Source organism: Aquarana catesbeiana, linkage group LG11 (genome assembly GCF_042186555.1).
Source record: "Aquarana catesbeiana isolate 2022-GZ linkage group LG11, ASM4218655v1, whole genome shotgun sequence".
Lineage (NCBI taxonomy): Eukaryota > Metazoa > Chordata > Amphibia > Anura > Ranidae > Aquarana > Aquarana catesbeiana.
This window is the reverse complement of record NC_133334.1, coordinates 209061177-209205355: the sequence shown is the minus strand read 5'-3', so window position 1 is coordinate 209205355 and position 144179 is coordinate 209061177. Positions and strand designations below refer to the sequence as shown.

The following is a 144179-nucleotide window of genomic DNA, read 5'->3' as shown; positions in this document are numbered from 1 at the left end:
TTCCTATCCGAAAATGCAATCGTCTGTACAAATTCCAATGCGCAAAATTCGACGCATGCTCGGAAGCATTGAACTTTATTTTCTCGGCTCGTCATAGTGTTGAACGTCACCGCATTCTTGAAGGTCGAAAGTTCAGAGAACTTTTGTGTGACCGTGTGTATGCAAGGCAAGCTTGAGCGGAATTCCGTCGGAAAAAACATCCAACCATCCAAATCCGCTCGTGTGTACGTGGCATAAGAGGGGCTGAGTCTGGCAGATGACTCCAGAAGCCAGAAAATGGTAAGACTACAACAGGACCTACCTGTGGCAAGGACATAAAAAAGCATGATTAGAGAGAGAGAGCAAGCAAAATATTTTACAGCCATATTCTTTTTTACATTTTTTTAAATGGAGATGTTTATTGAAAGACACTTCCAGGCCAAACAATAAGCATATACAGTCAGCAATAATGGTTTGTTGAAATAAAAAGAAACCGTGCATCACCGTGTCACATACACATAGGGGTTCATTTACTAAATGTAAATAGACTGAACTTTGCAAAGTGCAGCTGCTCCAGAGCTTAGTAAACGAGGTAAAGCGTCACTTTGCAAAGAACACCCAATCATGTGTAAGTAGGGTTGCCACCTTTTCTTCAAGCCAAACCCGAACACTTTCGCGGCGCACAGCAATTTTTTTGTAGTACATGCTATAGGATTGTAAAATACCTTGGGTTACCCAAAGAGAGTAGTAATGAGGTGTGCTACAGTGAACAGTGGCTGTGGCCCAATTGCATTAACAGTGGGGGGGGGACTTAAAGGGCATGGTTAAATAAAACAAAAGCATTAGTGTACCCATAAAATATGATTCGATTAATAAAAGAAATGTCAGTTAAAATATGAAAATAGCCTACCTTAAAAGTGGACACTGTCAGCCAGTAGAGCAGTGGACGGTGTCAGTATGGCAGTGGACGGTGTCAGTAGGGCAGTGGACAGTGTCAGTATAGCAGTGGACGGTGTCAGTAGAGCAGTGGATGGTGTCAGCAGAGCAGTGGACGGTGTCAGTAGAGCAGTGGACGGTGTCAGCAGAGCAGTGGATGGTGTCAGCAGAGCAGTGGATGGTGTCAGTAGAGCAGTGGATGGTGTCAGTAGAGTAGTGGACGGTGTCAGTAGAGCAGTGGGCGGTGTCAGCAGAGCAGTGGATGGTGTCAGTAGAGCAGTGGATGGTGTCAGTAGAGTAGTGGACGGTGTCAGTAGAGCAGTGGGCGGTGTCAGCAGAGCAGTGGATGGTGTCAGTAGAGCAGTGGATGGTGTCAGTAGAGTAGTGGACGGTGTCAGTAGAGCAGTGGGCGGTGTCAGCAGAGCAGTGGATGGTGTCAGTAGAGCAGTGGACGGTGTCAGTAGGGCAGTGGACGGTGTCAGTAGAGCAGTGGATGGTGTCAGTAGAGTAAAGGACGGTGTCAGTAGGGCAGTGGACGGTGTCAGTAGAGCAGTGGATGGTGTCAGTAGGGCAGAGGACGGTGTCAGTAGAGCAGTGGACGGTGTCAGTAGAGCAATGGACGGTGTCAGTAGGGCAGTGGATGGTGTCAGTAGAGTAGGGGACAGTGTCAGTAGAGCAGTGGGCGGTGTCAGTAGAGCAGTGGATGGTGTCAGTAGAGCAGTGGACGGTGTCAGAGCAGAGGACGGTGTCAGAGCAGAGGACAGTGTCAGTAGAGCAAAGGACGGTGTCAGTAGGGCAGTGGACGGTGTCAGTAGGGCAGTGGATGGTGTCAGTAGAGTAGTGGACGGTGTCAGTAGAGCAGTGGGCGGTGTCAGTAGAGCAGTGGATGGTGTCAGGAGAGCAGTGGACGATGTCAGAGCAGAGGACAGTGTCAGAGCAGAGGACGGTGTCAGTAGAGCAGTGGACGGTGCCAGTAGGACAGAGGATGATGTCAGAGCAGTGGACGGTGTCAGTAGAGCAGTGGACGGTGTCAGTAGAGCAGTGGACGGTGTCAGTAGAGCAGTGGACGGTGTCACCCGATGAGAACTGTATATATGAATGGTGTATGGGGGGGTGGAGAACAGTATCTATAGATGTTATATGGGGGGGTGGAGAACTGTATATATGGAGGGGACTGTATATATGGGGGGAGGACTGTATATATGGATGGTGTATGGGGGGACTGTATATATGAGGGGGACTGTATATATGGATGGTGTATGGGGGGGAGGACTGTATATATGGGGGGACTGTATATATGGATGGTGTATGAGGAGGAGAGAGAGAACTATATGAATGGTATATGGGAGGGGGGCGGCAGAACTGTATGTATAGTATATGGTGGGGGGAGAGGGGGTGTATGTATGTATGTATGTATGTATGTATGTATAGTGTATGGTGAGGGGAGAGGGGGTGTATGTATATATGTATGTATAGTGTATGGTGGTGGGGGGGAGAGGTGAGAGTACTTTGAAATCCTGACATTGCAAAAACTTACCTTACAAGCTGGGCTCCAGTCCCAGCGCGTTCTCTGCACACATTCCAGCAGAGTAGCAGGGAATGGGCTCCACCCACCGCCTTGTCCCTTCTGCAGGCAGCCAGAGGATTCGAGGAGAGCACCCGGTCGGCCACATGGAGGCTCCGCCTCTGCCTCTGTGTCCCGACTTCGTCCTGCACTCAGACAGCTGAGCAGGAGCAGAAATTAAGCAGCGCTAAGGCAGCGCTGCAGACCCGAACTCCAGGGCCGCACTGATGAGACCCGGGCACATGTTTCAAAACCCGTACTGTCCGGGTGAATCCCGGACAGGTGGCAACCCTATGTGTAAGGGAAAAAAAATAAAAGCATTTTGCTTGCACATGATTGGAAGTCAGCAGAGCTTTTGCTCATTTATCAAGCTCTGGAGCAACTGCTCTTACAGAGTACAACTGCACTTTGCAAAGTGCACAGTCTATTTACCTTTAGTAAATCAACCCCATAGTATCCCATCTGGTAACAAATGATGGGCTACCCTCATGAAAAGAGACAATCATCCATTTACAGCAGCTATTACATACTTATAAATAGCATGGAACAACACCCTCACAAGAGGACCTGACTAATTAACCACCAGCCAACCTGCTCACACAGATATACTGCAGCAGGTCGGCTCTCCTGCGCAAATCAACGTACCTGTACATCGGTCCATGCAAGGAGTATAGTGGGCGCCGCAGGGGCATGCCCACGGACTCGATGTCCACTGGTGACTTGGGGGAATGGGGAACTGCCTATGTAAACAAGGCGATTCCCCGTTCTGCCTAATGGCGTGACAGAGATCTACTGTTCCCAGTGATCGGGAACCCATCCCCCTTACAGTTAGAACACACCCAGGGAATACACTTAACCCCTTGATCGCCCCCTAGTGTTAACCCCCTCCCTGCCAGTGTAATTTTTACATTGATCAGTGCATTTTTATAGCACTGAGCAATGTAATAATGTCACTGGTCCTGAAAAAAGTGTCATTTGGGGTCAGATTTGTCCGCCGCAATGTCGCAGTCCCACTAAAAAAATTGCAGATCGCCGCCATTACCAGTAAAAACAGTACAAATAAATAAATAGTCCCTAAAACTTTCCCATAGTTTGTAGATGCGACCTGAACGACCGCAACATACAGGGATATACAATGTAATACTGACATATAATCACACACATAGGTAGGACTTTTTTTTTTCAGCCTCACCTACTATGTAACTATGCAACTATGTAACTTTTGCGCAAACCAATCAATATACATAGTACATATGTAGAAGAATATATATCGGCATAAACTGATGAATACATTTTTATGTTTTTTTTGGATAGGCATTATAGCAGAAAGTAAAGAAAAAATTTTTTTTTTTTCAAAATTGTCGCTCTTTTTTTGTTTACAGCGCAATAAATAAAAACTGCAGAGGTGATCAAATACCACCAAAAGAAAGCTCTTTTTGTGGGTAAAAAAAGGTGTCAATTTTGTTTTGGTACAGCGTTGTATGACTGCGCAATTTGTCAGTTAAAGCGACGCAGTGCTGTATCACAAAAAATGGCCTTGTCATTAAGGGAGCAAATTCTTCCGAGGCTGAAGTGGTTAAAGAAGTCTTTGAGTTACTAGCTCTAGTAGACTGAGTCCCAGTGTGTCTAGGCATGGAGCCCATATGCTAGTAGATATATTTTCCAGCCTAAAGGGCTGTGCACAGGGGCTGAATTTCAGACAGGGTCCAGCCTCTGTCGAAGGGGCATGACTGAAAAAAGGTCTGCAAATTGGCATCCAATCAGCGCTCTCAGCCAACAGCTGAGAATGCTGACCAGAGTGTTCTGGCGGGGGAGTGTTACCCTGTCAGAACACAATAGCTCAGCAAGGGGAGATCACTATACTAACATCAGATTGTTAGTACAGGATCTCCTCCCAAGCTCTTCGGGTTTTTTTCATTCAGCCTGCTGTGTTGAACGAAAAAGAACTAGTAGTGTGTACTAGGCTTTAGCGTGTCTCTCATGTACCCTATCGACATATTCATTTTTAAAAGCAGAACTCCAGCTTTTCTTCCCCAAAACAACAGATGCATTGTGCATGTAAATGAATCACAACCCCACTGTCATTATATCTGTATCTTACATTATTTAGCTGTAAAAAGCAAGTTTGTGTGTCTGTGATGTCACTTTTCCTCCTGGCTGAATTTCAACGTTTTCTGACTTCCTGTTTCCTTCCTTTACCAGTCCTGATACTACATGTCCCATCATGCTTTGAGCCTCTGTAGTTTCAGGGGAGACTGTCACATGGTACAAAGCCTCTACTAAACCCAGAATATCAGGAGATATGCAGACAATAGAGCAACATGGTACAGAGAGATATGATCTATGCTGGGACTGATCATTCCATTCACTTCTGGTGAAAAAAAAGTTGGAGTTAGCTTTAAAGTCATTTTAGCCTGAGATATCTTCCCACCTTGTAAGGATAGGGCATACAACTATTGATTACAGAGCAAACACTTCAAAAATAATAGAATACATAGTTTTTTTGTCTGAAATGATTAGGTCATGTGACCAGTGGCGGCCCGTCCATATGAAGCGCTTGGTTTTCAATGTTTTTTTTTGTCTTTTGAAGCACATGATTAGACCCTGAGGCTCTAATTGGCTTAAAAAAAGAGTGGGCTTGGGGTGCAGAGCACTGCGCCCTGAGCCCATCCAGTTGTGTGACAATAGCATACTAATATTCGCTATTGTCTTCCTGGTTCCCCTCCCGGCCAATCAGCAAGTGGGTCCTGATACCCAATTGGCCAGGGAGCCTCAGGTCTTGGGGAGGAGGGAGAATCGCCACCTTCCTGTCCAACTCCCGCAGGGGGGGTTGGTTTGCCATCCCCCCAAAATACTGAGCACCAGCCACCACTGCATGTAAATGCTTTTTTTTCTAGTCAGTGTGGTCTGGGTAAGTGGCTGGTATAAGCTGCAACATCCCCCCTAGACCATGCAGAGCAAAGTGCAACTGTCCATCAGGCATTTAATCTGCCTGGTGGGCACTGCTGGTGTGACATGGGCAGCTGGAAGAATTATGCCAACAGTAAGCAAATAGTAAACCGAGCGTACTTGTTAAGGGAGGGGGAACATGCGCACTGTGGTGGCAACCCTGCAGAGATTCTATAAACTGGTAGATTGTTGCCATCAAAATGAAGGAGGGCCTAGTGACTGGGGTGTCTAGTCATTTCCATGAAAAAAAGGTTTAATAGAGAAACAAGGGTCATAGAGAGGTTATAAAAATTATTAGGAAGGTATTACTGACATTTTTTGTTTTTAGGTTTACAACCACTTTAGTTGAAATGCAGTTCCATGACAGGCTAGTGAGATTTGAGGGAGAAGAATAGTAAAACAATCGATGTGCTGCCTTTAGCTTTTTCCTGCCATTGCCACATGACTTATATTAGTGGCAGCAGGGGGGGTTCACACACACTCCTGGATGCCGTAGCAGCCAGGAGTGCCTGTACACTTCACAAGCCGACTGCGTGTTAAAACAACAACCAAGATATCCTAACTGTTAGACCCCTTTCACACTGGGGCTGCCTGTGCGTTGCTAACCGCCCCAAAGATCCTGCTTGCAGGACTTTTTCTAACGTCCTGCAAGCTTGGGCTTTCACACTCGGGCAGCATGGGAAGCAGTTAAAATGCCTGAAAACTGCCTCAGAGCCGGTTCACACGGGGGCGACTTGTCAGGCGACCTAGCCGCCTGACAAGTCGCCTCCCGTTCTGTACAATGGAACCGTTCTAATCGGAGCGACGCAAGTCGCTCCGACTTAGAAGAAAGGTTCCTGTACTACTTTGGGGGCGACTTGCATAGACTTCTATACAGAAGTCGTCTTGCAAGTCGCCCCGGCAGTCGTGTGCAGGTCGCCTCGGTGAGGCGACCTGCAAGTCGTGCCGCGTCTAGTGTGAACCGGCACTTAGTGTGAAAGGGGTCTTAACCTTTAATTTACCTCCCAGCAGTCATACTCCTCTGTCCACACCCCAATGAAAGTAAAGTTATTGTTTAAAGGCACTGGCAGTAAATGTTTCCCAGCAAAGTTAATGCTCACCGCTTCTGCAGCACACTCTGCCAAACTCCACTTTAATGATAAGTATTCACTACTGTATCCAGTAGGCAGTGGCGGCTGGTGCTCAAAATTTTTTGGGGGGCGCAAACAAACTGAAAAATTCAGAAAAATAAACCCCATCAATTGCAGCCTCACTGTGCCCATCAATCGTGCAGCCACTGTGCCATCAAACACAGCCACTGTACCATCAAACGAAGCCACTGTGCCATCAAACGCAGCCACTATGCCCATCAATTGCCGCCACTGTGCCCATCAAACGCTGCCACTGTGCCCATCAAACGTTGCCACTGTGCCCATCAAACGCTCCCACTGTGCCATCAAATGCTCCCACTGTGCAATCAAATGCTCCCACTGTACCCCATCAAATGATCCCACTGTGCCCCATCAAATGATCCTACTGTGCCCATCAAATGCTGCCACTGTCCCGCCCGCCATCTGCTCAGAACTTACCCTGTCCCGGTGGGGCAGCGGGTGACGGCGGTGGGCGGTGTCCTCGATGTCTTCTTCTCCCAACCTCTCCTATGATTGGACGCCTGATAGGCATCCAATCACAGCCATCAGCCAATCATGTGACGGGTAACCAGACCCGAGCACCTGATTGGCGGACATGCGGTTCAGTGTTAGGAAAGTGAATATTCATTCGTTTTTCTAACATAGCTGGGTGAACTGCAAGCGCCAAGCATGGCGCTTGCTGTTTACCTTTTTTGACGCCTATTAGAGCCCATGGCTCTAATCAGGTGCTTCAAAAACATCCCCTGCCTCTGTAATTCAGGCGCCCGAAAAGGGGCCGGGCATCTGAATAGGGGGTGGCAGCGGTGGCTGTGGCATTGCATGAATCTATCTATTGGTGATAGAGGGGGTGACTGGAGAGAGGGGGCAGCGCCCGTGCACCCTTATGGACGCACTGCCACTGCCCGTAGGTATGCAGGGATTAGCAGGGGGAACCATTGAGTGAAGTGGGGACCTGGAATTTTACACTCCCAGAAGCGTTGGTTTTGAAGTGTCTTTAGATAGCGATTCCTTTTCCCTATAGTAATGTTCAGTGGCTTGGGCTTTGCTTACCTCCCAATTTTTTGAGATGGGAATGAGGGACACCTATTAGCAAAAATATGTAGGCATATGACACACCTCCTTAACCGGTTCTCGACCAGCCGCTGCAGTTTTACTGCGGCAGAATGGCACAAGTGGGTGAAACATTACCTTACGCCAGGCGCGCGGCCGCCTAGGGGGGCGCGCACGTCCCCGATGATCGGATTAGTTTCAGAACTGATCAGTTTTCAGGCCCAGGCCAATGATTTCTGGCCTTGACCTGCTGATCGGTTCTGACAAATGAAATGCTTCCCTTGCCTGTAAGTGTAAACACAGGCAGAGGAAGTGATGTCATCTCCCTCTCTGGAATTCTTTTCTGTTCCAGAGAGAGGAGAGAGGACATCCAAACGTGAGTTGCACCAACACTACACTGACACAGTACATGTAGGCACACACTTCACCCCTGATCGCCCCCCTAGTTAACCCCTTCACTCCCTGCCACTGTGTCACCCAGTGCAGTGTTCATATTTTTCTTTGATCACTGTACTGGTGTCATTTGTGACACTAATCAGCGTTAGGTCTAGGGACCCCCCTAAACCCCCTAATAAAGGTTTAACCCCTTGATCACCCCGTCACCAGTGATCACTGTATTAGTGTCACGGGTGACGCTGGTTAGTTAGTTATTCTTTTATAGTGTCAGGGCACCCGCCGTGCATTACCTGATAAAAAGTTTAACCCCCTGACCACCCGGCGTGTGATATCAGTTAGGTTTTAGCGTCAGTTAGGGTCTGCGTCGCCCCAGGCAGCGTCAAATTAGTGCCAGTAGCGCTAACACCCACGCACGCACCATACACCTCCCTTAGTAATATAGTGTCTGAACGGATCAATATCTTTGATCTGATCAGAACTATATTAGCGTCCCCAATAGTTTAGGGTTCCAAAAAATGCAGTGTTAGTGGGATTAGCCCAGATGCGTTTAGCCCCTCCACCCAGTCCAGCCCATCCAAGTGCAGTATCAATCGATTACTGTCACTTACAAACACTAAACACATAACTGCAGCATTTGCAGAGTCAGGCCTGATCCCTGCGAACGCTAACAGTTTTTTTGGTAGCGTTTGAAGTCTGACAGTCAGGTGCTCTTTTTCTCCTGTGAGTTTCACTAGTTGCACCAGTAAATTTAGAGGCCAAAATGTCCAATCGAAGGTACACTAGTGAAGAGGCCTACATGTTTATGAGCAGGACAGATGAGAGTGAAGAGCAACGCACCCATCTGTCAGATTCAGGCTCAGAATATGAATTTATTCCAATTGGCCTTGCTGAATGCTTTTGTGCTATACAAAGCTTCAGGACGAACTGGATCCTTCCTTAAATTCCAGGAAGAGATCATCACAGCACTTCTGTTTCCAGACGGTGCTGTGGCCCAACTTCCCAATCCAAATGCAGTGAGCCGGCTGCATAGTTACATAGTTACATAGTTAGTAAGGTTGAATAAAGACACCAGTTCATCCTGAGTGAGTGTGGGTGCATGTCTACAATTGTCCCTATCCCTGTACATTGTGTCTCATTAAGATGCTCTTCTATTATATTATTATTTATTTAAGGAACCCATATAGCGTCGTCAATTTACACAGCGCTCCACACATACATCACACACTCACATCGGTCCCTACCCTCAAGTTGCCCACAATCCAAGGTCCCCAACTCACATTCATATACTAGGACTAATTTTGGACAGAAGCCAATTAGTGCATGAGAGGCATTTTCCGTATGTCCTTCCTGGTACCCCTACCCAAAGAAATCCCCAAAGAAGATGTCGTGTCTGCAGAAAACGTGGATATAGGCATGACACACACTTTTATTGTCCCTCCTGTGCTGACCAATCTGGTCTTTGCATTGGTGAATGTTTCGACACACTAGTGGAATATCAGCATAAGGTACAGCATTGCACAGTCCTAGGGCTCACTTACACAGTGTCTCGAAAGATGAGATGGCCATCACCATTTGGGAGACCCTAATCTGGAACTTTTACAGTTTACAGTTTATATAAAAGTGCAAAAAAAAAAAAAAAACACAAAAAAAAAGCCAATAATAGTTGTGGTTTTATTTTTTTCTCTCTCTATTTTTCCTCTCTTTTATGTTCGCTCTCTATTGTCAGCTCTGTTGTTCGCTCTTTATTGTTCTATATATATTGTTCTCTCTCTAATGTTACTGTATTTTAGAACTGTAATGTTTTATTTTTACTATGTTTTATTGTATTTGCTTTGCGGGTATGTTATGTCTGTTATACTGTAATGTTACTTTTTTTAATTGTTAACCATCATTTGCTTAGCAGGTACACCATTCAGCTGCAGCATGGCTTTATTTATTCTGACAGCAACAGCGTTTGCTCCCACGATACGTAAAGCCGTGACTCCAGCACTGTAGGAGGTGATTTTACCACCACAGTTAAAAAAAAAAGCATATATGCCGAAGCATGAGGGCAGGGATGGAGGAGCGATTTGCTCTTAACATTAGCCCTCATGCCTCGGCATATATTTTTTCGGCACGGATTGCGTTAAAAAATCAAGTTGTTTTATTGAGTTAATGTTTTATCGTTACCATTGTTTGCTTTTCAGGTACGCCATTCAGCTGCAGCACTGATTTAGCTATCTTGACAGCAACAGCGTTTGCTCTCATGATACGAAAATCAGTGATTCCAGCGCTGTAGGAGGTGATTTCACCACCACAGTTAAAAAAAAAATGGTGCATGTATGCCCATCATTAGAAGTGGGTGGATGAAGGGCGGTATTCTAATGGTGGGCATACCCACCAATCAATCTCTTTTTTTCGTTTAGCCCACAGGCTGCATGAAAAAAAGAATATTACAATATATGCCCAACAAGGACCAGCAATGTACTGGTATGTTGCTGGACTTTGAGTGGTTATACCAGAATGATGCCTGCAGGTTTAGGTATCATCTTGGTATCATTTTTTCAACCAGCGGTCGGCTTTCATGTAAAAGCAATCCTAGTGGCTAATTAGCCTCTAGACTGCTTTTACAAGCAGTGGGAGGGAACGTCCCCTCCTCCCACGGCTTTTTCATTGTTTTCTCGAGCTCCCCTGTCTCAACAGGGAACCCGAGAATGCAGCCAGCTGACCATAGAGCTGATCAGGGACCAGAACGGCTCCAATCATCTCTATGGCTTAAGAAACCAGAAGCTACGAGCATTTCATGACTTAGTTTTCGCCGGATATAAACAGCGCCATTGGGAATTTGGGAAAGCATTTTATCACACCGATCTTGGTGTGGTCAGATGCTTTGAGGGCAGAGGAGAGATCTAGGGTCTAATAGACCCCATTTTTTTCAAAAAAGAGCACCTGTCACTACGTATTGCTATCATAGGGGATATTTACATTCCCTGAGATAACAATAAAAATGATATAAAAAAAAAAAAAAAAAATTAAAGGAACAGTTTAAAAATAAAATAAAAAAGCAAAATTAAAAAAAAAAAAAAAAAAAAAAAAAAGTACCCCTGTCCCCCCGTGCTCACGCTCAAAGGCGAACGCAAGCATCATTATAGTGCCACAATGTAATAATTGCCACAATGTGATTAGTAGTCCATAACAGATATCACTCATTATGATCCGATGGAACGGGACTGTTCAGAGGATGTAACAATTACTCCATTCACCACACATTTGAAGAGGGGCAACCAAACCACAGCCAAAGAAATGATTTGAAAGACCAAATGGCCGCTTACCAGATCTGTTGGATCTCAGGTTATAGAGATCATTAGGCATGTGCAGGAGGGATCAATCAGCCAGGGACAATGTTTTCATCCGTTCATCCGATATCCGAATCCTCTCCTCCAAAGACAACTCTCCAACTACTGCAGTGTGCTTCGTGGGACCTTTGTCAGAGTAAAGTCGCTCATAGGGCGTTTTATGAAAGGCAGAAAGAAGACTTCATGGTGCAGTACTAAGATCAAGATTTCTTCATTCCAATAAAGTGCTAAGCAACTGACATCCAGAAAAAATGGTGTATTCGATAAGAACTCACAGCCACGGTTCAAGCCAGCCAGCTGGTGCGTGGTGACGTCAGGTCCTACAGCTCCAACAGACGAGTTTCTCCGTATGAGGCATCGACTGGGAAAGATCATCTTTTTTGTTACATCAAACATTTGGGCAATATAGTGCATTAAGATTAAAAAAAAGTGTTTTTTTTTTTTTAATTGCGTTTGAAAAATCGCTGCGCAAATACTGTGTGAAAAAAATTGCAACACCCACCATTTTAATCTGTAGGGCCTTTGCTTTAAAAAATACATAATGTTTGGGGGTTCAAAGTAATTTTCTAGCAAAAAAAAAAAAAATTTAATGTAAACAAAAAGTGTCAGAGAGGGCTTTGCCTTCAAGTGGTTAGAAGAGTGGGTGATGTGTGACATAAGCTTCTAATGTTGTGCATAAAATGGCAGGACAGTTCAACCCCCCCCCCCCCAAATGACTTCTTTTTGGAAAGTAGACACCCCAAGCTATTTGCTGATGGGCATGTTGAGTCCATGGAATATTTTATATTTTGCCACAAGTTTCGGGAAAATTACAAACTTTCATTTTTTTGTTTTTTTTTGCACAAAGTTGTCACTAAATGATATATTGCTCAAACATGCCATGGGCATATGTGAAATTACACCCCAAAATACATTCTGCTGCTTCTCCTGAGTATGGGGATACCACATGTGTGAGACTTTTTAGGAGCCTAGCCACGTACAGGAACAAAGCACCGCCTTCAGGCTTTCTAAAGGCGTAAAATTGTGATTTTACTCCTCACTACCTATCACAGTTATGGAGGCCCTGAAATGTCCAGATAGCACAACCCCCCACCCCCCCCCAAATGACGCCATTTTGGAAAGTAGACACCCCAAGGTATTTGCTAAGAGGCATGGTGAGTATTTTGCAGCTCTCATTTGTTTTTGAAAATAAAGAAAGAAAATAAATTTTCTTTTTTTTTTTCTTTTTTCAATTTTCAAAACTTTGTGACAAAAAGCGAGATCTGCAAAATACCCAACATGCCTCTCAGCAAATAGCTTGGGGTGTTTACTTTCCAAAATTGGGTCATTTGGGGGGGGGGGTGCTATCTGGGCATTTTATGGCCTCCGAAACTGTGATAGGCAGTGAGGAGTGTAATCAAAAATTTACGCCCTTAGAAAGCCTGAAGGTGGTCATTGGTTTTCGGGGTCCTGTACACGGTTAGACTGCCAAAAAGTCCCACATATGTGGTATCTCCATACTCAGGAGAAGTAGCAGAATGTATTTTGGGGTGTAACTCTACATATATAAAAATACCATGTCTGAACAATATATCATTTAGTGACAACTTTGTGTAAAAAAAAAAAAAAATTGTAATTTTCCCGAAACTTGTGGCAAAATATAAAATAATTCCATGGACTCAACATGCCTCTCAGCAAATAGCTTGAAGCGTCTTCTTTCCAAAATGGGGTCATTTGGGGGGAGGTGAGGGGGTTGTGCTATCTTGACATTTCATGGCCTCTGAAACTGTGATAGGTAGTGAGGAAGTGAAATCACCATTTTACGCCCTAAGAAAGCTCAAAGGCGGTGATTGCTTTTCGGAGTCCTGTACATAGCTAGGCACTATGGGTGACGTCACTTGGCTCCTCCTGACGCGTTGCCTCACATGTCACGTGACATTATCAAGGGTCAAAAAGTCACGTGACATGTGATGCAACGCGTCGGGAGGAGCCAAGTGACATCACCCGTAGTGCTTGATTCACACTCGCAGCTCAAAGAGAGGAGGAGATCGCGGTGGGCGGACTGCTCTATGCGCTATCATACGAGACCAATACAGTGAGTGCACCTTGTTTGTGTTGCCATGATGTTTTAAATCAAAAGTTCATTGCGCAATGAAAGTTTCTTTGTATCTTATTGCATGAACGAAATTGAATTATTGGAGCTAAAACACCAGCGGATCACCAAGAATTCAGTGAGTCAATTCAAGGTGGAATTGGAACATAGGCTGAATTTTACCCATATATATATATTTTATATATATTTATAAACTATATATTTATAGTATTTATACTATATATATATATTTATAAACTATGGAGATCAGACCAAAATGAGGTACAAATGAGGAGGAAAGAGGGACAGATTGACTTTGTTCCAAATCAGGTACAGTTAGGAGCTAGGGGCTTTGGGAGAGGTAATAATTTACTATCTTCTTTGCAGGGAAAGCTTTTATTGACAGTTTGATTTTAATGACAGAATTGCTTTAAGTTAGTCTCATCCACATAGAGATAGAAAATTTTAGGATACGCTGCAATCTTTACGCTAATCCACAAGATGGCAGCATTGCATGGTGATTCAGTGACATTTAACTTGGCATTATCCTTGAACTGTTCCCTGATCACTTATGAATCATACTGCTCTGGAAAGTCTAACATTAATTGTGTGTGAACAAATTTTTCATAAGTGATCTTATGTAAGAATTTCTAATTACAAATTGGAAGTGTGAAGAAATGACAGGAACTTTATGTACTGTATAAACAGCACCTACATACAGAAAGTGGTGGGTCTAGCTAGACTCTGTATAGGAATCTGGTCTTAGCTGTAACCGGCTTTGGGTGGATCCTGGGCACTTGATTGGCATAAGGGAGGGGAAGAGCAAAAGCTGGTGTCATCAGAGGATACAAGGTGATTGTCTAGTGAAAGTAACATGGTGACTCTTCCAGTAGGGCCTGTTGCTTTCTGGTCACGTTTTGGCTACCAGTGACAAGGTGATAAGTGCCCTGCAAGGCAAGTTGTGTGCTGTGTGTCTCTGCCCAGAGAGTTTGAATAAGATTTTCAAAATGAATTCCGGGGGCACCCTTCTGACCACACCTACTTTTAACCCACATAAAAAAAACCCCCCAATTTATAGCCACACCCACAAAATCACACCCCCAAACAATTTATTACAGACTTTTGGAACAAGAGGCAGAATTTAAAGCTATAAAGACAAAATAAACATTTAAAAAACAGGCATCAAAATTAGGATGAGAGCATCGTATATTTGCTTCAGATGCATACCTTCCAACATCAGAAGTTGAGAAAGAGGGACATATTAGAACGGAGATAGCATATGCATGTGGTGAATAGTGGGTATGGCTAAATTCCACTGGCCATTGGGCGTGGCCTTAAGGAACATGGTTGAATATAGTCTAATGCCATGGATTTTCCGACGGGAAATGTTGGATGTGAGCTTGTTGTCGGAAAATCCGACCGTGTGTATGCTCCATCAAACATTTGCTGTCGGACTTTCTGCCAACAAATGTTGGCTAGCAGTTTCTCAAATTTTCCGCCGACAAAACTTTGTTGTCAGAAAGTCCGATTGTGTGTACACAAGTCTGCGCACAAAAGTCCACGCATGCTCAGAAGCAGAAGCAGCCGGTCTTGTAAACTAGCGTTTGTAATGGAGGATTAACATTCGTGACGTGGCAAATTAGGAAATCTCCAAATGCAGCGCACAATTCTCTTCTTTAATGGGATAATAATGAAGTTGCTTTTGTTGGTGATACTGATGGAGTTATTGCAAACGAATTTTCAAAGGCTTTTTTTTTTCAAGTGATATCAATAATAATAATAATAGTGCAAAATAAAAAACGTGCCCAAAGGGTGGCGCTAAAGAGCTGAAAAAACACGTAGACTGTCTAGTACGTCACTACGTTTGTAATTGTTGACCAACATTTGTGTGACCGCGTGTATGCAAGTCGAGTTGGAGCCAACAACCTTCGAACAAAATTCCATGGTTTTGTTGTCGGAACGTCAGATCGTATGTATGGGGCATAAGAGTACTAGTAGTACAGTACACTGCACATAAATGCCACAGCCCTTGCAACCACAAAATACTCCTAAACTACTGTACCACAAGTGTACCACAAGTGAGAGGTTCACACACAACCTAAGCCTAAAAGATCAGCTTAAAAAAATAAAATCACACATGGACAAAGAAAAAAGGAGGAAAAAAACCCCAGTGTTGGTGGTCAGTGGAAGAAATAAAATACTCAGTGTTAATGGTCAATGAGAGAAAAAAAAATGCCCCAGTGGAGAGAAAGAAGGAGCACAGGTGCTCAGAGTGTAAGGGGCAGGGGCACCGATGCTCTGTGCAGGAGAAGGGGGCACTGGTACTCTATGGGGGAGAGAAGGGCCCTGTTACTCTGTGGAGGGATCGGGTGGTACTTGTGTTGATGAGGTTAGGTTGAGGGATAGCGTGTCAGTGGGAGTCATTGGTATTCAGTAGGGGGTATTGGTGTGCAATTAATTACTTGCCAGTCCATGGTATGTGTCCTGCATCGCTGCCTCCCTCTGCCCAACAAAGCTGCAAAGGAGCTGAAGCCTTGTGCAGGAATGTGTATTCCAACACTTGGCCTGCAGAGGGACACAGCCCGAATCCACAGGATGCTGGGATTTTTTTAAAATCCAGGACAGTCCCACAAAATCTGGAAGGGATGATAGGTGTGCTAAAGAATGCACATGCATGAATCTGTCCAACCCCAGATCAGACATCATATGATCTTTCTTTTGTAATATAAACATACAATATAATCTTTAGCCCTCCAGAAACAGACTAATGAGCTGTGCATCTGGATTATAAAAAACTCATACACACCAGCCCACACTTTTAGCAATTACTGTGGCATAGGTATGGTTAGGTGTCCCTCCATACAACACCCAACCTAGTCCATCTCAGCTGGCATTGACATGCAGTTCGCAAAGTTTGGTTGGATCAGCATAGGCCAGAACAGGGGCATTTGAAAGGCTTCTCTTCAACTGGTGGAAGGCTTGGTCACACTGATCAGTCCATTGATCCTGAATCAGTTCTCGTAGATTCCTGGGCCCTTGGGTTTGTCTGGCTGACATCTGTAAATCTGCGTCGTCTTCCTCATCCTCACTCTTCAACAACTCATTTAGGGGTCAAGCTATCTTAGCAAATCCCTCATCGAATCTTCGGTAGTATGAGCAGAACCCCAGGAACAACTTCAGCTCAGTCACATTGGTAGGTCTTGGTTGGGAAGTGATGGCTTCTAGCTTCTTGTGATCAGTGGCCACTCCCTCAGCAGAGAAAATGTGTCCTCATGGTTAAGTAACAGAAGGCTGGTAGAACTGACACTGCTCCAGAGACAACTTCCACCCATCGTTATGAAGTCTCTTCAGGACCTTCTGTGGACGCTCTTCATGCTCTTCAATGGTTCTGCCGAAGACAATGATATTGTCTAGGTACACCAGCATTTTGATCAGGTTCATGTCCCCTACTGTCTTCTCCATCAGTCACTGGAAGGTTGCTGGAGCTCCTGACAGGCCTTGGGGCATTATGTTGAATTTGTAGAACCCCAGTGGACAGATAAAGGTGGTCTTCACTCAGTCTTTTGGATGCATGAGGAGCTGATAGAACCAACTCTTTAGGTCTAGCACACTGAACCACTTTGCCCCCGACAGGCATTGTAGAGCATCTTCTATCCATGGTGTGGTATATTAATTAGGGATAGTCCTCCCGTTGAGTGTGTGGCAGTCGATACACACCCTCAGGGAGCTGTTTTTTTTTCTGCATCACTACTATGAGGAAGATATAAAGGCTCCTTGACTCTTGAATGATGCCCATTCTCTTCAACTCTGCCAGTTGCTCACAGAGATCCTCTACATCACCCAGTGAAATCCGTTGGGCTCTTTTGCTAAATCGTCTTCCTGAAGGCGAATTTGCCAGGTGCTCTTTGCACACCTCACTATGAAATCACAGTGAGTTAGTTGTTTGTTTTCTGTTTTTAGGGTGTTCTGAGGGGCCAACCTCTCTACTGGAATCTCATCTTTTGCTCACCCCAACTAAATCAGATGGTGAGACGGGGGTAGCTATAATCATTTGTACTATCAGCATTCAGGCCTGTAAATTCACTGGAGAGTCAGTAATATCATGAACACTGACAGGAATCTTCCCATGACTTTGTTGCAAAACCCTGGTCAACAATACTTCAGGGATCAACTGCACCTGTGTCCTTTCCCCAAGAATCGGCTTCAAGGACAACAAAGGGCCCAGGTTTATCCCAACTGAAATTGACTAAAGCTCATAAACGTGCCACCTCCCCTGGCTGCAGTATCTTCTCACCTTGGTCTAGTCACCATAACCTCCCCAGTCCTTCTGCTAGGGTTTTCTGTTTTTGTACCATGCTCTGATACACTTGTCGTAGCATGGGGTTGCTATGTCATTTTTTGAGACAAGTGGGGTGAGTAGTCTCCTGATGAGACCAGTGTTTGTCCCTACTATCAGGGAAATCTTGTTGGCCCCATTTGGAAGAGGGCACACAATGGCAAGTGTATGAAATGTCTCTGATTGCCCAACTACGGAGGGATCGAAGGCCAACTTGATCAGCAGATACCCATCATAGGGGAAACCCTGAGTTCTGAGACCCCAAATTTCCACAAGTGCTTTGGAAGTCCCAGTGCAGCAGAGCCACCTGTGCTCCCGTATCCGGAAGGACCTTTGTGTAGATGCCGTCCACTTGGACTGGCACAATGGGAGAAAGCCTTGCTAACTTGTCGGTGATTTTGCTTGGCGCAACGGGGGCAGCAGATCCTACAGTTTGTATTTGTACCTACTTCCTGGTCTGACGGCTGTATTTGCTGGTGTCTAGATTGAGTTCTAGGAGGTTGGTGTGCACTGACTTTTTAAGGCTGCATGCCCAAGGTCAAGGAGGGCGAGTTAGATGGTTGCTCAGAAATGGAAGGGGGGCAACTGTAAGGCTTTGAACGCTCCCCTGTTGTATCCTTGATTCTTTTCAATTTGGAGCTAGCTGTTGTAGGTGGGCACCTGGTTGGCTCCTTCACTGGGGCCCCCTGAAATTACCCGCTGGTTTCTGACACTGGCTTTCAGACTTTGGCGGTCTTGGACATTTGCACTGATAGTGTCCCACACCACTGCAGTTATAGGAAAGCCCTTGATTTGCTGGCTTCCCAACATTAACAGCCATAGAGTTTGAAGACTGAATGGGTGCTGGAACACTCTCACCAGGCAATGTGAACATTTTTGTCACCATTTACACAGTCATTATTTCCATTAGCTGGGCCATCTGGGTTTTCAAGAGCTCCATCTCCTCTTCTTTTTGTTCTCCAGCATGGGTTCCTCTTCTTGAACAGTCCTGATTAATTCAGGATACTTCAAGATTCCACCATCTTCTCAAGTTTTCAGCTGAATCATGAAAGGATCTAAGGGTTGAGCTTCCCTTTAAACCTTTTGCGACTATACTTCATCTATTGACCTAGTGTCTATAAATTTCTTCAGCAACAGGTGATGCATACTCTTGTCAAGATACCTCATGTATTATGACAGCTTCTCCCCATTATTCTGGTAGGTTTGTTCAAACTGGTACATGAAATTAGAGGCCTTCTCTGTTCTCCTGAACACAACTTGAAGAATACTTAAGTAATTGTAGGAGGTACAGTCTTGTTTGCTGAGTTTCAGGTTGCGAATCCCCTGGGGAGGCCTATCCTCTGAGGACGTATGCGTGGAAACGCATTGGTAGGGGCCTACATGCTGATGTCATGCTGCCACCTCTGGTTTACCGGGACAGCAGCCATATTTATAAATCCAGCCAAGTTTGTTTGTCTATGTGATGCCTTGATGCTGCAACTTTTTATAGGAACCTTTTAATGAGCCATTTCTATTAGTGTACTTAGCTTGGAGAGCATTACCATTAGTATCCCCTCTGATATAATGTGTTTCAAATCCAAATCCCCCCAAGTTGCCCACAACTGTGGCTCTATAATTTCATTGATGGGGGAGAGTGGGATTGCCTCATAAAGGTATATGCAGGGAGTAAAAAGGAAGTGGAGCGGTATTTTGCTAAATACTAGGTTACTGAGAGTCTGCTGCCCAGTAAAATACCTGGAAGTTTGGAAGAGACAGACCACCCGGTTTCAGAAAAAGCTGCAGCATTGATTTAGCAAGAGGCAGGGTTTTTCCTGCCCACACAAAGGAAAGAACTATACAGTCCAGTTTGGTGAAAAATTATTTCAGAACTGGTATCGGTGCATTTCTTAAAAAGTACAAAAAGGAGTCCCTTCACCCTGACGCGACCTCTACCTCGCGGGTGGAGGCTCCCAGACAATTACCACCGAAAAGGAGTCCCTTCACCCTGATGCATCCTCTAGCTCGTGGGTGGAGGTTCCCAGGCCATTACCACCAAAAAGCAGTCCTTTCATCCTGACGCTGCCTCTAGCTCGCGGGTGGAGGCTCCCAGACAATTACCACCGAAAAGGAGTCCTTTCACCCTGATGCTGCCTCTAGCTCGTGGGTAGAGGCTACCAGACAATTACCACCGAAAAGGAGTCCCTTCACCCTGACGCGGCCTCTAGCTCGCTGGTGTAAGCTCCCAGAGAATTACCACCGAAAAGGAGTCCATTCACCCTGATGCAACCTCTAGCTCGTGGGTGGAGCCTCCCAGACTATTACCACCGAAACAGAGTCCCTTCACCCTGACGCAGCCTCTAGCTCGCGGGTGGAGGCTCCCAGACAATTACCACCAAAAAGGAGTCCCTTCATTCTGACCCAGCCTCTAGCTCTCTGGTGAAGGCTCCCAGACCATTACCACTGAAAAAGGAGAGGCATTGGCCGGCTATAAGGGGTGGAGCTGGCCGGAATTTTTTTTTTGTTGCAACACTAAACAATGACCTTTTTTTTCAGTAAAAATCAATACACACTCCCCCCTTTTATAATGGACTTGTTATCAATTGCTGGTCAATTCATCGCCTCTAATTCCCCAGTTCACCCTTCCCAGAGATTGGAAACCTATTACGGTTTCAGAATTTAAGACCTTTCTGGGCCTGTCCCAGAGTTGCAGTCATATTGGTCCACTGACCCAATTCACCATATGCCCATGTTCTCTGCTTCCATGACCACGATACGAGCAGATCTTGCGGTTCATGCATTTTAATGACAATGAACTCTGTCATCTGGTGACCCTGAAATTGATCGGCTCCACAAAATTCAGCCCCTTGTAAGCCACTTCAACCAACAGTTTGCAGCCTTGATTACTCCCGATAAAGTTGTGTGCGTTGACGAGTCCCTGATTACGTTTTCTGGCTGCTTGTTTTTTCAGACAGCATCTCTCCAGCAAGTGTGCCTGATATGGGGTCAAGATGTATAAGCTCTGTGACAGGGCAACAGGCCATTGCCACCGAAAAGGAGTCCCTTCATCCTGACGCAGCCTCTAGCTCGCAGGTAGAGGCTCCCAGACCATTACCACCGAAAAGGAGTCCCTTCATCTGACGCAGCCTCTAGCTCTCGGGTGGAGGCTCCCAGACAATTACCACCGAAAAGGAGTCCCTTCATCCTGACGTAGCCTCTAGCTCTCGGGTGGAGGCTCCCAGACAATTACCACCAAATAGGAGTCCTTTCATCCTGATGCAGCCTCTAGTTCTCGGGTGGAGGCTCCCAGACAATTACCACCGAAAGGAGTCCCTTCACCCTGACGCAGCCTCTAGCTCTCGGGTGGAGGCTCCCAGACAATTACCACTGAAAAGGAGTCCCTTCACCCTGACTCAGCCTCTAGCTCTTGGGTGGAGGCTCCCAGACAATTACCACCAAATAGGAGTCCCTTCATCCTGATGCAGCCTCTAGTTCTCGAGTGGAGGCTCCCAGACAATTACCACCGAAAGGAGTCCCTTCACCCTGACGCAGCCTCTAGCTCACGGGTGGAGGCCCCCAGACCATTACCGCCGAAAAGGACTCCCTTCACCCTGAGGCAGCCTCTAGCTCGCGGGTGGAGGCTCCCAGACCATTACTGCCGAAAAGGAGTCCGTTCACCCTGATGGAACCACTACTCTTTAGGTGAACACTCCAGACCAGGCTACAAAATGTAGCAACACACTCAAAATATAAACAGCAAAACACTTTTTTTTTAAACTATAGTTTAGTGTCACTTCATACATAAACATCTTACAAAAAAGGAGAGTGATTGGCCGGCTATAAAGGGTGGAAGAGGCCCCCTTTTTTTTTTTTTGCAACACTAAACAATGACCTTTTATTTTTCAGTAAAAATCAATACACACTCCCCCTTTTTTAAGGGACCTGTTATCTATTTTCATTAATTTCTTTCTTTATTTTTCTGCTTCCTTGTACTGTAACATCCTCCATGAGCTCCCACACCTCTCAGTTTCCCCTTCATTTCTGTTTGTTTGGAACAAGCAGTGTACGTTCGTTGCAGTTATGTACAATGCTCTATGTACACTGCCCATAGCCTACAGCCCACAGCTGGAAGTCGGATTACAAAAAAAATATGGAGATTTGGAGGAGTCTGAAACCAGTAAAAATCACTTTTTTGGGGTTAAGAACACATACCTGAATTGGATATTTTTTTAATCCAGAGTTTAGCATCACTTCTTTACCATGTAACAATTTAGTGTCTTTCATGACATAAATAATATATATTTTTTTAATAATCCATACAGATCCACTATTCCATGTCTATGTAATTTATTTTTAATTAAATAATTTCCTTGTCACATCCTCTGTTAACTCCTAAACCTCTCCCTTTCCCCTCACTTCTGTTTGAAAAAAATTAAAATTGTAAACATAGATAAGATAGTATGTATTTTTTGTTCTTGTATAGATTTTATCGCTAAAATAGATATTATAGTCAACGTACTTGTAAATTATTTGTCATGAAATTGTTTCTTAGGTCCCATACACACTATTAGATTTTCTGCAGATTTTTGTCTTCAGATTTACCAAAACCATATTATATGGTTTTGGTAAATCTGAAGCCTAGGTTCGCACTATAGCGATGTGGGAACCAGCGCAATTCCAGCGCCAGTTCCTGCATCGCATCTCTCCCCCAGGCAGTTCACACTGCCCTCTGCGGACCGCTGTGGGTGTCAATACAATGTTAATGACACCCCCAGATTGGTTCACAGATAGCAGTGCAAACTGTGGATTCAGACAGAAATCGGATCGCATGGGTGAGAATACCATGCGATCCGATTCCAGTGCGAGAAAAAGTACCTGCACTTTTTCTGTGCGAATCCAATGCGAGTTCAGCCATACAAACTCTAAGGCTGAACTCGCATTCCACTGATATCGCATGTGATTGGCCCCACAGTGCGGGTGCGTATCATATGCAATGTCTGTGTTCGCATATGTGTAAACTCAGGCTTGCTGTGTGTTTCTGATTTCTTGTCACCTCCTCTGTTATCTCCTGAACCTCTCCCTTTCCGCTCACTTCTGTTTGCAAAAAACAAACAAACATATATATATATATATATATATATATATATATATATATATATCTATATCTATCTATCTATCTATCTATCTATCTATCTATCTATCTATCTATCTATCTATCTATCTATCTATCTATCTATCTATCTATCTATCTATCTATCTATCTATGTATATATAATATTGTAAACATAGATAAGATAGTGATATGAGAAGATAGTATGTATGTTTAGTCTTGTTTATAAAAAAATATACACTTTACATACAGTATGACGCAATAAAAAAACTAATTAGCGTCACCCGTGACAGTGATCACTGGTGATGGGGTGGATGTAACTAGGGGGGCGATCAGGGGGTTAAAACCTTTATTAGGTTAGATATGGGGGTACTCTGATGCTATAAAAGACTGACAGTGAAACTAACCAACTAACTGGCTACATGAGAGGCATTTTCCGTTTGTCCTCCCTGGTACCCCTACCCAACGAGCACCCCAAATAAGATGTCGTGTCTGTAGCAAGCGCGGATATAGTCGTGACACTTGCTATTATTGGCCCTCCTGTCCTAACCAACCTGGTTTTTGCATCGGTGACTGTTTCCGTCTCTAAAGCCCCATACACAGTATCAGATTTTCTGCTGATTTTTGTCTTCAGATTTACTAAAACCATGTAGTGCAAGGGCCTGCCTGATTGCATACAAATTGAAACTCTTAGGGTTTGACCTCATATTATATGGTTTTGGTAAATCTGAAGACAAAAATCAGCAGAAAATCTTATAGTGTGTATGGGGCTTACCACACACTAGTGGAGTATTAGCGTAGGGTACAGCATGGCACAGTCGTAGGGCACACTTTCACAGGGTCTCCAAAGATGCCATCGCATTTTGAGAGAACTGAAACTGGAACCTTTATGCCCCGTACACACGATTGGACATTGATCGGACATTCCGACAACAAAATCCATGGATTTTTTCCGACGGATGTTGGCTCAAACTTGTCTTTCATACACACGGTCACACAAATCTTGTCGGAAATTCCAAACATCAAGAACGCGGTGACGTACAACACGTACGACGAGCCGAGAAAAATGAAGTTCAATAGCCAGTGCGACTCTTCTTCTTGATTCCGAGCATGTGCGTCGGAATTGTGTACACACGATCGGAATTTACGAGAAAGGATTTTGTCGGAAAATCTGAGATCCAGATCTTAAATTTTGTGTGTTGGAAATTCTGGTGGAAAATGTCCGATGAAGCCTACACACGGTCTAAATTTCCAACAAAAAGCTCCCATCGAACATTTTCCATCGGAAAATCCGACCGTGTGTATGCGGCATTACAGTTACAAATTAAATTTTCTTGTTCTTCTCTCTCTAATGTTCTCTCTCTATTTTACTGTATTTTATGCTTAACTGCAATGTTTTATATGTTTTATCATGTTTGCTTTTCAGGTATGTAATTCTTTTATATTTTACTGTTTACTGTGTTTTATTGTTAACCATTATTTTCTTTTCAGGTACACCATTCAGCTACAGTACTGATTCATGTATCTTGACAGCAACAGCATTTGCTCTCATGATATGTAAATCAGTGACTCCAGTGCTGTAGCAGGTGATTTCACCACCACAGTTACTGTAAAAAAAAGAGCATATATACTAAAGCAGGAGTGGAGGGGAGATTTACCCCTAACATTGCCCCCATGCTTCGGCATGTAGGAAGGCAGGACGCAGGCCTGCCTGTATTTGTGGGAGGAGTCTCACCTTTTTAACCACTTCCCGACCAGCCGCTGCAGTTTTACTGCAGCAGAATGGCACGGGTGGGCAAATCGGTGTTATGTTACGGCGGCCGTGACGATCGGATTCGTTGGAGAACCGATCCACCTCCAGGCCCAGGCCAATGGTTTCTGGCCTAGACCTGCTGATCGGTCCTGACAAATGAAATCCTCCTCTGCCTGTGTAAGTGTAAACTCAGACAGGGGAAGTGATATCTCTCCTTGTGGAATCCTTTTCTCCTCTCAGAGAGAGGAGAGATAACATCTAGCCGTGAGTTGCACCAACACTATACTAACATCAGTACACATAGGCACATATTTCACCCCCCCGATCGCCCCCCCCCCCCCCCTTGTTAACTCCTTCACCACCTGTCACTGTGTCACCCAGTGCAGTGTTCAAATTTTAATTTCATCACTCTACTGGTGACATTAGTGACACTAATCGGTGTTAGGGTAATTAGTAGTGAGCCCAGATAGGTCTAGGGAACCCCCTAATAAAGGTTTAACCCCTTGATCACCCCCTGTCACCAGTGATCACCCTATTAGTGTCATGGGTGACGCTGGTTAGTTAGATATTTTTTTATAGCGTCAGGGCACCCGCCGTATATTACCAAACAGAGGTTTAACCCCCTGAACACCCGGCGGGTGACATCAGTTAGGTTTTAGCATCAGTCAGGGTCTGTGTCGCCCCAGACAGCGTCAGGTTAGTACCAGTAGCGCTAACACCCACGCACGCACCATAAACCTCCCTTAGAAGTATAGTGTCTGAACGGATCAATATCTGATCAGAATTATATTAGTGTCCCCAGCAGTTTAGGGTTCCCAAAAACGCAGTTTTAGTGGGATCAGCCCAGATACCTGCTAGCACCTGCGTTTAGCCCCTCCACCCAGCCCACGCAAGTGCAGTATCAATCAATCACTGTCACTTACAAAAACACAATACACATAACTGCAGCATTCGCAGAGTCAGGCCTGATCCCTGCGAACGTTTTGGTAGCGTTTGAATTAGTCGCTGACAGTCAGGAGCTCTTTTTCCTGTGAGTCTCACTAGTGTACCAGTAAATTTAGAGACCAAAATGTCAGATTGAAGGTACACTAGTGAAGAGGCCTACACGTTTCTGAGCATGACAGATAGTGAAGAGGAAGTCACCCAACTGTCAGATTCAGGCTCAGAATACGAACCCGTAGACAGCAGCGGCACCTTGACAGATAGCTCTGACGATGAAGTAGTGGTCTCTGCCAAGGTCAGGCATACCCGACCCCATTCTTCTGCCGTCGTTGAGGTGCAAGAACCGCTGGGCTCTCGTATGGAGCAGAGCCAGTACTAGTGCCATCTTTCTGGTGAACTGGCAAGCACCAGTGGCCTAGTACATCCTGGTCGTACATCCAGCACTGCAGTAACACGTGGTGATGTGGCGAGTCCCATAAGTGCAGTTCAAGCTGGTGAGGTGGTTAGCACGAGTAGAGTCCCGCAGCCACCAAGAAGACAAAGACAGGCCCATCAAGCCCATAGTGCCCTTCCTGCTGCATTTGCAAATCCAAATTGGGAGCACACCACTTCTGCAGCACCTGTACTTCCCCCATTCACTGGCCAACCCAGAATTCAGGTGGAAACAGTTGATTTTACGTCACTTGATTTTTATTTGCTGTTTTTCACCGAAGATCTCTATAGATCTTTCGTGGACCAAAGCAATTTATATGCTGTTCAATTCATCGCCGTTAATCCCCAGTTGACCCTTGCCAGAGATTAGAAACCTATTACGGTTTCTGAATTTAAGACCTTTCTGGGCCTATCCCTCCTCATGGGCATAACTAAAAAGAGGAGTTGCGGTCATATTGGTCCACTGACCCGATTCACCATATGTCCGTGTTCTCTGCCTCCATGACCAGGACACGATACGAGCAGATCTTGCGGTTCATGCATTTCAATGACAATGAACTCTGTCATCCTCGGGGTGGCCCTGAATACGATCGGCTCTACAAAATTCGGCCCCTTGTAAACCACTTCAACCAGCAGTTTGCAGCCTTGTTTACTCCCGATCAAGTTGTCTGCGTTGATGAGTCCCTGATTAAGTTTTCTGGCCGCTTGTCATTCAAACAGTATCTTCCCAGCAAGCGTGCCAGATATGGGGTCAAGATGTATAAGCTCCGTGACAGGGCCACGAGGGAAGAGATAGTTACGTAGAGCCGGAGAACCGCCCAGACTACATAGGTGTCCGTTTATGAAGCAGTGAAATCTATTCACTGCTTCGTTCTCCGGCATTCACAGTGAAGAATCTTCTCCTCTGTGTGCCAGTTTATGAAGCGGTGTAGATCGCTTCACCTTTGGAGGAGTGAAGTGATCTACAAATGCTTCAAATAGTGGAGAACGTCCCCTGATACTGGAATCTCGTGAGACTTTACGAGATTACAGCACCAGATGTCAGTTTATCAAGCAGTGATAAATTATCACTGCTCAACGGCGTGGATTAATGTTAATAAAATAATGTGTCCCCCTACATTATACACATATGTATACACACACACACACTATATATACATGTATATACACACACATGATATATATATACATATACACATTATATGTATATATGTATAAATATGTATACACATAAATATGACAGGGGGACATGCTTACAGTGTTGGGGGGTCTGAACGAGGCATAAGGAAGTTAAAAATCTTCCTCCTTCCCCCTCAGATCCCCCCAGATTTCCTCTTCACTCCCCGATTCACCACCTCTGAGATGGTGAACCTGGGAGTGTGAATTCTGACACAGATCGCCAGTGAAGCGGTGAGATCACCGCTTCATAAACTGGCCGTTACTGTGTCATTCAATGAGGATTCTCCGTGTGTAGAGATAATCGGCGGGAGAACAAGTTCAAACACTTCTCCCCCGATTATCACTGTTTCATAAACTGTTTATGGACTGTGATCAGCGGTGATCCTCGGGATCACCGCTGATCACTGCTTCATAAACGGACACCTTAGGGAGTACTGGTAAGATTGTGTGGGACTTGGTGTCACCCTTATTCGGAAAGGGGTACCACTTATATGTGGACAATTATTACATGAGCATGCCACTTTTTAGTCACTTGTTTGATCATGGAATTGGCACATGTGGCACCGTGCAATCTAATTGCCGGGGCTTACCCCAGCAGCTTGTAGATTCCCATCTTAGGCTGGGGGAGAGAGCCTGCTTGAAGTGTAATAATTTGCTTGCTGTGAAGTGGAGGGATAATAAGAATGTTTTTTTCTGTCCTCCCTTCACGCAGACACGACGGTCGAAATTCCTACCGCGACTGGTGTTGTGGAAAAACCCCTCCGTGTCCATGAATATAACCTTAATATGGGAGAGGTGGACCTCAACGTCCAGTTGTTGGCACCGTACCTAACTGCCATAAGGCCAGACGCTGGTATAAATAAGTGTCTGTATACTTATTTCAATTGGCTCTGCTGAATGCTTATGTGCTATACAAAGCTTCGGGATGAACTGGATCCTTCCTTAAATTCCAGGAAGAAATCATCACAGCCCTTCTGTTTCCAGACGGTGCTGTGGCTAAACTTCCCAATCCAAATGCAGTGAGCCGGCTGCATGGGAGGCATTTTCCGCATGTCCTCCTTGGTACCCCTACCCAAAGAAATCCCCAAAGAAGATGTCGTCTCTGTAGAAAGCGTGGATATAGGCTTGACAACTGCCTTTATTGTCCCTCCTGTCCTGACCTACCTGGTCTTTGCATTGGTGACTGTTTCGAAAGCTACCACACACTAGTGGAGTATTAGCGTAGGGTATAGCATTGCACAGTCCTAGGCACACTAACACAGGGTCTCATAAGATGAGATGGCCATCACATTTTGAGAGACCCTAATCTGGAACGTATACAGTTTATTAAAAAAACAAAAACAAAAAGAAATAAAAAATAAAAAAGTCAAAAATAGTTGTGGTTTTATTTCTCTTCTCTCTATTGTTCTCTCTCTTATGTTAGCTCTCTATTGTCTGCTCAATTGTTCGCTCTCTATTGTTCTATATCTATTGTTCTCTCTCTTTTGTTACTGTATTTTTGAACTGTAATGTTTTATTTTTACTGTTTTATTGTATTTGCTTTGAAGGTATGGTAAGTCTTATGCCCCGTACACACGGTCGGATTTTCCGATGGAAAATGTCCGATCGGAGCGTGTTGTCGGAAATTCCGACCGTGTGTGGGCTCCATCGGACATTTTCCATCGGATTTTCCGACACACAAAGTTGGAGAGCAGGAGATAAAATTTTCCGACAACAAAATCTGTTGTCGGAAATTCCGATCGTGTGTACACAAATCCGACGGACAAAGTGCCACGCATGCTCAGAATAAATAAAGAGATGAAAGCTATTGGCCACTGCCCCGTTTATAGTCCCGACGTACGTGTTTTACGTCACCGCGTTCAGAACGATCGGATTTTCCGACAACTTTGTGTGACCGTGTGTATGCAAGACAAGTTTGAGCCAACATCCGTCAGAAAAAATCCTAGGATTTTGTTGTCGGAATGTCCGAACAAAGTCCGACCGTGTGTACGCCCTATTACTGTTATACTGTAATGTTACTTTGTTTTATTGTTAACCATCATTTGCTTAGCAGGTGCGCCATTTAGCTGCAGCACTGATTTATTTATCTTGACAGCAACAGCGTTTGCTCCCATGATACGTAAATTAGCGACTCCAGAGCTGTAGGAGGTGATTTCACCACCACAGTTAAAAAAAATATGGTGCATGTATGCCCATCATTAGAAGTGGGTGGATGAAGGGTGGTATTCTAATGGTGGGCATAACCACCGATCAATCTCTTTTTTTCGTTCAGCCCACAGGCTGCATGAAAGAAAAGACATTATAATATATGCCCAACAAGGACCAGCAACATACTGGTATGTTGCTGGACTTTGAGTGGTTATACCAGAATGATGCCTGCAGGTTTTGATATCATCTTGGTATCATTCTTTTCAGCCAGCGGTCGGCTTTCACGTAAAAGCAATTCTAGTGGCTAATTGGCCTCTAGACTGCTTTTACAAGCAGTGGGAGGGAACGCCCCCCTCCCACCATCTTCCATAGTTTTCTCGGGCTCTCCTGTCCCAACAGGAAACCCGAGAATGCAGCTGATCGGAGACCAGAATGGCTCCAATCATCTCTATGGCCTAAGAAACCGGAAGCTACGAGCATTTCATGACTTAGGTTTCGCCGGATATAAACAGTGCCATTGGGAAAGCATTTAATCACACCGATCTTGGCGTGGTCAGATGCTTTTCAAAAAAGTGTACCTGTCACTACCTATTGCTATCATAGGGGATATTTACATTCCCTGAGATAACAATAAAAATGATAAAAAAATAAAAATGAAAGGAACAGTTTAAAAATAAAACAATAAAGCTAAATAAATAATAATAATAATAAAAAAAGCACCCCAGTCCCCCGTGCTCACGCGCAAAGGCGAATGCGAGCGACAGTCTGGTGTCATATGTAAACAGCAATTGCACCATGCATGTGAGGTATCACCGCGAAGGGCAGATCGAGGGCAGTAATTTTAGCAGTAGACCTCCTCTGTAAATCTAAAGTGGTAACCTGTAAAGGTTTTTAAAGACTTTTAAAAATGTATGTAGTTTGTCGCTTCTGCACATTTGTGTGCAATTTTAAAGCATGTCGTGTTTGGTATCCATGTACTCGGCATAAGATCTTCTTTTTATGGTGTGTTTTAGTGCATTAAAATTAAAAAAAAGTTTTTTTTTTTTCCCAAAAAAAATGCGTTTGAAAAATTGCTGCGCAAATACTGTGAGAAAAAAAAGTTGCAACACCCACCATTTTAATCTGTAGGGCCTTTGCTTTAAAAAAATATATAATGTTTGGGGGTTCAAAGTACCGTATTTATCAGCGTATAACACGCACTTTTTTCCCCTTAAAATCAGGGGAAAATCGTGGGTGCGTGTTATACGCCGATCCCCCGCTGATTGCGAGCCTCTCGGCGGCTTTCGGCTGCTCTCGGCCATTCCTGGCAGCTTTCGGCCGCTCTCAGCTGTTCTCGGCAGCTATTGGCCGCTCTCGGCCGCTCCCGGCCGTTCTCGGTGGCTTTCGGACGCTCTCGGCTGTTCTCAGCGGCTTTCGACTGTCCTCGGTGGCTTTCGGCCGCTCTCGGCGGCTCTCGCAGTCCCACGTGAGCTGATGAAAGCCGCCGAGACCCGCCGAGAGCCGCTGAGAGTGGCCGAGTGCCGCCGAGATATACAGGACATCCGGCTCTGTATCTTGGCGGCGCCATTTTTAAATGGCAAGGTACTGACAGTGTACAGACTGTCTGCAAATGACACAGGGGCAAGGCTGCAATTGACACTGACAAGGATGCAATGATGGACACTGACAAGGATGCAATGATGGACACTGACAAGGATGCAATGATGGACACTGACAAGGCTGCAATGATGGACAAGGCTGCAGATGGGCACTGATAAGGCTGCAAGGCTGCAAATGACACTGACAAGGCTGCAAGGCTACAAATGGACACTGACAAGGCTGCATTGATGGGCATTTAAATGTACGTTTTTTTTCCTTACACTTCCCTCCTAAAAGTTTTTTTCCTTAAAATTCCCTCCTAAACTTGGGGTGCGTGTTATACGCCAGCGCGTGTTATACGCCGATAAATACGGTAATTTTCTAGCAAAAAAAAATTTTTTTTCGTGTAAACAAAAAGTGTCAGTAAGGGCTTTGTCTTCAAGTGGTTAGAAGAGTGAGTGGGTGATGTGTGACATAAGCTTCTAAATGTTGTGCATAAAATGCCAGGACAGTTCAACCCACCCCCCCAAATGACCCCTTTTTGGGAAGTAGACACCCCAAGCTATTTGCTGACTGTTGAGTCAATGGAATATTTTATATTTTGACACAAGTTTTGGGAATATGACAAACTTTTTTATTTTTTGCACAAAGTTGTCACTAAATGATATATTGATAAAACATGCCATGGCATATGTGGAATTGCACCCCAAAATACATTCTGCTGCTTTTCCTGAGTACGGGGATACCACATATGTGAGACTTTTTGAGAGCCTAGCTGTGTACAGGACCCCAAAAACCAATCACCGCCTTCATGCTTTCTAAGGGCAAAAAATGGTGATTTCATTTCCTTACTACCTATCACAGCTTCGGAGGCCCTGTAATGTCAAGATAGCACAAAAGTACCCAAAATGACCCCATTTTGGAAAGAAAACACTTCAAGCTTTTTGCTGAGAGACATGTTGTGTCCATGGAATATTTGATATTTCGCCACAAGTTTCGGGAAAATTAAAATTTTTTTTTTATACAAAGTTGTCACTAAATGATATATTGTTCAAACATGGCATGGTTATATGTGGAATTACACCCCAAAATACATTCTCCTGCTTCTCCTGAGTATGGGGATACCACATGTGTGAGACTTTTTGGGAACCTATCTGCTTACAGGACCCCAAAAAACAAGCACCGCCTTCAGGCTTTCTAAAGGCGTAAAAAAATTGTGATTTTACTCCTCACTACCTATCACAGTTACGGAGGCCCTGAAATGTCCAGATAGCACAACCCCCCCCAAATGACCCCATTTTGGAAAGTAGACACCCCAAGGTATTTGCTAAGAGGCATGATGAGTATTTTGCAGCTCTCATTTATTTTTGAAAATGAAGAAAGAAAAGAAAAATGTGTTTTTTGTTTTTTTTTCTTCTTTTTTTTTTTCAATTTTCAAAACTTTGTGACAAAAAGCGATATCTGCAAAATACTCAACATGCCTCTCAGTAAATAGCTTGAGGTGTCTTCTTTCCAAAATTGAGCCATTTGGGGGTTTTGTGCTATCTGGGCATTTTATGACCTCTGAAACCATGATGGGCAGTGAGGAGTGAAATAAAAAATTTACCCCCTTAGAAAGCCTGAAGGCGGTAATTGGTTTTTGGGGTCCTGTACGCAGGTGGACTGCCAAAAAGGCTCACATATGTGGTATCCCAGGAGAAGCAACAGAATGTATTTTGGGGTGTAATTCCACATATAACTGTTTTGGATTCAGAACAAAAGTCTGATATTACTATATCTACCCCTTATCAAGTTAAATGTAGAAGCATGCAAGCCATGAAGTAATCAAGCTCTGACTCTCAGTTCAGAATAAAAAACTTCTGAAGTCTTTATTTCCTCTTTCACAGTTTTATACATTTTTGTCAGACAAAAACTAGGCACTTGCAAAACACTTTATTGTGACATTGTCTGAGTTTTTTTTAGCAGCTTCAGCAAATTTAGCAATTGATCATAGCTATTTTGGGGGTATATTGGTAACTTCCTTTCCGAGAGAATGGATGTTGACGTCATGTCTTGTCTAGGGTGCAGTTCTCGTAAAAAAGCACAATCTTTTTTTTATAATTCTTTGCAGTTCGGCCTCAGACTTAGAAAAGGGAACTAGCAGCTATCTGTTGTTATCTGAATTCTTAGAGTTAAGATTTAACAAGCTAAGCAATGACACAATATTACATTTGAAATAGGCATTTTAACATTTGTACCTGGTACCTTATGTGACAACTTTATGTGACACCTTAATCACATTCATTACAGTTCCCCCCTTCAAATGTCTATTTAAAATCTGTCCCTTACACTACACTAAAGTACACTAAAAATCCTAACCAGTCCCCTGGCCCATCTCCTCTGCAACTCTTTTCAACTGTATATAGAGAAGAGCAATGACTAACTCACTACCCTACTCAATACAGCTTGGAGAGGCAATCAGGTGCTGCCTGTCCCTGTAACCTTATGGCGTTGCATCCTGAGGGGAGGTAACTGTAATGGAGTGCATTTCATAATCTTCATCTGGTATTTCCTGGTTCACAAATGTAGGAGAACATTGGTCAATAGCTTTAACTACACACTTTTTGAGACAGGGGAGAATGCAACAAACTATGACAGCCAAGGTCACCAAAATTATCAGGATGGTTATTCCTATCTGTGTTAATAATCCCTGCCACCTTCCCCTAATCCAGGTGAAGTACTGATCCCAGGGGTTAGTGAGCCCTGAATTCTTTCTTAGTTCCTTGGACAAATCCTCAAGTTTCCCGATGGCCAAAGTCACCTTACCATTTGGGCCAGTGTTGTCTGGGATGTAGGTACAGCATGTACCTGCTTTAGGCACCATTTTACACATACCCCCCTTTTCAGTTAGGACCATATCTAAGGCCATATGGTTTTGGAAAGTCATGTGTGACGCGGCTTCTAGTTGTTTGGTTAAACCTCAGAGTGCATCTCTGATGTAATTAACAAACCTTCGTTGGTTGTAGTAGATGTAATCTATCCAGTCTACATTTTTAATTACGGCTATGATGGGGATCAAAGATTCAAATCCTGCTGCTACTTGGTCTCTTGCTTTGAACTCATCTGGGACCCCTCTAGGGACCCCTATGGTGTCTATGTATACATGAGGGTCAAAGCTTCCTGCTGGGGCACTCCTATGCCTCCTGTTAGGCCTGGGTATGTCGTTTAAGTCTGGTTCTATTTGTGGAGTGGCCTCTGGAAAAATATGCAGAGGCATTATGGCCTTGGCCAAAGTGCATTCTCCCATCCACTGTTCTGTCAATCTGTTTCTGATTTTCATGCCCCCCCCCAGATCCAGTACACGTCTCCCAAAGACTGGACTTGATTCTGTAGTAGATCTACAGAGGCCTCACTATAAGATCCACAGTAACCCTTAGTGAAATTCCCAAAGGGCTTCCCCACTCCCTGACACCGTCCATAGCATGTGTAATTGCCAGGATATATGGTGATACCTTCTCCTCGCTTGGGGGTCTTGGTGAGTATGGGATATTCCTCCTTCCAATGTTCACACAGGGAGTGGTTAGTGGTTGTGTTGGTAAACAGGCTAAGGAAACATGTCTCATGTTCGGGGGGTATGTTTAGGTGTACTGTTCCCAAATGAGGCCTAGCCCCCCCACATACATAACAATTGGTTTTATGTTTCTCTGCATTGTACCTCATCCACTTTAGCCACAAGTTGACATCTGAGAACACGGTTTCTGCGGCCATCGTGTCCTCGAAGGTAGGGTCTTCTATGGCCACCATGTCCCCTAACTTCTGTATATGGGGCCTCAGGGGGTTAGCTATGGGCTGAGGGGGCTGCCAGTCTGATGAATTATACATGTCTTTAAGTTGGAATTTCCCTGTCGTTTCTCCTGTGCTCCCCACCAACCATGTTCCTAGAGCATATGTACCAGCATCTGTAGGGCTGGGAGTTTCTATGGTTAGGGTGAGTTTCATGCTGTGTCCTGTCCTCCCACTATTCAAACATGTAAATGTCTTTAGTAAGGTCATTCTGTTAAGTAGGGACTTCCCATTTTTATCTTTCTTGTCCAGAGCACTCTGTGGCTTATACCCCCAGTCACCCCCTGTATTCCATCCCACGGATCCCCAGTAGTCATTTGTGACACATATGTGGACCTGGACCTAGGACCCATGAAATGGACAGTGTCCCGATACATGTAACATTGCCATAAAACTTGGGGGCAGGAGACTATAATGCAGTAGTCAAATACGAAGGTAGCTACATGTGTGTTAGAAGAGTTATACCAGAATTGTGTTATACCATCTTTTTGCCTGATGGCTACCTTCTGTGCCTGAACAGTGGTCACAATGAAAAGGATATACAGAATCATTGTTTGGTCCCCTCTGCCTCTTCCTCAGGTACAGGAACTTTCTTGCAGTGGGAGGCGTGTGTCCATGTGTTTTTCCCCGGCCACCTTGACTGATGTGGCAGTTGTTAGGAGAACCTGGAAAGGACCATCATATCTGGGTTCAAGAGTATGTTTTCTCACAGACTTCTTTATCTGGACCCAATCACTGAGAATCAGCTTGTGTATTCCTGTATCTAGCTCAGGATCTGGAATGGAAGAAAACACTTCCGAATGGATACGGGTTAATTCTCGAGATAAAGCAGTCACATAATCAGTTAATACATCAGATTGGAGCTGTAATTGCTGTGGAAAACAACAACCCAGCCTGGGGGCTGAACCAAACAATATCTCATAGGGTGACAAACCATGGTTTCCCCTTGGCGTGTACCCAACACTTAATAAGGCTATGGGCAGGCTATCTGGCCAACTCATCCCTGTTTCCTGAGACATTCTTAGCATTCTAGATTTTATTGTGCCATTCAATCTTTCCACCTTCCCACTGCTCTGAGGACGGTATGGGGTGTGGGAAGCTAATGTGACCCCTAAAGTTGCCCATATCTCTTTGGTTACTGAGGCCGTGAAAGCCGGCCCCCGTCACTCTCTATAACCTCTGGGACACCATACCTGCACACTATTTACTTTAAAAGTCTTTTAGCCGTGGTTTTTGCTGTCAATCAATGCATATTCATATCGGCCACTCTTTGGCATCTGGATGTGGTCGATCTGTATCCTTTGAAAGGGCTACTGGGCCTTTGCTAGATGCTTCAAAGGTACCTTTTCCATAATTCCTGGGTTACATTTAGCACAGATAGTGCATGACTATCAAAAGTTGTTGGCAAGTGGTGCAATCCCCGGGGCTAAGTAGTATTTATTGATCAGGGCATTCATCAAAGTTTTTGACAGATGAGAGGCACCGTGGGTCCACTGTACCACTGCAACATTGATCGTGGCAGACAGGGCCTCTTGTTTAACTCCATGATCCCTTCGGTTTCTGTGACTCCTTTCTTGATCCACACTTCTTGTTCTTCTTTATCAGCTGCTTCTTGTTGCTCTTTGAGATGGGTCCTACTCACAGGAGGGTTTTGCAGAATCATGGTGGTCTGTACAGTTTATTCAGGGGTATCCACTGTATGATCCAGGATGGGTGCATTCACTCCACTGACCACTTATTGCGTTCTGTTTGCAGCTTGTTTTGCAGCGGTATCTGCCAGGTAATTGCCTCGTGCTTCTTGGGAATTCAGCTTGCCGTGCGTCTCTACCTCAAGTATAGCCACTTGTGTTGGAAGGAGTAGGGCATCCATTAAATCCTTGATAGCTGCACTGTGTTTTACAGGTGTTCCTGCTGCTGTCAGGAACCCTCTGGTTTTCCGGATGATCCCAAAATCGCAGGCAACGCCGAGGGCGTATCTTGAGTCTGTATGGATATTAGCTCTTTTTCCTTCTGTCAATTTACATGCCATTGTTAGGCCCTGGAGTTCTGCCTCCTGGGCAGACGTGGAGGAAGGTAATGCTGAAGCTTGAAGAACTGTATCTTCGGTGGTGACTGCGTATCCTGTGTGGTGCTGTCTAGTGCTGTCAGCATACCTGGAACCATCCACAAAGATTGTCAAGTCAGGATTCTCAAGGGTAGTTTCACTGACTGTCGGTAAATGTGAAGTCTCCATTTTCATCACCTCGAAACAGTCATGAACGTTGAGATGAGGATTATTTTCCAAAGAGGTTCTTCCCCCCTCGAGAAGTGGAAGTAGAGTAGGCATTCAGAGAAGATTAAGGCATCACCAAGGGTATCTGCACAAGTAGGAGGTCATCTACATACTGAATGGGTATAACTTCATCCAGTTGTCCAGAATGAGGGCCATTGCCTTTGCGAATTGGGAGGGAGAGTTCTGGGCACCTTGTGGCATAACAGTCCAGGTGTAGCGGGCAGGTGACACAGGCTTGCTTGAAGATAGGGGCCAAGTGATCCGGAGAGGGGCGGGGTTGTGGGCGAGGTGGGGTGTCATGTCCCTGGTACTGGGCGTTTTTGTGTGGAACACAGTTGGGGCTTGGCTGACTGTGGGTGAATTTCCGGGGGCTTCGGTATTCCCTTCTGGAGTGGCCAGGTCTTTCGCAGTTGTAGCAGACACGTGGAGTTGGTACTGATGGGCGCAGATAGGGTGTGTCAGAGGCCATCATGAGAGGAGCTACTCTCTACTGGTCTGTGAGGATTCTGGACCTAATAACCACTAATAACAACGTCTCAAGCTCCATTACTCTATACTCTGGACATGACAGACCCTTTCGGATTGACTCTTTAAGACCTGAGATAAATTAACATGTGTCTATGTGCTTTGTTCAGCATGCTAAAACCCAAATCAGTAAACTTTTTGTGCTATTTCTCAACAGATTCGCCTTTCCTTGTGTGACATCTTGTACACATATTGGCTTCAGGTGTTTTAGAGTGGAGATATGAATGCATACAGAATAATTTTTTTTTTTTTTACAACTACAAAATGCTCAGATGTGAATGGGCCCTACATCTAGATATAGATTTAAGCAAGGAAAGCACTTCCTCTTTCGTTCTTCTTCTGGCATAACGCCCAGAATACATAAACTTCCTCTTTATTTATAATACTCTCAAATATATTTTTGATTGAAATTGAACATTTTAAACTCCCCAATTATTGCTAATACAGCTTAAACACAATTAAAACCATTTGCATAAATATAGCACATTTGCTACATCTACTGCTATTAGAGAAACTCCTTAAAGTCAGACTCTAACTGAAATAATCAAGACACCCTATACATAAATTACTTATGTAATTCAAACGCTACATTGATTCGCTACTATGTTCCATCACTGGAAACATGTGGGTGGGTTTTGGTGTGGGCAGTTCAGGGGGCGGTGGCATAGGGCATGTTGCCACAGGGGGAAGTGTCACTTAAAACAGAGGGGCGGTAGACGAAGGGCAGTGTCTACTTCCTGAGGACCAGACGCCATTATAGGACGGTGGCTGACTACTTGACTTCCTCTTTTCTGGTGCTGTTTTGTACACATACACAATATAACCATTTTGGTGCATTTTGATTAATTTCATGTTCACCCCTCCTCATGAATAGCGTTTGCAACTTTAAACCAAGCATCTGCTGATCGTAGCAACCCATGGTGCCACAACAAACCCCTTTTCCCTTTTTTTTTTACTTTTCAAAACAGTACGCTATTCATTTGGCTCTAGCCGACCACCCAAATGCATAGTGACCCCACACACTTTTGCCAATTTATTCCCCTTCTTGACAGCATCTTCTCCTTATTGCTCTAATACCAAATCACAAGCCAAACTACCCTCTTTAGGTCTCTCTAACTTCTGCCCCATCGTTAGCTATTGAGAAGTTTATGTGTCCAGGCTCAGGATTTGTATGGCGGTTTTATGAAGCTGTCTTGGACTCAAGGGTCCGACAATCCTCTGACCACAACCTGTCTTCTTTCGGACCACCTTCCAATATATAACACTACTTTGCTACCTTCTGTCTTGATGACTGGGATATTTACGTGTATCTGCTCAGGATTTTAGACAGGTCACGAGGCTGTCCTGACTCAAGGGTCTGACAATTCCTCTATCCGTCACCTGATACCGGTTCAGACCATATCACAGTCTCAAGTTAACCAGGACAAAACGGATAGAGAGAAAGAAACGTCTACAGTGTTCGACTGCCGTGCAAGTCTCTTTACACGCGTCTTCCCAAAACGTAGACCAGTCACAGCCATGTCCACTCAGGTGGCCACAGGTAGGGGAGCGAGCCGGGTAATACGTGACTACTTATTACTCTCAACACATTTAACAAACAGATAAGGAGTACAGTAACTAATATTTAATGCACCACTTTAAATGTCATCTACATTTCCCAGAACCATGCCCAAATTCCTCACTCTATTTTTTTCTTCCTCTTCAAACTGTTCTGGTTGTTGAAGTTGCAACGGACACCTTTCGGCTGCGTGTCCCCTCCTTTTAACTTCACTTTCTATAGCCTGTGGCGACTTGCCAACTTCAAGTTTAACTGGATAATGTACGTTTAATATAAATCTCTGCTAACATCCTTTACATGATCATGATCATGGATCAATTTACAATATAATAATAGAAATAATGCACTTCAGTCATCCTGACACCATAACAACCTTGGTGCCGGGATAATTGAAGCGCAAACACCAGGTCTTTGGAGTATCTTTATCTGCTGATTGTTAAACTTTCTGGAATACACATATTTCTACTGTTGTGTAGGATCTGGGCCTGCTGTCACTCCATCCCTCTTTCTCTCTCTCTTTTTCTTTCTCTCTTTTTCTTTTTCTCTTTTTCTTTCTCTCTTTCTTTTTCTTTCTCTCCCTCTTTCTTTCTTTCTCCCTCCATCCCTCATTCATCTCATACCACACCCCTTCTGAGCCACGCCCATTTAAGACACGCCCATTATTCGGCTCAAACCATGCCCTTTTTGCCACGCCCCCTAATTATAGCAAGGCTCCGCCTACATGCAAAAAAGTGTCCCGAATTTTTTTTTTTTGCAATGTTGGCAACTTTGCTCCCCCCACTGTATAACACCCAATCCACTGATCTCTAACAAACAGCTCACTTCTCAATGTGCTCTACTTAACCCTAATCCACTAATCTCTACCAAACAGTACACCTCCTAATGTGCTCTGCTTAACCCTGTCATGCCCGCCCTTCATTTTATGTCATTTTATTTATTTTACTCCAGGCTTCTCTGGAAGATTCAACTTAATCTGACTCTAAGGAGCTGCAAGTACTGCAGATACAGGTCAGATGGCTGCAGGAACGGTCTATCGATACTGAAAACAATCTTCAACGGACTAATATTCGTATCCTGGGTCTACCTGAAAGAGCTGAGGGGACCAAACCAGTAGAATTTTCGGAGGAATTACTTATTACTGTTTTGGGCCTGGATAATATGCCACCCACCTTTGTGATGGAGCAGGCACATAGAGTCCCATCAAAACCACCTAAACCGGGGGCTCCTTCTAGACCCATTTTATTACGACTACTGAATTGTCGTGACAGAGATAGGGTCCTGGTGGCTGCTAGGGCAAAACAAGACATACCTTTTAAAAACACCAAGTTATTATTTTTTCCGGACTATTCTCATGAAGTTCAACAATGCCGCAAGTCTTATAATAATAATAATGTAATAATTGTTATTATTTAATTATTACATTATTATTATTATTACTTCTATTATTATTATTAGTAGTATGTTTATCAATATTATTATTATCATTATCAGTACGAATCAATTTGTTATATGTCCATCCGTGTTTTTGTGGCACCTAAATAAATTAAAGTAGACCATATGTATCTTCTCAATACTGTTATATATATATATATATATATATATATATATATATATATATATATATATATATATATATATATATATATATATATATATATATAATCATCATTCGCATTGCATGGTACTGTTTATATATATATATATATATATATATATATATATATATATATATATATATATATATATCATCATTCGCATTGCATGCCTCAAGTAAAGTCCCAACATTTTTCTTCTGTTATCCACATTTGCGTATCAGGGATGGAGGCATGCTCTTGCTTGGTGTGCTGGGTCACAATCGTTCTCAAGTTTTCATACATTTCTGGGTGGAAGACACCCGTTCTTTGAGGGACCTGCCACACACATTAATGATCCATTAACGTATATAGTTATCATCATACATTCTTAGATAAATTTATTTTTATCTTTTTTTATAATAATTTTGCTCTTTTCCACACTTGTGGCCCCCATTTTTACTTTGGACATCTTGGCCCCTTCATGTCCTATTTCCATCAGTCAGCCCAGCATATTGGGGGGGGGGTTTGGGTTCCAATGTATGTCACTTCCGGGGTTTGCGAGGCATCCAGTTCTCTCTACTCCCTCATCCCTATTCAGTGATGGGGGTGGGGACTGACCTCGACGCCTCAGCGTCATACAGATCAGCCCCGCTTGCGGCACCCAGTGAAGCCGTGATGCGGGGATGCTCTTCTCCATCTGATGCCACAGCTGAGATGGGCGGGGATCCACCACGGATGTTGTTCCGTCAATACTGGATCCCTCGCCTCTCCGGGACTGCATTGACGTTTGGGTATGACGTTGGTAGGGGCCTGCCTTCCATCTGGAGTTATAACAGCTGGGGCCAGCCAGCATATCACAGCTCATGTTCCCACCACCAGGACACCACTCACTGCATTCTTACACCACCAGGTAATTGAGGATAACACATGCAAACACATTGTGTTTGTTTACCATGCACTCTTACAGGAGTGAGTTTAGCTTATTTATTCACAATTTTTCAATCACAATATTGCCCTATTGCACAGGGTCTTCCTTCTCATTAATCTATTTATATATAGACACAAACACATTATGCGCTTCTACTGGTGTGCTTGATTCATTCATCTCATATTTATCTTACTCATTTATTCATTTTTCATTAACTGTCACCATTGTCTCATTCCATAGTCCTTTCTCACAGGCACACTCACACACGCCCTACACTCTCACACGTTCACCAAACTATTCCTGTGTGAATACACAGGTGATTTATTTATTTCATACACCTACCACACCTTTATTATTTTTATTTGCACTTACTGTTATATATTTTTTGTGATGTTTGGTTTTACACATTATATTTTTTAGGTATTGACAATTTGCTGAAGGCACGTAACAGGGATATAGGTATACAGAGATTGTGCTGTGGTGATCTGGTACACCCCTTGGCTCTTTTCCCTGGCCCCTCTTCCTCTTGGAGGGAGGGGGAAGGAGTGGGGGGTCCCCTGTCTCAACCCCTGGTGAGAAACACTGCTCGGACCCACCGTATCCACATTTAGAAGCTGGACACAGCCTCTGAGTTTATTCGTAAGTGACTGACCAGCTATCTGTTGTTTCTCTGTATGTTCCCCCTTTCTAGCGGGAACCATACATTAATAGTTATACATTTATTTTCATCTTTCAGTATAGTCTTGCATCTTTCACTCCTGATGATTGGCTACAGGCCTTGAAACACTTAGAGTCCCCGAAAAAGGGTGCCAAGACAAGCTGGTTTTTATGATGAATCTTGAAATTTTTTTGCACTTTAAAGCGGAGTTCCACCCTAAAGTGGAACTTCCGCTCATCGGATTCCTCCCCCCCTCCGGTGCCACAATTGGCACCTTTCAGGGGGGAGGGGGGTGCAGATACCTGTCTAGCCACTTCCGGGGTTAGACAGCCGCAGAATATCCGCAGATGCCCCCCCCCCCGTTGTGTTCTGGGAAACACACAGTTCCCAGCACACAACGGGGACCAGTACAGAAGCGCAGCGCGACTCACGCATGCGCAGTAGGGAACCGGGCAGTGAAGCCGCAGCGCTTCACTTCCTGATTCCCTGACCGAGGATGGCGGCGGGGGCAGCCGAGAGCCGAGCGATTGATCAGCTTCGGCTGCCGACATCGCTGGACCCTGGGACAGGTAAGTGTTCATTTATTAATAGTCAGCAGCTGCAGTATTTGTAGCTGCTGGCTTTTAATATCTTTTTTTAAGGTGCAGCTCCTCTTTAAATTTCCAGTATCATGTATCAATTTGTATTGGATGTATGTTATCCTTCTGCATTTAATCCATCAATCATGATTATTGCGATTTTGATTCTTATCAATTATGTTTAATGATTACTCAAAAATTTTATGATTATCAATTGTTATGTTAGTTCATTGTTGAATAAACATTCAAATTATATAATTGTTACATTATTATTATTATTACTTCTATTATTATTAGTAGTAGTATGTTTATCAATATTATTGTTATCATTATCAGTACGAATCAATTTGTTATGTGTCCATCCGCGTTTTTCACATGATTGTGACACCTAAATGAATTAAAGTAGACCATATACTGTATATCTCAAGACTGTTATATATATATATATATATATATATATATATATATATATATATATATATATATATATATATATATATATATATATATATAAAACAGTATTGAGATATATATGGTCTACTTTAATTCATTTAGGTGTCACAATCACGTGAAAAACACGGATGGACACATAACAAATTGATTCGTACTGATAATGATAACAATAATATTGATAAACATACTACTAATAATAATAATAGAAGTAATAATAATAATAATGTAACAATTACCGTATTTATCGGCGTATAACACGCACAGGCGTATAACACGCACATTCATTTTAAGAGGGAAGTTTCAGGAAAAAAACTTAAATTTTAAATAAGGAACTTTGAAGTAAAATAAGGGTCAATGCCCATCTGCAGCCTCACCATTGCCATCAATGCAGCCTGATCAATGCCCATCTGCAGCCTCACAAGTGCCATCAATGCAGCCTCATCAGTCCACATCAATGCAGCCTCACCATTGCCATCAATGCAGCAGCCTCACCATTGCCATCAGTGCAGCCTGATCGATGCCCATCTGCAGCCCAGAGGGGACAGGGAGGGGGGTGGGACGAGCGCCGACAGATTACATACAGTGAGAATCTCCTATGATAGACAGAACAGTGGTCCAATGGCGGCCCAGGAGACAGGAGTTCCTATTACAGAGGCCACCAAGTAAACAGGAGATTCTCACTGTATGTAATCTGACGGTGTTCGTCCTGCCCCCCCTCCCTGTCCCCTCCGAGGCAGCTAAACTGAAGTATTGGCGTATAACACGCACGCACTATTTGCACCCAATTTTCATGGTGAAAAAGTGAGTGTTATACGCCAATAAATACAGTATATAATTTGAATGTTTATTCAACAATGAACTAACATAACAATTGATAATATATGATGATATATATATATATGATCATTCGCATTGCATGCCTCAAGTAAAGTCACAACTTTTTTCTTCTTTTGTCCATATTATTTAAATGCTTATTTCTTTCAAGATCCATTACTCTGCAATGTAATTTATTACTAAGGTACCATATTTTTTATTCTTTTAGATGACATCACGTGACCAAGAAGTCTTTTCTATTCTGTCATGGAATGTTCGTGGCCTTAATTCAAAATTTAAAAGAGCTTTATTATTTAGGTATTTGAAAGTTTACTCTCCACATATAGTGTTACTTCAAGAAACCCATCTAATAGGCAGTAAGCTACTAGCACTTAAGAAGCCCTGGGTACAGAAGGCCTACCATGCAACATATTCTACATTTTTGAGAGGGGTGTCAATGTTGATTATCAAATCTCTACCATGCACGGTGGAAGATGTATTCTCGGACCCCCAGGGTAAATATGTTTTGGGTGTGTTTCTCCTTTGGGGCCAGAGATATATAGCTGTTGGTGTGTATGTACCGCCTCCTTTTTTGGGGACTGTTTTATACAGTCTCTTAGAAAAAAATTCTTTGTATGGTCCAGCTAAATTACTGATAATGGGAGACTTTAATGCTATACTTGACCCAGGTTTGGATAGACCAATTCCCCCTAAATATTTTTATGGAGAGCTTTCTACTTGGGCTCAGACGGTAGGATTGGTAGAAGCTTGGTGATGGAAAAACCCATTAACGAGATCATATTCTTGTTTTTCAACTTCTTATAAGACTGCTTCTCGTATAGATTTTGCTTTTATTAATTCGGCTATACAAGCGGACATGGTAGATCTTATATATTTGCCTAGTGGGTTATCTGATCATGCCCCGCTAATGCTCACACTTCATCTTAATCACTTTCAGGATGCAGCCCAGTGGAGATTAGGAACACACTGTATTTCACATCCAGATGCGGCTAATAAAATTCTTCCCCTCCTAGCAGAGTACTGGGAATTTAATGTGGGATCTTCTACTTCAGTAATACCATGGGATGCCTTTAAGGCCTATACCAGAGGACAGTATATATCTGCCATTAAGGCGGTTAATAGGGCTAAACGAGTAAAAAGTGATACTCTGCAGTCTATAGTGGATGCAAAAACAGCCCAATATGCTGCAGATCAATCAGAGGCCAACTTTAATGCTTTACGTCATGGTAAACAGGTATGGCTGAGGCTACGAGGATGGATCTATATAAAGATTAACTGAAAACCTTCGAGCAGGGAGATCGTAATGGTCGGTTTTTGGCCATGATGGCCAAACATGAACAACCTAGTATTCCATTTTCGGAAATACGTACCCCCTCGGGAGATATAGCTTCTAAACAGGCAACAATTTTTTAGACGTTTCTGCACTTTTACCAGACATTATATACATCACATCTGTCACCCGATTTCCAGCCAACGGAGTTGGCGGGTTGGCTGGATTTGGTTGCACGGGCTTGGTTAACAGATAACGAGAGAGAGATGTTAGCACATCCTATAACAACAGAGGAGGTCCTTTTGGTTATTGGTTCATTGGGAAAATCATCGGGACCGGACGGCCTTCCCATTGAATTCTATAAGGTTCATGGAGAACTCTTTGCTCCTGTATTAGCTTCCCTTTATTCTAATTGTTTAAAAGAGGGAGCTCTGCTGGACTCAATGAGTCATGCCCATATAGTTTTAATTTATAAGTCCCCAAAAGATCCGTCATCCTGCGCCTCATGTAGGCCTATTGCTCTTTTGAATGTGGACTTTAAAATTTTGACAAAAATTATCTCTCAACGATTACAACCAGTGATGTCTAATATTATTAGATCAAACAGGGTTTATGGCCGGTAGGGCCACTGATGTGAATTTGCGGAGACTGTTTTCCAATATTCATGCTTCACATCTTGTCACAATGTAGGATCTAGGGTTGTTGCCTCTCTAGATATAGAGAAGGCTTTCGATACACTTGAATAGCCCATTTTATGGGAGGTACTCTGTAGAATGGGCTTTCCAATGGTATTTATAAAATGGTTGCAGGTCCTATATAGATATATGCAAAAAGGTAATTGGGACTTTAAATGTAGCAGTTGAAATGCGGAGGATCAAAATTGAAAATTTATTAATCGTGGTAGATATAGTAAAAGAATTTCATATCTATACACATACACACATAATTGGCATGGAAATATAGGCATAATGGATGGAAAGGTACAAGCAGTTGAATACATGGTTACACTGAGTAGATAATGGTCAAAGTAGTGTTGGTACAAAATAGCATATGGCCTATAGGTGCCAGAGATGGCATGTCCGGTAACTGAAAATAAGATTGCATAGTAAAAAAAAAATATATAAAAAAATACTACAATAATGATATTATAATAGTGATGACAACATCAAGATACAGTGGATGAAGTTATGGCATCAAGTGTAGCTCAACGCGTTTCGTGGATGATTTTCTCCACTCATCAGGAGCTGATGCGACATAATCCTGTAAGATATATACATATAATAAACCTCAATCTATACAGAGAGGAATAAAAATGAAAAATAAAAAAGATGATTGACCAAAAGTACACTTACCAACCCTGACATTGAGCGCGGCGCATGGCAGATGGCATGGAGTGGGCCGGAGGCTACAAACCCTGCCGCGGGAGCTGAGGCAGCATGTAGTATCTGAATAGCATCAGGGGATGGAGTGACAGAGTCTGGGTAGTGGAGTGATCTCCATGTAGCAACAATAATGAAGTATTGCTTATCAGAAAGGAGGGATATCTGGGGATAGATATTAAAAGTAATATATAAGTATATGTTGTTTGGAATAAAATAAATACATTGAGTAATATATAAATAATATACCCAAAGATACCCGTATAAGTATATGTTGTTTGGAATAAAATAAATTTGAGTAATATATAAATAATATACCCAAAGATACCCGTATATAGAAAGTACTGGTGGGTAATACAATGGAGATTGTATAGTAAACAAATCTGATTGAAGAAGTGACTGGTGAAAAATCTAAAGATGTGTCAATTGAGAGATAAGGGGAGTGTAAAGGATTGTGTGGAACTGGTACAAAAAAAAAACAAAGTGTAAGGTGAGGAAAGCGGGAGCATGGCAGTGGAAGTGAGCTTAAACACAGAGGGCTTACCTGATGCTGCATATCATGCACAACTAGCAAGATGAAAGCAGCTAGTGTGCAGAGACCCCAGGAGGAGACTGGCCGTGTGGACAGCCCGCTCCAACTGGGGGACCTATAAATACCTGCCACCAACGCCACGTGCGTGAGCCTGCGGGGGGAGGGAGGCGGCGTCCGCACCTGAGCTGGATGATCGCTCAGTGTTTGGCGCCACGGAAACCTCCTCCTATTGGTAATCACGCAGCTGATGCTCCAAACGTCAGCGCGGTGATGTCGGAGTCGACATCCCGCGTATGACGCAGGGACCATGGCGCAGATGCGCCGAGGGGCATCCGCCCGAACCTCCCTAAGGGGAGGGGGGGAGGATCCACAGAGCGCATCGCAGCACCCGCGCCGAGGAAGGACAGACCCCAACACAAAACCATGCCAAGTAAACATGCTGACGCAGAACAGTGGCAGAGCGATATGGGTTGGTGGATGACAAAACGTAAAAATAATAATGTATATAGCAACCAGTGCCGGAAATGCCATCAATGGTAACATTTATAAAATAAATAGAAGCATACACAATATGTACAGAATATATGACTATTCCAGAAAATCAGCCCCAAATAGGGCATGCATTAAACCTCTTGCGTAGATAGCAGGGGAACACTGCTAATCCAACTTTCCAACTGCTTCCATCCCGGTTACTAAATTGTAAATTAGAAGGGGAGTTTGGGACTTTAAATGAAGCGCACTAGTCGCCTCCATCCCGGTATCAGGTATATGCAAAAAGGGAATTGGGACTTTAAATGAAGCAGTTGAAATGCGGAGGATCAAAATTGTAAATTTATTAATCATGGTAGATATAGTAAAAGAATTTCATATATAAACACATACACATATAATTGGCACGGAAATATAGGCATAATGGATGGAAGGGTACAGGTAGTTGAATACATGGTTACACTGAGTAGATAATGGTGAAAGTAGTGTTGGTAAAAAATAGCATATAGCCTATAGGTGCCAGAGATGGCCAGAGATGGCATCAATGCTTAACACTATTTGCGTTTGGGAGGCGGGCCTTAGGTGTGAACATTATCTAAAGGATGCAATTTCATCAAATGCCCCGTTATGGTTTAATCCAGCCCTTCCTCAATTTTATAAATTACCAGAGCCTATTGCATGGACTAAAAATAATATCAAATTCGTTTCTCAGGTAGTTACTGATCAGAAATTGTCTACTTTTTCTACACTTGCTTCACTTTTTAATTTGCCTAGTTCTCATTTATTTAGATATCTACAGCTTTCCCATACCTTTTATGCCCAGTTTTCACAGGATAGTTTAACAATTATACAATCTACACTAGAATCAGTACTTAGGTCTGAATATTTGGAGAGGTGTACCTCCAGATTATATTCTCATTTTATTTCAATTTCCCTTCTGCCATTGGAGGGTCTTAGAGCTAGGTGGATGCGAGACATACTGGACTTGGACTTAGAAGACTGGAAGAGTGTGTGAGATTTCACTCTGCGATCCTTGGTATCCTTGAGAGACCGCGTGGTTCAATTTAAACTGGTACATAGAGCATATATTATGCCATATAGACTTAAAAAGATAAATCCTGCGTGCTCTTCTGAGTGTTGGCGGTGTGGTACGGTATAGGAGGATTTCACAGACATCTTCTGGACTTGCCTATACATAATTGTTTTTTGGGTGGAAGTGGTGGATTTATTGAATTCTATCACTTCGGCTCCCTTACAGCTTTCAATGCCTGTATGTTTGCTGGGTCTGGTGGAGGCTACTCTCCCTACAGTGCCAGAGTGAGTGTTTGCAAATACTGCATTAATTAATGTGAGAAAAGCTATTGCTTTACATTGGAAGAAATCCTCCCACACTTGTATATTGGAAACAATTGGTAAATAACAATCTTCCACTATATAGAGATACCTACATGAATAGGGGTTGCCCTGGTAAGTTTGATAAAGTCTGGGCAAAGTGGTTGGATAGGCCATATACGGCATTGCATGCCCACGAGGGTTTTTGATTGATCGATGGGGTTAATATAGACAATTATAGTTATAGGATTTCTGGGGCCACTGTGGTTAGTAGGAACTAAAGGCTATATATTTTCTGTATTGGATATGGATTGATATGTTAAATGTGATGGTTTAGACCTTTCCCTCGTTAAAAATACTCCTTTGATATGTAATGAGACTGGATCTTGAATTTGCATTAATACTTTGCTTCACTGTGTATGATGTCTTGTCTTGTTTTGTTTGTTGTGTATTAAGGAAATAAAATGAAAATAATTAAAAAAAGAAACATCACTTTAAAGGAAACCTTTCCTGAGAGAAATATGGAGGCTTCTATTGCTGACCTCCACCTGAAAATGCTAGCAGCTGTTATGTTAATGCACTAGCTTCTATACCTTCTAAGTCACTGATCTGGAACACATACAGTATAGAGATCAGCGAAACTCAAAAGTCCTTGTTTGCACATTTGTTCCAGGACAGTGATTTGAAATGTTGAGGCAAGAAGGTCAACACGACAGCCAGGTACAATCAAAAGGTATTAAAGCTAGAATCCATGTTTCTCTCTTGACAGATTTACTTCAAGTCCTAAAGACTAAATGCTAGTATCTCTGAGGGATTAAAGTGTTTCCCAAGCTGCCTGTGTCTTGTTAAGGAGATTTACCCTCACTAAATTTCCCCTTCACGATTGACAATGGTCACCAGACAAATTGATTGGATATCTTTCCAGTGGGGACATCGTGTGGACAAGGACAGAAATAAAAGTGTGATGGGGTTCCAACCATTTCCTACACTATCCAAAACTAAAAAGTGTTGGATTGACATACTTTAAGTTCCTCTATCTTAGTGTTCTACACAATATGAAACAGTAAATGTCCTGCACAAGAGATCAAGAAGTCTTTATTTCAGCAGGATTAGCCATTTTATGAAGTTAATAAATTAAAACCTTTTCCACCAGCCAATCTTTTTATTTTTCCCACAAAGCCTGGAAGTGTATGAGATGCAGTAACAAAAACTAATAAGGGAAATGGAAAATTCCTAATATTCCAATGTTTTTGTTTATACTGGGAAAGAGGCACCCGAAGGGGAAGATGTTTGCCATATACAAAAATACATTGACTCCTCTGGAGACAGACTGTACAGAACTCACAAATCATCTGCAGAGGCATTTCATACATCAGCTGCTTGGCAGGGGTTGTGTTTATGCGTTTGAACTTTTGTGAGAGAGTTAAAATTTTTGCTCTTATCCCTAGACCTTTATTAACCTATGTGTGCAAACTACTAAACAAATAAAGCTCAGACAAACAGAAAGGACCCCTTCAGGGTCCAGATGATGTGAAAATAGATATAAACATAATTAGCATTTTTTAGGCAATAACCATAAAAATGGTTATGTAAGCAATGGAGAATGACAGTTCTATTTTTGAATGTAATTTTTTTCATAAATGAGTCACTTCACAAGTCCAGGAGTTGTTTTGGAAAATGCATGCAACATATTTTAAAAAGTCCCTATTTCTAACAGCAAATAAAGTCACACTAAAATAGAATGTGCTGGATTCTGCGCAATGAGGGTTATTTACTAAAGGAAAATCCACTTTGCACTGCAAGTGCACTTGAAAGTGCACTTGGAAGTAAAGTCGCTGTAGATCCGAGGGGGACATGCAAGGAAAATAAAAAACAGGATTTTAGCTTGCACATGATTGAATGATAAAATCAACAGAGCTTCCACTCATTTCAGATCTACCCCTCAGATCTACAGCGACTGCACTTCCAAGTGCACTTCCAAGTGCACTTGCAGTGCAAAGTGGATTTGCCTTTCGTAAATAACCCCCAATGTCTCAGTTTTGTGTTTGGTTCCATAAAGGCTATCCTGGAATCTATTAAAGAAATGCAATGGTATGTATGAAAATCATATGTTGTGATCAGGACCAATGTTTGCAGAAAGGAGATGGAGGTACTTGTAAAAACACTTGCAGCTCCATAGCTACAACTTTAACCACTTAAGCCCCATTTTGCTGGCCAAAGACCAGAGCACTTTTTGTTATTCGGCACTGCGTCACTTTAACTGACAATTGCGTGGTCGTGCAACGTGGCTCGCAAAAAAATTATTTTTTGCGCTATAAACAAAAAAAGAGTGACAATTTTGGAAAAAAAACGCATTATTTTTTACTTATTGCTATAATAAATATCCCCAAAAAATAGATAAAAAAACTTTTTTTTTTCCTCAGTTTAGGCCGATACGTATTCTTCTACATATTTTTGGTTAAAAAAAAATCACAATAAGCGTTTATTAATTGGTTTGTGCAAAAGTTATAGCACCTACAAAATAGGGGATAGTTTTATGGCATTTTTATTAATAATTTTTTTTTAACTAGTAATGGCACGACCAGCAATTTTTATTGTGTCTACGACATTATGGCAGACACATCGGACAATTTTGACACATTTTTGGGACCACAGTGATCAATGCTAAAAAATTGCATTGGTTACTGTAAAAATGTCACTGGCAGTGAAGGGGTTAACCTCTAAGAGGCGATGTAGGGGTTAAGCGTGTCCTAGGGAGTGCTTCTAACTGTGGGGGGGGGCTGTGTGTGACACTACACTGATCGCCGCTCCCGATGACAGGGAGCAGAGATCAGTGACAGTGTCACTAGGCAGAACGGGGAGATGCTTGTTTACATTAGCATCTCCCCGGCCTTCCTCACCGTGAGACGATCGTGGGTATCCCCACGGACATCGGACCCGCGATCAAGGTCACGGAGCTCCTGGCGGCGCGTGCGCGCCCGCAAGCTACCTCTTAAAGTGCAACGTACAGGTACGTTAATCTGCCTGTACGAGCCCTTCTGCTGCAGTATATCTGCGTGAGACAGTCGGGAAGCGGTTAATAAATAATCCAGAGAAACAAGGAGAGGGGCGCCTTTGAAAATATATCAAAAACAATTTATTGTAAAAACAATATCCACTGACATGGAAGTAAATGGCATTGGGTACATTTCTGGGATGAGCAGGTGGGACTACAGGTAGCAGAGAGTCCTTTTTCAGGCTAGCAGGAAGCAGCAGGTCAGATCTCAGGGACAAGGAGGCCAGTGAGTCGTCAGATCCTTGCAGAGTAACACCGCTGGAGCTTCAGAATACCCGTCTGGCCACCGCAAAGATGGAGGATGGCCGTGCAGTCTGGGAGCCAAAACTAGGCTTGGATCGCAAGCGGCGTGGTACAGGATAGTGACGTCACTATAGCGCGACGCGTTTCCGATCGTGCGTGCTACGAGTGGTACGGTATATATATATATATATATATATATATATATGTGTGTGTGTGTGTGTAGGGGTCATTTAGAATAATTGGTAAATAAATAATACATTAGGTTTATATTTTAATTTTGAACCGTCAAGAGCAACCTTGAGATCCGTGGACAGAGGATTAATACATGGGAAACGTATATGGTATGGATTAGAAAAAATCTATTGGTAGGGTACAAAGCAAAGAGGTAAAGAAACATAAATAAAATAATTTGAAAAAAAAAAGGGAAAAGAAAAGGGGGGGGAGAAATGGGGGGGGGGGGGGCGGGGAGAAAAAAGGAAAAAAGGGGGAGGAGAGGCCTCACACAATACATAATGTTTTATACCATCTCTAGTGTCAGGGCCAGATTACCATATACTCACAGGAATATGAACCCGCCACCCCCATATAAGATAAAGGAGGATAAGGGAACTTGTGATAATGATAAACAAAAACAAGGTTAAAGCGGGGTTCCACCCAAATTTTGAACAATATCTGTCTGTATTCTCTTCCTTGCCTAGATGCTGACATGCCGTTTAAAAAAATGTAAATCGCCGTAATTACCTTTTATTTTTCTATTCTTCTTTGCACTTCCTGGTTCTCCTCCCGTGGGAGTAGGCGTGTTTCTAGCCTCTCCCAGACTCCTGGGAGCTAGTCTCAGGCTTTCCAGGATGCCACTGAGCATGTGCGGGAATGAGCGGTGAATGCTGGGAGCACAGCATTCACCACATCCAGGAAATAAATGCTTGTGGGCTTCAAATGCCCACAATGAAGATGGAAACCGCCTGCAGTGAAAATTATAAGTTATTCTTTCCGATGAAATCTTACACAGGCGGACATATTACACACAATATGTCAGTATGTAATGCTGAGAAGAAAAGTTTGTGAATGAACTAAAAAAAAAAAAACGATAGATAGGTGGACCCCCGCTTTAAAGAAAATGTCATTTAGATGGACTATATAAAAAGAATCAAAGTACAGTCGCAATCTCGATGCTCTCATTAAGGCCACCTGGTGAGGGTACATCATAGTTACATAGTTACATAGTAGGTGAGGTTGAAAAAAGACACAAGTCCATCAAGTCCAACCTATGTGTGTGATTATGTGTCAGTATTTCATTACATATCCCTGTATGTTGCGGTCATTCAGGTGATTATCTAATAGTTTCTTGAAGCTTTCAATGCTCCCCGCTGAGACCACCGCCTGTGGAAGGGAATTCCACATCCTTGCCGCTCTTACAGTAAAGAACCCTCTACGTAGTTTAAGGTTAAACCTCTTTTCTTCTAATTGTAATGAGTGGCCACGAGTCTTATTAAACTCTCTTCTGCGAAAAAGTTTTATCCCTATTGTGGGGTCACCAGTACAGTATTTGTAAATTGAAATCATATCCCCTCTCAAGAGTCTCTTCTCCAGAGAGAATAAGTTCAGTGCTTGCAACCTTTCCTCATAACTAAGATCCTCCAGACCCTTTATTAGCTTTGTTGCCCTTCTTTGTACTCGCTCCATTTCCAGTACATCCCTCCTGAGGACTGGTGCCCAGAACTGGACAGCATACTCCAGGTGCGGCCGGACCAGAGTCTTGTAGAGCGGGAGAATTATCGTTTTATCTCTGGAGTTGATTCCCCTTTTAATGCATGCCAATATTCTGTTTGCTTTATTAGCAGCAGCTTGGCATTGCATGCCATTGCTGAGCCTATCATCTACTAGGACCCCCAGGTCCTTTTCCATCCTAGATTCCCCCAGAGGTTCTCCCCCCAGTGTATAGATTGCATTCATATTTTTGCCACCCAAATGCATTATTTTACATTTTTCTACATTGAACCTCATTTGCCATGTAGTCGCCCACCCCATTAATTTGTTCAGGTCTTTTTGCAAGGTTTCCACATCCTGCGGAGAAGTTATTGCCCTGCTTAGCTTAGTATCGTCTGCAAATACAGAGATTGAACTGTTTATCCCATCCTCCAGGTCGTTTATAAACAAATTAAATAGGATTGGTCCCAGCACAGAACCCTGGGGAACCCCACTACCCACCCCATCAAGATTGTATATCCAGAAAGTCTCTCTGGTGCATAGTTTTTTGAAGTGTTCAGCTGCTGTCAAGGATTTTGAGATTTGTTCAATTACCCACACTGTTAGGCCAAAGGTTGATTTTTTATGGAACTCGGAAAAATGCCGTGGGAGACTGTACATGTCTTTACCCCCTTCAATGAGTCTTCTATGTTGGACGAAACGCTGCCTGAGAGGCCAACATAGATGAGTCCACAGGGGCATGTCAGACCATAGACCACAAAGTCAGATGAACAGTTGTAGAAATGGTCAAGCTGATTTTTAATGTTGTTTTCTAGTAAAAACTCTTCTATGTAATCCTTTTTAAAACTCTGAAGTATATTCCTGACTATAGAAGTTATACTAATATGTCTGTATTTATTTGGTAAAGACTTTCATCCCTTTTTAAATATAAGCACCGCATTGGTCTTGCGCCAATCCATTGGTACCAATCCAGTAATTGCAGAATCTCTAAAAATTAGAAACAATGGCTTAAAAATAACAGAACTCAACTCCTTCAGGACACATGGGTGTAAGCTATCTGGTTGAAGTGCTTCATTCACTTTTGTTTTTTCTAACTGTTTCTGGACAATGTCAGATATGAAGCATTGTGGTTTATCTGAGGCTGTGGCAATATTATACCCTTAACGTACTTGGTGGAGCTCCACCATTTTCCTTTGTGTTCACAATGCTGAAGAAGGGAATTAATAGCTTTGCCTTCTCTTTGTCAACAGTCATCAACTTTGTATTATTTTTTTAGAGACCTGATCTTTTTACTATTACTATATTTGAAAATGTTTTTTTTTTTGTTTTGAGGGAGGGTGGTCCTAATTTTATTCCCAACCTGTGGTTCGTTTTATATTTTTGTGATCTTGAGTTCCATTTGTTATATTCTTTGTAATATTCAAACGATGAAAATGTTCCTTTTTGTATATTTTTAAAATACTTTTTTGGACATGAGCCACAAAGGTTTTTCTTGCAACCTTTTAAACGTATTGCCCATGGGATGAACAGGTGTAACTGGAGAAAGCAAGGTGAGTTTGGAAATGTGATTTAAATGAATGAGAAATTGGAAGAATAGCCTTTTATTAAGGTTAAAAAGTTAATTTCAATCAGAGTTATGCCCTGTACACACGGTCGGACTTTGTTCGGACATTCCGACAACAAAATCCTAGGATTTTTTCCGACGGATGTTGGCTCAAACTTGTCTTGCATACACATGGTCACACAAAGTTGTCGGAAAATCCGATCGTTCTGAACGCGGTGACATAAAACACGTACGTTGGGACTATAAACGGGGCAGTGGCCAATAGCTTTCATCTCTTTATTTATTCTGAGCATGTGTGGCACTTTATGCGTCGGATTTGTGTACACACGACCGGAATTTCCGACAACAGATTTTGTTGTCGGAAAATTTTATATCCTGCTCTCAAACATTGTGTGTCGGAAAATCCGATGGAAAATGTGTGATGGAGCCTACACACGGTCGGAATTTCCGACAACAAGGTCCCATAACACATTTTCCATCGGAAAATCCGACCGTGTGTACGGGGCATTACACTTTAAGGCTTACTTAAACAGGTAATGATTTTTAATTATTGAACTTGAAGTGAAACAAAAGGCTCCTGCATGACAGTCTAACCAAGTGCCATATTCTACTACTATATAATGTACAAGCCTCATAAAGTAACCTAACCTTCCTTTCTGTCTGAAAATTTAAACAACGGGGAAAGTGCTTTCAACATAGAAAGCTGTGGGCAGGACTAGTTGTGACCAGGTGCTTATTGGCAGAGTACAAGCTTGCGAGTCAGGAGTGGCAATGCTGATAGCCATGGCCCCTGCAACATTTTTCATCCCAGTGTAGTGCAAGGCAAGCAGGCATAGCTAACACTAGCGTGGAAACTCTGCAGCTTTGCTGCCACACTATCACAGGAAGCTGCATTGGGTGGCTTTCACTGACAGGCTAAATAGATATTTGAGTACTTTGCAGTGGGGTTAAAAGAAAACTGCAGCACATATATATATTTTAATAGGCGGCCATAGTTTTATTTAACCACTTGCTCATTGGGCACTTAAACCCCCCTCCTGCCCAGACCAATTTTCAGCTTTCAGCGTTGTCACACTTTGAATGACAATTACTCAGTCATGTAATACTGTACCCAAATGAATTTTTTGTCCTTTTTTTCATACAAATAGAGCTTTCTTTTGGTGGTATTTGATCACCTCTGGGTTTTTTTTTTTCGATCGCACAATTTGTACATCTTCACCCCATAGTGGGCCCTTTTGGTGGGAATAAATTGTTTTAAGCCCAGCCTGCCAGAAAATTTGATAATGGACTCATCCACACATATGTGTTGGTCTGGGGTAAACAACTGGGGGAAGATTTCAGAAAAATTTTATAAAGCTTGTCAAAATTTGGGTGATTTCAGGGAGGGCACTGGGTATTGTTGTTATAGTGTAGGAATATCATAATCATGAGATATCTGGTCCTGGGCATTACTGAGGAAAAGATGGGCATGTGGTAGATAGGGAGGGTAGACCAATATGAACGTAATTCATTTTTTCTGTTTAGTCCCATACAGAATGTGGGGCCCAAAAAAATGTTAAACTCCTCCACTGTTAGGGCTCTCCACTCGTAGGGATGGGCATAAGAGTTACTTGCTATAAATTGTTGTGCATACAGGTTGCACTGGGCCACAATCGATGCAAGCATGTCCTCAGTAAAAATTAAATGGAAAAAGTCTATCGGGGAAAAATTTTCTGTGTCCACCTGGACTCCTGGCTGGGCAGTGAAAGGGGGAACGTTAGCTTCTCCTGAATTAGGAGGCAGCCACAAGGGGTTCTGAAGGGAAAAGGGAAGGCTGGCATGGGACCTAACCCTTTGGGACTGAGGTGACACCCCACTGGTACGTGGCCTTTGCCGAGGTACTGCAGTGCTGGTGGATGGCACTGCGGTGCTGGTGGATGGCACTGCCTCCTCACCAGTATGCCTTCGTCTGGCGGGCGGACTCTTATCCTCCTCCTCTGAGGCTGTCAGTGTACCACTGGTTAGGACAGGCTCGTAGTCCACGTCAGACTCAGAATCTGAAAATGAGGAGGCATCCGAAGCGGAGAGCTCCCCGTTGCTCTCGTTGCCCGCAAGAATATTGTACGCCTCCTCAGCTAAATATAATCTTCTAGCCATTGTTGGTGATGACAGAAGGCACTGATGACAAGTGACACTGATGATAGCTGGCACTCTTACGTGGCACTGATGACACGTGACGCTGATGACACTGATACGTGGCACTGGTGACACTGATAACAGATGACAGGTGGCACTGATGACAGATGGTACTGACAGATGGTACTGACCGATCGTGGCAATACCTCACATGTGTGGTTTGAACACCGTTTTCATATGCGGGCGCTACTCGCGTATGCGTTCGCTTCTGCACACGAGCTCTGCGGGACGGGGCACGTTTTAAATTTTTTTTTCTTATTTATTTTACCTTTTACTTTTTATTTTTACACTGTTTAAAAAAAAAAGTGTCACTTTTATTCCTATTACAAAGAATGTAAACATCTCTTGTAATAGAAAAAAAGCACGACAGGACCTCTTAAATATGAGATCTGGGGTCAAACAGACCTCAGATCTCATATTTACACTGAAATGCAATAAAAAAAAAAATGTTGTCATTTAAAAAAATAAAATAAATAAACTGGCCCTTTAAGAGCTATGGGCGGAAGTGATGTTTTGACGTTGCTTCCGCCCTGCAGTGTCATGGAGACGGGTGGGGGCCATCTTGCCCTCACTAGTCTCCATGTCAGCCCAGGGGACAGACATGATCGCCTCCGCTGCTGCCTAAGGCTCCGGTAAGTGGCGGAGGGCACCGGTAAGCGGCGGGAGGGGGGAGCCCCTCTCCCGCCGCCGTCAATACTCTCCCGCCGCCAATAAAAGTGATCTTGCGGCAAATCCGCCGCAGAGACCACTTTTATCTTGTACTGGACCGCCGGCCGAACACAGGGATACCGGGGTTACGTCTTCCATTTAAGGATTATGGAGGCCACTGTGCTCGTAGGAACCTTAAGTGCAGCAGAAATTTTTTGTAACCTTGGCCAGATCTGTGCCTTGCCACAATTCTGTCTCTGAGCTCTTCAGCCAGTTCCTTTAACCTCATGATTCTCTTTTGCTCTGACATGAACTGTGAGCTGTAAGGTCTTAAGCCTCATACACACGATAGGACTTTGTACAAACTTTCCTGTGGATTTTTGTACAAAGGGCGTTGGCCATAAGTTTGTATTGCATACACACGGCAGAACTTTTTCAGCCAACTTTCACCAAATCACGTGGTTTTTCAGCTCTTTACCACCACCCTTTGGTCAACTTCTGTATTGTCGTCTGATATTGTGTCAATCTCACCACTTTTATCGGCCGGGTTCACACTGGTGCGGGGGTTCGACTTGGATCCCCGCCAATGCCAGGCACTGTGTTTGGTATGAATCTTAAGGGGGAACTCCATGCCAAATTTTAAATAAAAAAACGGCATGGGTTCCCCTCCAGGGGCATACCAGGCCCTTAGGTTTGGTATGGATTTTAAGGGGAACCCCTACGCCGAAAAAACGGCGTGGGGGTCCCCCCAAAATCCATACTAGACACTTATCCGAGCATGCAGCCCAGCTGGTCAGGAAAGGGGGTGGGGAAGAGTGAGCGCCCCCCCTCCTGAACCGTACCAGGCCGCATGCCCTCAACATGGGGGGGTGGGTGCTTTGGGGGAGGTGGCGCCCTGCGGCACCCCCACCCCAAAGCACCTTGTCCCCATGTTGATGAGGACAAGAGCCTCTTCCCGACAACCCTGGCCGTTGGTTGTCGAGGTCTGCGGGCGGGGGCTTATCGGAGCCCGGGAACCCCCTTTAATAAGGGGGCCCCCAGATCCCAGCCTCCCACCCTATGTGAATAAGTATGGGGTACATTGTACCCCTACCCATTCACCTAGGGAAAAAAGTGTCAATAAAAAAAAGTAATTTATTAGGCAGCTCGGGGGTCTTCTTCCCCCCTCCTCCAAAGCACCCACCCCCATGTTGAGGGCATGCGGCCTGATACAGTTCAGGAGGGGGGGCTCTCTCGTCCCCACCCCCTTTCCTCACCGGCTGGGCTGCGTGCTCGGATAGGGGTCTGGTATGGATTTTGGGGGGGACCCTCACGCCGTTTTTTTGGGGTAAGGGGTTCGCCTTAAAAATCCATATCTGGTATGCCCCAAAGGGGAATTCCCTCTCGCACTCGCCGCAATAGGAAAATGTGTTTTTCCTATTGCAGCCAGCGCGAGACGTACAGTACCCTGTCGCCGAGAACCAGTGCGAAGGGATCACGCTGGAAACATTCTCGCGGCTGCGTACTGTAGTTTGTACAAAAGTCCGATGGTTTTGTGTACACATGATTGGGCTTTGTTCCATCAGACTTTTGTTGCCGGAAAGTTTGTGCGTTCGCAAAGCCAACAAAAGTCCGATGGAAACAGAAAAAGTTTGTCCAATGGAGCACACACACGTCGGATGTTGCTCCAAAACAGCTAATTTGCATGTTTGTTGTCAAAAGGTCCGATCGTGTGTACGGGCCTTTATATAGACAGGTGTGTGACTTTCCTAATATATATATATATATATATATATATATATATATATATATATATATATATATATATCACTATGAAGATTCTGATGACAGACAGTTGGAGTGCTATGGTACTAATCTAGTGTTTCGTTATCTTCCATCAGAACAGACGGAGGAAGAGAGGGTCATATGAGAATGGAAAATTAATGCTGAAATAAATATAGTGGAGAGTTTGTTTTCATTTATCTTCATTATTTACCAGGTGCTTAATTTTATCAGAGAGTTGCAGATCTTTTATTAAAACAGGTTTCTCAAATTCCTCTATTTGTACATTCCTTGAGGGCTGATTTCCTTCTATGCTTGAAGCAATGTAAGAAAATAGACAAAATTTATTTTTCAACTTACATTGCGACAAAACCCAAAAAGAATATGTTCAGCTCGAATTCAAATTGAGGTTTGTATAGTGGGATTTATAATAATATTAATAATTAACCAGGCACTCAGTAGGTTATATCAAACATCAGCCTCATTAAAGTGATTCTAAGGTTTGGATTTTTTTTTTAATAACAAACATGTTATACTTACCTTTAATACATGGTGGATTGGGAATCTCAATATGCTTATTTAAAGGAGAACTCCAGCCTGGGCTCATTGGGCTGGGCTTCTCCTATGGTTCACAGGAGTGCAATTGGTTTTGCACTCCTGTGACCCGTTTTCAGCGGAGAGCGGTCTGAGGTCCGCTCTCTGCTGATGTCACCAGGATCAGCCCAGGAACCGCATCATCCTGACTTCGGAAGTCTGGATCAGCTAGCTGCCTGGACCAATGGCAGCCTCAGCCTCTCAGCGAGCTGCTGAGAGCCTGAGACGGCCGCTCCCCTCCCCAGCTCAGCACTCGAATGAGCATGGAGGAGCAAAGCAGGAGAGATGCCGACTGACAGGCAGCAGCTCTCTGCTCAGGGAGGTGAGAGAACTGAGCCATGGGCGGTGTTCGATGGCTTGGTTCTCAGTGAAGAGGCGGTGAGGTACAAATGCAGCGTCGCTTGGATGCTGCAGCCACCTAGGTAAGTATGAATATGGGATAAGATAAAATCCCATACATTAAGGAGCCAAGCCTTGTAGCTGGAAGTATTCTTTCTCTTTCATGTAAGATTAAATATATAACCACTTTATGGGTATCTTTAAGCAGATAATTATTTTCCTACAGTATATATTTATCAAAATAGACTTGCTAGGTCTAAGACCAATAAACCCTATCTTTCCCAAGGCAAATAGTAAAGGCTAGAAATATAATATGTAGCTTCTCAGACATCCATTCTATAATGTAATGTAGAAGGACATTCATATTAATTAATTCAGAATCTGGAAGGCCCAACCTTCCTTACAGCTTACTCTTCTGCAGTTTACTTATTGAATTCCAGTTCAGGGACTCTTATTTCTCCCTTAAAAACATTCTTGAAGTGTTTGAAAGGTTTGTGATGGGGTAATGTTCAAGGTTATATACCATCAAAAATGTTATAGAGCAGCTTATGAATTTTTATCTCCCCCTAGATTACTTTGGGCACAATTTGATCATGTTTGGAAGAATGAACAGAACTTTACTATCCTTGTCAGAACCATAGATTAGCAAACAACAGTGGCTAGCTTTATAGTCTTCTGTGTGATCTAAACCACATTGGGACATGGCTACTAGTGGCGGCTGGTGGGCTCTTCTTTTGGGGGGACGACAAACAAACAACACCCCCCCACGGGTGGTCCGGCACTTACCCGTCCGTGTGGAGTGCGGGCAGTGGCGGCTCCGGTGTCCACACCTCAAGCTTCTTTCGCCGTGTGTCTCCTCTTCTGCCAAAGCGCTAGGCATCCAAAAGGATCGCCTGGCACTTTGGCCAATCAGGAAACAGGTCTCATGACCTGCTTCCTGATTGGTGGGGAGGAACTTCAGAGTGAAAATAGCGAAAATTCATTTGCTATGGTCACACAACTGGGTGGGCACTTAGAGCCCACCCTTTTTTTAAGCCTGTTAGAGCCTCTGTCTCTAATCAGGTGCTTCAAAAAAACACCCACCCCGCATTGGAATCCATAGTCCGGTGCCCTGATATGTAGATCAGGGGACCGGATGCATGGATAGGGGAGGCGGCACCCGTATGGACGGGCCGCCACTGATGGCTACTCTGGTGAAGGTGAGCTTAGTCACCCGTATTCATTTTATTTTATTCTGCACACACCCCGGAAGCTCCACCTTACCCCCTAAAAGCAGTTAGGGACTCCCAGGTGCCTCAGTAGACTAGCAATTCACCTCAGAGCAGAATCCTTAACTCTTTTCAAAAATTGGGCGCCAGTCATTTTAAGAAAGCTCATAGATAATATATGGTTTGAAGAAGCAATGAGGTCAGTGTGAAACGCACGTGTCACTTCCTGGGTTTGGACACTCTGTCTTTGTTGGCTGTTTATTGCTATTTTTTGGAATAAAATCGTTGGAACGTTCCTGTGGTGTGCAGCCATTCTTTTATTCCTCATAGATAATAAACCCAGGTAAAGAGTGATTAGGGCACAGGATAAAAACAAAAAACAAAAAAAAAAACAAAATGCAGACTCCTTATCACTGTAGCACCCTGGAGTTTAGTCAGGGAGCTCCTCACAAATTTACTTACCAAGAGCAGTTATCTTGGTCGATTGATAGGGATCTATTGATTTCTCCCTAAGCTTGACCTTGTTGCACTCTTCTACCGCTAGGTGGCTGGGTACTTGGTGGTACTAGATACGAGAAGGGCAACCCAAGGTCATGTTATGGGTATGTGGGTGCCCAGCCAATGGGCAGGGGATTTCTTTAATCCCTTGGCCTGCTGGGAGAGCCTATATATTCAGGTGAGGTCAGGTGATCTGTGTTCTGTGCCACCCTGACTGCCGTCTGGGTGGACGTGTGTCGTCTGCCCCGGGCTGCTAGGGTTGAACGGAAAAAAAAAAAACTAGTAATGCGTAAGAGGCTTAATCCCTAGTGCTCCAGTTCAGGTAGTCACCTTCCTGTTTCACTTCCCCTTGATATACCGTTTAGCAAGACAGCAGAAAGCTTCAGGCCTCAGGATTGGGACACTCTGTAGCACAGCACAGTTCTCCCAGACAACAGGCCTGGGAGGAAAAGAAGCATACCACCAAACACCTCCTCTCCAGGTGGGTTTGGGGAGGCAGGAACAAGCTTTTTATGGTCACCCCAAATATTTATATCCTCCGAAACATGCACCACTGGCAATAAACCTCCTAGTGGTGGGCCAAGGAGAGACTTAAATACTCATAACTCAGGCTTTTGGATCTTACACTTATGTCAGGGACACTCCCCACCAGCAGGCAGAAGCAAACAATAACACTTAGCTTAAGGGAAAACCTAAGGACAGCAGAACGATCACTTAGAGGGGCACTACTGCTTGGGGCAGGGTCCATACACCCGTTTAGCTCTAGCTCTCCCCATTGCGATCTTCATTACAAGCTCTTGCAAAAAAGAGGGGGGGAGGGTGGGACTTTAGATGAGGTGCATGGGGTAGAGCCAGACAAAACCATATACATATGTAAAAAATTGTATTCTTTATTAGACCAAAGATAGGGCATGGATCAACCCATATAAACGCATAATAGCACATTGGCATATAAAATACAAAGTATCAACATACATATTGAGGATAGTCACCAACATGACACAGAAAGTAAATATTATACATCACAGTCCCCCAAATGGAGTAGGCATAACATTATATCAGGGTGGTAGAGCAATAAAAACTATCTAGAGTCATAAATATGAGATGGATGCATCAAAATAAGCTTGATGACGTTTCGTGGACTTCTATCCACTCATCAGGAGCAAGCGCATACATATACTAAAAAGGGGATAAAAAAAATCACCATTATAGTTTGATATAACCATAGACTGGAGGGGTAGAGGGATAAAGGATGATGATGAACAAATAAAAAGGCCATAACTGAAAGTACTCACATAAGAGCTGATATTAGGCCAAGCTGAGGAAAGGACCCAAGCATGGACCAGAAGCACACACGAAGTCCCCCAAAAAAGTGTGTATGGAAAAATCTTTATGTAACTGTGGATGGGATTTCTGTATTGTATACAATAAAGTAAGTGGTTTGTTACCATATTGGTATAAATAAAAAGAAATGTCATATAGAGTAGACCCATCACCACAGTATAGAAGTATATTGTGGAGCATATCAACAAGGTGAACAGAATGAAAAAATAGGGTGTCCATATAGTAAGAATAGGGAAGAGGAGATGAGATTCCCGAGATCAGGAGAAATTAATGAAAACTAGAGTAAAGAATATTAGGAATGGTTGTTATAGAGGAATTTAAGAATAAATCAAGAGCTTGCTATGTATTTACCCATGTAGGTCCTAATGGGATATGAACCAAAAATGGAGTGCAGTGTGGGACTGCTGAGAAAAGGTCACTGAAGGGGAACTGCAGGGTGAGCCCAGCGGCCAGGGTCCCATCCAGTGTCACACTGGCATGACAACAAAGGAGAGACAGCACGGCAGCAGCCGGACCTACTCACCATGTGTCAGCCAAGCTGAAATAGCACACGCCTGCGTGAAGGGACGCACGCATGGAGTGGAAGGTGTGGCGCCGATGCACTGTGAAATCGCCCGCCCAATCCCCCATCCCCATAATGTGTGGGAGGGAGGGGAGAGGGAAGGCATGCAGCATGCATCGCAGCTCCCGTGCAAACAAAACACCGGCCAACCTGTCGGCTGCAGAACACACTGAACCAATTCAGCTCAAGGGAGTAGAGACAATTACAGCAGCAGTGTGTCCATCAAAATCAGCCGTGTTCAATGTGGTATATGGTAACTTGACCACTAGGGGTCAGATACAAGGAAGTGAAGGCTCTTGAACCACACACACCTCCATCCCTAATCAGTATCAAAGAAAAAAGGGAATATTTGGGACTTTAAATCTAAAGTCCCACCCCCCCCCCCCCTCTTTTTTGCAAAAGCAACCAGGGATGGAGGCGCAATATTCCCCGTTGCGTCTCATTTAAAGTCCCAACTATTCCCTTTTTCTTTCATTACAAACTCTGTACTGTAAGGAAGATTATTGGCTAGTGTTGGTACATTCACATCTTGCCCTTACAGCTATGACATGATCACAGCTAGAAGTTTATCCAATATGTGTGCAGGAGGTCACGTCAACATGTTTCTTTAGACACCACAAAACTATTAGCTGTACAGCTTAATGTTCTCAAAGATAGCTACATTGCCAATTCTAAAGAAAACAGATGACTGCTTACTAAATGTTACTAAATGTTAGTAAATACCATATAATAACACTAATACATGATGGAAGAAAGATGAGAATATAAATTACAAACATACAAAGGGCAAACAGCTTAAAGAAAACCTGTACAAACAAAAGAAAGGCTGCCATTTCTTAACTCTCCTTCCGGAACACCTAGAACAAGTATGCAGATCAGGAAATCTTCAACCTGACATTTGAGTCTGAATTCTTGTTTCCAATCAGTGACTCAGAAAGTGTTGAAGTCAGATTTGACCAAGAAATGTAAAATTTGTAGAAGGGGATCAGAAATGAGTGTTGTCTTATTTGTCTCAGGACCCTTGACAATGTAGTATTCAATGATAGCTATTTCTTGATGAACAGTTTCAAATTTAAATGGAAATGATCTTGGTTAATGCATGAGTCATCTTTTTTATGTAGGGCAAGTAAACTAGTATTTCGTTTCTTAGATACTCAGCACTCATATGACAATAACATAACAAAGCATGTATTTGTATACTGAGCTCATGTAGCATCCTAATTAGTTACTAATATTCTGGAGAGCAGCCCACTGGAACAGAAATAATATCATCTGTTAACATCTGCAAAGTATACAGACAAAAACACTTAAGTTGTTGGGACTTAGGGCTCTTTCACACTTGCGGATCCGTATTTAGCCATCCGCTTGCTCAGCAGGGATCGCTCCATTGATCCCCGCTGAGCCAGCGGATGACAAGTCCATCTCTGCACACTGTGCAGGGAGGGAACTGTCAGATCTCTGCTCTCCTCTATGGGGGATTGGATGATTATCCGATCCGATCTGCCAGACAGATGGAAAATAGGGTTTCCATCCGTCTGGATTTTGCGGAGCAGATCGGATTGGGGCGGATCGGATGTCAGCGGACATGTCACTGCTGACATCCGTCACTCCACAGAGATGTATGGAGCGACCGTTCAGATCTGCCGAAAAGACTGACAGGTGGATCTGAACGGTCCACACATGTGAAAGAGCCCTTAAGGTTCTAATTCAAATGCATGGAACAATATTCTCTAAAATGTCAAACAGCTTATTCACAGTTTTTTAACAGTTATTTTTACAGCATTACAAAATACATATACAGTATATGGTTAACTCCCTCGAGGCTATTTTGGTTCTACATGTACAGCATCTCACAAATGTGAGTACACCCCTCATATTTTTTGTAAATATTTTATTATATCTTTTCATGTGACAACACTGAAGAAATGACACTTTGCTACAATGTAAAGTAGTGAGTGTACAGCTTGTAGTACAGTGTAAATTTGCTGTCCCCTCAAAATAACTCAACACACACAGCTATTAATGTCTAAACCGCTGGCAACAAAAGTGAGTACACCCCTAAGTGAGAATGTCCAAATTGGGCCCAATTAGCCATTTTTCCTCCCCGATGTCATGTACCTCGTTAGTTACGAGGTCTCAGGTGTGAATGGGGAGCAGGTGTGTTAAATTTGGTGTTATCGCTCTCACTCTCTCATACTGGTCACTGGAAGTTCAACATGGCACCTCATGGCAAAGAACTCTCTGAGGATCTGAAAAAAATAATTATTGCTCTACATAAAGATGGCCTAGGCTATAAGAAGATTGCCAAGACCCTGAAACTGAGCTGCAGCACGGTGATCAAGACCATACAGCAGTTTAACAGGACAGGTTCCACTCGGAACAGGCCTCGTCATGGTCGACCATAGAATTTGATTGCACACGCTCAACGTCATATCCAGAGGTTGTCTTTGGGAAATAGATGTATGAGTGCTGCCAGCATTGCTGCAGAGATTGAAGGGGTGGGGGGGTCAGCCTGTCAGTGCTCAGACCATATGCAGCACACTGCATCAAATTGGTCTGCAATTTGTATAACAGCAATTAACATTTTTATACAAATTGTACACCCACTACTTTACATTGTAGCAAAATGTGATGTCACATGAAAAGATATAATAAAATATTTACAAAAATGTGAGGGGTGTACTCACTTTTGTGAGATACTGTATATATAAAGCCACTGCCATCATCATTAAATACACATTTGCCTACACAGTCTAGGTTAACCCCAACTTTAAACTATAACCATTCCTTGTGTTGCGCTACCCCGTCCGGAGCCACTTGGTAATTTACATAGTTACATAGTAGGTGAGGTTGAAAAAAGATACAAGTCCAACCTATGTGTGTGATCTTATGTCAGTATTACCTTGTATATTCCTGTATGTTGTGGTTGTTTAGGTGCTTATCTAATAGTTTTTTTGAAACTATCGATGCCCCCTGCTGTGACCACCGCTGGTGGAAGGGAATTCCACATCCTTGCCGCTCTTACAGTAAAGAACCCTCTACATAGTTTAAGGTTAAACCTTTTTTCTTCTAATTTTAATGAGTGGCCACGTGTCTTGTTAAACTCCCTTCCGCAAAAATTTTTTATCCCTATTGTGGGGTCACCAGTACGGTATTTGGTAATTGAAATCATATCCCCTCTCAAGCGCCTCTACTCCAGAGAGAATAAGTTCAGTGCTTGTAACCTTTCCTCATAACTAATATCCTCCAGACCCTTTATTAGCTTTGTTGCCCTTCTTTGTACTCGTTCCATTTCCAGTACATCCTTCCTGAGGACTGGTGCCCAGAACTGGACAGCATACTCCAGGTGAGGTCTAACCAAAGTCTTGTAGAGTGGGAGAATTATCGCTTTATCCCTGGAGTTAATCCCCTTTTTAATGCATGCCAATATTACATAGTTACATAGTAGGTGAGGTCGAAAAAAGACAAAAGTCCATCAAGTCTAACCTATGTGTGCGATTAAATATTCTGTTTGCTTTGTTAGCAGCAGCTTGGCATTGCATGCCATTGCTGTGCCTATCATCTACTAGGACCCCCAGGTCCTTTTCCATCCTAGATTCCCCCAGAGGTTCTCTTACAACTTCAGCCTCGCTGACACAGCAGGTTACATAGGAGCTCCAGTCTCCTGTGTAAAAGTTAAGTGAGAAGCTACCTAAACTGTAGCTGCTGACCTTTAATAAACTGCCACTCACCTGTCCCATGATCCAGCGTCGGCTTAGCCATTTTCACTTTGTTTCCTTTCTTCGCGGGGCGGGCATCTTTACTGGATACAGTCACTACTGCACTTTAGTGTTTTGACTTTAATGCTGGTCTTGCAGATTGTACTCATGTGATATGATATATACATCTCTCAGTCCCATCAACTGCCTTTTTGCTTTTTTCCTTCCCACCTTATTGGATCATAAAGGACAGCTGTTCTCCTATCTAACACCCACATTGTGGGTGTATATATAACACACAAGACATATATGAAGTTGTATGGTGGATTGGTTTTTAATTGCATATTGTGTGTAGTTTGTCTAGTATGGTACCATTGTATATGTTATATATGATTTTCTACTGTTGACATTAGTAAATACTAATTTAATTGATATAACGAGTTCATATAATTTTCATAGGGATGGTTGAGCTCAGATCAGGTCTTTTATTTCATTTTTTTTACTCATCTTTACTATGGGAACTCGGCTGTGACAGCTTGTAGCTTCACAGCTGGGTGCCCACTGCACATGCATGAGTGGCGCTGCACACTGTGAATGATCCCAAAGTCCTCTGGGACCTGTCACATGTCCTGGAAGACTGTGGGAGGAATAACTTCTGCTTCTGATTGTCTAGGTGGTTGGAGTGGAAGTGGAAATGGGTACCTGTCAAAATCCGGTACCCGCTTCCCCCCTCCTCCCCAAAAGCTCCATTTCACAAACAGGAGAGGGGGAGGAGGCCTTAAATCGGAACTTCCCCTTTAAGATGGGGCTCCACTTTAAGCGAATGAATACTGCACTGATTTTGGGAGCACAAATATAGATACCCTGCACACAACTAAGGTTCAGTACCCAAAAAGCAAACAAAATGGTTAGTGGTAAATGAACCCAATATATTGTCATGGGTTGCAGTAAATAAATAGCAGTAAGCACATAAATAAGTAAGTAAAGAGTTAGGTCAATCACACATCACTAGACAAAATGTTCACTAAGCTATAGCAGAATAAAATGTTGAATAGAATATAGTTCTATGCAGCTAAATTAGAGTAAACATGATAATTCCCAAAATTAGCCATAAGTAATGGCAATAGAAAACAGCAATGATCATCAATGCTACGGTGACTCCTCTGTAAACAGTAGGCTATATTCACTTTAGAGTGCGCGCTATATGAATGGCAGCAATGAAATTGAAAACTTCCTAAATAGATACCTCTTACTATGGACAACAGGCAAAGTTCTTGTGAGCAGATATCTGAGTGAGTAGTCTTTAATCCTAGTTCTTCAGCCAGCTAGTGTTGGGACCTAGTCTTTATGGTGGTGCACATGAATACAGTCCCAGTAAAGACTGCATGCAGTAAATAATGCTGCTAGTATGTGCTCCGTTTCTGCTAGCAGCAACATGTTAATAGTATTAGTGTCCTCTCACCAGTCCCAGCTATACAACAACAGGGGTCCCACTGTTTGGATGTCAGCTTACTTCTGGATCTGCCTTGAAAGACTCTGGTCCTCAGCACACAGCCACAGGCTTGTAGCAGGTTGATGTGCACATTTGAGCAGCAATGTGCACACCTGTGAAAATACAGCTCTCTTTCTCGTTATACCTGGATTCTATTGGGAATTGTAGTCCAATACCCCATTAACTGCTGTCTTAAAGTTTCCTTAACTTCATCTCCATTGATTCAATGCTGTCAGCCATCAAGTCTTTTGAGCTCCTTTTGCTTGTCAGCTTCTCCTGGTGGATGGAAGTGAGGTAGTGATAACTCATTCAGCTGAAGTCTATTGGAAGACATAGAAAGCACTGCAGCGGAGTGTCCTAAATTGCTTTCTGTCTCTAGCCAAGCACCTGGCTACACTTGTCAATACAAATCTTAATTAATTAAAGCTGGTGTCATTCTTCTCCTGTATGCTATTTGTGTGATGTGATGTGATATCAAACGTCATAGTATATCTTGCCAAACATTTTGGGACATGCAGTATATAAATCAGGGGTCGGCAACAGTGCCTGTGATTCATTTACAGGCACCCGGCCCGCGGACATTTTCACAGGGCTGGATGGGGGCGGGAACTGCTGGAGTTTACTTTGTCATTAAACAGCAGGTGATTGGTTGCTGGGCAATCCTAGCAACCAATCACCAGCCTGTTAATGTGAAAAGTTAACTTCAGCATTTCCCACCGCCATCCAGCCCTGTGATATCAATCTCTGCTGCTCTGCTTGCTGTACACCTGTGTAAGGTAGGAGAGTTCTACCTACACAGCGCGTGTTTGTGGGGGTGCAGGGACAGAGGACATTACAGTGGGGGGTGCAGGGGACAGAGGACACTACAGTGGGGGGTGCAGGGGACAGAGGACACTACAGTGGGTGTGCAGGTGACAGAGGACACTACAGTGGAAGGGTGCAAGGGAAAGAGGGCACTACAGTGGGGGGGGAGGTGCAAGGGACAGAGGATACTACAGTGGGAGCGGGGTGCAGGGAACAGAGGACACTACAGTGGGGGGGTGCAGGGGACAGAGAACACTACATTGGCGGGGGTCGTAGGGGACAGAGGAAACTACAGTGGGGGGGTGCAGGGGACAGAGGACACTACAGTGGGGGGGTGCAAGGGACAGAGAACACTACAGTGGGGGATGCAGGGGACAGAGAACACTACAGTGGGGGGTGCAGGGGACAGAGGACACTACATTGGTGGGGGGTGCAGGGGACAGAGGACACTACAGTGGGGGGGGTTGCAGGGGAGAGAGGACACTACAGTGGGGGGGTGCAAGGAACAGAGGACACTACAGTGGGGGGTGCAGGGGACAGAGAACACTATAGTGGGGGGGTGGGGTGCAGGGGACAGAACACTTCAGTGGGGGGGGGTTCAGTGGGTGGTGCAGAGGACAGGGGACACTACAGTGGAAGGGTGCAAGGGAAAGAGGGCACTACAGTGGGGGGGTGGGGTGCAAGGGACAGAGGATACTACAGTGGGAGCGGGGTGCAGGGAACAGAGGACACTACAGTGGGGGGGTGCAGGGGACAGAGAACACTACATTGGCGGGGGTCGTAGGGGACAGAGGAAACTACAGTGGGGGGGTGCAGGGGACAGAGGACACTACAGTGGGGGGGTGCAAGGGACAGAGAACACTACAGTGGGGGATGCAGGGGACAGAGAACACTACAGTGGAGGGTGCAGGGGACAGAGGACACTACATTGGTGGGGGGTGCAGGGGACAGAGGACACTACAGTGGGGGGGGTTGCAGGGGAGAGAGGACACTACAGTGGGGGGGTGCAAGGAACAGAGGACACTACAGTGGGGGGTGCAGGGGACAGAGAACACTATAGTGGGGGGGTGGGGTGCAGGGGACAGAACACTTCAGTGGGGGGGTTCAGTGGGTGGTGCAGAGGACAGGGGACACTACATTGGCGGGGGGTGCAGGGGACAGAGAATACTACAGTGGGGGGGGTGCAGGGGACAGAGGACACTACAGTGGGGGGGGTTCAGCGGACAGAGGACACTACAGTGGGGGAGGTACAGGGGACAGAGAACACTACAGTGGGGGGGGGGAGTTCAGCGGACAGAGGACACTACAGTGGGGTGCAAGGGACAGAGGACACTACAGTGGGGGATGTAGGGGACAGAGAACACTGTAGTGGGGGGTGCAGGGGACTGGAGATACTACAGGGGGGTGCAGGGGACAGAGGACACTACAGTGGGGGGGGGTGCAGGGGATAGAGGACACTACAGTGGAGGGGTGCAAGGGACAGGAAACACTACCATGGGGGGTTGTAGGGGACAGAGGACACTACAGTGGGGGGGGAGTGCAGGGGACAGAGGACACTAGAGTGGGGGGAGTGCAGGGGACAGAGGACACTACAGTATAGGGGGTGCAGGGGACAGAGAACACTACAGTGGGGGGTGCAGGGGACAAAGGACACTACAGTGGGGGGGTGCAGGGGACAGAGGACATTGCAATAGAGGGGACCCTATTAGGGACCCCATCACCCTGGGCACAGGAACCCCTTCTCACCTGGGGACAGGGACCCCTTTACCCCTGGGGACAGGGATCCCTTCACCCGTGGGGACAGTGACTCCTTATCCCTTTGGGACAGGGACCCCGGGGACCCCTTCTCCCCTTGGGACAGGGAGCCCATCTCCCCTGGGGACGGGGCTCCCATCTCCCCTAAGGGTAGGAACCCCATTTTCCCTAGGCACAGATACCCCATCTCCAGACCATGCTGGCTAGCAGGGCTGGCGTCAGCCACCCTTGGGTGCCAGGATGGGAGAGGGGGGCAGTAGAATCCAAATCCCCAGACACATGCACCATCAGGGTGAACTGGCTTTGTATTAGTGAAGCACTTTAACCACTTCCTGCGGCAGAATGGCACGGGTGGGCGAAGCAACGTTATGTTATGGCGGCAGCGATGATCGGATTTGTTTCAGAACCGATCAGTCTCCAGGTCCAGGCCAATGATTTCTGGCCTGGACCTGCTGATCGGTCCTGACAAATGAAATCCTCCCCTGCCTGTGTAAGTGTAAACACAGACAGGGGAAGTGATCTCATCTCCCCTCGTGGAACCCTTTTCCGTTCCAGAGAGAGGAGAGAGGACATCCAAATGTGAATTGCACCAACACTACACTGACACAGTACACATAGGCACATATATCGCCCCCCCCAGTTAACCCCTTCACTCTCTGTCACTGTGTCACCCAGTGCAGTGTTCATATTTTTCTTTGATCACAGTACTTAGTAGTAGCCCCAGATAGTTCTAGGGACCCCCCCAACCCCTCCAATAAAGGTTTAACCCCTTGATCACCTCATCACCAGTGATCACCATATTAGTGTCATGGGTGACGCTGGTCAGTTAGTTATTTTTTATAGCGTCAGGGCACCCGCCGTATATTACCTAATAAAAGGTTTAACCCCATGATCACCCGGTGGGTGATATCAGTTAGGTTTTAGCGTCAATTGGGGTCTGCATCGCCCCAGGCAGCGTCAGATTAGTGCCAGTAGTGCTAACACCCACTTCCCCAGTAGTTTAGGGTTGCCAAAAGCGCAGTGTTAGCAGTATCAGCTTAAATACCTGCTAGCACCTGCGTTTAGCCCAGCCCAGCCCACCCAAGTGCAGTATCAATCGATCAGTGTCACTTACAAAACACTAAACACTTAACTGCAGCATTCGCAGAGTCAGGCCAGATCCCTGCGAATGCTACAGTTTTTTTGGTAGCGTTGGAAGCAGTCACTGACAGTCAGTGCTCTTGTTTCCTGTGAGTCTCAATAGTGTACCAGTAAATTTAGAGGCCAAAATGTTCAATCGAAGGTACAGTGAAGAGGCCTACATGTTTCTGAGCATGACAGATGAGAGTGAAGAGGAACTCGCCCATCTGTCAGATTCAAGCTCACACGAACCCATAGACAGCAGCGGCACCCTGACAGATAGCTCTGACAACGGAGTAGTGGTCCCTGCCAAGGTCAGGCGTACCAGACCCCGTTCTTCTGCTGTTGTTGCGGTGCAAGAACCACAGGGCTCTTGTATGGAGCAGAGAGCCAGTACGAATGCCGCTCATCCTTTTGGTGAACTGGCAAGCACCAGCGGCCTAGTACATCCTGGTCGTAGATCCAGCACTGCAGTATGACATGTTGACGTGGCGAGTCCCATAAGTGCAGTTCAAGCTGGTGAGGTGGCTAGCACAACAAGTGTCCCACAGCCACCAAGAAGACAAAAATAGGCCCGTCGAGCCCATAGTGACCTCCCTGCTGCATTTGCCATACGAATTGGGAGCCTCTGACTTTTGCAGCACCTGTACTTCCCCCATTCACTGGCCAACCCGGAATTCAGGGGGAAACAGTTGATTTTACGTCACTTGATTTTTATTCACTGTTTTTCATGGAAGATCTTTATAGATCTATTGTGGACCAATCAATTTGTATGCTGGTCAATTCATCACCGCCAATCCCCAGTTGACCCTTGCCAGACATTGGAAACCTTTAACGGTCTCCGAATTTAAGACCTTCCTGGGCCTATCCATCCCCATGGCCATAACTTAAAAAAGTGAGTTGCGGTCATATTGGTCCACTGACCCAATTCACCATATGCCCGTGTTCTCTGCCTCCATGACCAGGACACGATAAGAGCAGATCTTGAGGTTCATGCATTTCAATGACAATGAACTCTGTCGTCCTCAGGGTGACCCTGAATATGATCGGCTCTACAAAATTCGGCCCCTCGTAAACCACTTCAACCAGCAGTTTGCAGCCTTGTTTACTCCCGATCAAGTTTTCTGCATTGATGATTCTCTGATTAACTTTTCTGGACACTTGTCATTCAAACAGTATCTTCGTGCAAGATATGGGGTCAAGATGTATAAGCTCTTTGACATATAGTTTTATGGTTTACGAGGGAAGAGGTAGTTACGTAGAGCTGGAGAACAGCCCAAACTACATAGGGAGGGGATTGTGTGGGACTTGGTGTCACCCTTATTCAGAAAGGGGTACCACTTGTATGTGGACAATTATTACACAAACGTGTCACTTTTTAGTCACTTGTTTGATCATGGAATTGGCGCATGTGGCACCATGTGATCTAATTGCTGGGGCTTACCCCAGCGGCTTGTAGATTCCCGTCTTAAGCTGGGGAGAGAGCCTGCTTGAGATTTAATAATTTGCTCGCTGTGAAGTGGAGGGATAATAAGAATGTTTTCATTCTGTCCTCCCTTCACGCAGACAGGACGGTCCAAATTCAAACGGTGACTGGTGTTGTGGAGAAACCCCTCTGTGTCCACGAATATAACCTTAATATGGGAGGGGTGGACCTCAACGACCAGTTGTTGGCGCCATACCTAATTGGCCGTAAGGCCTGACGCTGGTGTAGCAAACCCCCGGAGGAGCTGCTTTTGTTTGTTCAGTCCGTTACCCTACCTTTTAACCCCAATGAACTGTCCCGGCCCCTCTGGCACACCTAGCAATGTGATTAATGGAATAACTCAACAAGAATATACAACACAGTTCTGTTCTTCAAATTTACTTGGAGAAAAGTAAAGTTTAGGTTAACATTAGTCAGCCAAGACCTGTATAAGTATCCAGGACTTGGTTGAAACAGTTTAAATAAACCAGTCAGTAACACTGTGCAACAAATACAGACTAAATAACAGCATATACAGATTAAATGGACTCCCCAAACAAGCTTTTGTATGTGGAATGCTATGGCTAAAGGGGAACCCCAGGCCAGCCTATGATGCCTCTAATACACACAGTGACGTGATTTCAATACCCGTGGTGTGTCCCCTTTAAGAGCAACAGTGGTAATGTCCTATGAGCAAAGCTTTGCATTTGTTATCTTCACCGGCAATGTAGGAGCTCTGTAAACAAGGGTCCCTCAATACAACAGGGTGATGAGAAGGAATGTGCAGTAGCTGGTTATGTAATGTGGCATTCCTCTGTGTGACTCCAGATAACAGGTGTCTGTGAACATTATTTAGATGTGGTATCTTAGGGAAGGCAATAAAGGTTCCTGGGCAAAGCCCCTCTCACCAATCCTGTACGCAATCAGCAGTCCTCCACAGAGCGATCGACCGATTCTCCCGGATGCAGGTGTGTCGCAGTGGCATTCAGTCTCTGAGCTGTTGCAACGGACTCTTCTGAAACATACCACGCTGCTGCAGGGCGTCCTTCTCTGGCATGGACGATCTGTTCCTCTGGGCTGGAGTTGCAGACTGTGTGCCACTTGGTAGGCCGCGGTTTCCCTCACACACAGCAGCCGAGGAGCTGCTCTCCTGCAGGAATCCAGGAATGAAGAGAGCCTTTGCCTAGTTCCTGTGTGCTCTTTAGCCTCTCCCACAGACTTCCTGCTACCCGCAAGGCAGCCTGGGATTTGCAGTCCTGCTACACACGTCAGTCAAGCTGCATTGTGCTGGACTTCTTATTCCACAGTGCTTTGCTGCTGCCTGATGATTGGCTCAGTCTTTTCTAATAGGGAGGTTTCTACACAGCAGTTCTGAGCGTCTGTGTGAAGCGAGGAAGGGGGGTGAAAAATACCCACGCAGCTGCAGCAGAGAGTTCTCTCATGTATTCCACCAGCCTTGAGAGATACCTGCTACACTGGTATAAAAAAGTGTCTGTATACTTACTCCAATTGGCTCTGCTGAATGCTTATGTGCTATACAAAGCTTCAGGAGGAACTGGATCCTTCCTTAAATTCCAGGAAGAGATCATCACAGCCCTTCTGTTTCCAGACGGAGCTATCGCCAAACCTTCCAATCCAAATGCAGTGAGCCGGCTGCATGAGAGGCATTTTCCGCATGTTCTCCCTGGTACCCCTACCCAAAGAAATCCCCATAGAAGATGTCATGTCTGTAAAAAGCATGGATATAGGCTTGACACCCACTTTTATTGTCCCTCCTGTTCTGACTAACCTGGTCTTTGCATTGGTGACTGTTTCGAACGCTACTACACACTAGTCGAGTATTAGCGTAGGGTACAGCATTGCACAGTCCTAGGCACACTTACACAGGGTCTCGAAAGATGAGATGGCCATCACATTTTGAGAGACCCTGATCTGGAACGTTTACAGTTTATAGTTTATTCAAAAGTGCAAAAAAAAACCCAACAAAACAAAACAAAAAAAAGCCAAAAATAGTTGTGGTTTTATTTTTCTTCTCTCTCTATTGTTCTCTCTCTTATGTTTGCTCTCTATTGTTCTATATTGTTCTATTGTTACTGTATTTTAGAGCTGTAGTGTTTTATTTTTAGTATGTTAAATGGTATTTGCTTTGCAGGTAGGGTATGTCTTATGCCCCGTACACACGGTCGGACTTTGTTCGGACATTCCGACAACAAAATCCTAGGATTTTTTCCGACGGATGTTGGCTCAAACTTGTTTTGCTTACACACGGTCGCACAAAGTTGTTGGAATTTCCGATCGACAACCACGCGGTCACATACACCACGTACGACGAGACTAGAAAAGGCCGGTTCAGAACCAAGCGCGGCACCCTTTGGGCTCCTTTTGCTAATCTCGTGTTAGTAAAAGTTTGGTGAGAGACGATTCGCGCTTTTTCAGACTCGTGGCTTTCAGATCGTTTTCTGCTGTTCAGTTTGTGCTTGTGGGTTTGTATCTGCTCTTCAGTGCGTGCAGTCAGTTCGTATCAGAGTTTTCTGTGTGATTTTGCCTGCTCGTTGCTGTTTTTCAGGTCGCTCTTCACAGGCCTTGCTGTTCTTCAGTGCGTTCTGTTACTTCGTTCTGAGCAGCCGACCGTTTTCTAGCCATGTTTCGTATGCGTACTCCTCGTACAGTTCGTGCTGTGCGGGGGCTTGGTGTTGGGGTCCTGACCTTGACACAAGTCCAGTCCATGAACAGGGTGGGGAGGAGTTCATGGACCAAGAATTGGTTGCTTCAGCGTCACCAGTTCTCTCATATGCTTTTGCTCCGTGAGATCCGTGAGAATAATCCTGATGATTTCAGGAACTTTCTCAGGATGACGGACCCCGTGTTTCACCGTTTGTTGGCTTTGCTGACCCCATATATCAGCAGGCAGGATACCTGCATGAGGCAAGCCATCACTCCGGAGCAGAGGTTGGTCGCTACCTTGCGGTATTTGACCACAGAGAGAAGCCTGCAGGACCTCAAGTTCTCGACAGGCATCTCCCCCCAGGCTCTTCTTTGTGGACATTTACTGCTTGTGTTTGTTTGAGCTGACCCTGACAGAAATGTGTGGAGTGCAGAAAATATCGTGATTGTGTAACCTTATACAAAGCACCGTTGGCTGTTATTTACTAAATGCAAAGACACTTTTCACTACAAGTGCACTTGCAACTGCACTGAAACTGCACTTGTAGTGCAAAGTGGATTTCCCCTTAGGAAATAACCCCCATTTTCTCATAAAACAACAATTACATCACCCCAAAAGTGTTGTAGCGTGAGACAATAATCCACACATTCTTGATGAACAATCTTTTTAATACCTGCACAATCACATGTGCATTTACCAAAGGTTTTTCTGACAAACCGACATGTTTGTTGTATAACAATTTTTGTGGTGTCATTATCCAAAATCAAAATGTGCATTTTATAGAAAACAGGCCTGTGTAAAACCAACAAGAAAGACACAAATCTTGATCTTACAAAGTTCACATTTGGTAGAACTGGAAGGCAATATCAGACATGAGTATTTAGGAACTGTGTTTGATATTGCGTTCAGATGGGGGGAAATCACCCCTGGAAAAGCCAAATTTGGAAGATGCACACAAATTTCCCAATGTCAACATGTGCTAGCTGCCATCACGGGGGATCAAGGGATGTGTTTTGGGGGAGAAAGCCCTTCCTCACCGCTACTTTATTATTGAGGAAGGGGTTGCACCCCCAAAACGCGTCCATTGATCTCCCGTGATGGCAGATAGCACATGTTGACACACTGTGTGCATCTTCCAAATTTGGCTTTGGGAAAAATCACAAAAACATTTCGCACATTGTAGCACACAAAAGAAGAAAGTGATTTGGAGGGGCTTTAAACTCGCCCCAAAACATCAATGATGTTTTTATATTTTGGAATAACATCATTGATGTTTTGCTTGATGTTTTCCAATTGTAAATTACACCCCATGATCTCCCCGATCAGGATCTGGGCACTTTCGGATGTGAAAGGATCTGGATCCACAACCTCACGATCACCTAAAAAGAGAGGAACCCCAAAATAAATTAGGTTTCAAAAAAATGCCGCAATCCATCTCTTATCGGAGCCTGTGGTTGCAGACACTCACCTGTTGTGGTAACTACTTCCACCACGTCTTCATCCTCCTGCTCAGCTTGTGTTGGGGGGATTTCCCCTTCTTCCAGAGGGGGGGGGGGGGCTCTGGTCTCCTCGGATGAGGGGTGTCCTCCGAGTCTTTTCTCCCCTATGTAAAACAAAAATGGTATAATTAGCACACAGATATTTGATGGCAGAACTATAAAGATGAAACATTGCTTGGAAGTGGGGTACAATTATCTATTTTAGCAGAGTTCCAACATGTAGCTTTTTTAGTGTCCTTTGTCAAGCTGCAATACTTTACCTGTTTGGTAAAAGCTTCACAGATGTAGCCCCCCCTATAGTATACACTGGAGCACCTGTGTGGCCCCCTAATAAAAATGGTGTTCTTGTGTCCCACACTAGTGCTCCAGTGTCCAGATGTGAAAACAGCTGCTCAGTGTCCTCTCCTTACACACAATCTAGTTTGCATTTCATTCTAGTAACAAAGCCATCTACACAACCCAATTCTTTGAAGACAAGTATAGGGCGTCAAAATGGTGGCCAAATGCATATGGCCTAAACAATGGTATTTTATTGTCCGAAATAACAATGTGTGATCCGAACGAATAATGTGCCCATGAACATGAAAGTTACCATTTTAAACTGTACAACAGTTCCTAAAAGCACATGGAGCAGCACGAACGTAATAAACATAAAGAATAGGAACACAGCACAACTACTTACTTTTTTGCAGCACTCTCCGGATCTTTCTGTACTGCTCATGTTCTCGTAATTTCAGGTCCGACCACCGCTTCCTGAGCTGATCTTTCGATCGTCGTACCCCGAATTTCCGGTGCAGACTCCTGACCACTTTCGCCATGATCTTGGCCTTTCGGACATTGGGGTTGGGGTAAGGCCCATACTTTCCATCATAGTCGGCCTTCTTCAGGATGTCCACCATCTCCAACATCTCCCCAAAGGACATATTTGAGTCCTTTAATCTCCTTCTGGATCGGGACGTTTCAAGCTCCGGCCTTTCCTCCTCCTCCTCCTCGTTGCTACAATTAGCATGATCCTGCTGTCTATCCGCCATGTGCTCTTCCCCCACTGCGCCGAACGAAAAGGGGCGGGGAATAGACTAGAAAGAACGTCAGGGGCGGGCGGAGTTATACGCATGCGCAGTGTGTATAAATCGTAACGCGCGCGTCTTACGTACGATCTGTGAGCGGAGGAAGGAGCATCGGAGACGCCGATCGTGCTAACGAAGGTAGGATCTAAACTTGGGCCTATACTGCTTCGAAATGGAAGCCTATATTGTAACAAGATTAGGGGAGTTTGGCCTGACATTAGGCTTTGTCTTGTGTTGTGTCTTACAGAGAAAATGGATGGGTTCAATGACCACAATTTCCTGCCCCTGTTCATAGACAAGTACAGGGAGCTGCCCTGTCTGTGGCAAGTGAGACACCCCCACTATAATCACAAACAGAAGAGGCAGGCAGCGCTGGAGAAACTGCTGGAGTTGGTGAAGCCGGTGGTCCCCACAGCAACCATCCCTTATTTGAAAGCTAAAATTGGTGGCCTGAGGAGCACTTATCTTAGGGAACGCAAGAAGGTCACAGATTCCCAGAGGTCCGGAGCTGCAGCAGATGACATTTATGTCCCCAGGCTGTGGTACTACGAGAGACTGCGATTTCTGTCAGACCACACTAAAGTCAGGGAATCCCTCTCCACTCTTCCTTCCACGCTTCCTTCCATCCCAGCTGAGGCTTCCGATGTCCAACCTGGGCCTTCCAGCCAGGAAGAAGTGGAGGAGCCCAGCTGGAGTCAGGTATAGCATTCTTCTACAAGTATAGGGCGTCAAAATGGTGGCCAAATGCATATGGCCTAAACAATGGTATTTTATTGTCCGAAATAACAATGTGTGATCCGAACGAATAATGTGCCCATGAACATGAAAGTTACCATTTTAAACTGTACAACAGTTCCTAAAAGCACATGGAGCAGCACGAACGTAATAAACATAAAGAATAGGAACACAGAAACTGCTGGAGTTGGTGAAGCCGGTGGTCCCCACAGCAACCATCCCTTATTTGAAAGCTAAAATTGGTGGCCTGAGGAGCACTTATCTTAGGGAACGCAAGAAGGTCACAGATTCCCAGAGGTCCGGAGCTGCAGCAGATGACATTTATGTCCCCAGGCTGTGGTACTACGAGAGACTGCGATTTCTGTCAGACCACACTAAAGTCAGGGAATCCCTCTCCACTCTTCCTTCCACGCTTCCTTCCATCCCAGCTGAGGCTTCCGATGTCCAACCTGGGCCTTCCAGCCAGGAAGAAGTGGAGGAGCCCAGCTGGAGTCAGGTATAGCATTCTTCTACAGATTTCTGGTCAATAAATAAATGATGTTTATTAGATGTTATTATTGATCACTAATTGCTGATTAAAAAAAGTGCTTTACATATCAATAGACAGTAGTGGGCACCCAAAATTGGGAAAAGAATGAAAACTGCTGGGCTCAGAAGGATAGTCTGTTATATTTGTTAACATTCAATTTGCAGCAGTCAGGAGGTGAAAATTGTGTGTGATTGATGAATAAAAAACTAAAACTATGTCCCTTTTTCATACACAGGAAGACCTCAGCCAGGAGGAGGTTGTGGAATGTGGCAGTCAGGAGGAGGCGGGGATTAGTGGCAGCCAGGAGGAGGCGGGGCTAAGTGTCAGCCAAGAGAAGCCAGGGACAAGTCGCAGCCTGACTGAGTCTCAGGTCCCTCCCCTCCGCCTGCCATATAAACGAGCCAGGAAGGCCACTCCGAGTCCCGTGCAGGATTCAGCGTACAGGCTGATCCAGGAGGCTTCAGCGTCCCTCCGAGCCTTCCCCAGTCCTGAAGAGGCCTTTGCCTGCATGGCTGCCACAAAATTGCAGGGCATGCAGGAGGGTCAACGCAAGATCTCTGAGGACCTGATTTATAAAGTCCTTCGTAAGGGGGAGAGTGGGGAACTGACACACAAGACGGATGTCATTGAGATCAACGATCCTCCTCCTCCTCCTCCTCCTGCTGCCACAACTCCACCACCACAGCCAAAGGCTGAAAGGAAGCGTGGAAAGAAGACCTGAGAGTGATTGCCCTGGGTTCAGTCTGGTCTGACAGAAGCTGCAGTCTCTCGTATGACCACAGCCTGGGGACACAGATGTCATCTGCTGCTTTCCGGATCTCTGGGACTTCTGGACCACACTGCCCTCCCTTAGATAAGGACTCCTCAGGCCACCAATTTTGCTTTTAAATAGTTGATGTCTGCCCCGGGGGTCCAAGGCTTCGCCCACTTCTGCAGTTTCTCCAGCGTTGCCTCCCTCTTTGTTTAGTTGTGAGCCCTTAATCAAATTTTTTTGGGTAAATTCTACTCTCCTGTGTGTGTTTTCATCCAAAAAGGACAGTTTGTTGGTGACGATTCAGGTACATTTCTAAAGTACAATGTGAAATTAACAAGGGACAACAACACCAAACAATCTCCTACAGATTAAATAGAACAACATATTAGTGGTGTTGTGGGAACTTGTTACAAAAAACACACAAACATTTTCGGGAATACAAATCAAAATCACCAAAAAAAATAAAAAAGAGAAACACAAAAAAAGAATCTACATTAAAGTCCAAAATAAAAAAAAAAATTTGTTGTCAGATGTGAGAAATCAAAATATATTGAGGGAATCCCGATAAATAGTAACAAAATAAGTTTGTGAGAAGTGTGTGTGAATATGAGCAGCAAAACTACTTAATTCTTGTCACATTATAAAGAAGAAGAGAGTGCGCTGTATTAAACCATTTTGAACATTGCAGCGTGACGAAAGTGCTGTATCCATTCCGAACGCTACGTTTACCAGAACGAGCTGTCCCGTGTCGGAATTTCTTCTGAGCATGCGTGGCACTTTGTGCGTCGGAACAGGCCACACACGGTCGGAATTGACGCGATCGGATTTTGTTGTCGGAAAATTTTATCTCCTGCTGTCCAACTTTGTGTGTCAGAAAATCCGATGGAAAATGTCCGATGGCGCCCACACACGGTCGGAATTTCCGACAACATGCTCCGATCGGACATTGTCCATCGGAAAATCCGACCGTGTGTACGGGGCATTACTGTTATACTGTAATGTTATTTTGTTTTATTGTTAACCATCATTTGCTTAGCAGGTATACCATTCAGCTGCAGCACGGGTTTATTTATTCTGATAGCAACAGCGTTTGCTCCCACGATACGTAAAGCCGTGACTCCAGCGCTGTAGGAGGTGATTTCACCACCACAGTTAAAAAAAAGAGCATATATGCCGAAGCATCGGGGCAGGGGTGGAGGAGCGATTTGATCCAAACATTAGGGGCGGATTGCCCCCATGCTTTGGCATATATTTTTTAGGCACAGATTGTGTTAAAAACTCAAGTTGTTTCATTGAGTTAATGTTTTATCATCACTATTATTTGATTTTCAGGTACGCCATTCAGCTGCAGCGCTGATTTATTTACCTTGACAGCAACAGAGTTTGATCTAACGATACGAAAATCAGTGACTCCAGTGCTATAGGAGGTGATTTCACCACCACAGTTAAAAAAAAATAGCGCATGTATGCCCATCATTAGAAGTGGATGAAGGGCTGTATTCTAATGGTGGGCATACCCACCAATCAATATCTTTTTTTCGTTCAGCCCACAGGCTGCATGAAAAAAAGAACATTACAATATATGCCCAACAAGGACCAGCAACGTACTGGTATGTTGCTGGACTTTGAGTGGTTATACCAGAATGATGCCTGCAGGTTTAGTTATCATCTTGGTATCATTCTTTTCAGCCAGCGGTCGGCTTTCATGTAAAAGCAATCCAAGCAGCTAATTAGCTTCTAGACTGCTTTTACAAGCAGTGGGAGGGAATGTCCCCCCCTCCCATCGTCTTCCATGGCTTTCTCTGGCTCTCCTGTCCCAACAGGGAGTCCGAGAATGCAGCTGGTGGTTCCGCCAGCTGACCATAGAGCTGATCAGAGACCAGAATGGCTCCAATCATCTCTGTGGCATAAGAAACCTGAAGCTAGGAGCATTTTATGACTTAGGTTTCGCCGGATATAAACAGCGCCAAAGGGAAATTGGGAAAGCATTTTATCACACTGATCTTGGTGTGGTCAGATGCTTTGAGGGCAGAGGAGAGATCTGGGGTCCAATAGACCGCAATTTTTTCAAAAAAGAGTACCTGTCACTACCTATTTCTCTCATAGGGGATATTTACATTCCCTGGGATAACAATAAAAATGATAAAATAAATAAATAAATGAAAGGAACAGTTTAAAAATAAAACAAAAAAAGCAAAATAAATAATAATAAATAAAAAAAGAACCCCTGTCCCCCATGCAGAAGTAGCAGAATGTATTTTGGGGTGTAATTTCACATATGCCCATGGCATGTTTGAGCAATATATCATTTAATGACAACTGTGCAAAAAAAAAAGTTTGTCATTTTCCGGCAACTTGTGGCAAAATCTAAAATATTTCATGGACTCAACATGCCTCTCAGCAAATAGCCTGGGGTGTCTGCTTTCCAAAATAGGGTTATTTGGGGGGGGGGGGTGCTATCTTGGCATTTTATGGCCTTCGAAACTGTGATAGGTAGTGAGGCGTGAAATCAGAAATTTACGTCCTTAGAAATCCTGAAGGCGGTGCTTGGTTTTTGAGGTCCTGTACACGGCTAGGCTCACAAAAAGCCTCACACATGAGGTATCCTCATACTCAGGAGAAGCAGCAGAATGTATTTTGGGGTGTAATTCCACATATAACTAGGGATGAGCTTCGAGTTCGAGGCAAACCCATGTTCGACTCGAACATCGCCTATTCGGTTGCTCGTCGAATTGCGAACGTTATGGGCCGTTCGTGCTAAATTCGAGTGGCGCGTCACGGACCATAATTCACTGCAGCATCGCAGTGCATTGCTGGCTGATGATTGGCCAAGCATGCACTATGACCTGCATGCTTGGCCAATCACAGCGCCGTCTGTACAGAGAGCCAGGGTGGCTTTGGCCAATTATGGCTCAGGGGGTTTAGTACATGTCCCACACTATATAAGGCCGCCTGCGTGGCGGCATTGTGTAGTGTGTTGCGGTGGCGGAGAGAGAGATAGACAGAGAGACAGTGTCATTTGATTTAAGTTAGATAGAGTAGGCAGACGAGTCAGTTAGCTGCACTTACAGTGTATTGTGTGTATATATATATATATATATATATATGCATCCTAGGTGTTGTGTGTGTATGTATATATGTATGTATGTGTGTGTATATCTGTGTGTGTGTGTGTAATATATATATATTGTATTCAGTTTAGCTAGATCCGTTCCTGTTATTCTCTTCCTAATATACTGACAGGCAGGCAGGTGTTTTTACAGTATTTACACTATTTACAGTTAGTGTACTGTGTCCTTTGCACAGTGTGCACCTAAAGCTACCTGAAGACAATTGCTGGAGTTCTTCTGATCCTATTAGTACCACAGGCAGGCAGCTGCAGTATTTACAGTTATAAATGCAAAAAATTACTAAAGCGCTGAAATGGACACAGTGAGAACGAATCCTGTGAACTGTATATCTAAAGTGTGACTGAAAAATGTTAAAAGCTGCAAACTATAAAAAGTGCTCAAACACCTATATCAAGTAATTAATTAAAATAATAGTTGCGCTGATATTAACTCAGTCAATCTGTGCACAATTGATAATAATCCCTTCACATTAAAGGCGAATTATATCATGATAAAATAAATTAAATTATATACGGGTCTGGTCAGGTCAGAAACATTCAACCAGAAAGCAATGATCTTATAATCCACAGAGTAAATCACAAGCAGCCGCCTGTGATCTCAGGTGTGAATACATATAAATAAATAAATATCATAAATATAATTTAGTGTAGAAATAATGTCTGTTGAAAGCCGTTCTCAATTATATATATATTTGTAATAGGGCAGGAGATTAAACTATTCACAAAGATCTCCCAAATGTTCTCTGTATTCTGAGGAATTTCCAGATGAATGTTCTCAGGTGTTGTAAACATGTGAAATAAACAGAAAGGACATGACTGCGCAGTAAGTAATTACTTTAAATAGTAACACTTCACTGGATACACTCACATGAGCCTGGATGGTAAATGCCTGGATGAAGAAAACAAATTAGCCACTTGGGGCGCGGTGAGTCTCCACACCGCTCGTTTTCAGATGTGTACACTTGCGCCAAGGGGGTTAAATATTGAGTTTGACTTAAATTGTTTTATATCAGATTATTAATTTTTTATATATTTTTTATACTTCGTTTAGAGTATATTTGATTTTCTTGTATCATAATATATTTTTTATATATTATATTTCCAAACAAGGATTCTTATTGGTAATTTTATCTATTCCCCTTTTTAACAATTTTTTAATAATTTTTTAACAATTATTTTTCAAAATACTAGTATATGACAAGTACAAACTACGGTACTGTGGATAGGTTATTGACTTATATTGTTTAGTTGTTATTAATCCTTAATTGAGGGCTTCTTGTTTTTTATATATATTTTTAATAAATATTTTTTATATATCATCCTTTTGAACTCCTGTATAAGTGAAGATTTAGATACTAACTATGGAGATTGTCTTGTGCTCATTATGGTCAAATTAGGGATTTTTTTGGCTTATCATAGAACTTTTGTTTCTTTCTTGTGTTAGTGGATTGGTTTAAGTGTATTCATACAAGGTGGTGTCAACTAATTTAGATTTATATACAGGGTTGCTTATGAATCCTGTATAATAAGCCAGGGGAGAAATGGATCATAGCCCTATATGTTTTTAATCAAGATCGCTCTTATATCTTAGAAATATATATAGAAACCACCACTAGAGGGCGGAAGATTAGTATGTAGTGTTTCCATGTTTGTAATGCAGATATGTATGAAGTGTTTAACCACTTCAAAACCAGCCTCGTTTTGGATTTTAGGTGTTTAAGAGTTTAAAACAGGTTTTTTTGCTAGAAAATTACTTAGAACCCCCAAACATTATATATTGTTTTTTTTCTAACACCCTAGAGAATAAAATAGCGGTCATTGCAATACTTTTTTTTGCACCGTATTTGCGCAGCGGTCTTCTAAGCGCACTTTTTTTGGAAAAAATTCACTTTTTTGAAAAAAAAAATAAGACAACAGTAAAGTTAGCCCAATTTTTTTTTATATTGTGAAATATAATGTTACGCCAAGTAAATTGATACCCATCATGTCACGCTTTAAAATTGCGCCCGCTCGTGGAATGGCGTCAAACTTTTACCCTTAAAAATCTCCATAGGCGACGTTTAAAAAATTCTACAGATTGCATGTTTTGCGTTACAGAGGAGGTCTAGGGCTAGAATAATTGCTCTCACTCTACCGGTCGCGGTGATACCTCACATGTGTGGTTTGACCACCGTTTTCATATGCGGGCGCTACTCACATATGCGTTCGCTTCTGCGCGCGAGCTCGTCGGGACAGGGCGGTTTAAAAATTTTTTTTTTTTTTTTATTATTTATTTTACTTTATTTTATTTATTTTTTCACTGTTTTTTTAAAAAAAAAAAAAATTTGGATCACTTTTATTCCTATTACAAGGAATGTAAACATCCCTTGTAATAGAAAAAAGCATGACAGGTCCTCTTAAATATGAGATCTGAGGTCAAAAAGTCCTCAGATCTCATATTTAGACTAAAATGCAAAAAAAAAAAAAAAAAAAGTCGTTTAAAAAAAATGACACAAAAAAAATTGTGCCTTTAAGAGAAGTGGGCGGAGCCGTCGTAATGACGTCGCTCCGGCCGTCACATGGTATAGAGACGGGTGGGGGCCATCTTGGCCTCACTCGTCAGTACCTCAGCGGTGACAGGTCCCGATCTCCTCCGCCGCTACCGATGGCTCCGGTAAGCGGCGGAGGGTGCGGGAGAGCGGCGGGAGGGGGGGGTGGCACCTCTCCCGCCGCCGATAACGGTGATCTCGCGGCGAACCCGCCGCAGAGACCACCGTTATCGTGTACAGAATCGCCGGCCCTAAAGATGGATACCTCGGTTGTGGCAGCAGCTGCTGCCATTACCGAGATATCCATCTTTAAAACACAGGACGTCAATATACAGTGGGCGGTCGGGAGGCGGTTAATAACAGTATTGTTAAGGTTTTTAATTGTATTAGATTGTTTAATAAAGCTTGTATGTAGCATATTTAGATTAAGCTTGGTGTTAAGACAAAATGATGATCCAATGAATACCGCTGTATCTATAGCAACGCTGACGCTAGCCACAATATATAAATGGAGACTCAGGTGTCACATGACTTACCTTGAAAAAGTCACGTGTCGTGTGACGCAACACGTAGGAGGAGTCAGTGACATGCAGTATCGAGGCTGGTCAGCAGCTTGTCACGAGCGGTGTGAGGACTCACTGTGCCCCAAGCAGCTGATTGTTTTTCTTCAGAGGAGTCAGTGACGTGTAGTAGTGAGGCCGGTCAGCAGCGTGTTACGAGCGGTGTGGAGACTCACCGCGCCCCAAGTGGCTAATTTGTTTTCTTCATCCAGGTATTTACCATCCAGGCTCATGTGAGTGTATCCAGTGAAGTGTTACTATTTAAAGTAATTACTTACTGTGCAATCATGTCCTTTCTGTTTATTTCACATGTTTACAACACCTGAGAACATTCATCTGGAAATTCCTCAGAATACAGAGAAAATTTGGGAGATCTTTGTGAATAGTTTCATCTCCTGCCCTATTACAAAGCACACTATTTATAATTAAGAACGGCTTTTAATAGACATTTTTTATATAATTTTTATTGATACCATATTTAATTTTATATATAATTGAGAACGGCTTTCAACAGACATTATTTCTACACTAAATTATATTTATGATATTTATTTATTTATATGTATTCACACCTGAGATCACAGGCGGCTGCTTGTGATTTACTCTGTGGATTATAAGATCATTGCTTTCTGGTTGAATGTTTCTGACCTGACCAGACCCGTATATAATTTAATTTATTTTATCATTATATAATTTGCCTTTAATGTGGAGGGATTATTATCAATTGTGCACAGGTTGACTGGGTTAATATCAGCGCAACTATTATTTTAATTAAGTATTTACAGTTAGTGTACTGTGTCCTCTGCACAGTGTGCACCTAAAGCTACCTGAAGACAATTGCTGGTGTTCTGATCCTATTAATACCACAGGCAAGCAGCTGCCGTATTTACAGTTAGTGTACTGTGTCCTCTGCACAGTGTGCACCTAAAGCTACCTGAAGACAATTGCTGGTGTTCTCATACTAATAATACTAGAGGCAGGCAGTTGATTCTGCTAGCTGCAGTATATATAATCAGTATATATATATATATATATATATATATATATATATATATATATATATATATATAGTGGGGACGGAAAGTATTCAGACCCCCTCAAGTTTTTCACTCTTTGTTATATTGCAGCCGCCCACCGCAATCTCTTCCTCGCACCAATCAGGCACATCAGATGACCTCACTGGCTCCTCCCGAGTAACGTGACATGTGACGCAACACATCAGGAGGAGCCAGTGACATCATTTGATGTGCCTGATTGGTACTCAAAGCACGGTGCGAGGAAGTGATCGCGGTGGGCGGCTGACTGCTCTATGCGCTGATGTAACATACAAGTGAGTGCGTTGAATTTGATTTGCCAAGGAGATCATTTTATATGGTTCATTGCGCAATGAAATCTTTTCTGTTTGATTACATGAATGAAATTGAATGCTTGAAAAGTTCATAAGCTGATCATCTGATGAAACAGTGAACAAATCCAGGGTGAAGTTACAATTGTTGAATCAAGCCTAATAAGGAAGATAATCACTCTGTAGCGTTCCTTTCTTTTATACCAGTTCCTTTTTACTTTTAACAGTGCAATATGTGGATTTGATATCCACATATATTTGATATTTGAAGTCTTTTTTATGAATTAATCTATATCATCTTAGGCCTAAAGTATGTGGTTTAATTATCTGCCTTAAATTAATCAATTATAACACACAATAGATAGTGTATTTAGCGCACTTATCTCACTATACTAATACTAATTTATCTTGAGTGATATCAGAACATGTACACATAGGTGCGGCTCTACACTAATTTATATCGTTTATCTCAGGATTTTTTTGCACTCTTAGGAACATCACATATAATTTGGAGCTTGGTTTTTCACATAAGCATATAACATTGGAATCACCATATAATATCGGAATCACCACATAACATTGGAATCACCACATTTATCCAATTAGCGCTTTAGTTAATTATTACTATTTGCAACATATGTCTCAAGCGTATCTCGCGTGGCCAAAACACCAAGCGCATCTTGCGTGGCTTGGGCACCACATGCTTGACCAGACATATGTCGACCTGCCATGCAGTTCGTTGGCAAGCGTACCTAAAAGACTCACACCAAAGAACAAAGCAGACCTCTCCTTGCTCCTCATCAGCTGGGATCTCCAACCCCACTATAACTTCAGTCCTCTCTGAAACCTACACTGAGAGGAATGAAGGTGTAGAATTAGGTGTGTCACAGCCAAGTACTTGCGGGCAATCTGCTATCGGTACACAGACGTCAGATTCTACCAGACAAATTTCCCTGCCCCAGCTGCTGCACCGCTGAAAGAATTTCACTCCCAGCCATCCACATGCCCAGTGGTTGAATGCTAACTTGGCTAAATTGCTAGCACTTCAACTGCTGCCTTTTCAGTTGGTAGACTCTGCCCCCTTCCGTGAGTTTGTGGAATGTGCGGTTCCTCAGTGGCAGGTTCCCAAACGCCACTTTTTCTCAAGGAAGGTAATTCCGGCCCTCTACCAGCATGTGGAAGGCAATGTCTTGGCCTCGCTGGACAGGGCGGTCAGTGGTAAGGTGCATATTGCCGCTGACTCATGGTCCAGCAGGCATGGGCAGGGACGTTACCTTTCTTTCACCTCGCACTGGGTGACTCTTCTGGCAGCTGGGAAGGATGCAGGACATGGTGCAGTAGTGTTGGAGGTTGTTCCACCACCATGCCTCCAAAATTCTACTAGTGGTAATTCTGCCACACCTCTCTCCTCCACCCCATCCTTTTCTTCTTCCTCCATGGCCACTTTCTGTGCTGATTTAACCTCGGAACCAACAGTGCTCCGTAGGTGTTCAAGGGGCTACGCAAGCATGCAGGCAAAAAGATGCCATGCGGTGCTTGAGCTGGTGTGCTTGGGGGACAGGAGCCACACTGGGGCAGAGATTCTGTCAGCTCTGCAGGGGCAGGTTCAGAGGTGGTTGACGCCACGCCAGCTTAAGCCAGGAATGGTGGTTTGTGACAATGGCACCAACCTCTTCTCCGCCCTTCGACAGGAACAACTGATCCATGTGCCCTGTTTGGCTCACATCCTTAACTTGGTGGTGCAGCAGTTCTTGGGCAGGTACCCGGGCTTACAGGATGTCCTGAGGCAGGCCAGGAAAGTCTGTGTACATTTCCACCGGTCATATAATGCCAGTGCTCGGCTGGCTGATCTCCAAAAGGAATTTAACCTGATCCGCCTGATCTGTGACATGCCCACCAGGTGGAACTCAATGTTGGCCATGTTGCAGCGGCTGCACACGCAGCAGAGGCCCATCAATGAGTACCTATGCGACTATGGCACCAGGACAGGGTCAGGGAAGCTTGTTTTTTTTCCCCATGCCAGTGGGCCATAATCAGGGATGCATGCACTGTCCTGTCACCATTTGAGGAGGCCACGAGGATGGTGAGCAGTGACAGTGCATGCATCAGTGACGCTGTCCCTCTTGTCCACCTGTTGGAGCACACGCTGCGTAGAATAATGGACAAGGCACTTGAGGCAGAACAGAGGCAGGAAGAGGAGGACTTCCTTACCTCTCAAGGTCCCCTGTATCCAGACAGTGTTCCTGCGTGCCCACCGATCACACAGGAAGAGGGGGAGGAGGATTGTGTCAGCATGGAGGTGGAGCCTGGCACTCAGCATCAGCAGCAGGCTTCAAGGGACCATTTACAGTCTCAAGAAACCCATGGACTTGTACGTGGCTGGGAGGAGGTGGCTGCGGATCATGTCGTCCTTAGTGACCCAGAGGACTCCGGACCGAATGCCTCAGCAAACCTATGCTGCATGGCCTCCCTGATCCTGCAAAGCCTGCGGAAGAATCCTCGTATTCGTGGTATCAAGGAGAGGGATCATTACTGGCTGGCAACCCTCCTTGATCCACGTTACAAGGGTAAGGTTGCGGACCTTATCTTGCCGTCGCAGAGGGAGCAGAGGTATGAAACATCTTCGGGAGGCCTTGCAGAAAGGTCTGTGCACTGCGTTCCCAGAGACTGGGAGGTTACAAATTCCTGTTCCTGGACAACGTGTTGCTGAGGCTTCGGTCAGTAAAAGGGGGTGCAGGGGAGAAGGTGGCCATCTGACTGATGCATTCAGACAACTTTCTAGTCCGCAGCCCCAAGGTATGATCAGTTCCAGCAACCATCGCCAGCGTCTGTTTTACATGGTGCAGGAATACCTAGGAGCAAGATTAGACTTGGACACCTTTCCCACCAAAAATCCTCTGGGTTACTGGGTCTTGAGGATGGATCACTGGCCAGAGCTTGCACAGTATGCAATTGAGCTACTGGCCTGTCCTGCATCCAGCTTTCTTTCGGAACGCACATTGAGTGCTCCTGGAGGCTTTGTAACTGATCACAGGGTGCGCCTGTCCACCGACTCGGTCGATTGACTGACCTTCATAAAAATGAATCAGTCTTGGATCACCACCAGCTACCAAACACCTGATGCTGATGTAACCGAATAATTTTTTTTGAAATGTCAGATCTCTTCAAGACCTATGCTGATGCTGAGTGACTATCCTGTTATGCTGAGTGACTATCCTCTTCCTCCTCAATGATCATGCTGATAGCTTGTAAGAACATTTTTGGTTCTGGGCACCGCCACCAGTGGCTAAGGCCCAATTTTTCAGCCCCTGTTTAACAGGGGCATGTAATTACAATTTTTAATGCAATACTTTGCAGCAGGGCTCATTCTTGCGATCCAATTAGAGTATCTGTGAGGGGTTGCAGTGTTGTGGGACCAGCACCAGTGCCTAAGGCCCAATTTTTCTGCCCCTGTTTAACAGCATGGGCGTCTAATTACAATTTTTGATGCAATATTTTGCAGGAGGGTTCGTTGCTGCACTCAACTACAGTATCTGTGAGAGGTTGCAGTTTGTGGCACCAGCACCAGTGCCTAAGGCACAATTTTTAAGCCCCTGTTTAACAGGGGCGTGTAATTACAATTTTTGATCCAATAATTTACAGCAGGGCTCATTCCTGCGCTCCAACTAGAGTATCTGTGAGGGGTTGCAGTGTTGTGGCAACACCACCACTAAAGGCCCAATTTTTCTGCCCGTGTTCAACAGGTGCATGTAATTACAATTCTTGATATAATATTTCACAGCAGGGCCCATTCCAGCGCCCACCAAGATTAACTGTGAGGACTTACAGTGTTGTGGCACCAGCACCACCACCACCACCACCAAAGGTCCAATTTTTCTACCACTGTTCAACAATCCCATGTAATTACAATTCTTGATATAATAGTTCACAGCAGGGCGTTCCAGCGTCCACCAAGAGTAACTGTGAGGGCTTACAGTGTTGCGGCAACACCAACACCTAAGGTTCAAATTTATGCAGAGTATATAGGGCAGGCCCCTACTTTCAAACTTCCAACTTACAAACGACTCCTACTTGCAAACGGAAAGAGACAACAGGAAGTGAGATGAAATCTACCCCTAGGAAGGGAAATTTTCTCCTGTAAGAGTTAATATGGGAAAAATGTGTCTCCTCTCCACTGATGCTTTATCACCAATCCTTGTTTCACTAAAAACCCCAAATTTTCAAAAAACAATTGTCATTGGGACAGAAAGTGAGGTGAAATCTTCTGAAGAGGTGCACAGACAGCAAAACAAATGTTACAGGGGTGATAACACTTCCCTGTGTTTTCCAAAAAGCTTAAAAATAGATTTTTTTGGCTGTAGCTACACTTTAAACATGTACCAGTTCAAAATTACAAACAGATTCTACTTAACAACAAACCTACAGTCCCTGTCTTGTTTGCACCGCCTGTATACTTCTGTTCAGAGTATATAGGGCCTGGGGGCCCTGGGGGCCTTTTTTTAATTTGGGTGCGGGGTTCCTCTTAATATCCATACAAGACCCAAAGGGGCTGGTAATGGGCTGGGGGGGGTACCCATGCCATTTTTCTCAATGATTTTAATCCATATTGCCGGGACCAGACATTACATTAAAGCCACAAGCAGTTTTAAATGACTTTTTTTCCTTTAGAAATGTCATTTTGTGCAGGGATAGTTCTAAACATGGGAAACACGTGCCACTTCACAGGCATACTATAGACACACACAGGTACGATATTTAAAGGAATATTTCACTTTTTTTTTTTTTTTCACTTTAAGCATCATTAAAATCACTGCTCCTGAAAAAATGGCCGTTTTTAAAACTTTTTTTTGCATTGATACATGTCCCCTGGGGCAGGACCCGGGTCCCCAAACCCTTTTTAGGACAATAACTTGCATATTAGCCTTTAAAATTAGCACTTTTGATTTTGAACGTTCAAGTCCCATAGACTTTAACAGGGTTCTAAAGTTTGCGCAAACTTTCAGTCCGTTCGCAGGTTCTGGTGCGAACTGAACCAGGGGGTGTTCGGCTCATCCCTACATAAAACCATGCCACTTGTGAGCAATATATCATTTAGTGACAACTTTGTGTAATTTTTTTTGTCATTTTTCATTCACTTGTGACAAAAAAATAAAATATTCAATAGGCTCAACATGCCTCTCAGCAATTTCCTTGGGGTGTCTACTTTCCAAAATGGGGTCATTTGGGGGGGGGGGGGGCTTGTACTGCCCTTCCATTTAAGCACTTCAAAAAATGACATAGGCAGTCATAAACTAAAAGCTGCGTAAATTCAAGAAAATGTACCCTAGTCTGTAGACGATATAACTTTTGCGCAAACCAATAAATATACACTTATTGACATTTTTTTTACCAAAGACATGTGGCTGAATACATTTTGGCCTAAATGTATGACTAAAATTGAGTTTATTGGATTTTTTTTATAACAAAAAGTAGAAAATATAATTTTTTTTCAGAATTTTCGCTATTTTTCCATTTATATCGCAAAAAATAAAAATTGCAGCGGTAATCAAATACCATCAAAAGAAAACTCTATTTGTGGGAAAAAAAGGACACAAATTTAGTTTGGGTACAGCATTGCATGACCGCGCAATTACCAGTTAAAGCAGCGCAGTGCCAAATTGTAAAAAGTGCTCTGGTCATTGAGCAGCCAAATCCTTCGGGGCTGAAGTGGTTAAAGTAAGGTAAACCTGTACAGGCGGTACCCTAGTTACGAACATCCGACTTACAAACAGAGGGAGACAACAGGAAGTGAGAGGAAATCTCCCTTTAGGAAGGGAAATTTACTCCTGTAAAAGTTATCATGGGGAAAAGGTACCTCCACTGATGCTTTATCACCAATCCTTGTTTCCATAACAACCCCTAGCTTTCAAAATCCAATTGTCATTGGGACAGAAAGTGAGGTGAAATCTTCTGAACAGGGGCACAGACAGCAAAACAAATGCTATAGGGGTGTTAACCCTTCCCTATGCTATCCAAAAAGCTTAACCACTTCCCGCCCGGCCCATAGCAGATGACGGCCGGGCAGTGGTTCAGTTATCCTGACTGGGCGGGGGCGAGCATCGCGGCGATCAGTGGAGCGGTGTGTCTGTCTGACACACCGCTCCACCAATCTTGGTAAAGAGCCTCCGGCGGAGGCTTTTTACCACGTGATCAGCCGTGTATAATCATGGCTGATCACGATGTCAATAGGAAGAGCGGTTGATCGGCTTTTCCTCACTCGCATCTGACAGACGCGAGTAGAGGAGAGCTGATCGGCGGCTCTCCTGACAGGGGGGCCTGCACTAATTGTTTATCAGCACAGCCCCCCCCTCAGATGACCACACTGGACCACCAGGGATCATCACTAGGACCACCAGGGAGAGGGGCAACATGTGGATGGCCATGTATGTACCCCATGGCCATCGACATGTGCCCAATCTGTGCCAATCAGTGCCCACAAATGGGCACTGATTGGCACCAGTATATTGCAGTGATGCCCAGCAATGCCACCCTTAGGAGCATCAGTGCCACCAATCAGTGTCATCAGTGCCACCCATCAGTGTCCATCAGTGCCACCTGTCAGTGCCCATCAGTGCCCACCTTTCAGTGCCCATCAGTACCCATCAGTGCCACCCATAAGTACCCATCAATGCCACCTATGAGTGCCCATCAGTGCCACCTATGAGTGCCCATCGGTACCACCTATGAGTGCCCATCAGTGCCGCATACCAGTGCCACCTATCAGTGCCCATCAGTGCCACCTATCAGTGCCGCCTATCAGTGCCCATCATCAGTGCCTGTCAGTGCCACCTCATCAGTGCCACCTCATTGGTGCCACCTCATCGGTGCCCATCAGTGCCGCCGTATCAGTGCCTGTCAGTGCAGCCATATCAGTGCCCGTCATTGAAGAAGAAAATGTACTTATTTACAAACATTTTTTACAGAAACAAAGAAAAACTTGTTTTTTTCAAAATTTTCGCTCTTTTTTTATTTGTTCGCAAAAAATAAAAAACACAGAGGTGATCAAATACCACCAAAAGAAAGCTCTATTTATGGGAACAAAATGATTAAAAAATTGTTTGGGTACAGTGTAGCATGATCGCGCAATTGTCATTCAAATTGCGACAACGCTGAAAGCTGAAAATTGGTCTGGGCAGGAAGGTGTCTAAGTGCCCTGTATTGAAGTGGTTAAAAATAGTTTTTTTGGCTGGAGCTACACTAAAAAAATATACATGTTTCGACTTACAAACAGATTTAACTTAAGAACAGCCCTACAGACCCTATCTTGTTTGTAACCCGGGGACCGCCTGTACTGTTATTGTTACTATGTTAGGATTTTTATTATCTTCATTTATTAGCAGGTGAATGTGGCCGTCCATGCATTCACATTAAATCTTAAGTGCAAAAAGGTTGCTGACCCCTGATTTAAATGTTTATGTGTACATTACATCAACTCTTGAATTGGCATTGTAATAGTTGTTTCTAATCTTAGCTTTACTATGGGAGTTATTGTATCTTATGTTAATAGTTATCATCTAACAACAATGTGTTTAGTCTGATGTGTATTTTGTTCCCATGCAACAAATGATTGGTTTTACTTAGAAACACTGGCAGCAGATTAGTTACTGCTCAATAGTGCCATCTTCTGTTTTTGTTAATATAATTTACGTAACAGATTTCATGAGTTTCCAACTTAACAAAAATCACTTTATCAGAAGGGTTTTCCATGATCAGTAAATAGATTAGAATGTATTTTTCTCAACTGATCAAGGGTAACCACTAGTTATGAACGAATCAGCCTGGGTTAGATTCTCAATTGTAAGTTTGTCAGTTTGCAGTGTATCAGCCATGGTAAATGTATCAGCTGTCTGGGTACGACATACATGAGCAAACATATGACTATGCACCAAATAGCGGGGTAGAAGCAGCATCTCAATAATACCAGTCAACAGCCTGCACGATGAAAAAGTCAAAGCTCCCCCCTCCCCACCATCTATGGGTTGTGAACCATTACAGCAGCATAGGTTGCACATCCTGCTCTTTTTTCCACCCCTTTCCTGCTAAGGAGTCCAAGAAGTTAAATGTGTACCTAACCAGTGTATAACGAAGAAAATTAAAAACCCAGAGGTGATCAAATACCACCAAAGGAAAGCTCTATTTGTGGGAGAAATTATATAAATGTAATTTATGTACAACATTGCATGACTGTGCAATTGTCAGTTAAAGTAACGCAGTGCCAAAAAACAAAAATGCCTGGTCAAGAAGGGGGGTAAATCTTCCGGAGAGCAAGTGAATAACACTGATTATTTTGTTACAATGGCATCCGAAAGTGGGTGGGATATATTAGGCAGCAAGTAAACTTGTTGTCCCTGAAAATGATGTGTTCAAAGCAGAAAAAATGGGTATCACAGTTTTGTTGTTATTTCCGCTATGTCCCTTCTTTTTGTTTTCCTTATTTACTATTCTCCTTGTACTTCCTTACTTTTCACTATGTTTGTTACCCGATTGGGATCTTTCTGGAGCGGCACACGTGTATTATTAGATATTTGCTATCTTAACTACCAATTAATATTTATATCCACGTTTATACATTTATATTTAGGATTAGTTCCATTTGTGCATTTATCGTAATTCACAGATATCAATCATTTATTTATTTATCTTTTTAGTTATTTTGTCTATGGGCATGTACCCATGTGGATATGTATGTGTATGCTCCATGTGTGCATATATGCATGTATGTTTCCCGGATGTTTTTCATGATAGTGACTATTTTGTCAGGTTTATTATGACTTTATGCCAGGCGATATCAGCATTCATTTTTTGATCTCTCATTTTTTTATCCCTTTATCGGCTATTTGTGGTTTAGCCTCAGTGATTTTATGGGGCGATATTGATGCTTAAAAGTAGAGAATAGTAAAGTGGAAGATAATAGTAACCTAAATTTTGTCACTGTACAATTATATGGATATGAATTAATACTGAGGAAGGACCGCATTATGTTTAGCAGATCATATATCTCTGAGCTACATGCACCAGCACAGAGATGTCTCTGTTTCTTCTCCAGTTATATATTTGTTGGTGTATGGGAGTCTTTTTACATATTACATTTTTTTTTTATGTGTTATGTCTTTTTTCTCTTTAGGTTGCACCGGTGTCTCTTTTTCCCGAATATAAGATTGTTCATGGTTTTTTATTACTACATACATTTTCAAAATGTGAATTTTCAGCAGGTAGGGAGGGTTTTTCCATCTGTTTAATGGTTAAACTTTGGACTCTAGATGCTCACAGGTGCATTCCATATCATTATCTATGACATACTGTACATGTTTTATCTATTTGTCTAATTACTTAGGTGTGTATATATATATATATATATATATATATATATATATATATATATATATATATATATATATATATCTCTGTATGTATATTCTGCACTTTAGCTATGACTAAGCACCGTGTCTAGTGTGAAACATGTCAGCGGCTGTGCAGTTAATCTGTACTTACCCTTGATGCCTTGATTTGAATTTTTTCAATAAAGGTGAATATTTGGAGTGCGGCTATCTATCCATTTATTTTTTCTATCACAGTTTGTTGTGTTTGGGGCTGTGTAGCTGCAGACCAGTCAGGGAGTTTATGCTGATCTGTATCCACCACCAAAAGTGCCTACAATGGCCACATGAGCACCAGAACTGGACCAAAGAGAAAAGGAAGAATGTGGCCTGGTCTGATGAATCACATTTTCCATGTGGATGGCTGGGTGCACATGCATCACTTACCTGGGAAAGAGATAGCACAAGGATGCAGTATGCGAAGAAGGCAAGCCAGAGGAGACAAGGAGACAGTGTGAGGCTTTGGACAATATTCTGCTGGGAAACCTTGGGTCCTGCCATTCATGTGGTTATTATTAGCCACATACTATCTTTCTAAACATTGTTGCTGACAAAGTATTGGACATGTGCAATTTGTTTTGGTCCGAATATAAATTTGGACACATTTTTGGTTATTAAGAGATTCGGATTTATCCGAATCTTTGAATGAAATAGCAAAAAATGTTGTTGAAATTAATTTAGTTTCCTATATTCATTTTCTAACAAATTGCACATTTCAGAATAATTCTAATGTGGATCGGTCATAAAATAATCAATCAATTTGAATTCTGTGTTAAGAATAGGTTGTTAAGGAGCGGGCTGGGGAGCCAAGCTGCATCCTTAACAACCGATGACTCATTAGCTGTCAGCGGGCTAAATAGAGATGGTGGCGCACAGTAGAGGATTTACGTAATTCCAAATGATTAATAAATTACATGCTTTTGACACAGTTGATACTTACTTTACATGGGCATTGGGCCACTTTAAAAAATATGTACAAAACATGCAGAATGCAATGTGTTACTATGCATTGTGGTAATGTGTAGTAAAAAGCAGTGGCAATGCTCATTAGGGGCGCAGGGGCACAGCCCCCCTAATCCATGCGCCTGGCCCCTAATCTACATGCAGTGGGTTTTTTTTTTTTTTTGAAGCACTTGATTAGAGCCGGAGGCTGTAATTGGTTCCAAAACGGGTGGGCTCAGGGCGCAGAGAGCTGCGCCCTGAGCCCCCTGTTAATATTCTCCATTGTCTTCCTGATTCTCCCCCCAGCCAATCAGGAAGTGGGTCCTAAGACCCCATTGGCCGGGAGTCCGAAGACCCGATTGGCCGGGAGGAGAAGCGACGGCTGGGACACGGAGGAGACGGAGGGGGGAAGCTGCAGCCGTGGCCTGCATGGGATAAATGCAGGGCTGACAGGGGGCCTGGCAGGCCAGAGGGCAAGCGAGCAAGCCGGCGGCTGGGGGTGGTGGAGTTTGGGGGTGTTGGTAAGGTGTGCTTGATAGGAATAAAGAATTCACCACTCCCGGTGAATTAGCTTATGCCTGTTATGGACTCCAATCAAGAGCTAGCCCCGCTACATCTGTGGGTATGTGAATAGAAGAAGAAATATCTGCACATTGATAGAAATCCAAATGCCGTTTATTTATCACCAAAATGACATCAAAGGACACCAACACATAACTCTTGTAGACACGTTTCACACAGTACAATTGTGCTTAATCATTACTAAAATAATAATAATGATTAAGCCCAATTGTACTGTGTGAAACGTGTCTACAAGACTTGTGTGTTGGTGTCCTTTGATGTAATTTCGGTGGTAAAAACGGCATTTGGATTACTATAGATGTGCAGCCATTTCTTCTTCTATTGGTAAGGTGTGCGATAGCGGGTTTGAGCGATGGGGGGGGGGTTAGTGTGGGGTGAAGGGCTGGAGCGACGGGGGGGGGGGGAAATGTGTGTGGTCAGGTATGTCTGCTGCCCCCCCAACCGATGGAGCACCACCCACCACTGGTAAAAAAGTGCAAAATCCTGTACCCCGGCAATCTGCATCCTGATATTGTATCTCCCCACCTCCGAGCATCCCTACCACTGCACCCCCTTGCACCCCTGACTCTGAAATTCCTGCCTCCCAGCACCCCTAACACTGCCAGCCACAACCCCCCACTACACAGTAGCAGCACTAGAGTCACCAGTCTGAATCCTAACTACAGAACTACCTGCCTGGAGGTTGTATGTTCTCCCTTTGCTTCTGTAGGTTTCCTCTGGGTACCCTGGTTTCCTCCCACACTCCAAAGACATGCTGGTAGGTTAATTGGCACCTGTCTAAATTGGCCCTAGTATGTGTATGCATGATTGTGAGACCTTAGATTGTAAGCTCTTTGAGGGCAGGGACTGATGTGAATGTACAATATATTGTATAAGTACCAGTAATAAATAAATAAATAATATACACAGTAACTCTGCGTACTCCACCACTGCTTCCTCTATGCTCCACCATTTCACTGTGACATCCTTGTCAACATTGCAGGGACATGCAGAGAGGAGGTGAGACTGAGCTGCTTGGAGTTCCTGGGCTCTCTGCCCACTCTGCATTGATTCTGTTCACTTCCTTCTCCCTCTGATAACAATACCTCATCCCCAGTGCAGGCTATAGACGCATATCATTTCCTAGAGACTCCAAAAATGTACTTTAACCTCCAGAAGACCTGGGAGAGAACCCACAAAACCAGGTGTCTCCTGAGTTTTCTAGATTAATTAGCAAATATGCCTCTATGCCTGGCAGCCAGTGCTCTGGACTATCATAGTTGCCAACAGTCCCGATTTTCCCGGGACAATCCCGATTTTGGGACCCTCATCCCGATCGGAGGCTGTCCTGAATCAGAATTTGCCCAGGGAAATCGGAAATGTTTGCATTTTACATTTTTTGGGCAAGCAGGCTTCAGGAAAATGGCGGCCGGTCCCGCTGCTGCAACGCTCCCTCTTGTGTTCAGTAGAGAGGGGAAGGGGGCTCGATCCGTGCAGCCAATGAATCGGCTTCTCCTCTCGCATGGATCGGCCCCTCCCCTCTCCACTGAACACACAGCGCTGTAATGGACATGTGCTGGGGCCTGGGGGGAGTTATGGGAGGGGGGTCTGCACTGAGGGGGGGTCTGCACTGAGGGGGTCTGCTGAGGGCATCTGCACTGATGGAGGGGGGTCTGCACTGAGGGCGTCTGCTCTGATGGAGGGGGGTCTGCACTGAGGGGGTCTGCATTGATGGAGGGGGGTCTGCATTGATGGAGGGGGGTCTGCATTGAAGGGGTCTGCATTGATGGAAGGGGGTCTGCAATGAGGGGGGTCTGTACTGATGGAGGGGGGTCTGCACTGATGGAGGGGGGTCTGCACTGAGGGCATCTGCATTGATGGAGGGGGGTCTGCACTGAGGGGGACTGTACTGAAGGAGGGGGGTCTGCACTGATGGAGGGGGGTCTGCATTGATGGAGGGGGTCTGCATTGATGGAGGGGGGTCTGCACTGAGGGGGTCTGCATTGATGGAGGGGGTCTCCACTGATGGAGGGGGGTCTGCACTGAGGGGGTCTGCATTGATGGAGGGGGGCTGCACTGAGGGGGTCTGTACTGATGGAGGGGGGTCTGCACTGATGGAGGGAGGTCTGCACTGAGGGGGTCTGCATTGATGGAGGGGGGTCTGCACTGATGGAGGGGGGTCTGCACTGAGGGGGTCTGTACTGATGGAGGGGGGGTCTGCACTGATGGAGGGGGGTCTGCACTGAGGGCGTATGCATTGATGGAGGGGGGTCTGCACTGAGGGCGTCTGCATTGATGGAGGGGGGTCTGCACTGAGGGGGTCTATACTGACTCTGCTGGGGACACCTGATGCAAGGACAGACTCTGCTGGGGGCACCTGATGCAAGGACGGACTCTGCTGGGGGCACCTGATGCAAGGACGGGCTCTGCTGGGGGCACCTGATGCAAGGAAGGACTCTGCTGGTGGCACCTGATGCAAGGATGGACTGGTGGCAGGCGACATGGCTAGTGACACGCTCAGGGATCCCACTGATTCGGCATTATGGTGAGTTGAATGATTAAATTTAATATTACAATGTAATAATAGAAATAATGCACTTCAATCATCCTGACACCATAACAATCATGGTGCCGGGATGATTGAAGCGCTAACACCAGGTGTTTGGAGTATCTTTATCTGCTGATTGTTAAACTTTCTAGAATACACATATTTTTATGGTTGTGTAGGATCTGGGGCTGCTGTCCCTTCATTCTTCTATCCCCCTTTCCCTCTCCATCCCTCATTCATCTCAGACTTTAACCACACCCCTTTGAGCCGTGCCCATTTAAGCCACGCCCATTATTTCACGTAAACCACACCCATTTTTCGCAACTATGGCCTATGGAGGTACGGTGTTCATTGTGTGTTCATTGTGTGTGTTTCCAAGGGAAGTGTGCACTCCTGGCCATTCCTTTACACTTTCTGCTATAAAACATATCCAGTACTATATATTATATATAGTACTATATATTATATAAAAAACAATTGTCATCACATATACCAATAGAGTTCCACAGTCCTTTTAAATACAATCACCCTCTAAGAAAATCAACCCCCCGACTCTCCCATTCCCCCCTCCCCACCATATGTCGGTCTCCCTTTTCTCGGTTTCTTCCTCTCTCTCCATCCCTTCATCTGTCGGTCTCCCATTCCTCCTAAGTGGAGCACAGGAAGATCGCACATCGGCAACCACTTATTGAAGACTTCATTTTGATACTTAGTTGCACATAAGCACTTTTTTGCACTTTTGCACCTTTATTATTGTATTTCAGAGCTAATGGACTATTATATCGCTATTATCATCTGATTATATGGAATTGATCATCTCATTACTCATATACTGAGAATAGTCCATCATTTACCTTATATATAGGATTTGCTATTGCACTGCGTTTACGTATATTTATATATATTTTTTTTATATTTTTTTGCACTCTTGCACCTTTATTTCAGAGCTAATGGACTATTATATCTCTTTTATCATCTGATTATATGGCTTTCATTATTCATATACTGAGAATAGCCTATCTTTTACCTTATATATAGGATTTGCTATTGCACTGCATTTACGTATATTTATATATATATTTTTGATATTTTTTGCACTCCTGCAACTTTATTTCAGAGCTAATGGACTATCATATCGCTTTTATCATCTGATTATATGGCATTGATTATCTCATTATTCATATACTGAGAAAAGCCTATCATTCACCTTATATATAGGATTTGTTATTGCACTGTGTTTATGTATATTTATATACACTTTTTTGAAACTTTGTTGCACATAAGCACTTTTTGCACTCTTGCACCTTTATTTCAGAGTTTCATGGATTGTTATTATCATCTGATTATATGGAATTGATTATTTCATTGCTCATATACTGAGAATAGCAATTATTAACCTTATATATAGGATTTGTTATTGCATGCGTTTGCGCATATTTACTCATACAGGATTACTAGTATATCATTGTTTATTGAAGTTGCACATAGTTATTTGTTTGCACAGCAATATTTACAGAGCAATAGTTACACATTCATTTTAAGATACACACAGCTGTTAATAAGTTGCGCTGATCACTCTTTATATTACTCCATGTTTCAATGTTGTCTGTATATTACATAAACGTTCTATTGGGTTTAAGTTCTCTTCTGTTCTAATTGGCTGTTGTATTGTTGCCACAAAATGCTTCTACTGTAAGTGCCTCCATTCATTGATCTTTAATAGATGGCTTAGTTTATGTTTTAATTCCTGGCATGTTTTTATTTTCCCTTTATCTACTACATCTTTTAATCGTGCATTTCCTATCCAGCTTCCAAAAAGTGTCCCTTTACCCGGTAAGAAAAAAAATTGTCTCAGAAAGTTCAATTAGTCGTGAATTATATTCCCATTTTTCTTGCCTATAAATTATATACCATACTTTAAATACATTTCTTGTCAAATCATGTGTACCTTCATCCAGTGTTCTCTACTTTCGTGGTATCCATATATTTTTTTATCTAACTGTGTTTTACTCAATGTGCTTTCCATACCCACCCACCTTTTTGCATTTTTTGTTTTCTGTCCTTTCTATCATCCGTGTCATTATTACTGCGTTATAATATCTTTTTTTATGTCTGGTGCTGCTAATCCCCCGTGAATTTTATCCCTGCTTAATATCGCGTACTGTACTCTTGGCTTCTTACCCTGCCAGATATATCTTAAAAACGATTTTAATTGTTCTAAAAGGTCTGGAGAAGCGTTATTGGTATGATTTGAAATTCATATTCTATTTTTGTATTACCATTTTTAACACGTTTAACCTTCCCATCCAGGACAGAGGGGGTGTTGATAGTTTCTTGAATTCTGTTTTAATTTCATTGAGCAGTGGAATATAGTTAGCTTGGTTTAATTTCCTGATGGATGCAGTCAATTTTATTGCAAGATAATTTAGTTCTTTCCCCTTCCATGTGAATGGGAATTCACCTTGTAATGAAAATGCCTCCCTTCTTAAGGCCCGTACACACGATCGGACTTTTTGACAACAAACATGCAAATGAGCTGTTTTGGAGCAACATCCGACCGTGTGTACGCTTCATCGGACTTTTGTACAAACTACAGTGCGCGGACACGAGAATGTTTCCAGCGCGAACCCATCGCGCTGGTTCTCGGCGATGGGGTACTGTACATCTCGCGCTGGCTGCAATAGGAAAAATAAATTTTCCTCCTGCGGCGAGCGCGAGAAGGAATTCCCCTCTGGGGGCATGCCAGGCCCTTAGGTCTGGTATAGATTTTAAGGGGAACCCCCTACGCCGAAAAAACTGTGTAGGGGTCCCCCCAGAATCCATACCAGACCCTTATCCGAGCACGCAGCCCGGCCGGTCAGGAAAGGGGGTGGGGACGAGCGAGCGCCCCCTCTCCTGAGCCGTACCAGGCCGCATGCCCTCAACATGGGGGTGGGTGCTTTGGGGGAGGGGGCGCCCTGCGGCCCCCCCACCTCAAAGCACCTTGTCCCCATGTTGATGAGGACAAGGGCCTCTTCCCGACAACCCTTGCCGTTGGTTGTCGGGGTCTGCGGGCGGGGGGCTTATCGGAATCCAGGAGCCCCCTTTAATAAGGGGGCCCCCCAGATCCCGGCCCCCTCACCCTATGTGAATGAGTATGGGGTACAGCGTACCCCTACCCATTCCCCTAGGAAAAAAGTGTCAATTAAAAAAAACACACTACACAGGTTTTAAAATTAATTTATTAGGCAGCTCCGGGGTCTTCTTCCGTCTTCGGGGGTCTTCTTCCGACTTCGGGGGTCTCTCCGGCGTCTTCTCCCTCTCTCCGGTGTCGTCTCCGCGCTCTCTGGTTCTTCTCTGGTGCCTTCTTCTTTCTGCCGGGCTCCTCTGCTCTCTTCTGCTGCTCTTTTGCTAGCAGAGGAGCCCGGACATCTGGATCGTCTTCTTCCCTCTTCTCTTCCAGGTATGTTGACACAACGCTCTCTCCGGCTGTAATGCTGTCTGTGCGCTCTGCTATGACTTATATAGGCGGTGACTCCGCCCCATGACATCACAGTCCCGGGGCATGCTGGGACTGTGAGGTCATAAGGGGGCATGGTCATGTCATCCTATGACCACGCCCCCTTATGAGCTGTTGGGGAGAAGTTTGAAGCAGGGTTAGGTTATAAAAAAATTTCCCGGATCTTGGGTTTTCGTTGGAAGCAGCCAATTGGGATAAGATTTGGATCACAAACAAGTCATCCTCACAAAACATAGCTGCCTTAGAGAGAAATTACAAAGTACTCACACGGTGGCATTTGGTCCCTGTCAGAATTGCAAAATATGCTTCATATTATTCCCCATCTTGTTTTCGTGGCTGTGGTGATCTTGGATCACATCTTCATACTTGGTGGGATTGATTTCGACACTGTTTGAAATCCCTATCAATCCTGATCCTACAGTAGCACTTTTAAACGTAAAACCGGCCACTCTCTCCTACCGCCAATTCAAACTCCTATTACAGATCACTACAGCCGTGAAACAAACAATTACCAAAGTTTGGAAATCTTTGTCCTTAAATTGGTTATAAACTCTTACAACACACTTTTTGCTACAGGTAAGCCTATAATAAAGCTTACTTGTAGCTACCGTGGATATCTCCTAAACCTGAACGGTTTAGGAGATATCCCCTGTATTTGCATGCGCCAACGTCATCGGCACATGTGCACTGAAGCAATGGCATGTATGTGCCGTTGCTTCAGTGAGTGTGCCATTACTTGTGACTCCTGTGCGCATGCGCGGAAGTGACATCATCGCAGCTCCGGCCAATCACAGCGCCGGAGCCTGCGATACCCGGAAGTAACTCCGGGAGCGATGTCGGCCGCCGGAGCGATGTACGAGGCTTTGATCTCAGGTAAGTAATTCATAATGAGCTAGTATGCTATGCATACTAGCTCATTATGCCTTTGTCTTGCAGTTTTTTTTGTCCTAGGGTTTACAACCATTTTAATAATTGCTGAAACTAAAAATAGAGCCAATCAAGAAATGATCGCTGCCAAAACAGAGGCTATAACTTAAGATAAAATATCCAACTTTGAGAATATATGAAATCCCTGGGTGACACACTTATTGCCTTCCAATTTTGATGCTTCCCTAATAAGACCTTGGTAATCTCAATTTATACTTCCATTTTCTGCATTCATGGTAGGTGTTTATTACCATGTACTACCCCGGGGACCCCTACTACCTCTCATTTCTTTCTTCCCTATCTATTTTTTCTCCTACCTAAGATTACTTTTTCTTTTATCTTCTTACTCTCTTCTACTTTTTCCCCCTATTCTCTCTCTCCTCTTTCAATTTACTCTTTATATAATTCCGGTAGCAGAACTTTTATTTCCTTAGTTATCATTATACCAATTGTACATAGTTCCAATATGTAGTATCAGATTTTAGATTCTATAATAAATTATTTTTTATATATTTTTTATATTTTTATTTAAAAACTATACTCTTGATAATAATTAAGACCTTTTTTTTTATTTGAGGTCAACTTATATTAACCTGGTCTAAGTTGGTTTTATCCTCTCTTATACAATGTATGACATAATCTTTTGAGTAGTTAGATCCATGCTAAAATTGTTTTAGTTAAACTACTTTTAGTTTATGTTGGAACTACAACTCAATATTATTACCATATATGTGATCTTTTCTTTTGTTGCCATCATATGTACTTATGTATACTAATTGTTAAAATTCAATAAACAAATTTGACAAGAAAAAAATATCCCAAGCTTTGAACATTTCACGGAGCACTGTTCAATCCATCATCCAAAAATGGAAAGAGTATAACCCAACTGCAAACCTACCAAGACATGGCTGTCCACCAAAACTGACAGGCCGGGCAAGGAGAGCATTAATGAGAGAAGCAGCCAAGAGGCCCATGGTAACTCTGGAAGAGCTGCAGAGATCCACAGCTCAGGTGGGAGATTCTGTCCACAGGACAACTATTAGTAGAGCACTCCACATATCTGGCCTTTATGGCAGAGTGGCAAGAGGAAAGACATTGTTGAAAGAAAGCCATTAGAAGTCCGGTTTGCAGTTTGCGAGAAGCCTGATACAGCAAACATGTGGAAGAAGGTGCTCTGGTCAGATGAGACCAAAATTGAACTTTTTGGCCTTAAAGCAAAATGCCATGTGTGGCAGAAATCTAACTGCACATCACCCTGAACACACCATTCCCACCGTGAAACATGTTGGTGACAGTATCATGTTGTGGGGATGCTTTTCTTCAGCAGGGACAGGGAAGCTGATCAGAGTTGATGGGAAGATGGATGGAGCCAAATACAAGGCAATCTAAGAAGAAAACCTGTTATGCCCTGTACACATGGTCAGACTTTCGGAAAATGTGCTATTGGAGCTTGTTGTCAGAAATGCTGACCGTGTGTAGGCGCCATCGGACAGTTTCCATCGGAATTTCAGACACACAAAGTTTGAGAGCAGGCTATAAAATTTTTCGACAACAAAATCCGATTGCAGAAATTCCGATCGTGTGTAGACAATTCCGACACACAAAGTGCCACGCATGCTTGGAATCAAGCAGAAGAGCAGCACTGGCTATTGAAATTCATTTTTTCTCGGCTTGTCATACGTCACCGCATTCTTGACGTTCGGAATTTCCGACCAACTTTGTCCGACCGTGTGTATGCAAGACAAGTTTGAGCCAACATCCGTCGGAAAAGATCCGATGGATTCTGTAGTTGGAATGTCCGATTGTGTGTACAGGGCATCAGAGTTTGCAAAAGACTTAAGACTGGGGGTTCACCTACCTGCAGGACAATGACCCTGAACAGCCAGAGCTACAATGGAATGGTTTAGATCAAAGCATATTTATGTGTTAGAATGGCCCAGTCAAAGTCCAGACCTAAATCCAATTGAGAATCCATGGCAAGACTTGAAAATTGCTGTTCATGAACGCTCTCCATCCAATCTGACAGAGCTTGGGCTATTTTGTAAAGAAGAATGGGCAAAAATTCACTCTCTAGATGTGCAAAGCTGGTAGAGACATTCCCAAAAAGACTTGCAGCTGTAATTGAGGCGAAAGGTGGGTCTACAAAGTATTGAATCAGGGGGGCTGAATACAGGGACATGCAGTGAAGTCAGTGGCTGGTGAGGCACTGGCTAGTATCAGAGCCAGATACACACAGGTTTCATACGCCGCAATTGTTAGAGCGAGAGCAATAATTCTAGCACTAGACCTCCTCTGTAACTCTAAACATGTTACATAGTTACATAGTAGGTGAGGTTGAAAAAAGGCACAAGTCCATAAAGTCCAACCTATGTGTGTGATTATATGTCAGTACTACATAGTATATCCCTGTATGTTGTGGTCGTTCAGGTGCTTATCTAATAGTTTTTTTGAAAACTACCTATGCTCCCCGCTGAAACCACTGCCTGTGAAAGAGAATTCCACATCCTTGTGGCTCTTACAGTAAAGAACCCCCTACGCAGTCTAAGGTTAATCCTCTTTTCTTCTAATCTTAATGAGTGGCCATGTGTCTTATTAAACTCCCTTCCAGAGAAAAGTTTTATCCCTATTGTGGGGTCACCAGTATGGTATTTCTAAATTGAAATCATATTCCCTCTCAAGCGTCTCTTCTCCAGAGAGAATAAGTTCAGTGCTCGTAACCTTTCCTCATAACTAATATCCTCCAGACCCTTTATTAGCTTTGTTGCCCCTCTTTGTACTTGCTCCATTTCCAGTACATTCTTCCTGAGGACTGGTGCCCAGAACTTGACAGCATGTTCCAGGTGAGGCCAGACCAAAGTCTTGTAGAGCGGGAGAATTATCGCTTTTTCTCTGGCGTTAATCCCCTTTTTAATGCATTTAACATTTTTCCACATTAAACCTCATTTGCCATGTAGTCACCCACCCCATTAATTTGTTCAGATCTTCTTGCAAGGTTTCCACATCTTGCAGAGAAGTTATTGCCCTGCTTAGCTTAGTGTCGTCCGCAAATACAGAGATTGAATTGATTACCACATCCTCCAGTTCGTTTATGAACAAATTAAATGGAATTGGTCCCAGCAAAGAACCCTGTAACCTGTAAAAAAATTTAAAGCGTCACCTATGGAGACCTAAGTACTGAAGTTTGGCGCCATTCCACAAGTGTGTACAATTTTAAAGTGTGACATGTTAGGTATCCATTTACTCGGCGTAAAAGCATCTTTCACATTATACCAAAAAATCGGGCTAACGTTAGTGTTTTTTTTTTTCTTATTTATGAAACAGTTTTTTTCCCCCAAAAAAAACGCGTTAAAAAAATAGCTGCGCAAATACCTAAAAGTTGACATAAAAAGTTGCAACAACTACCATTTTATTCCCTAGCGTGTCTGCTAAAACAATATATATATAATGTTTGGGGGTTCTGAGTATTTTTAAGTAAGTAATATACAAATAATTATTATATATTGTTTTTAAGGTAATTTACTATGTCTTCAAAATCTGTACTCAAACAGGTGGCTTAACAGACAAATTACTGAAGTTTGAAGTTATAACTTCCAACCAGTAATTTCACAGTAAATAGATAAATAATAAAGTATTATGTTATAATATATAGCATATAAATATATGATTTAGTTTGAATATAACAGTACCTTTTCAGCAGAATCAGTTTCTCCCTCTTAACTGTGTAAAAAAAAAAAAAAAAAAAACGTGGGATTGTGGGTAAATCTTATACACATAAACATGTTTTTTCCTTGTAGTTAAGAGGGCTGGGCTGGAAGGGAGCATTTGTCTTTTAGACACATGCCCCTTCTATGAAAATGCAGTGAGAGGCGTGCCTCCACTGCAGCATTTTTATTGGACAGCTGGGGCTAATGGTACTTTACCATTGGTCCAAGACTCCAAACTGTTCATTGAGCTCAGTGCCTCTTACAAGAAGTGAGAGACACTGTGAGCTCAACCTCTCAGTCTGCTACAAACAGAGTGTGCCAGCTTGCATTTAAAGTGGCCGCTCTGTATTTAACTTCTGGCAGGCTGCGCAAGGAGCCCCTTATCCCTGGAACCAAAGGGCATAGGAGCCCCAAATTTTTTACCAGTGGTGGGGTAAGACCAATTTGGGGTCCCTGTGACTACAGGTCACTGAGCTACGACTCTCGAAGCTCGATTTATTTTTTTAACTTTCATGGCCCTGCCTCCCCTGACTGCACGTCCCTGGCTGAATACAAATGCACAGTACACTTCTCTTTTTTTTTTTATATACAATTTTGAAAACCATTTGTCATTTTCTTTCCACTTCACAATTATGTGTCACTTTGTGTTGGTCTATCACATAAACTCACAATAAAAAAAAAAAATATATGTTTTTGGTTGTAACATGACAAAATGTGGAAAATGTCAAGGGGTATGAATACTTTTTGAAGGCACTGTATATTTATTCCTGATATGTTAGAAATAGTGTTAAACAACATAAGATAATAATTGAATCAAAAATTCTTTATTTGTATCCTAACTCAACCCAAGTTAAATATAAGGCTTCTTGTCTATACAGTATATACTTATTGCAGTTTAGGAATAATGAGCTTCTTTTGATTTATAATGATGCATTCTTGTTTAATAACTTCCTGACTGCTGCCTGATTAGTAGCTGACTGTAATCATACAACTAGACGCCCCTGTAAAATGTGTTTATTTTCATGTACTTTTCTTAGGGAACTGCTGGAGGAACTGTACTCATGGCTTGCATATGTGTGTACAATGTGGTTTTAACCTTTTAATGCCAGTTCAAAACTAGAGCGTTAACCTAGGATGTCTGAAAAGCCATTTTCTTCTGGAATTTTGTAGTGGACATCTAATTATGTATTCCAGGAAGTTGAAACTAAATCAAATAACAAAACTTTGTTACCAGGATCGTGACAGTTCTAAATATATAAAACTGTCATGAACTGTGCAATTTACGTCTGAGTTTAATACCCATACAACCCAATCAAGTTCCGAAGATGTGTGTGCCCCACTCTTGCAAAACCTGCACCATTTTACATAAACACATTTCCTTTTTCTAGCCATTTGCATTAGGAAGTATATTAAACTAATATATCACTTCCTTTTGCTACAAGAGCAATGTTTTTAAAAAACGTTGTGTTTCCTTATGTGATAAGTACTCAAAGGCTGCATAACTGTGCTAGCTGGAATCTGCATGTTTCATCCATAGTGTACTGTACTGTTCAAACTCCTGCCAATATACCTGCTCAGTTGTAGTCTTTAAAACCTCCCTAATAAAAACCTCTTAAAACAGAAAAATGTTATCAACTGGAATTGCAGAACATGATTTACCATATACACCACAATACCCAATAAACATTGAGGTTCAATTCAAAAAGCTTAGCACAAGAAACTTTATTTTAAATCACGCTGCTGTAATTTTCAACTCTCATTGGATTCATCTAAAAATCACTACAGCTTTCTTATGAAATAAGGATCCTTATCCTGGAGTGTTAGCTTTGTGCTTGAAAATATGACACTGTACAACATATATGTGCACATATGTAAGTCTCGGATTGTTGAACAGTTATTTACAACAGTCTCAGTGTAGAATCTCCTATCTCAGTTTGCCATCCTTCCTAAACTGCAGCCTAAAAATGTACTACATACAAGCTGAAAGATAGGTATAACTTTTTCAGGGTACAATACTTACCTTCGAAAAATATAAAACACGTGCAGTGGGTATAGAAGAGAATCACCCTCTTTAAAATAATCACGTTGTTACTTTGCAGCCTGAAATGAAGACAGACACAGTTTTTGTTTTCTTCAGCTGTATTTCAGCTGTATTTACCAAGTGAAAAGTTATAACACCAACATGTCAGAATTTTTTTTTCAAAATTTCAAAACAGAATCACTGAGTTGTAAAAAGAATCACCCCTCCTAAAAATGACTTTTAAACTAAATTCTGGTGTAGCTGATCACCCTCTCAATAGCACACAAAGTTATTTGACTTTCAGCTGCGAAGAGCTGTGGTCATTTTGAGTAACTGAAAAGCATTTCAGTTCCTGGTAGTGCAACTGAAGCAAACAATCAACTATGGGTGGCAAGGCACTGTCAAAAGATCTCCGGGATAAAGTTGTGGACAGGCACAAGTCAGGAGATGGATATATGTTTTTTAAAGGCTTTATCAATGCCTAGAAGCACAGTGAAGTCTATTATTAAGAAGTGGAAGGTATTTGGTACAACACAGACCCTCCCTGGATCAGGACGTCACTCTGAACTGGATGACAGAATCAGGAGGAAACTGTTTAGGGAGGCTACCAGGAGGCCTACAGCAACTCTGAAGCAGTTGCAGGAATGTATGAGTGGTCATTGTATGCATGTGACAACAATATCCCAAATTCTCCACAAATGTGGCCTATATGGGAGGATTGTAAGAAAAAAAGCCTATCCTCAAGAAAGGCCACATGCAGTCATGACTGAGCTTTGCCAAAATGCACCTTGAAGATTCTGAGGCAACATGGGGAAAGTTACGGTCAGATGAGGCTAAAGTTGAATTATTTGGCCTCAACACCAAATGATATGTCTAGTGGAAATCCAATAGAGCTCACCATCCAAATAACACCATTCCTACAGTAAAGCATGGAGGTGGTAATATCCTGTTATGGGATGTTTCTCTACAGCAGGGACTTGAGCACTTGTCAGGATAGAAGAAAAATGGATCGGGCAAAATACAGTCAAATTCTTGAGGAAAATCTGCTGCTCTCTACCAGAAAGTTGTCAAAGGGAAGAAGGTTTACCTTCCAACATGACAATGACCCAAAGCATACAGCAAAATTGGTCACACAGTGGTTGAAGGAGAAAAAGGCTTAATCAGAGTCCAGATGTAAACCCCATTGAACATTTGTGGAATGACTTGAAGACTGCAGTCCACAAACGGTCACCATCAAATTTAACTGAACCTGAGCAGTTCTGCAAAGAAGAGTGGGCAAATATTGGGAAGTCTAGATGTGCAAAGTTATTAGAGACATATCCCAACAGACTAAAGGCTGTATTTAAAGCAAAGGTGATTTATCAAAATACTGACACAAGGGGAAGGTGATTAGCTATACCTGACTGAGTTTAAAAGTCATTTTTTAGGAAGGGTGATCCTTTTTACAACTCAGTGATTCTGTTTTTGAATTTTTAACATGAATGTTATAAGTTGCACTGATTAAAGCGGGGGTCCACCTATCTATCGTTTTTTTTTTTTTGGAGTTCATTCACAAACTTTTCTTCTCATGATTATCTACTCACATGTTCTGTGTAATAAGTCCGCCTGTGTCCGATTTCGTTGTAAAGAATAACTTATAAAATTCACTGAAGGCGGTTTCCATCTTCATTGTGGGCATTTGAAGCCCACAAGCATGTATTTCCTGGATGCGGTGAATGCTGGGAGCAGAGATGTTGTGATGACGCTGTTGCACAATGCATGCTGGGAAGCCTGAGACTAGCTCCCAGGGGACTGTGGGAGGTCTGGGAGAGGCTAGAAACACGCCTACTCCCATGGGAGGAAAACCAGGAAGTGCTAAGAAGATTAGAAAAAAAAAGGTAATTACGGCGATTTAAATTTTTTTACACAGCATGTCAGCATCTAGGCAAGGAAGAGAATGCATAGAGATAATGTTCAAAATTTGGGTGGAACCCCGCTTTAAGTACAGTTGGATAAAACAAGAACTGTGTCTGTCTTCATTTCAGGCCACAAAGAAACAAAATGGGATTATTTTAAAGGGGGTAATTCTTTTCTATAGCCACTGTAAACTGGCTGAGTTACTGTTATATTTCTCCTATTAATTGCTGCAATAGTTGTTCTGTTGATTAATTTAAAAAGACAATGAACCATCTGAAGGCAGTTCCAATTTTAAAATTTTCCGACTAGTATATAACAAGACTTTCTATTTCTTGGCTACTATACTGTATATCTAGACTTCAAATCTGGTTACTAACTCATAGCTACACTTCCAGTCCAGGCAAATACAGTGCCTTGAAAAAGTATTCATACTCCTTGAAATTTTTCACATTTTGTCATGTTACAACCAAAACCGTAAATGTATTTTATCAGGATTTTATTTGACAGACCAACACAAAGTGGCACGTAATTGTGAAGAGGAGGGAAAATGATAATGGTCTTCAAAATTAAAAAATATCTGAAAAGTGTGGCATACATTTGTATTCAGCCCCCTTTACTCTGATACCCCTAACTAAAATCTAGTGGAACCAATTACCTTCAGAAGTCACCTAATTAGTAAATAGAGTCCACCTGTGTGTAATTTAATCTCAGTATAAATACAGCTGTTCTGTGAAGCCCTGAGAGGTTTGTTAGAGAACCTTAGTGAATAAAGTATCATGAAGGCCAAGGATCACACCAGAAAAGTCAGGAATAACGTTGCAGAGAAGTTTAAAGCAGGGTTAGGTTTTAAAAAATATCCCAAGCTTTGAACATCTCACAGAGCACTGTTCAATCCATCATATGAAAATGGAAAGAGTATGGCACAACTGCAAACCTACCAAGACATGGCCGTCCACTTAAACTGACAGGCCGGGAAAGGAGAGCATTCATCAGAGAAGCAGCCAAGAGGCCCATGGTAACTCTGGAGAAGCTGCAGAGATCCACAGCTCAGGTGGGAGAATCTATTCACAGGACAACTATTAATCGTGCACTCCACAAATCTGGCCTTTATGGAAGGGTGGCAAGAAGAAGGCCATTGTTGAAAGAAAGCCATAAGAAGTCCCATTTGCAGTTTGCAAGAAGCCATGTGGGGTACACAGCAAACATGTGGAAGAAGGTGCTCTGGTTAGATGAGACCAAAATTTAACTTTTTGGCCTAAAAGCAAAATATCTGGCCGAAAACTAACACTGCACATGACCCTGAATACACTATCCTGAATGTGAAACATGGTGTTGGCAGCATCATGTTGTGGAGATGCTTTTCTTCAGCAGGGACAGGAAAGCTGGTCAGAGTTGATGTGATAATGGATGGAGCCAAATACTGGGCAATTTTAGAAGAAAACCTGTTAGAGTCTGCAAAGGACTGGTGTGGAGCTTCACCTTCCAGCAGGACAACAACCCTAAACATACAGCCAGAGCTACAATGGAATGGTTTAGATCAAAGCATATTCATGTGTTAGACTGGCCTAGTCAATGTCCAGACCTAAATCCAATTGAAAATCTGTGGCAAGAAAATTGCTCTTCACAGATGCTCTCCGCCCAATCTAACAGAACTTGAGCTATTTTGCAAAGAATGCTCAAAAATGTCACTCTCTAGATGTGCAAAGATGGTAGAGACATCCCCAAAAAGACTTACAGCTGTAATTGCAGCGAAAGGTGGTTCTACAAAGTATTGAAATTGTAAAAAATGTTGAAAAACATTTATAATTTTCCTTCCACTTCACAATTATGTGCCACTTTGTGTTGGTCTATCACATAAAATCCCAATAAATTACATTTTCATTTTTGGTTGAAACATGACAAAATGTGGAAAATTTCAAGGGGTGTGAATACTTTTTCAAGATACTGTCTTCAGAAGAATATTCACTATAGTTGCAGTCTCCAACAGGACATGTGATCTGGATATAAAAAGTAAAAAGTAAGCTGTATCCAAGTTTGTATAGTGTGGGGATCCCCCCAATTTAGTGGCTACTTTGCAAATGGAATTGTGCAGAATGCAGTGATTTTGTGCAGAATGCAGTGGAAGCAATAACATTAACATCAGAATTACATCTTCTAAAGTGGCTGTTAGTGATTAGTTAGTGTACCTGTGTTCAATTTGAGGATCATTTGTCAAACTTATTTAAATTCCAAAAATTGTAAACTTGAACTTTAATCTGAACCCCACTTGAAGTCAATCTTTGAAATCAATTCTGGCTAATAGACAAGCAGTTGTCAAAGGTAAAAGTACCATTTAGGTCCTCCTTTTTATGCAACTTTAAGGGCAACATGGGAAACACATTATTACTTTCTAATGCATGCTTATAAAATGCTTTTAAGCTGTATACCTAAGTTACAAAACAGTACAACTCTGACAGACAGTGTCAGCAATATCATAGTCTGGCATCACATATTGAGCATGTGCAATAGATTATTTTACTTTTACATCATTGCTTTGCTTAAAAACAGCAGTAGCATCCTAATCTAATTTCATTCAACTTGAAAGAAAGAAATGTAGCATGACCCTTTTGGGGACTGCTTGGATTTACCTGCTCATCTGCACCACTATGACCCTGGGAACATTCCAACCCACCTGACACTCTGGGTTCAGACATCTTTGCACCACCTTAAAGTAATAAGTAAAACAACTCGATGAGTTTATATTCTATTAACATTTACTGGATAACTCAAGGAAGATCTTGTTGCACAGAGGAGGTAATAGATCAACTGAACTTTGGATAACAGTCCTAGTTCAGTAAAAGAATTCCTCTATAATAATACAATTTAATACAATTTGGCAATAGCAGTATATTATATACACGTATGTACAATGGAGTACCACTTGAATATGACCTGAAAGGATAAGTGAGTGTTAAGCATTAATTCTGGCAAGACTTCTAAAAGGGGAACCCAGGCCGGCCTATTTAACCTTTAATCCTAATGAGAGATCAATTAAGCAAGAACGGTATGAGGTCCCTTTAAGTAGTAATGACAGTAATGTCCCAGTTGCAGGCCTAATGGTCTTTGTCGGCAGTTGGAGATCATTAACTATATCCAATAAGGTGCAGCAACAAGGCAATGGTATTTCTTGGTTGATGCAACAGGTGTTTATGTACAGTGTTCAAATAGAAATTCAGTAAAGTGTTTCCCCAGGGTAAAGCGGTCTGTGCACAGTGTCCCAGTTAAGCAACAAAGAAACGTTTGCAAAGGTGGCAATTGCCCTCTCACCATCGACCAGGCCGATTCAATGGCTTCTGAACAGCGGTTCCAGGAGAGGCGTCCTTGCAGCAGATCCGCTTGCCACGATCATCTGATGCAAAGCACACAGCGTGGGTTGTCGGACTATTAGGGTGGTGCTGGATAGATGTCTGATGAACAGCAAGCAGTGATAGGCCCTTCTCAGCCGGGTTGGAATGTTGTACACCACGTGGTAGGCCGCGACATCACCCTCACTGTACAGAGAGGTCCGTCACACACCAGGCCCAGGAGGAAGAGCCCGTGGGGCGGGTCTCTGGCCTCTTTTATAGCTTTTTCCAGTATTTTCTCCGATGGTAGCAACGATCCCTGGTGTATGTAGTGTGGGTGCATAGTCATATGAAACAAATCACAGATATGATGTGACTTAGTGACGCTGGGCACTAGAGGGACAATACAGTACATAGAAATGACAGGGAATCATTATGCTTTGCAATTGTAGTGCACATTGCTACAGAAAGAAAGTTTTTTTTTTAGGTTGTTCAGTCTGCAGCACCTGATTTTTTTTTTTTTTTTTTATCTAGGTGTAAAAGCCCAGAATAAAGCCGTGGAAGTAGCAGCCATAACAGATCTAAAAGCTATATTTACTCTTCCAAGAAAAAATAAAGCTAAAGCCCTCAACTTTATACCAATCCCAAACAGTGGCAAAACAGTTCCAAAGTATAGTTTGTGATCTCTTTTCGCAGTACCACAATGCATTGTCTTAAAACAGATACAACAGCACAGTGCTTGTGCTGTGTAATCTGCCCCCTTTAAATTGTAAAAAAAACCTCCCTGAATCTGCCACTTCCTGTATGCCCTCTCTATACAGACCACGAAAATCAGGGCTGCTGAGTCGTGACCATGTGGTCAATTTGTGTCCCTCCGTCATTTGAGCCCTGCTCTGCTCTCATCTCTCCCCTTCCTTCCTGTCAGTTCCATGCCTGTGTCTTTCTCCGCCCACCCCCCCGCCCGCCGATATTATTATACATTAAAAATTCTTACTGCTCTATGCCAGCCCCTCGATTATAGCTTGGCATAGCACACTGTACATACTTTTTATAAAAGCGAGCCCTGTAAATAATGATTCAGAGCTGTCTTCAGGCCGGTCACATGATTCTCGGACAGTTTCCAGGTCTACTGCAGGAGATCTCCCAGGCTGACGTAAAAGTATCCATCCATCGGAGGTATAAAGTGGCCACGAGTCATGTGAATGACCTGAAGATCACCCTTAAACAGTATTTACAACAATCGTTTTTTTAAAAGACAAGTGCAGTTTGCTATGCCAGGCTCTAATAAAGGGCCTGGCATAGACTTGGTTATATAGATTTACACTTTAATGAAATGTCAAAACAGTGTGTGGAAAAATGCTTCACTACCACAACCCACATTCCAGACACAAGGTACTGTTGTTATGCTAAAATAAAAATCACAGTGCCATATTTCAGGGACAATAGCCAGACATACTAAAGTGACTAGAGAGCATATAAGCAGCTTGACTGGGCTGCAATGTAAGAGAAAAAGAGACAAGCCATTTTTTACCATGAAGTAAAAATTAGAGTGTATTATTGCAGAGACGACACCCAAAAATATTGTGCTTGCTGCACATTATATGAGCAGTTCTACTGTGTTACAACTGAGAAGGGAGAGACTGCTTCAATTTGCTCATAAGGCCTCAATAGCTAGCAAATATCAGGAGGGAAAATACAAACTACTCATAAAGTGGTACAGAACCCCTGCAAAACTCCATCTCATGTTTCCACAGACTTCTAATCAATATTGGATTGGAGGTGTCTAGAAGCAGAAGGGACTCTTCTACATATCTTTTGGAAATGCCCAAACTCCTGGAATTCTGGAGTATGGTAGAACAAACTATTTGGATCCTCACAGGTGTCTTTAGAGAGGAATCCATCAAATTATTTATTACATGACACCCCTTTATCCATTAAAAATACAAACATCTCCAATTAAAACATTTATTAAATGCTGCCAAGGCTTGCATTCCAGCTATATGGAAGCAGACAACATCCCCCTCAAGAGCATTATGGTTTGGCAGAATTAAAGAGATTCAACAGATGGAGTACCTCACAATGGCCACGAAAGATCATTCTGAAAAATACTGTCATACCTGCACACCATGGTTCATGTATGGTGACCACTGACCAGACAACATAAGATGTTCAGTCAAGATGAGATTTTCAACCGTATGTTATATAATTCACGTTGGACTACAGAGGGGATGGTCCTACTTCTCCTCCCTGTATCCTCCAATTTAACATCCTTCCAACACTCTCTCACCACTGCCTTCTCTTTCACCCCCCCCCCCCGTTTCCATCCCTACCCACTGTCTTTATTGCCTCCTTCTACATACTTAGAATTGTACTAAATTCCTCTTCCTTCACCCCAAAGACATATTGGAAAAGTGACATAGTTAATGGAAGCACCAGTTGCAGGAATTGGTTTCTTTATTTAAAAAAAGGCAATAGCACAGTTACAGATAACTATGAAGCACAGGACACCTAGCAGTAAATGAAAATAATGAGCCAAGAAATGAACTGTGCACGAGATAGCGGCTGGAACGTAATATGCAATATGTACATATTACCATCTACTAAGTTGTTTTGAAAATATGACTTCAAGTGGAGATTGCCATGCTTTACTGTATAACTTTACGGTTCTCAGTATTGAATGTCTTCATTAAATAAGAAAAGAAAAGAGTTAAAAAAAAAAGGAGAGATGAGGCAGGTTTTTTGTGAAATAAACAAATAGACTGTATTATTTCTGAAACAACACCCAGAGATATTGAATAAATTCCATGGAGACTACGTCTGCCTTTTTACTATGCCACGATTTTAGAGGTGGAGACCGAGAAAGTTTTATAATCAAATAACAAATATAGTGTATTATTTCATCGACAAGAGCTGAAAATATTTTACAGGATCTATATTTATCATTGGAACAGCTACATAGTGAAAGGATACACAGCATGCAGCTTTTCATCCAAAAAGCCGCATACTAATGTGTGTGTGTGTGTGTGTGTGTGTGTGTATATATATATATATATATATATATATATATATATATATATACAGTATATATGTTATTGTCAGGACTGAGTTCACCTGCTGGTGGCACTGTGGTTCTCTGGGCCAATGGCTGCAGTTTCAGTGTCCACCAGCAGGTTCTGATCAGCCACACCTGGCTCCAGCTGCCAGGGGGATATTTAAGGCTGCTCCTCCCTTCCCCCAGCCTGCCACTATCCTGTCGATTGCCCCCTTGCTACCAGATCATTGTGCCTCCTGTATCCTGAGCCATCCTGCACCCCTCTGCCTTACTCCTGCTCTTGTACTAAGTCGTGTTTCCTTTCCTTACATCTGTTACCTTTATTGTAGATATTGCATATAGATAGTAGTTAGGTTCATTTGTTATTTTGTCTTTTGGGGTTTGTTTTTGCTGTGTTCACTGGTTGCTGTGTATGTTTATTGGTGTGTGTTTCACTGTAAATAAATATCACTTTAATTATATACACTTGTTTGGTACCAGTTCCCCTTGTGTAGCTATGTGTCTGGTCTCCTTAGCCACTGATTCCTGATATAACAGTGATGCCCACCAATGACCACATCAGCTACATTTGGGAACTGGGAGCCAATTGCTTTGGATTTTTGCTTTCTCTTTGTCAGAATGCTGAGAGTGAAGGTTATTTTCCATGTGCAACTTGCAGTAGAGGATAAGGATTTTTGTCATTCACTTTGGCAGGATCTCACTGAGGAGGAGCTGTTGGGAAGCATTCTGACTGCACATACCTTAGCTGTTAAAGGCAGATTTTCCCTTAGTAAAGTACAACCTTTGATTCAGGTCTGTTCTGAGCTGCTATTTCAGTTTACCTCTCAGGGTGATGATGTTTTCGTCCCCCCCATTTACTATGTACCAGCCTGGATTTTTGGGATGGTTGCCAAAACATTGTGCAGGTTCTTTTTTCCGGCAGTATTCAGCCTATTAACAACAGGTGTTGTGGGATTGTCTTGCTTCTGTGCACTGTTTAATTAAGCAATGTGAGCAAGGGAGAGACAAACTGACTTTAGTTCACCCTCTGCTACAAGCTTGGTCAGAAATCATATCCCCAGTACTAGATGAGGCACATAAAATCAGATCTGCTGCTACAGATCGAGAATCTGTTCCTCTGTTACCCTTAGCAACCTCTGCTGCTACTGAGTATTCCTTACCTCCTGTAGATCAGTATCCTGCCACCAGTAATCACACTTCCTCTGTATAGAATCCATTGAAAGCTCCCCCTGCAGTACTGTTGTCTATAGCATCGTCTCAGGCCTCTTCCTGTACTTCTGCTACTCTTCCGTCTATTCTCCCCAGTACTGTTACTACCGTCCCATCAGCAATACAGTCTGGTCAGCATAATGCAACTACGTGCAGCACTCCAGTATTCAAGCTCAAAAAGAAACAAAACTTTTCTCCTGCTCTTACAACACTGCCACTATCTATGTTGCCTGCTGATGGTGACCAGTCCCCCTTCATGCTAATGACTGCTGCCGATGCAATCCAGTCCCCCTCCATGCTGAAGACTGCTGCTGATGGTGCCCAGTCCTCCTCCATGCTGATGACTGCTCCCAATGCGATCCAGGCCCCCTCCATGTTGATGACTGTTGCCGATGCGATCCAGTCCTCCTCCATGCTGATGACTGCTGCCGATGCAATCCAGTCCTCCTCCATGCTGATGACTGCTGTCGATGTGATCCAGTCCTCCTCCATGCTGATGACTGCTGTCAATGTGATCCAGTCCTCCATGCTGATGACTGCTGCCGATGCAATCCAGTCCCCCTCCATGCTGAAGACTGCTGCTGATGGTGCCCAGTCCTCCTCCATGCTGATGACTGCTCCCATGCGATCTAGTCCCCCTCCATGTTGATGACTGTTGCTGATGCGATCCAGTCGTCTTCCATGCTGATGACTGCTGTCGATGTGATCCAGTCCTCCATGCTAATGACTGCTGCGATGCAATCCAGTCCTCCTCCATGCTGACTGATGACTGCTGCCGGTGCGAACTAGTTCTCCTCCATGCTGATGACTTCTTCTGGTGTGATCTAGTTCTCCTCCATGCTGATGGCTGCTGCTGATGTGATCCAGACCTCCTCCACGTTGCCGCCTGCTGATGGTGCCCATGCCTCCTCCATGTTGCCGCCTGTTGATGTCCATGCCTCCTCCATGTTGCCACCTGTTGATGGTGTTAATGCCTTCTCCATGTTGCCACCGACTGATGGGGTCCATGCCTCCTCCATGCTGATGCCACCTGCTGATGGGGTCCATGCCTCCTCCATGCTGATGCCACCTGCTGATGGGGTCCATGCCTCCTCCATGCTGATGCCGCTTGCTGATGGGGTCCATGCCTCCTCCATGCTGATGCCGCCTGCTGATGTGGACCATGCCGATGCCACCTGCTGATGGGGTTCATGCCTCCTCCATGCTGATGCTGCCTGCTGATGGGGTCCATGCCTCCTCCATGCTGATGCCGCTTGCTGATGGGGTCCATGCCTCCTCCGTGCTGATGCCGCCTGCTGATGGGGTCCATGCCCCCTCCATACTAATGCCGGCTGCTGATGGGATCCATGCTTCCTACATGCTTTATGCCTCCTGCTGATGGGGTTCATGCCTCCTCCATGCTGATGCCACCTGGCAATGGGGTACATGCCTCCTTCATGCTGATGCCGCCTGCCAATGGGGTCCATGCCTCCTCCATGCTGCCGTCTGCCTATGGTGCTCATGCCTCCTCCATGCTGCCGCCTGCCGATGGTGTCCATGCCTCCTCCATGTTGCCGATGGTGTCCATGCCTCCTCCATGTTGCTGATGGTGTCCATGCCTCCTCCATGTTGCCGATGGTGTCCATGCCTCCTCCATGTTGTTGATGGTGTCCATTTCTCCTCCATGTTGCCGATGGTGTCCATTCCTCCTCCATGTTGCCGATGGTGTCCATTCCTCCTCCATGTTGCCGATGGTGTCCATTCCTCCTCCATGTTGCCGATGGGGTCCATTCCTCCTCTATGTTGCCAGTGGGGTCCATTCCTCCTCCATGCTGCTGCTTGCCAATGGGGTCCATTCCTCCTCCATGCTGCTGCCTGCCGATGGGGTCCATTCCTCAGCCATGCTGCTGCCTGCTGTGGGTGACCTACCATCTGCTGCCAAGCCTGCCACCCAGCTGGATTATGCTGATACCTGTGCCACTGCCCAGCCTGATGTGCCTCTGCCTGCTTCCCAGCCTGCCTCTGGATGTCCTGTGCCCAACAACCTGCCTGCCTCTGAGGATCTGACCAGCAGAAAACCCAGCCAGTTTTGGGACGCCGGCAGCGGGGTTCTCACCAAGCCTTCGGACATTGGCAGTGGGGTACTCAGTTAGCTTGCAGATCACGGTGGTAGGGCCCTATGGAGCGTCCAGAGGCTGTTCTTAAGGAGGGGAATCTGTCAGGACTGAGTTCACCTGCTGGTGGCACTGTGATTCTCTGGGCCGATGGCTGCAGTTTCAGTGTCTACCAGCAGGTGTCTCCCAGAAGCCAGCAGGTTCTGATCAGCCACACCTGGCTCCAGTTGTCAGGTGGATATTTAAGGCTGCTCCTCCCTTTCCCCAGCGCGTCACTATCCTGTCAATTGCCCGCTTGCTACCAGATCCTTGTGCCTCCTGTATCCTGAGCCATCCTGCACCCCCCTGCCTTGCTCCTGCTCTTGTTCTAAGTCGTGTTTCCCTTCCTTGCATCCCTGTTACCTTTATTGTAGATATTGCATAATGATAGTAGTTAGGTTAATTTGTTATTTTGTCTTTTGGGGTTTGTTTTTGCTGCGTTCACTGGTTGCTGTGTATGTTTATTGGTGTGTGTTTCACTGTAAATAAATATAATTTTAATGATATATACTTGTTTGGTTTCAGTTCCCTTGTATAGCTATGTGTCTGGTCTCCTTAGCCACTGATTCCTGACAGTTATATAGTTGGTAAGATTTAATTCGGTAAGGTTTAACCCTTTCATGACTAAGCCTATTTTTGACATTTGTTGTTTAAAATCCGTATTTTTTACTAGAAAATTACTTAGAGCCCCCAAACATTATATATATATATTTTTAGCAGAGAATCTAGAGAATAAAATGGAGATTGTTGCAATATTTTATATCACATGGTATTTGTGCAGCAGTGTTTTAAACGCAGCTTTTTGGAAAAAGGGACACTTTCATGAATTTAAAAAAAAAAAAACAGTAAAGTTAGCCCAATTTTTTTGTATAATGTGAAAGATGATGTTACGCCGAGTAAATAGATACCAAACACGTCATGCTTTATAATTGCACGCACTTGTGGAATGGAGACAAACTACGGTACCTAAAAATCTCCATAGGTGACGCTTTAAATTTTTTTTTGGTTACCAGGTTAGAGTTACAGAGGAGGTCTAGTGCTAGAATTATTGCTCTTGCTCTGACGATCACGGCGATATGTCACATGTGTGATTTGAACAACGTTTACATATGCGGGTGCGACTTCCGTATGCGTTTTCTTTGCTGCGCGAGCTCATGGGGACGGGGCGCTTTAAACATTTTTTTTCTTATTTATTTTATTTATTTTTATATTTGTAAATTGTGTTAAAAAAAAAAAATGTTCATCACTTTTATTGCTGTCACAAGGAATGTAAACATCCCTTGTGCCAGTAATAGGTGGTGACAGGTACTCTTTATGGAGGGATCGGGGGTGTAAAAGACCCCCGATCCCTCCTTTGCACTTCAAAGTATTCAGATCGCTGTTTTCGGCGATTCTGAATACTGTATATTTTTTTAAAACCGGCGCCATTGGCAGCCGAGTAAACGGGAAGTGACGTCATGACGTCGCTTCCGTGTTTACAATTAGGAGGCTGGAACGAAGCCACTTACGGCTTCGTTCCAGTGTGTCCCCTAGCCGCTAGAGGCGGCGGAAGGGGGGGACGTCCCCTCCCACTCCTCCGTTATAACAGCCGAGCGGCTTTTAGCCACATCGGTTGTTATACCCGGAAAGCCGATCGCCGGCTCTAAAAAATAGTACCGGGATGATGCCTGCAGCTGCGGGCATCATCCCAGTATTACCCCCTAAACCCGAGTATGCACATCTGCGTACACTCGGATGGAAGGGGTTAATAAAGACACTGGTCCATTCAGAGATGTAGGGAGGGAAGAGATGTATGTGTCACTCCAAACTCAGCGTTATCACTGGTGGAAGTGATGCAAATGTTCACTTACGGAACATGCACACTGGTGGAAACGTTTATGCTTCCATAATGAAATTTCTCCTGGGTCCCAAAATCGCTTGGAAGAATAGCCTTTCTACAGCAAATAAATATTGGAAATCAGTAATAAAACACAAGAAATCAGCTCACAATCAAGGAAAAGGCAAAATCACAAAGTAATTTCTTCAAAATTAGCTATACCAAGAAACAGAAGCTTATTGCTTATGTGCATATACTAGGGAAACATTACATAAGACCAATTGTCATTCTTACCTAGAGTGACATTCTACCAAGCTGATAAGACAAAGTGGACTTCCTGGCATGCTAGCCATGTAATGTCCATGTTCCTCCTCCTCAACAGCCAAGCTGCAGCACATATGTTCCTAAAGTTTTACAAGACATCAGAGGCTGTAAGTGAAAGTTAAAACCAGGAAGTAGGCGTCCTAATAATAATCAAATATGTAAACTAAAGAATGTTCTTCACAAAGAGGAAGTAGTCTGTCAGTCTGATCCCAAGTAGGGTAACAAGTATATATTTGATGTACTATATCCTTGGAATTGCTTCTGAATGTTTATAAAACATTTTCATAACATGTGTAAACATAAGTTGACATACTGAGATTGTAAACTTGTTTGATAATGATAACTGACCATTTTACATCATAATCATATATTGTTTTGTAGTTAATAATTTAATAAAAATGTATTGTCATAAAAACAAAAAACAAAACAATAAGGAAGTGGCCTGTGGAAGTTCTCCTTTCTCCCTCCTTCCCCGAAGTCATCTAGGACACGTCACAGGTCCCAAAAGACTGCGGGGCCATTCACACTGCGCAGTGCAACTCGCGTATGCTCAGTGTCCACCTGGCTGTGAAGTTGCAAGCTGTCACCACTGGTTGCCCACAGTTGAGATGCCAGCGGCGGGAGAGAAGGGATGGATCGGACATGTGAGTGCGTGTTTTTTAAAAGTAAGCATCTACAGTTTTTGTAGCTGTTGACTTTTAATAAAGACAAAACCAACTGGAAGTCCGCTTTAAGTAATTAAAGTATGGAGGAATAATTACGTAGTGTGTCTTGCTTGTGTGTCTTACTTTAGAAAAGCCTGGAGCAGCCGAACGAAATGAGGTATGTTCAAGGCGCACATGACGGAGGTAACAGGGTTAATGAATTAGAGGGTGGAGACATGGTGCCGAGGGGGAGGATAACACAGGGAGGGACTGATAAATAGGAGGCCCGCCCTGGGAGGTACAAGCAGAAAGTTGTGGAAAGTTCTGAGGCAGCATGGCAGAGATAGAGAGGATCATGGCCCAGCTGAGGGATGAAGCGGCGGTGCGGGGCACAGCTTGGCTCCAGGCAGCGGTCGGTGCAGCACTGGCAGGTGAGGAGCGGTTATCGGTGGAACGTGGGAGAACCGGCAACAGAGCGCGCCGCTCTAGGCCGCCGGAGCGTTTCTCCCCAGAGCATCCAGGGACAGCACAGCGGCAGCGGGGTAGTCCCGGTGCGGGGCTCCCGGCGGGCCCACCGTCGAAACGAGCGGCTGGGGGAGAAGGAAGCAGCGGTTATGCGACCGCAGTGGACCGGACAGCGGGGCGGGAAGAGGACGGAGCGGAGCTGAGGCCTAGGAGGAGAGGATCGGAAAGGTACGCAAGCCTCGCCCCCAGGAACATGGCGGGCGGCCCAGCAGGAACGCAGGCCAGGAACAGAGGGAGAGTGCCCGGGACACCTGCATCTGCAGCAGGGGACCAGAAGAGAGGAGAGAGAGGCCGATCGGGCATGGTGGACAGGAGAGCGGAGGCCGGCAGGACTGTGGTTTCCAACACCGGTCCTGGGAAGGCTGTCCGGAAGTCGGGCGGAACGGTTCCTGCGCAGAGGAGGGGAAACATGGAGGTCGCTGCGGCAGCTATGGTCGGCAGGCCTAGCGGGCCCTCATCTGAGGAGGAAGAGGACATCCCTGGCGTGGTGGAGGAAGGATCCGGATCGGAAGAGGAGGCGCACCCCCCTTCCAGGAGAGCAGCAGCAGCAGCGGGCGGAAGGTCGGCTGATGGGATCGTACCTGTGCAGCCCGGTGAGTCTTGTACATCAGGACATACTACAGTTAGTGCTGACATGGCAGGGATGGGGGTTACTGTCGGGGGGTCATGTGCTAGTACAGTAAGCGTTGGGCCTGCTGGGGGGGTTTCTGGTTTATTGGGGTTTTTGGCGGGCATTAAGGAGTTGGTACAGAAGTTTGAGGCGGCGGAACGGCAGGTTCCGGTACCAGCGGCGGCATGGGTCCCGACTACGGGGAGTGCAGATGTAACAGTAGCTTTGCCAGCGGTGGCGGCACCATCTGCGGTGCTGGAGGCAGTGGTGAGCGGGGATAAGCAGGGGACGGACAATGCTGTGGCGGCTAAGGAAGTCGCGGGTAGGCAGGATATAACTAGATTGGGGGACGCAGCTCGTTGTGAGGTATATGTGTGTTTTGAGGGGCCATTGGGAGCTCACCTGAAGCAGGAGGTTCGAGAGAAGCTGTGGAAGGGTGAGTACATAGAAATTTTTTCATTGTTGCCCCTAGAGAAATTTAACTTGGACAGGGTGAAACCCGATAGCTCCAAAAAAGATGACGAGGAGAAGAGGAGATATCGTTTAATACCTAGGACATTTACGAATTGGTTGCAGGCATTTGCTATCATGGCAAGTGTGATCGGGGAAAAGCAACCGGAACACTGTTCAGCGTTATTTTGTTATCAAGATGCGATAGGGGAAGCGTACAGAGTCTACGGGGGCACAGCTTGGCTCCGGTACGATGAACAGTTCAGGCAGAGGAGAGCGGTGCGTCCGGAGTTTCGTTGGGACCACAAGGACATCAGCCTGTGGATGCGCCTGATGACAACGGTGAGGGCGCCTAACCAGTTTTTTCAGGGGGGAGCCGGTGGACCTTCAGCCCAGGGACATTCGGCAGGAAATAAGAAAGGGAGTTGCTGGCAGTACAACACAGGGGCCTGCAAATTTGGGGCCACGTGCAAGTACAAACACGAGTGTACAGGCTGCGGGGGAACGCACCCAGCGTCAAGATGCTTTAAGCAAAGTAAGGGACGAACAGTTGACGCTGGAAACAAGAGGGAGGACTCCGGTGAAAGTGGAAAGGATGCGGCCGTTTCTAGGTAGGTATCCGGATAGAAGAGCGGCAGTCCTGTTGGAGGAAGGTTTTTCGTTAGGTTTTAGGATCCCATGTACGTTAACGGTTGTTCCTCCTGTGCCAAAAAATTTACGTTCTGCATTGCAACATCCGGAGGTGGTTTCAGAGAAGCTGAAGAAGGAGGTTGCAATGGGTAGAATGGGCGGCCCCTTCGCCGAAGCACCTCTGGCAGATTTGGTTGTATCTCCATTGGGAGTTGTGCCGAAGAAGGAACCCAACAAATTTAGGCTAATTCACCACTTATCGTTCCCTAAGGGTGGGTCGGTGAATGACGCTATTGGCCAGGAGGAGTGCTCGGTGACGTACACGTCATTTGATGCGGCAGTAGGATGGGTACGGCATTACGGCAAGGGGGCTTTGATGGCAAAGGCAGATGTGGAATCGGCATTTCGACTACTGCCGGTTCACCCGGAAAGTTTCCGGCTGCTGGGCTGCCATTGGAATGGAGAATTCTACGTAGACATGTGCTTGCCAATGGGCTGCTCTGTGTCATGTGCATTATTTGAGCAATTTAGCTCGTTCGTGGAATGGGTGGTGAGGGACGTGTCAGGGGTGAATTCAGTCATTCACTACTTGGACGATTTCCTTTGTATCGGCCCGGCTGCATCCAGAATCTGCGCAGTGCTCATGGCGACGTTGGCACATATTACTGACAGATTCGGCATTCCATTGGCGGCGGACAAGACGGAGGGACCATGCACGGTCATCAAATTTCTGGGCATAATTTTGGATTCGGAGGCAATGGAATGCAGGCTGCCGGACGACAAGCTGGAGGATCTAAAAAAAGAGGTTGCAGGTTTAATAGGTTTGCACAAAGTTCAGTTACGGGTGTTACAGTCTGTGTTGGGAAAACTTAATTTTGCGTGCCGGATACTACCAATGGGGAGAGTTTGAGGCTTGCGGCTAGTACAAGTGGCATACAATCACCAAGGCATTTCGTTAGGATCAAAAAAACGCACAGGGAAGATTTAAGGGTATGGCATACCTTTTTGGAGTCATTTAATGGCAGGGCAATGTGGATGTCGGGCCCAGTCAGCAATTTTGACTTGGAGCTCTTTACTGATGCGGCGGGTGCCTCTGGTTTTGGTGCGTTTTTTTCAGGGGCAGTGGAGTGCTGGTCCTTGGCCACAATCTTGGGTAGCAGGAGGGTTCACGAAGAACTTAGTGCTGCTGGAACTGTTTCCAGTGGTGCTGGCGGTGGAATTATGGGGAGCATCTTTCAAGGATCGGAAGGTGCGTTTCCATGGTGATAACTTAGGGGTAGTGCAGGTGATTAATAGGATCACGGCGTCCTCTCCGCCAGTGATCAGGTTGCTACAGCATCTAGTGTTAAGATGTTTACAATTGAATATTTTTATTCATGCTGTTCACTTACCGGGGGTGGAAAATGTGATAGCTGACGCGTTGTCTCGATTCCAGTGGGACAGGTTCCGAGAGTTGGCGCCGGAAGCGGAGCAACGCGGGGTGCCTTGTCCCGAGTGGATGTGGGACATAGCGTTAGAATCGCCGCAGGATGGATTGAGCGGTCGGTAAGTGGGGGCACCTGGTCGGCATACCAAAAGGTATGGAAGGAGTGGTTGGCTTTTGTGGCAGGGATTGGGGAGGAACCGATCGGGCAGGCAGTGAATTTGTTATTGCTATATTTCATTATTAGGAAAATGGAGGAAGGTAGGTCGGCATCTGTGATTAGCGCGAACTTAGCAGGGTTGGCTTTCCTGTTCAAGTTACAGGGACAGCCGGACGTAACAAAAGACTTTCGAGTGAGACAAGCGCTAAAGGGCTACAGGAGGTCGGTGGTGAAGCGGGACTCCAGGAGACCGGTTACTTTCGAAATTTTGGGGGGTGTTGTTGATCAATTAAAGGTGGTGTGTTCATCAGAGTACGAAGTTTTGTTGTTTGAAGTGGCTTTCGTGTTAGCGTTCTTTGGGGCATTTAGGATAGGGGAACTGGTTAGTCCTTCAAAAAAGGTAGAAGGGGGTTTGGGTTGCCAGGATGTAAAGTTGGTTAAGGAGATTTTGCAGGTGTTTTTCAAGAGGTCAAAAACGGATCAGGTTGGAAAAGGTAAGATGGTCCAAGTTTTTCCGGTTCATGGTTCCTCTTTGTGTCCGGTGGCCACGGTCAGGGAATTTTTAGCGGTACGTCCAGATTTCAAAGGTTCCTTGTTAGTGCATCGGGATGGGAGTTGGTTATCCAGGTTTCAGTTTGCAGTAGTTTTTCGAAGATGTTTGAAGGGGGTAGGCTTGGAAGAAAAGGAATTTTCTTCACATTCGTTCAGGATTGGGGCTGCTACAGAGGCATCCAAGCATGGTCTCGACGTGGAGTCGGTAAAACGTATTGGGAGGTGGGAATCCAACAGGTTCCAATCTTATGTACGTCCTCATTTGGTGGTAGGAATATAAAAAAAAAAAAAAAAAAAGAAGGTAAGGAAGAGGAAGAGAAATATTGCAGCAAGTTTTATGGCGTTACTGTTTCAGTTATAGATGTTAGTGGGTTTTCATCACTAAATTGTTAGTGGTTAGTTTTTATTGTCTTCTTCTAATTTCAGGTTCGGTGGCAAGATTGGTCTGGATTATGGGCCATTCTTATGTGTGTTGGGGGGCAAGAAGGGGAGATGCTCGACATGGGGGCAGGCAGTTGGGGTTTAACAGGAGAGAAGTATGCATAAAATGGTTGGGGATACCGGGCATGTTATGGGGTCGATTAGTACCAGAAGTGCAGCGCCACGCCCAGCGAGACAGACCACCAGACATCTTGGTAGTTCATGCGGGGGGTAATGACCTTGGTTTGCGTACAATGGTGGATATCACGCGGGACATAAAATGTGATGTGCGGCGATTAATGGCGGAATTCCCCCATACTATTATAGTGTGGTCAGATATGGTGGCTCGCAGTTCGTGGAGAATGGCCAGGTCGGTGGCAGGCGTTAACAGGGCCAGGAGAAAGATTAACCGGGAAGTGAGCAAATTTGTAGTTAATAATGGGGGTTTGGCCATAAGGCATATGGAGTTGGAATTTGAGACCTGGAGGTACTTGAGGGCTGACGGCGTCCACCTCAATGAGGTGGGAATTGATTTATGGAACTTGGGATTGCAGGACGGGATCCAGCGAGCTTTTCGGGTTTGGGAGGGCACCCGCGAGTAAGGCTTTACTCTTAGGGTGCTGTGGCGGGCGTTGGTCTGCGCAAGGGAAGGAAGATGGCAAGTAAGAGTGGGACCTGACGTTGTATGGGTCCAGATGCTGGTTCCCGGCTAACGGAGGTTAGCCGGGAAGTGATATGGGGGCACTGCGGTCACTGGCAGTCTCTGAGCCAGCTTGTCGGCTTGAGGCCTAATTTTTGATATTTGAGATGGACTGCAGTGCCATAAATTTTTGGTGATGGCCATCGGTTTGAGTGTCAAGGTTTTATTGCCCAGACCAACGCTCTCTTTTTTCCGTAAGTTATTGTTTTGGTTATTGATGGATAATTTTTCCATAAGTTATTTTTGAAAAAGTATTTTTATATAAATAAAGTTGGCTGCTACGGCCTTTTATACCCCAACGAATGGTGTGGTCTTAATTATAAGGGGTTTAAGATCAAAGGGGGGTATAGAGATGGTTAGAGTAACATCTGGTATCCAACTGTCAAGAAAAGCCTGGAGCAGCCGAACGAAATGAGGTATGTGCAAGGCGCACATGATGGAGGTAACAGGGTTAATGAATTAGAGGGTGGAGACATGGTGCCGAGGGGGAGGATAACACAGGGAGGGACTGATAAATAGGAGGCCCGCCCTGGGAGGTACAAGCAGAAAGTTGTGGAAAGTTCCCGCCCACCCTCCCTAAGGTTGTTGTGCTTTTATGTTTTGCGTGGTGGTTGTTTTAACTGTTTTACAGGTGTGAGATGAAGAGAAGTCGTGGCAGTGGCGGGCGTTGGTCTGCGCAAGGGAAGGAAGATGGCAAGTAAGAGTGGGACCTGACGTTGTATGGGTCCAGATGCTGGTTCCCGGCTAACGGAGGTTAGCCGGGAAGTGATATGGGGGCACTGCGGTCACTGGCAGTCTCTGAGCCAGCTTGTCGGCTTGAGGCCTAATTTTTGATATTTGAGATGGACTGCAGTGCCATAAATTTTTGGTGATGGCCATCGGTTTGAGTGTCAAGGTTTTATTGCCCAGACCAACGCTCTCTTTTTTCCGTAAGTTATTGTTTTGGTTATTGATGGATAATTTTTCCATAAGTTATTTTTGAAAAAGTATTTTTATATAAATAAAGTTGGCTGCTACGGCCTTTTATACCCCAACGAATGGTGTGGTCTTAATTATAAGGGGTTTAAGATCAAAGGGGGGTATAGAGATGGTTAGAGTAACATCTGGTATCCAACTGTCAAGTACTGCAGAGAACAACCTTCAGTTGTAAATTACACAATTACTGAAATCTTCTACTGCAAATGAAGCTATAAATGAAGCTACACATTGTTGCAGTTGGGTGCTACAATGAACCCAGTCAGAGTTTTTCCACCATCATACAGAGCCTGACCGCTTAAGAAATAGTGTTGCCCCAATAATATACAATGCCATTCACAATTCTGCCCTGAGCTACATCACCAATCTTCTCTCCCAATATCACCCAAACCGTCTTCTCTGCTCTTCTCAAGACCTTCTGCTCTCTAGATCCCTTGTCTCCTCCTCCCATGCTCATCTCCAGGACTTCTACAGAGCCTCTCCTATCCTCTGGAACTCACTTCCCCAATCTGTCCGGTTATCTACTCTATCCACTTTTAGGTGATCCCTGAAAACTCATCTCTTCAGGGTGGCCTATCCTGCCTCCAGCTAATAACGAATCTTCTACTCCCCTCATCAGTTTATCCCTACCTTTTGTCTCACCAGCTTCTCCCTCTTAGATCATAAGCTCGGAGGAGCAGGGCTCCTCTAACCCTCTTGTTTTGAATTGTACTGTTGGTGTAAGTGTCACCCTACAGTGTAAAGCGCTGCGCAAACGGTTGGCGCTATATAAATCCTGTATAATAATAATAATAACTAGTACAAAGCAGAGTTATAGCAATATCTATTAAGTATTCCTGGCGGAATGGGATTGCTGCCCTCTTTGCCTGCAAAAAGCTGTTGATCTGGAAGGATTTTTCTTTCTCATTCACTTAGCAGATAAGCATTGATTTATATATGGCATTCTTTGTGAAAAATTGAACAGTCACTTACCTTATTTAGGGTTTATGGCCATGGACTGCTTTTTGTCACTCTGACTGCAGTCAATACCAATCAACCCCAAATGATTATGCACTATATACAATCATTATAGACTGCTCACTATTCATCTATGGCTCTGAGCTATGTGATCCCTGTTTGATTACTGCGTCTGCATTTACTGGACCCTGTTGAACTTTATGGACATTGATACTATATGTGCTTACACTGAATTGCCGTTAGGAGGCTTTGATCATCTAGTGGTTATTTGTCCAGAAAAGACAATTTAAGTGGAGTTATATGACTGTGCATTGTGGAAAACATTTCCTTACCATAGACTTGTTAAATATCTCATTTACCATATGTGATGTTAATTCTATGACTGCAGAAAGGAATTTAAGCATTACAAGCAATTCCTATACAATGTGCAGGAACTCTACTCCCTATAAAAGTATATGGACATGTTATTCTAGTTAAGGTCATGGTATAAAAGGGTGATACACTTATTTGGTGGTTGCTTTTAAATTATTCTTATGTTAATGTACAACAAATTAATGTTTATTTAAAATATTTCTCCCCTGTGGTTTGGTTGGACACAAGCAAGGCAATTCATATTTGCAGTTGTAGATTTTCTGTGCTTGTGATTTGGTTGCCAATTAACTATGGCTTCTGTTTAAAACATTTAATAAGGCCTGGAAGTCATATTTTTTTGCTTGTTAACCACTTCAATACCAGGCACTTTCACCCCTTCCTGTGCAGGACAATTTTGAGCTTTCAGTGCTGTCGCACTTTGAATGACAATTGCACGGTCATACAAGACTCTGCCCAAAATACATTTTTATAATTTTCTTCCCACAAATAGAGCTTTCTTTTGGTGCTAAACAAACTAAAACCAACATTTTTGAAAAAAAAAAAGGTTTTTCTTAGTTTGTTAACATTTTGTTTTCTCCTTCACTGACGGGCACTGATGAGGCGGCACCGATGAGTTGGCACTGATGGGCACTGATGAGGAGGCGCTGATATGTAGAATTGATGGGCATTAATAGGTGGCACTGATATACAGTACTGATTGGCACCAATAGGTGGCACTGATATGCAGCACTGATGGGCACTGACAGGCAACACTGTACACTGACAGACGGCACTGATGGGCACTGACCGGCGGCATTGATTGGCACTGATAGGTGGCATTGATGGACACTAATAGATGGCACTGATGGGCAGCATTGATTGGGCAGGTACTGACAAGTGTTAATGCTGGGCACTGGCACTGTGCTGGACACTGGCACTATGGTGGGCACTGATTTGCACTGTGGTAAGCACTGATTGGCACTTTATTGGGTACTGGCAGGGGGTTATGATGGGGCACTGACTGGGCACCGATTGGCAGCTTATGGGTACATTTGATGGGGGCTGTGCTGATTATCAGCACAGACCCCCCCCCCCCCCTCTGACAGGGAGAGCTGCCGATCGGGTCTCCCTGTCAGCGCGAACCGACAAATGTCATTTACCCGGCACTTCCTGGTTCACGCGATGATCAGCTGTGATTGGTCACAGCTGATCACGTGGTAAGAAGCCTCTGTCAGAGGCTTCTTATCACGATCGGAGATGCGGCATGTCACACTGACACGCAGCACTCGCGACTGCCGTGCTGCGTGCCCCCGCGGACTCGCGCTGGCATGTTATCCTGCTGGACATCATATGACACCCAGCCAGGATAACAGAACCACTTCCCGGATGTCAATCTGTTATAGGCCAGGCGGGAAGTGGTTAAATCTCAATTTCTGTAACAACATGCAGTTTGTAGGACTGCAGGATCAGAATGTGTTGCTTGGATTCATCCTATCTTTTGTCAGTGATTCAGGTTGATTTTGATGTAGTAAAAATATTCTTGTTTGATTTGCAACAGCTACATTTTTAAATAGATTTTCGGGGTGTTTTCCATCTGTACTGCTTGGACCGAGAAGAAGGGAACACCCCAAAAGCTAGAATACCCCGGTATTCTTTATTACAGCCTGCGGCTGGCTTTCTCATGAAAGTAGTCCAAGTGGCTCATAAGCCACTGGAGCGCTTTCAGAAGCGGAAGTAGGGGACATCTGCCTTTCTCCCGCCATTTGCCGGTGTTTCTCGGGCTTACTGTTTCCGCCGGTTTGCCCACCAAAATGACCCGACAGTGCCGCCAGCTGGTCACACAGGCGATCAAAGAGAAGATCTGCTTTGAATGCCTCTATAGCCTTGGAGGGTACCAGAGCGATGTCATAACGTCACTGCCGGTCCAGGCTGAAAGTAAACACGTTTTTTTTTTTTTAAAGCAAGCAAAAGATCCATTTTTTCCTTTTCTTTTGCTTTTAAAGCAAAAGGAGAGATCTGGGGTCTTTTTGACTCCAGATCTCTTCATAAAGAGGACCTGTTATCCTTATTTCTATTACAAGGGATATTTACATTCCTTGTAATAGGAATAAAAGTGATAACAAAAATATTTAAAAGGACAGTGTATAAATAAAATTAAAAAAAAGTTAAATAAATAAAAAAACAAAAAGTAAAGCGCCCCTATCCCTCCGTGTTTGCACGCAGAAGTGCACGCATATGTAAACAGAATCTGCGCCACACATGTGAGGTATCACTGCGAATGTTTAATATAATTCTATTGCTATAATTCTAGCAATAATTTTAGCACTAGACCTACACTGTAACTTTAAACAGGCATTTAAAGTGTCGCCTATGGAGATTATTTAGTACCATAGTTTGTCACCATTCCACGAGCGTGCGCAATTTTAAAACGTGACTTGGCGTAACATAATTTTTCACATTTTTCAAAAATGGCTAAATATTGTTTATTTTAAAACATTTTTTTATTCATTAAAGTGTATTTTTTCCCAAAAATTGCATATAAAAAACGCTGCGCAAATACTGTGTGACACAAAAAATTGCAATGATCACCATAGGGTCTCTGCTAAAGAAAAAAAAGTATAATGTTTGGGGGTTCTATGTAATTTTCTAGCAAAAAATACGGATTTAACCACTTGCCGACCGCTGCACGCCGATGTACGTCCCTACTTTGGGGACGGATATTGTTATGGCAGCAGCTAGCTGCCAAATACCCGGTATCCCCGTGTTCGGCCGACGGTTGGCTACAAGCAAAAAGTGGTCTCTGCGGCGGATTTGCTGCGAGATCACTTTTATCGGTCACGGAAGAGGGGCCCCCCCTCCCACCACGATCCGGTGCCCTCTGCCGCTTACCGGAGCCGTCGGCAGAGGCAATTGCATCTGTCTCCTTCCTTGGTATGGAGACAAGTGAGGGGAAGATGGCCTCCACCCGTCTCCATACCATAGCAGGGCGGAAGCAACGTCAAAACGTCACTTCTGCCCATACGTCTTAAAGGCACATTTTTACAATGTCATTTTTTCAAATGACAATTTTTTTTATTTTTTTTTATTACATTTAAGTCCAAATATGAGATCTGAGGACTTTTTGACCCCAGATCTCATATTTAAGAGGACTTGTCATGCTTTTTGCTATTACAAGGGATGTTTACATCCCTTGTAATAGGAATAAAAGTGACCAAAATGTAAAAAAAAAAAAACAGTGTAAAAATAAATAAAATCAAGTAAAATAAATAAGATTTTTAAAATTTTTTTAAATGCCCCGTCCCGACGAGCTCACACGCAGAAGCGAACGCATACGTGATTAGCGCCCGCATATGAAAACGGTGTTCAAACCATACATGTGAGGTATCGCTGCAATCGGTAGAGTGAGAGCAATAATTCTAGCCCTAGAACTCCTCTGTAACCCAAAACCTGCAACCTGTAGAATTTTTTAAATGTCGCCTATGGAGATTTTTCAGGGTAAAAGTTTGACGCCATTGCACAAACGGGCGCAATTTTGAAGCGTGACATGTTGGGTATCAATTTACTCAGCGTAACATTATCTTTCACAGTATAAAAAAAATTGGGCTAACTTTACTGTTGTCTTATTGTTTTATTCAAAAAAGTGAATTTTTTCCAAAAAAAGTGCGCTTGTAAGACCGCTGCGCAAACACGGTGTGAAAAAAAGTATTGCAATGATGGCCATTTTATTCTCTAGGGTGTTAGAACACCCAAACATTATATATTGTTTTTTCTAAGTAATTTTCTAGCAAAAAAAACTGTTTTAAACATGTAAACACCAAAATCTCAAAACGAGGCTGGTCTTTAAGTGGTTAAACTTGTAAACAAAAGGTGTCACAAAAAGCCTGGTCTTCAAATGGTTAATACTAAGGATGAGCTCAGGCGTGTTCGCAACCCGCATGTGCAGAGCCCGCCAGGAATTCAGCACTGCACAGCGCTAATCGCAGGCAGTGAGACATTTTCCCGATCCGTGGCTGCAGAGATTGAGAAATGTCTCACTGCCTGTGATTAGCGCTGTGCAGTACCGACTTCCTGGCGGGCTCTGCAAGTGCAGGTTGCGAACACGCCTGAGCTCATCCTTAGTTAATACGAACTGATCATCACCTGAATTCCACAGCTTACCCATGAATATTGCTGCTAGCCATGATCACCCACTAATGCATGCTAGAAAGCTGTACCTAATAAAGAGGCTAATGAGTGTATAATGAGTATGTGTCAGAACAAAAGATCTTAAAGTTTATTTGAGCAAAAGAAAAAAAAAAGGATTCTTGCAAGAGCACTCTTTTTTCCCTTTGCAGTGACTGCCTGTGTTACTCCCTTTTTCCATCACCATAAATCTGCAGCCTTGACCTTTTTTTGTTTATAATGTATGGAATGGGAAAACTTATACCACAGTTATTTAAAGTTCACACAATCCCTCCACATTTATCCCATTTAGTCTCTGTATCCTTGTGCAAACCCTTCTTACACATCTATCACCACACCCTGTCTACCAGTCCTGCACAATCCTTCCACACCTCTTTTTCATTAGTTCATGAATAATCTTGAAGTGTCCATAGAAAATACAGATTAGCATTTTTGCAGACAGTATTAAATACTATAATAAAGTCAGACCAGGGTATGTCTTGCCTCCCGAGGAAGCCGGATGGAATTTGTGAATGGGCTAATGTAAAACATATGGAATTTGAAATGGATATGCACACACAGTTGAGGGAAAGTAACAATAAATACAAAACTTGCAGAGCTTGGAGAAATTAAGGTTGAAAAAAACGTTGGATGGAATCTATTTCACTACTTATTATCTTTTATGTGCTGGCTTTCTTGAATGTGAACTTATATGTTTACCGTGTTTTGCAGGGCCTTGGTTTTTCTTTTTCCTTCAGTGGGGTCAGCTCTCTCGAATGACAAGATTTAGAGGCACCCAGCATACCTAGTGGACAAAATGGAGGCAGTGGGCAAAGCACTGTGGCATACTAGAGAAGCCATGCAAGGCATGTGCTCTGAATGCCCATTGTGATGCTTTGGAGGGTCTGGGGAGGTTTGTCCTTTATCTACACCCCAAATGCACTTGAAACATGTAGGAGGGGACATGGCAGCAGGAGAGAATATGGGAAAGTAGAGAGTCCACAAGAAAAATAGTCTAGCCTAATGATAGGAAAAGGGGAAGGCGGTTTCAATCCCCCTTTTCCTCATGGGAGAGCGGCAGGGAGAAGCAGTTTCAAGTTCCCCCTGAGAGCTTGCGCTCTCAGGGGGATCTTATGGGCGCACGTGGTTGGGTCTCGTGTAATGCCCAGGAAAAAACGTTTAAACTGGGCTTATCTGGCCCCCAAAGGGGCTATAAAAGGGGGTTCCATTCCGTCAGGCTCATTCGCCTCAGAAGACTGAGCTGTGGTGTTCTAGGAGGTATACTCCACTGAACAAACAGTGTCTTCTGAGGCCGGAAGATGAGCCTGATGCGCTGGCTGATCGAGCAGGCTGTAGAAGACGGCGGGGATGTCTGGATTCGGCAATGCCTAGACTTACCCAGGACATTGGGTCAAGAGGCTCCGGTGGGAGCCACAACAGCTGCCACTGAAGCTAGGCTTGCGGCAGCCGAAGCTGTATTGCCGGAGAGAGACACCTCCATCTGGGAGCCCGTGCCACATCAGGAAGAAGAGGATCAGGTGGAGCATCAAGAGGAAGTCCTGACTCGAAGAACAGGAGGCGGCAACCCTTCCCTCAGGAATGAATTAGCGAAGAGGAGGAGCACTCCACGCCGAAGATACTCTCCCCTCCTCACCTTCTACAGCTGCAGCCAGAGAAGATGGGCGGTTCTCATAGGAAGAAGAGCTCAGAACTCAGCTGAGGTTCTGGCTGGAGGCGTGTCCGGAGGCAGTCTTGAAGGCGGACCTGGAGGCATCACTAGAGGCGGAGCCTTGTCGCGAGGGCCACTTTCTTCACCACAGGAGGAATCGTCGCCATGGTGATATATGTCACTGTCAGACGTCAGAGCAAGGTCAGCTAATGTGTCTGCCAATGACACAGTTCACATTTCACATGCAGGTGACATACCTGTTGAAGATGGCAGGAGGTTGCCCACTTCAATACCACAGCCACAGCATCAGAGTAGTGGTGAGTCTTCTACTCTAATGCCCTGTACACACGATAGGATTTTCTGATGGAAAATGTGTGATAGGACCTTGTTGTCGGAAATTCCGACCGTGTGTGGACTCCATCACACATTTTCCATAGGAATTTCCAACACACAAAGTTTGTGTGCTTGCTATAAAATTTTCTGACAACAAAATCCGTTGTCGGAAATTCTGATCGTGTGTACACAAATCCGACCCACAAAGTGCCACGCATGCTCAAAATAGAGATGAAAGCTATTGACTACTGCCCCGTTTATAGTCCCGACATACGTGTTTTACGTCACCTCGTTCAGAATGATCGGATTTTCTGACAACTTTGTGTGACCATGTGTATGCAAGACAAGTTTGAGCCAACATCCGTTGGAAAAAATCCATGGATTTTGTTGTCGGAATGTCTGATCAATGTCCGGCCGTGTGTACAGGGCATTACTGTTTTTTAATTAATATAGCTGAGTTATTGTCTAAACTGACTAAAGATTTACAGTCGGCTCCTGGCATAGCTCAGGCTATTCCTGATTTTGCTGTTCCAACAGGTGATACTTCTGCTATGAGAGTCCAGTGGAGTTTCAGCTAATTGCGTTCAGGCTGCTCAATCTAATTTGGATGTAGGTGTCTCTTCTTACTTACCAGCTAAAACACAGAATTTACCTGAGTCTTGTTTAAAAGAATCTATTACTTGTGAAGTAACTACATTAGGTTTTCTTTTATCTAGCTTAGTTAAAGAAAAAATTTGGCACGGTGAGTTTATTGATATTTTGTCATTGCTACCATCTAAAGATTTTGTTGCTAAAACTGATAAAAAAAGAGGACGAGGATAGACAAAGGACTGTGTCCAAGTCATTTAACAATTGGTTACAGGCTTTTTGTATTTTTTCAGGAATTTTGTGCTTTTAAAGCTTTTAAAAATTTTGGTGGTTTTACCTGGTATAATTATGAAAAGGCTTTTCGGCAAAAATCATCAGTACATCCTACATTAAAATGGGGAGTTAAGGATGTCAGCCTATGGCTTAACCTTTTTTGTACCCCACAGATCAGTTTATACCAGGCAGAACCCGATTTCTCAGCCATCAGGTGATGCCATATATAAAAAAGGAATCTGCTTCAATTTCAATGATAGTCAATGTAAGTGGCCGAACTCCTATAAATACCAACATGAGTGTGCCTTTTGTGCCCAAACACATCCGGTCTCAAAATGTTTCAAGAAAATGTCTGCAGCAAATCAAATGCCTGGGAGTTTTTCCAAAAGCGTTTACACTGGTGAAATTGCAAAATATGCTCCCTTAGCTCAAAATATTTCCAGACAAGCTGAGGGCCCAACTTCTAATTGAGGGCTTTCAGGATGGATTTTTATTGCCCGTATTTTCTGGTCAAGGATGCACGTTGGTAAGGAATTTAAAATCTGTGAAAAAATTTTCAGATATTGTTTCTGAAATTTTTTTTAGAGAGATTAGAGAAGGTAGGGTAGAGGGCCCTTTTAGCTCTCCTCCTTTTAGTAACTTTCGGATTTCCCCTTTAGGCATTGTTCCTAAAAAGTAGAAGAATTGTTTTAGGTTAATACATCATCTGTCCTTTCCTAAAGGCCAATCACTCAATGACCAAATTGTTGAGGGCCTTTCTTCTGTGACATACACCTCTTTTGAAGACGCTTTAGAAAAGCTTAAAAGTTTAGGTAAAGGAGCTCTTATGGCAAAGGCCAATGTTAAATCAGCTTTTCGCCTTCTTCCAATTAATCCAGGATGTTTTAATTCTTTGGGGTTTTTCTTTAAAGATAGTTTTTATTTTGATAAATGCTTACCTATGGGTTGTTCGCTGTCTTGCTTTTATTTTGTAGCATTTTCTTCTTTTTTAGAATGGGTGGTTAGTTCAGAATCCGGTTCCAATTTCATTATCCATTACTTAGATGATTTTCCTGATTGTTCTTTTTTATTAGAGTTATTTTTTAAAATGTGTTCTCATTTTGGTGTTCCATTGGCTTTGGAAAAAACAGCCTGGCCTTCCACTTGTCTGGAATTTTTGGGTATAACTATTGATTCTAAATTAATGGATTTCTGGCTACCTGAAGAAAAAGTATCTAAGCTTAGGGCTTTGTTATTGGTAGTTATTCGCAAAAAGAAGATGTGTTTAAAAGAATTGCAGTTTTTGCTGGGTCTTCTGGCTTTTGCATCTAGGGTTATGCCAATTGGGAAAGTGTTCTCTAGAAGATTATATCTGGCCATTTCTGGTTTCAAATCCCCATTTTCTCATGTTAGAATTACACAGGATATGAGGGAAGATCTTAGTGCAGTTTGGCTGCAATTTCTTACACATTTTAATGGGAGGGCTGTGTGGCAGGAAG

General features: G+C 43.8%; 1 long non-coding RNA gene across 1 annotated transcript; it reads right to left on the bottom strand.

The window, feature by feature from the left end:
- Positions 1 to 44969: 44969 nt before the first annotated feature.
- On the bottom strand, positions 44970 to 127416 carry LOC141113010 (uncharacterized). The gene is made up of 5 exons (XR_012236697.1): positions 127251 to 127416; positions 118052 to 118128; positions 111491 to 111521; positions 46689 to 46880; positions 44970 to 46596 (listed from the first exon to the last, which is right to left on the bottom strand). It is a non-coding gene; the product is annotated as an uncharacterized lncRNA (long non-coding RNA).
- Positions 127417 to 144179: the final 16763 nt, after the last annotated feature.